A 144,179-nucleotide genomic window follows, 5' to 3' on the forward strand; every position below is an offset into this window, starting at 1 on the left:
CTTCTACTTATGACTATAACCTTTTGATTATATTGTTTTATTTAGTTTCCTAGTATGATTTTGATTGCTTATGACTATCACTAAGTGTTGTATCTTATGATTCTTGATGAATGTATTGTTTATGTACACTGAGATCTTATGCATCGAAGACTTGTGTGTCCAACCACAATTGGCCAATAAAGAATTCTATCTATTCTATCTAAAATGTAGCAAGATTACAGATAATCCACATTGGAATAAATATTTGGCAAAAAAACAAACGAACAAAATTGTTATCAACATGGACGGTGAAGTCCTGGAAATTCAGGTCTATTTATGGAATGGAGATGTAACTAAAAAGAGATCAGACTAGATTGAGTAAGATAAAACAGGACAGAAAAAGAAAAAAATCTTGTTCACTTTCTCCTAGACAAGGATTTTTTTTTTTAATGCAAAAGTCTTCATCTGCTTTTATGGTAGAATCCTTGGGAAATGAAGGAAGGAACAAAGCAGCAAAGTAGACATTACTTTAACAAGATTGTAGCTTCCCCTCTGATCACTGACACAATCTAATAAACCTTGAGAGAAGATTCCTATCTTACTATAGCTGAAACCTATAAATCAAGGTGTGTTTGTTTTTCCTGGTAATGGGTATGGATTGATGAAGAGGGAATCTTCAAAACCCCTTTTGGTTTTCAAGTGAAACCAGTCTGGTATTTAGCACGTTGAATAATCTGAGGAAGTTCATCCTGTATGGGGCTGAAAGGCAAGTCCAAGATATCTATGGGACAGGTAGGAATATATGACCTAGTATCTATGCATATCACTAGGAAACTTCTTTTTCTATTTAATGTCCAATCATCTTCTATTTCAACTTGAACTTCTAATGCTGTCACCTGCTATGATACTTTTAGAGTATCATTTCACTAGAGGTTTAACGTGACTTCTATGCCACAGGGTTACTACAAGTTATTTTCCTATCTAGAACAGAAGAATCAGAAAGTTTGTGATCATCTCCTTAGCTGGAAAATACAGGAGAATATCCAGGGAGAATTAGAATTCCTTGGAGTGTAATTTAATTAACATAATACTTGAGTTTGGGATTTTTTTTAAAAAAAGGCAGAATAATAGTTGCTTTATAGATTTTAAACTAGTCAGATGTCAAACCATTTAAGGAATTAGTTTGTCAGAACAGAAACCAAAGCAGATTGCAAAATATGGAACTCATGACCTATTTTTGTGACACACAGCTTAGCCATTCAAGTCAGTTTTCCTTGTCAGCTTTGGTCTGGCTAGACTATGGGACAAAGATGAAATGAGCAATCAGCAAGTGAACTTAATCTTAAATGTTTTCTCAAAAGGTTCTGCTTAAATGTCAACTTTCCCTTATACATAGTCACACCCTAAAATAAAATGGAGCTATATCTATAATTGTATTTATTTTATTTGATTATGTGCCAAGTCATCTCTCTCTCTCTCCCCCTCCCTCCCCCCCCCTCTCTCTCCTCCTCCTCCTCCTCCTCCTCCTCCTCCTCCTCCTCCTCCTCCTCCTCCTCCTCCTCCTCTTCTTGCATAAACCATACTTTTAAACTGCAGCTTGTTGGAGAGGTAGAATTGGTGTTTGACTTTAAGACTGTAATAAACATTATTTGTGCTTTAGGAACAATTCAGTGATGTTATCCTGTGAAAAAGATACCAGAAGTTGATGAAATCATAAGGGGCTTTCAGAAGGAGTTTTTATAGCAGATTCATTCCATGATTTAATTTTTCCTACAAGCTTTGGCATATTACAGTATTACAAAAAATGTAAGACTTAAATGCATCTGGTGGAAATTTATATTCTGGTCCATTTAAGCCAAAGTATGTGATTATATGCTTATATTGCCTATTTCTATTCATTATTTTCCACCAAAATAATGCCTTTAAATGTGTTGTATTTCTATTCCCAGACTCTTCCAGAATGTAAACTATCACTCAGAAAGATCCAAACTCTGCCATGGAACATATTTTCTGGTAGTTAACCATACTGTCTTGATTGTAAGATTTAATTTCAATAATTTAATATAGTGATATGTTTATTGAACTTTTCAGTTGGTTAATTAGCTACAATTTCCTGGGCAATATAGAATTAAACTAAAAGATAAAACAGTGATAAAACCAGTGCAAAGTAATTTAAAATATTAATACCAGCAAAAATATATTGAACGCAGGCAGATTCACCCCAAATTTAGGTAGGACTCCCACTCTTGATTTAGTTCTTATTTTGAGAAGGTAAATCTATAAAATGGTATTTGAATATGATAGATTAATATGTTGCTATGAAAAAAGCTAACTAAAGTTTTCCAAACTCTTTTTAAATCAATATTTTGAATTGATTATAAGGAACCAGTACTGTATGATTTTATCAATTAGTCAAGGAATAGTTTCTCCGCTTAGTTATGCACTGATTGAAATTTCCAACATGTTTTCAAAAGCAGTTGCACATATGTGTAATGTCACAACTTAGAGGTTATAAGAAGAGAATTTGAGAATTTGAGTTCTAATCCCACTTTAAGTGCAAAAACAGCTGAGTGACCTTTGGCTTGAATTTTCTCTCAGCCCTAGGAAAAAGATAATGCTAAATCACACCTTAAATGTTGCTAAGAAAACTGCAGGGACTTGCCCAGGTAGTCACTGAGACTCAACACTTACTCAAAGGTACAGTGCTTATAATGATAATGATGAATCCAAGAGTAGTCCCAAAGAGGGAACCTGATATTTTAGGGTTAACATGATGAAGGACCACATCACATACATAGAAATGGCTAGGATTTTCCATTGGTCCCAAAAAACAATGAAAATGTCCTTCCTTTTTGGCAATTATACTATGTAAAGGAATATAAAGCAGACCTTGGAGAAGCTATTAAGGGGCCCTTAAAAGGGGAAGGAATGAAGGAACTGTTAAGAAGGACTTGAAAAAAAGATTATACAGTCTTGATAAAAAAGAAAGCACAAGAAATTCAAAATAACTCTGCCTTGATTTTGTTTAATATAAAATGGGATAGAAAGAAACCTGGATAGTCTTTCAAGATTCTGTTATTTTAGGTACCTTGCTATAGTAAGGAACATTCCTGTAATCCTTGTCATGTGTATGTCTTGACCTGGTGTAATCTAAAGGCTGATAGAGAATACTACCAACATTTACTATAATTGGAGGAATTTTGGAGTTCAAAAATGATGGTTGATTGGGAGCCGTATCTGATTATTAGCTGTCTATTCCTGGCTTAAAGAACAAGGCTATAGTCTTCCAAACATGTTAAGTGCATCTTCAGCTCACTAAAGATTTCTCACTTCTGCTTAAGGGAATGCAACCACTTCAGAATTGAGTGAGCACTACTCACAATAGCTGAACAGAGATACCCATCACAACCAGACTTGTCTGGTTGGTCTTAATTCATTTGCCCAGTGACGTCCTCTAGACCCGGTTCCATAGTAGATGGAAAGGAAAGCTAAAGAGGAGGAGTATTTGCATATTGGTGACATTTCAGCCTAAATCCCTGGAAAACTTTCCCCATGAGTTTCACATAGAAGTTAAAAAGTCTTAGGAAAAACGTATGCAGAATCAAAAGCAAAAATACAATGAAGGACAGCAATTTCATAATATATTGTGTAGAAATATCAACTGTCTGGCGAGATTTTAGTATTTTTGTGTGCTGTTGTAGGAGATTTTGGATATATTTATATTAATTACAGTCATAATATTTGTAGGGAAGCTACAGACACCCATCTGGGTTCCCAGCAGATTTCATATCCATGAGCACTAAATTGCAGCCTCTGAGTTACACTTAAAAAAAAAACCTGACATAGCATTACCAATGAATTTAGCATGTAGAAGCTTTCAAAAATTCTTTGATAATAGACAAAGTAGAAAGATGGGATAAAGAAAGTGATTGTTGTTGAAACTATGGAGTCCATTATGGAGTCCATTATAAGTTTAGTTTTTCATCTGAATCTTGATCTTGTGCCAGAACCCACAAAAGCAGATGTTTTTCAGAAGGTTTATGATGTAGGATATAATACATAGGCAAGTTTTTTTTTTCTTTGTGCTTGGTCTACCTTCAACATATTTCATCAGAGACCACATCAAATGGTAGCATGTCAGAAGTCTGATAATTCTAATGCAGTAAAGAAAAGCCAGACAATACTGACAACATTTCTAGATTTGTGCATGGAGCCCCAAGAAGGGGGAAAGAGAAATAAGTTATGTGTCTCAACATGACTACAGCTGTAATTGAAGATGTAGGTTAGGATTGTGTGATTTAAGTGTCCAATTCTAATATTCAGTCTGGGATAGGAAAATTAAGGGAAGCTGGTCTTCTGCTTTATGGTTTCCCGCCTCTGACTTTTGTACTTCTGTTTTTAAATATTGTACTTATGGAATTTGAAAGTTTTTCTCCAGCAAAAGTAAGGCAAATCTTTTATGATCAGGTTAATATATTTTCTTGTCATCTGAAAAAATGCATTTCATTCATTGCTTTAATACCACAAAACATGCTTCATCTGGACCTCTTTAAAGGCTGATTATCACATGGCCAATAGTATCTAGCCAGTATTTTTACTTGGATGATTGAAAGTACTCAAAAGGTGCAGTTGCTGTTACTATTTAATTCTGATATTTTTTTTCTAGGGAACTCAGTTATCCTATTTTAAAATAATCCTTTGGGAAGATTAGACTTGGAATGTCAAAGTTATGTCTAATCAGAATTTAAATTGTTAAAACTTATATCCACAGTCATTCCACATTAAATAAACTGGATTCTTTCTAGTATATGTGTTGTGCTTTATAAATAATGCAGCCAACTTTATTTACAGTATGATTGTGATTGTGCATCAATATATGATATAAATTATCTGCCATTTTGTGATATGTAAATAGAAGGTTCTGCTTCATTTATCTGGATTAGTTAGTGAACAAAATAATTTATCTACTACTACACACCAGCTAATGGCTTTTTGGGGTTTTTTTACCAAGTGGATAGAGCCAAATTTCTGTTTGCCCATGAGATAAAACTTGGCTAACTAAATTATAGATTTGGGAACCATGGGTAGAGGCAATGGAGGCATTATCATTTAATGCAACATGTAGGTATTTTGTGTAAGAGTTAAGTATGGTCCCCAGTCCCCAAAGAAGTCTATTTGTACATCCATAGGGAAGCCAATAACATAATTGAAGAAGTCTACACTTTTCTTTCTCCAGCACACATGCAGTTGTAAAATTAATCTTCCAATTTAAGATCTTTCTTATGTCTCCAGATAAGAAGGATATGTTTTATTAATACATTTATATCTCATTTAAAAGACACTTTCCATTCAAAATGCTATTCTACCCTTATTTCATGTGCTGTATCAGATATGTTTTGTGATCCCTTTGCCAAATGATAGACATGAACTCTCTGAATTTTTTCACAGAGCCAACTGCACATTCCAATTGTAAAGCTGGCAATATAAGTAACATTCTCTTCTCGCCAAAAATGCCACTTCTGCAAAACCGCACTACTTACATAGCTGCAAGATGAGACAGAGACCAACAGAGACAAGTTCTTAATTGTTCTTGGTGTAACATTACAGTATAATATTTTTTTTTCTTTTCAGATGCAGGAATGTAGCCACAGCAGAGTGATTACTTTGTGGGATACTTTAAGTTTCACATATACAATGAGGTAGTGTTATTTATGACTCCAAATATAGCTCCATCATCATGGAAGTCAGGCATAAAAGTATGACTGGAACTTGGAAATTGAAATTTAGTTGAACTTCTGCTTCTTTCCAATGCTACAGTTTGTGGTTCTGCAGCAATGTCCAGTTTTGCTGTTCGAAACAGGGATTCACAAGAACATTAATGAGGTTCCTCCCTCCAAAAATTAAAGATGAAGAAAAAGAATGGTAAGGAATTAAAACAGAGATGTACAACCTGAGAAATGGGTGTTATCCCAAAGACTTCCAAATGTTGTTAACAAAATGTAATATTTAATGCGATGGGAAGAGAAAGATAAATATTTGATATCATTGTATTAAGTTTAAACTTAATTGTGTTAAATGTAGCTATAAACAATAGTAAACCAAATTTAGTTTTTGCCCCGTCTTGCCCTACCTGTCGCTTAAGACTCAAATGTGGCTTTCACATCTTAAAATCATATGCCAGATGGATTAAGGAATTGGAAATCAGAACAAATTTTGAACATACATTACTGTTCATGTCATAGAATTTTATTTTCTGAGGTGCTCTATGTAATTCATCTCATTACTCAAGTTTTAGTGATTATAAGCAGGAGGTATAGACAAAGAAAGCACACCTATACAGGCCAGGTGTATACCTGGAGCTCAGGGATCCAGCCTATGTATATCACCAGTACTCTCCAGAGTACTCCTCCCTTCTGTGACCCTGCAGAAGAGTCTTATTTCATTCCAGGCATGTTCTTAATTTAATCCTATTTTATCCTGTTACGAAGGCAATGCCCAACATATCTTCCATGACCTCACTACTCAGAGAACATAGTGATATTTGGAGTTTCTCCAACTGTCTAAGTGGAGGAATGGAGGAGGCTTATAGAAAATGTCTTATCAGTGGAAATCATACATCTTCAAAGATTCACCCAGAGAAAGATGCTTGTTGTCCAAGCATGATTAGGAGGGGTAAAGAAGCGGGGACCCACCAGTCAAAAAGATGTGAATCACCTTCTTAATAATATTGCCCCCAAGGGTGAAGAGTGATTGAAATCCAGAGAGTAATTTCTGCAAATGGCTTATTTTCCAGCTGGTTTTATCATTGGAAGCATGTAAGTCCACCAAGTTTTTTTTCCTTTTAATTAATTCCTTTGAAAATTCTAAATATTCCTCAACACAATAGTTCTTATCTAGTACACACCAACTATTGCTACTTTCTTCTTTAATAATTAATTCTTTTTTACAATAGAATAAACATAAGTTTACTTAGAACTGTTCTGAATCATATCTATAAAAAAAGAAAAGACAATCACACCTTATAGAATCATATCTATCAAAGTAAAAGTGGTGTGGAAAGGTTAAAATAAACTTTCTAAAACAGATGAAAATCATAGCTATGGTTCAATACATGTATCTGCAGTAGCCTCTTGTCTTTCTAACTTGCACAGAGTCTGGTCAATCTCCTGCAATGTGTAATAGATGAGAACTTTTGCAGTCAACTCTGTTATTTTCCTAAGGTATGGACCAACATTCTGTTTTGAGAAGAGCATCTCAGGACAATGGACACGTGGTGCACATTTCTCAAATTCAAACACTAAGGAGGGAGTTTCCTCTGCAGGACTCCAGACAGGACATACCTTATTACATCCTGCAGCTGGTTGCTGGTCATCTGTTGGGAAGAAAGACACCTGTAAGCACGGATCTGAGACTGAAAAAAATTCTACTATCCCAGTTCATGTTTTTGAAATAAAATGTTCTGCTACTAATAATTTATTTCTTAAAGGAGTGGAGAAGCAGTCAGTTTCTTGCTCTTATAATTGATAAGTCTCTCTGAATTGGAATATTCAACATATGCCTTTTTTCAGACGTACATAGGAAAAACATGCCCCTCCTAGTTTTCTCAAATCTTTGTATAAAATCCTTTCTCAAGGAATAGACTTCTAATGACATATTTTCATTCATTTATCTGATGCAGCACATGACAGTTTCCGCCCAGTGGTGAAATCTAAAATTTGTTACTATCGGTTCTGTGGGTGTGACTTGGTGGGGAGGGGGGTTAATGTGACTGAGTGGGCGTGGCCAATTGTTTTTTTTAAACTTTTAAAACCATTTTTTCTACAACCTCTTCGGAAAATGCTTTCAAATGGCTCTGACGATCCCAGCTGAGTTGCCTGATCAGCAGAGGCATTTAAAAGAAGAAAAGCCTCTGATGATTGCACGGCTCAGCTGGGCATGGGGAGGGGCAGGGATTTTTGCTATCGGTTCTCCAAACCACCCGCCTCCATCGCTACCGGATCGGGTGATCCGGTCCAAACTGGGAGCATTTCACCCCTGTTTTCCCCCCATTGTTATATCTATAGAGTTACAAAACTAACTCTTGCCCCAGAGGAAAATCCCAGGTGAAATTCACATGCAGGTTGTTCTTGTTCACAGATGTTACATAAAAAAGACTATGCTGCATGTGAAGACTGTTTATTTCCTCTTTACTACACATGCAAATATTATCCTTTCCCTATATTGCGAAAGATACTAGTTAAGGTTTACAAAGCATCACTGTTTTTATATCAGATCAACCAAGATCGAAAGAGGCAACTGAGCAATTCGATGACTCAAATTTAAAGTTTTGCATGTAGGTCTACCTGACTGAATAATAATATACTTACGCATGTGGAAGGTATTTCAACTCCTTGATAATGTTGCTTAACCTTTTATATATGTTTCAGTCAACTGAGTTATTTGTAAGTAAAAGGCAGCTCTGTTTTTCCCAGTGGGTGCAAGGGAGGTATGGGTTTGTCCATCTGATCCCTCATTTCTTGACTCTCAGGGAAAGCAAAAGGAGGGAAAAAAGCAGGGGTGAAATGCTCCCGGTTTGGACCAGATCGCCTGATCCGGTAGTGATGAAGGCGGATGGTTCGGAGAACCGGTAGCAAAAATCCCTGCCCCCCCCATGCCCAGCTGAGCCGCACAATCATCAGAGACTTTTTTTTTACTTTAAAAAGCATTTTTTCTACAACCTCTTCAACTGAAAAAAATGCTTTTAAAAGTAAAAAAAAAAAGCTTCTGATGATTGCATGGCTCAGCTGGGATCGGCAAAGGCTTTTAAAAGAAAAATAGCCTCTGCCGATCAGGCAACTCAGCTACGATCATCAGAGCCTTTTGAAAGCATTTTTTTACAACCTCTTCGCCGAACATTACCCCCCCACCAAGCCACGCCCACAGAACCGGTAGTAACAAATTTTAGGTTTCACCACTGGAAAAAAGGGTCAGCAGAAAGGAAAAAACAATAAGAGAAAGCAGAAATTACTGCTGTTCTACCTCATCCTACTTAACATTGGCCACAGAACAATCTTACCATTTTATCCAAATTGATCAGATTGTTCTTTTGCCTGCCAGTCTCCCTCTTGCTGCTTTGGCTGATACCTATCTAGTTGCTTGTCCTGTTGTGGGCTAAGTTTTAGTTTTTAATTCATGCCCTATTACACATTCAGCTAATAAATGGTTTGTAAGACAAGTCCTAAATATAGTTGATGATACACAAAATTTTCTCCAGGCCTGTAACTGTCTACTATTTCTAGCTATTACTTACTGATAGGAAAGGTTGAGTTTGAGAAAGAGTATTTGGGTCAGAGCATTTGGCTGCTGTTTTTATTGTCACCAACTCATTAGTCCTCCAACTCCTGATCCCTAAACTGAACCAGGAACAATGAATTGAAAAGAGAACACCATTACTATACTCCAGGAAGTCATGCCCAGTCAAGAAACACATTACTCTGAAATTATTTCCTGCTTGCAGTCAAGACCCGCCATTCCAATCTTTTTATTTCACATCCTTTTCACAAAGTAGAATCTACTAGTCATATAACACAAGCAAAGAAATACTCCTGTATAAAAATTCACTTTTGCATGCAGGAACTCAACAATACCGAGGGCTGCATCATATATCATCCTTAGCTGCTGATGCTTGCATTTTATAGGCCAAAGCAAGATCACAATAATTTGTTTGGACAACCTTTTCATAGTATGCAACAGTTCTACATTATTTGAATTACTTTTAATATAATTCAATATTCATCCCTGTCTCATGGTTGGGCAAAACTGTTCTTTAGTTGCATTTGCCAGATTTCCTTCCTTGCAATCTGGACTGGAAACTGGATCCAAGGATTGAAAATCCAAGACTTCTGATTAATAGTGTTTATTAGAAGCTCCAAAACACCAGCAAGCACTCTACTTGCAATTGAGGCTCCTACAAAGGAGGATAGGGTAGCAAAACTCCTAAAGGTTTTCCCCTTTTTATGCCAGTAGAGACTAAATGTCTTCCTCTTTTCTGAAATAGGGTCAGTTTCTATCTGTTCACTGTCTTGATAACTGATAATTTCAAGGATAGTTCATAAGTAGCTTTTTAAAAATCCATTGTAACTTCTACCTGTATAAATAGGCCTCAGTTAACAACCACTTGTTCAGTAACTGTTTGAAGTTGCGACAGCACTGAATGAGTGGTACTTCAAAGCCTTTGAAGTTCTGGCTGTCACAGCTTCCCCATGGTCATGTGAATGCAATTCAGCTGCTTACACTTACAATGATTACAACGTCCCAGGGTCAACAAGATCATCATTTGCAACTTTCCCTGCTGGCTTTCCACAAGTAAAGCCAATAGGGAAACTGGAGGGAAAGTCATAAGTTGTTGTTGGTAAGACCCTGTCACTGCTTTTTGTCCTGAGAAGCCTGCTATGGAGTAGAGATCAAAGGGATTTCATACTCCGTAGCAGGCTTACATGGTTCCATTTGCATGGTGCCTCTGTACCCTCTCACCTGCCTGTTCTCATGTGGCACTGCAGCAGGGGTGGGTTCTATTTACCTTTACTACCAGTTTGCAACGCTCTTCTGCGCATGTGCAGAAGCATTTTGGTGATATTGGGGTCGGTAGGCGGGGCTTCCCGCTGGTTTTACTACCGGTTCTATAGAACCGGTGTGAACTGGGGCAACCCACGACTGCACTGCAGCCACTGTCACCCACTCTGGCATAGCACCACAATACTCCATCTCTCCCTCCTTTCAACCCATCCATAGACCTCATAGCCTGTTTCCGAGCCATCTGCCAATTGCTTCCCCATTGACTTTGCTTGTTGGCAGCTGGCAGGAAGTTACAAGTCACAGTCACATAAGATCTTTACTTAATGATGCACAATCCTCACTTAATGATGGCAACAGGGACTGCCAGGATTGCTATGGTAAGTAATGAGGTCACATGACATCATGCTTTATGTCTGAATTTCTTACAAATGGAAATTCAAGTCCTAATGATTATAGTTAAGCAAATGCTACCTATATTGTATATGTTTAATATTATATGATTTCGTGGAAAGTTTGGTTCTTTGTTATGCTGTATGCCACCCAGAGTCAGAGTGTTTGAATTGGGTGGCCTTACAAAGCTTGTTAAAAACAAACACAAGAAACTTCTAGCAGAATGCATGGAATTAAGAATAAAAGTAATGAAATAATTTCAGATAAATGATGTGAAAGAATACTGGATAGAATAATTTAGAGATTTCAATGGGAAGGAGAGCTGGTTTGAGGTAATAGTTAAAGGCACTAGGCTAGAAACTGGGAGATTGTGATTGTTTTCTCCAGCCTTAGTCCTTCTCTCAGCCCTAGGAAGAAGGTGAGGACATAGTACTTCTGAAAAATGTTGGCAAGAAAATTGTAGGGACTTGTATGGCAGAAGTCAAGATTGGTAAAATGGGCAGCATACAAGATGATAGACAGATAGATAAATAGATAGATATAAGATTGAATCAAATGTGTGTGTGCGTGTGCGTGTGTGTGCACATACACAGACAGTCAAGGGAATGACGGTGATATATCAAAGTGTGGAACTAAAATGAATGCTGTACATGCTAATGTTTTAGAAAACGGTGATGGAAAGGAAGTCATACATGTTCTAAGACTATTACAAATGGGCAAGGCTGCTGGAATACATTGTGTACTTGGACAAATTATGATAAAATATGGATATATTTTCCTACAGAATGGCTGTGCAATATTTAATGTATCAAGATTGAATCTGTGATTCGCAATTGGAAAAATACTATAAATGTATCACTATACTTACAGAATGCTAAATTGGAGGCGAATTTGTTTGGGAAGGTGTTTGGCAGAATTTTCATTAAAAGTTATGGGATGCAAGAATTTGAAAAGTGCCACATGGCTTTATACTTCTTAAATATTGAGAATGGACAGAAGGTTGCAAAGGCCACATTATACGTTTGCTGATTTACAGAAAGCTGATTTAAGAAATGAACAAGCTTGAATTATGGAAAGTTCTGTGTGAATATGGAATTGAATGTGGTAAGAGCAATCTACGTTGAAAGTAAACAATAATGAAATACATAAGAATGAAAAATTTGCAAATGATTCAATACTAGCAGGGAGGAGACATGGACATGTACATCCTCTAAATTGTGTAATATATTTATGAATAAGTGTGTAAGGAATGTTTATGGTAACATGGTGGGGGTTGAAAAGTCTATGTACTTTGTATGCAATGCCACATCCTTCACTGAGACCTTGAATGTTTTCCAGCAATTGTTAGACAGGTTTATACATAAATGGTGAAAGTGTAGAGCAGTGTTTCTCAACCTTGGAAGCTTGAAGATGGGTGGACTTCAACTCCCAGAATCTGCCAGTCCACCCATCTTCAAGCTTCCAAGGTTGAGAAACACTGATGTAGAGCAAAGAAGAAATTTTAAGATGTGCAAACCATGGTGGTAAGATAGTAAATGGTCTGTAGTTTGATTTGAGGAATGATTTCTAGCACTGATGATGTTACCTAGTTTGGGTAATGAAACATATGCCAAGAAAACAGCCATGCTCAAAGAGCACCAAAGATCCCTCATTTCAACCCTGAGCTACAAATATTCTCTTTTATTGGAGCATTTCTTCCCCCCTCAAAGACATGACAATAATGACTGTGTAAAAAGAATATGAAGAAAAATTGCTTTAGCATACTATTTATAATTCTTTTTCTGTGTTTTGTATAAGAGTGCTTTGCCTATTAGGCTTGGATATGTTTTTAGCTCTGAAGATCCATGTCTTATGTTAGGAATAGAAATATTATATGCCATGCACATAGAGATTCGGATGAGATACATAGGGTGATAACTGGCAACAATGACTTATTTTCTTTGTTGTTGAAAAGAATAAGCTCTACTTTGTCTGTGTAACATTCCAGAACACTAGCCTGAATGTTACAGATGCAAGGAATGTACCTAGAGATATTGTTTACTCCCTCTCGACATGGCCTGTCCATGTATGGCAAACATTTATACAATAGAAATAGGCTGTACAACTTTATCAGGAACATAATAATTATTCCAGTTTATGTGTAACTTATCTATCATTATGTGGAAAATGCCAACTTGGTGTGGCAAAAATTCAAATTACTGCTAGGGCTGCCAATTAATTAAACCCTAGTTGTCAGCCCTGAAGGCCATCTTTTCTTTTGGATCTTCAGGGCTGCCACACTTGGTTCTGTGGGAAAGTGGGAAGGAGGTTGCAAGTAGCTAGTAGAGTTATTTAGCCATAACAACATTCTTTTCTCTGAGAGTCAAGGACGTTCAGTCTGCACTTGGAGTGGCATGACTGGGAGGCATCTCCAGTTGGGACAGTGGATTGATTGGACCATGTGATGGACATGTGGGTGCAGGGGAAGGGACTTTGACTTTCTTTTGGGTGGGGAAAATCCAGGTTTCAGATTTGGATTTTCCCAGATGTGCCAATATGACATGTCTAATAAAATGGATCTTTGAGGAATCACTTGCCTCGGAGTCTTACTTGGTTGTGGGTGTTACCTGGAACCCTGACACTAGTTTCTTAAACAAACCTAGTGTTTAATCAGACTGATTTTTTGTTATATTACATAAGTACCAACATGTCTTCATTAGAAAATGAAGAAATTGGCACTCTCTAACTATATTTTGCTATTCCAAAAAAATAATTATCATAACATTCAAGACAACTTTCTGAAAAACATACAAAAACTCTTTGTTTTTTGCAATAAGCTATTTATGAGTGTTCAGGTAGAGCTGGTAGCATTAATGCCAAGGTTTTTGGGAATACATCTTGCCATTTCATCAAAGGGCTTGAACTTAGCAGTTTGCCATAGACCAGAGTGAAAATATTCATCATATCTATAGTATTGAGTGCAGAGTAATTTCTCCAGTTCTGAAGAAGTCATCATATTCAATCTCAAAATAAATTTACGGGTGCTTCCTGCTTCAGAAATAAAACCTAAAAGAGTATGGATCTTTGCGTCTGTTTGCCACATATTCTTTAATATGTAGGTAAAATTGATTCTAGTTTTATAAGCAGGAATGCTCTTCCAAAACTACTCAAAGTAAGTTCATCAGCAATTACAATAATCTATAAGCATGTCTTCACTCTCTCCAACTGGTATGACAGCATAGCATTGCCTGAATCATTCATATTCCCTAATTAAAGTCAGAGCACTTCAGCGTGGCTTTTTGCTCTTCTGTAATATGAGAAAACAGGTTATTGTACACTATAAAGCTTGCAGTATTTCCACTGTTTCTTTTACCACTATTGCAAGACAGATAGGAACAATTCCTAGAAAAGAGTTTATTCTTTAAAAGCAATTAAAAGAAGTTCAAACAAGAGCATAGGACTGGAAAAGAAGCAAACTAAGTGAGCATTTTAAGATTTAAGTTGTGTCAGCAGTTGCTTCACTAACCCAAAAATTATGTATCTGTTAGGCATTTCTAAGAAAGCCAATATGACTAAATATCCTCATGTGACACTGCCTTTCTCAAAGTTGTATGCAAGAATGTAACAAGTATGTGGAAATAAGACCACTGTTACTTTTTATATCCAACTTTGTCTCTATTAAAATGTTGAAAAAGGCATGTGTATGGGAAATGAGGACTATATATCCAATAATGTATGCAAGGTAATCCTCAGAAATGTAGGGATTGTGTAAGAAAAGCTAATACTCAGATTGAGCTAAGGCTTGTAAGAAATGCCCCAAAGAGCAACACTGGGTCTTTACTTACATCAGAAACAAAGGAAAAAGTAAAGGGACTGTAGGTCTATTGTGAAGAGAATGGGATGAATGGCAACAATGATGCTAAGGAAGCAGACTGTTATAATTTGCATTTTGCATCTGTCTTCTCTTAGAAGGGAAACAAATCCTAGTTGCCATCTGTTGTGCTACTGGTGGAAAGAAAGAGCTTTAGCTCAGTGTAGACAAGAACCTGTAACCAATTTACATGAATTCAATTGTCCAGGGCCAGAATAATTATTAAAGGAGCTAGTGGAGGTGGCCACAAAATTGTTAACTGTACTCTCTTCCTACAGATTTGGGGAAGTCCCAGAAGACTGAATGATCATAAATGTTGTCTTTGTCTCTACAAAAAGGGAAAGACAGGGATCTGGGAAATTATAGTTCCATCTTCCTTATATTTATTTTAGGCCAGGTTGTCCCTCAGAATATTAATATAAAAGAATATTTGTAGCTCAGGGTTCATCTGTGGGATCTTTGTGCTCTCAAACCCCACTCCCTATTAGTGCTGATGATATTACCTAGTTTGATAATCAAACATCTGCAAGAAAACAACCAAGCTCTGAGAGCTCTGAGGACCCCACTCAGATTATTAAATAGTATACTTGTGGATATCCGGGCTAATGCAATAATTAACAAAAGCTAGTCATGTTAGATTAAATGTATCGCCCTTTTTGAAAGAGCTTTACAGATCAGGGGAATGCCATGGACTGAAGCAGACCCCTAGTTGGAATTTCTGCCCCCCTCTGACCTGCACAAACATTCATTGTACGTATCCGGCCCAGGGGCCGTAGTTTGAGGACCTCTGATTTAGTGCAATATTTTTCTGTGGACCACCAAAATTTTCTTGAGGACCATGAGTGGTCCATGACCACCAGTTGGTGATCACTGATCTAGATCAGTGCCTCTGAAACTAGTGTATCTGTGGTGGAGGGCCCTAGCTTTGTATTTCTAATCTGTTGCAAACCAGTAGGATGTTGTGCCATTGTCTAATTACTGCTAAAGTTTCTAAATGCTTACTCTTGATTTCTGAATTTATGTTGTTGCGGATTGCAAAAACAAACAAACTAACTAACCCAAAGACTGGCACCATTAGTATAATTTTACTTAATGACTAGGAAGCTCTTCCTTTTGCAGTATGCCTAAAACATATAGTACACAGTTGGAAATCCAAACATTCCAGGCATACCAAAGGATCCATGGAATTATCGTTTTCTAAACAGCCCAGAAAAATATTACCAGCATATGGAAGCCCTGAAGAGTGAGGGAGAGGACAGAGGAATTTAATGTTTTCTTCATGGGCAACCCTGTATGCCCATGAAGGTATTTTCAACCACTTATGGGTGTGTTAACTCACATCTTTTGAGGTAGAAAGACCTGCTGTTAGCATTTATTCAGGACCCACAATTTTCTGACTAAATTGACAGGAATGTAGACTACTTCAGTTTTTTAATGACTTGGTGAGCAATATTGTGTAAATTCCTTCTTAAACCTATTGAAAATGTTTATTTATTTGGGAGCATTAAAACATCATTCTTTTTATAAAAATGTTTATTAAAGACCGGTAATTGGAAAAAATAAAAACTAATACAAACTGCAAAGATATAAGAATGAAAAAGAAAAATCAGGACATCATGCCAACTTTACAAATAGCTGGGCACTTACTACTGAATTTACTGTTATTTCTAACAGAGAGTGAAACTCCGCTTGAGTATACCACAAATATGCTATACAAAATCACTCCTGCAATAGTATTCATGTCTTGCTATTAGGAGGCGTGTCCAACTGGCAACCTCTGGGGCTTTATTTTGTGAAGTTGTTATGAAAATATAAATTATTTTATTGAAATATTATTAGTAAAGACATGATGAATTTCAGTGTTATCCTACAAAAGAAAGAAATAATCATAGCTCTAATTGACAATGCAATCAACAATAAAATACCCTGAATTCTGTTTTTAAAATATAATTTGTGTCACTGATTCTGACACTACAAGCTGATTTATACACGTAAGGCCAGCCTGACTTCTCTATTTCCCTTCATGTTTGCAACTCTGTGACTACTGTGTACCTCAGACAGAGTCACCATTAGTGCTCATTCTCACAAGATAGGATTCCTATTTTAAATATTTGTTTTATGAGTCTTTGATAATTGTTTCAGTTCTGTGAAGGATATCAAAATGAGTACGAAGAAACATAAGACTGAAAGTCAAAATAGATTCTATCAGGAAGGTTGGGAAAATGATTCTGCATTGCAATGAAAATGTTTGGTGTGTATGCAACTCATATCAGTGATTAAGGAATATAATGTGGAAAGGCATTATTCAACCATGTATGAACAGAAATATAAGAAATATGAAGGGAATCTCTAAATGTGTGGACTGGAGATTTGAGGAAAAAACTTGAACAAGCAAACAGGAATTTTAGCAAAATAACATAGACTCAAACATAAGCTTAGTATACTTGATATGTTAGTTTCTCTTGAGCTTGTTAAGGTAAAAAAATAAACTTTTCAGATGGGAATTCAGGCACCCCTTGGCTTACTATAACAATTGGGACTGGAATTGTTAATGCTAAGCAGCGCAATCAGAAAGAACAATGTCAGGTAACTGCGTTGTTTAGCAATGTTAATTCCAGGAATCTGAGTTGCTTTTATTATGCAAGGAACATGGGTTGTTAATTGAAGAGCTCTGTGACTGTAACTTCCAACTTCTTGGCTTTGCTTGTGAGAAGCTAGCAGGTTAGAAATCATGATAACATGACCGCAGCTTGCTGCAACATTGCAATTGTGAATTTGGCCCCAAGATCACATGACTGTTGGAATACTGCAACAGCTGGAACTCTGAGGAGCTGTCATAAATCCCCTTCACTGAGTGCTGCTGTAACTTTGAATGGTCACTGAACGAATGACTATATCTTGAGGACTATCTATTTAAGAAAATGTATGCTGCTGAAAGGGGAAAGGGAAAATGGGGGAAACTAGAGTTGCTGAAGATTTTCAATCAGTATTGTTTTTCCAACAGATGCATACTTTACAGAAAGGTTATTGAAATGGGAGAATGAGTAAGAAAAAAACGGTCTGGCATTGTTCAAAATAGTTCCTATTTTTCGTTACGTCCTGGCAAAAGTATTGATCAAAAAGATGTAAACCAGATTTTTGTATTTATACTTGTGACTCAGGAAGATATTTATTCCAAAAAAGAATTAATTGAAGTATGTTCTCTTCATGCAATCACAAAAGTAGGGAAATTTATGACATAAAGAAATCTATTGATAAAATTGAAGGTTTTGATAAGTGTTCAGCAACTGTGACAGATGGTACACCAGCAAAGAGAGAGAGAAAAAAATCTGGATTTATAAGGCTTCTTAGGTGAATTAAGTGAATTGTTCCACATTTCATTGTTTCATTCATTAAGAAATGAATGTATAGAAAATCAGTAAAACAAAACAAAGTTTTTAAAGTACAGCCTAACATTGATGCCCTTGGCCCTTCCGTGGTTTAACTGATAAAGTGCTGACAGTGAAATAAGAGATTAAAAATTCAGTTTTCTTACAAACCATGCCCCAGGCAAAATTTCAAAACTATATTAAATATAAATATTTTGAAAAAAATTATATAACACTAAATAGCCCTAAGAGTTATAAGTATTTTTTTATAACTTAGGTAATAGGGAAAAAAATGCAAATTCTAAAAATTTGTAATTGCATTTAAAATAAAATTGCTATAAGGGAAAATGCAAATATAACAATTTCTTGAAAACTGAAGTCAAGTATGGCAGTGAAAGAGTTAAAGGCACGATTGCTAGACATAAAACTTTTGTGGTGTCCCCCTTTCCTTGGTGCCCCTAACACATGCTTATTTTGCATAATGGTTAATTCAGGACTGAGGGGAATATTTTGGTGATATATAAGATAAAGACAATGATGTATCAAAGATTGTTATGTTAATGTTGAAGACCAAAAAAGAAAGAAAAAGAAGTAATGTGACAGTGAAAAATGGTAATATTGAAAAAATTGTAATTGATGCAGTGTTAAAGAATCAATACTATCAGAAAAACAAAAAAGGGAAGAATAGAAAGTGAGCATTCTGTTTGTGTGATATATGTATATATAAAAGTAGAATGCAGTGGGACTGGATTTCTGAAGAGTGTTTGTAGTAAAAATACAAATAGATAGGCTCAGGAATGAATGGAAGATGAACAAATATGGATAAAAGAGAAAAGTGAATGACCTGTGCAATATTTAAGTGGTTTGGTCACTTCAGTATGAAGTGAATTGAGAAAAATGATGATCACATCACAAAGCAAATAAATGTACAGGCCTGAGGCCCTGAATGAATGAATGAATGAATGAATGAATGAATGAATGAATGAATGAATGAATAGTGACCAGTCTCAGAGGAAATAGAAGATTCAGAAATTCATGGCTGAATACAGCTGATGAGATCCTCAAACCGAGACAAGAGATAAATTTAACAACAAATAGGCATGTATGAGGTGGTGTACGGAAATAATGAAAGCAAGCATGGTTTGGAAAGACTCAAGGATATGGAAAGAATAATGAATGCTGTTGATATAACTGAGACTTTGCTTTGTTTCATTTTCTTTTTCCTTTCATTTCTGCTCTTACTGATTCCTACTCCTTTTCTCTGTTTTTTAAATATTGCTTACACTGAAAATGAATTGCATGATAGGTATGAATTTTTCATTAGAACCCTAAATTCATAAATTAGAGACAAGTGCAATCCCAGAGATACACTAAAGACTAAAGAATGGAATACTTCTCAACACATCTTTATCTATTTTCTTTCTTTTTTTCCCCCCAAACAAATTTTTCAGTAGTCTAAAAGAGTATTGTTTTAAAACTGAGCCTATACCTTTGAAGATCAATTGCAGATCACCCAGAAATCTTCCAGGACATTACTTGATAATAGTCGAGTAATAACCAATAATTACTTTCTGGTGAGCATATCCTTGTTGTGAAAATATAATGAGGGGGATGGCAAATTGCTCTGGAGTCCATTGAGGGAGAAAGAGGATATAATATAAAAATGGATCTCAAATGTCTAAAAATAGGGACAAATACAAAACATCTTTATTACTAAGCTTTTGACCATCTTCTTCCCACCATTTAGGTTCTTTTCCAAATCACAACACAGCACTGTTATGGTAAAACACCAGTTTATACTCCATTAACATTTTAATTTTCTGTTAAGGGATTATTTTCTTGCCGTTCTAGTTTACTTGACACAGTTGTCTTTAATATTTTCTGACAAAAATTAGGGTGTAAAGATTTGGAGAATATCTCTTTCCTTAAGAGTTTGGTTTTAGTTAATAATCTCTTAAAAAGCATGTTTTAGGGTGGTTCTCTCTTTGGAAAGGAAAATAGTAAAAAAACACTAAGTATGACAGAGATTGGACTTTTTTTTTTTTTTTTTTGAAGAGCAAGGATCTGCCACCCTCATACTTGAGTTCCCAGCAATAAGTAGCACTTCTGTCCCCCATGTATTCCTTGGATAGGTTTATATTTTTCTTCATTTTTAAAAGACAACTTTTCTTGTTTCACTGATGCCTGTCTGGCAATGCTGAAATTCCTTCGCCTCTGTTTGTTGCTCTCCTCATGGCCAGTTTCTATGGAGATACAGATTCCATGCCTAACAAAACCCCATACTTCAAGATTTCCTTGGAAAACTACCTCCCCCAGCTCGCTTCCAAAGAAACCACAGGGATAGAAGAGAATCAATGCACATCCTCACTTTCCCCCAATGTACATCATACATTTTATTTTCCATGGAAACTTAAATAATATGTTAATTGTTATTGGATTTCAGGGCAAAAAGTACCAAGAGCTCATTCTCCCTTCTCTGGCATACACTCCAAAATTACCACATCACACTAATATTTCGACATTAGCAAGTAGTCCAGATGGTCTACATTAACATTCCAATATTGTCTCAGTTGCCAACAACAGCTTGCTCCTTAAATTGTCTCCCAAAATATAAAAACATATCTAAACATTTAGTAATGTGGAGGGGTACATATGTGCATAACAGATTCACCCAAGGTAAGAAGACATTCCAGTTGTTTTGCTAAAACAAGCAATCATCTATATTTGGCAGCAGCAATATAGTTAATGATAATTTCAGTGACAATGGCAAAGGCATGATTTCATATGGGTAAGAGAAGGCAATGCCAAATCACTCCTGATTTAACAGGAAAATCATGCAAATAAAAAAAAGTGATTAATGAAATAGTGACAGTTGGTGAGCCCCTAAGGTTGAATGGCACTCAACATTTTACTCAAGGAGAGCTGAAGATCTTTTGGAATATTAATGAAGTTTATGACATGGATTAGATTAAAACCTAATGAATATATAGTTGCTGATGTTGTCATGCAGGAAAATAAAATCTGAAACTGCAAAAGCAGAACAGAAACATGGAACATAAGAAGCCTGCTCCTGGAAAAATTCAATATAATGAAAAATTAAATGAACTGACTTACTCATCAACATTTTAGGGATCAGTTAATTGAAATGAATTAGAATTAGGCATTTGCAGTCAGTTGATTATAGTGTTTCCCTCATATCCTATGGAAGTGATTGTTCATTTGAAAGACACTTACGTTTTTACAACATATTTACATTATCTTAATCATAGCAGGCACTAACATTCCTAAATTACACAATGAATGCAATTGCAAATGCAGACTAATCATACCGTCTGGATTCATCCAATTTGCTAGGCTAAAGTGTTGCTGGTTAGTTTATGATTCAGTGTGACATGCACATCTGGCTCTGAATCCAGTTTCCCTAATGTAAAATATGTATGTATAGCTGGATGCCAGTGCTTTGCTACAAAACTATGTGCTCAGACTTGATAAATTGACACTTACTGCCTGAAACTTAATGTAGAATGTATAACTCCGTAGCATCGGAGTATGTTAATATAATGCAACTGGCAATTGGAACAGAGGGGGAGAGGGAGTAGAATGTCCCAGCCTACAGCGTCCATCGGTATTCATCTGCAAGCATCCTGTCAGTATGTGAGAGAGTTGAGGAGTGTTTGGAAACTCCAACAGTGTTTGCTGTGTGAGCAAGGAGACAGGAAGGAGGCTGGGCGTGGTAAAGCTGCTTGCTGCTGTGAAAATAAAACTGAAAGTGAAACTCCTCTCCTCTGCTTGTGTTTTGCATTTGGAACAGATTTTTTTTGAGGTGGGGAGGGGAGTAGAACTCCTTAGCATCAGAGCATGGAACAGATTTCATTTCATGTGGGGAGGGGGAGTAGAACTCCTTAGCATCAGAGGGCTGTTTGGAAAGTGAAAAATTTTGCTGTGTGAGCAAGGAGACAGGAAGGAGCCTGACCGTGGCTTAGCTCAAGTGTTCTGTATTAAAGCATAGCTTCCTGCTATGAAAGTAAAACTGAAGGGGAAACTCCTCTCCTCTGCTTGTGTTTTGCATTTGGAACAGATTTCTTTTCAGGTGGGGAGGGGAAGTAGAACGCCTTAGCATCAGAGCATGTTAATAACAACATAGGAAATACTAATGCTCTGATGGTCATTTTGAAAAATCCTTTCTTAGTGAGCACCTAGAAGCCAGGAGCAACATATGTGGCAAATTTCAAGTTTGTAGGCTTTACGGTTCTGGAGATTTCGTGACTACGGCATGAGTGGTTTTCACTTTTATATATATAGATTTTCCTCTTGAAATGATGGCATGGATTCTCAGATGCATTCTCTGTGTTTCTATACTTTAACCAGAAGATCAAACTAGTGTTGACACTATTAATAATTTCCATTGCTATGTGATTTTGGAGACTGGAAATGACTATTTTTTTCTTCCTGTTGTAATTAATGGTTTAAACCACTGAGACTATGAAACAGGATTACCTGGGAAGTGAAAGGTTTACTGGGAAGATGGAGTGCAAGTAGGAAATAGGAAAAGAAACTAATCAACTCAGTCTGGGGGCCTCTGGTGTCTTGGATCCTCTAGAATTCTCCATAATGACTATTATGGAGTTGCAAGCCTACTGCATTTATAAGACACCAGGCTGGAGGACATCTATTTTAATAGTTCAGATAATGAGTGAGGCATTTATTTAGTATCTAGTACAATCTATTGTACTAGATTGTAAAAAATGTTATTGTTATCACTTTTTTATACCTCTGCCTTCAAACAATGAAAAAATGGTATAATATTTTGGACAAAATGACAAATGAATGTCATTTGACTTTGAACAATTTGTCCTTTTCAGTTGAGATTGTATGCATATTGTAATTTCACAGATGTTGAAATGTATTTCAGAGATTTGTTTCACTAAATAGATATTTGTATCTAAAGCACAGTCTGTTGCCTGGAACTCCAATTGAAAAAATTAAATCCAAGTGTTAAGAAAGAATGTTGTGTTTTTAATAATATGACCAAATAATGTATTTTCTACTCTTAAGGGCAAATTCAATTCAATTTTGTGTTAAAATTCTACAATATTATATTTAAAACACTGAATAATGTAACTGGGTTTTTTTTTTTAAAAAAAAGGGTTTCCTTTCCTTGTATTAATTGAGATATAACACAAAATTGTGTTTTAGCGCTACATGGACGAGTTATGGGGTCAAGACCCATTACCTGATTTTCTCTCTCAGTTCAGCCTTAAAGGCTGTCGGGGGCCAAGTAAAGTTGGCTGTTGCATTCCAAACTAAGAAAAATATTTTTGGCTGATTTGATTGGCTCAGGATCTGTCTCAGTATTATGGTATCAATCATTAAAATCCAGACATCCTGAATTAGCAAACATGTATCATATTTATATAAAATAGATTACTACAGAAATTTTTGGCACATATTATACACATAAATTTGCTTTGTTTTCCTTTTGCTCTTTTGTACATTGTGTCCCTTGTACAACTTTTGTTGATCAACAAAATTAGAGAAAATTCCCTCCCAAAATAGTAACCTCTTCATTTTTGTCTATCAACCCAACTGCAGGTATAAACTGCTGCATAAAATTATATTACTGGGCTTAGAAAAAAGAAGACAGAAAGAAAAGTAAAAGGGAGGTTTTCTCTCGTAATAAATAATACTTCTTAAAGAAATTTAGAGGTCCAGTAGACGGTTAAAGTGTTAATTAAATCAATATGATTTTTTTTTTTTTTAGAATTACAGTATGTCTTAATCTCAATCCAATTTTAAGTGTTCTGGTCCCAGTTCTGGTAATGTCAAGGACTACTACATTAAAGTCTTAATGGTGATACTGAATTTGTGTAGAAATGGCATTGTTTCTGGATTTTCCATATCACTTGTGAAGAATCTCACCAAGAATCTTAAGTACTCTAAAGATTGATGCAATGTTGTCATTTTAAGGTTCAATTTTCTAGAATAAACTTTTTTAGGATCATGCCTTTTAAGAAATGCAGCATGCAACAAAGTACTTAAATGAGCTCATTTTAACTTTTCAGTTTTCACCATTGTTCTTATTTACAATATTACATATATATGTTATGAACGTATCTGCAAATTCAGGAAGTACAGTATGTGATGATACGTTTGGAATGAAATGCTCTAGAAAATCAGTAGATGGAAGAAAGTTAAAATATTCCTCCCTTAGCTACTTCAGTGCATTAGCCCTATCTATAGTTGAAGCTATTAAAGTATTATTATGTGTGGTAATGTGTATTTTGAGTAGCTTCAATCCATCATCTAGATGCATTAAAAATATGAAGTGAAAAAGCTTTTATCAGCAGAACTGCCTACATTTCCACATAATGTATTTACCACGAATAAGAATTTATTGAAATCAAGAACTGCAAACATATAGAATTTTTGCAATATATTACAAGTTGATTAAACAGCAATTCATACTCATGGAAACTGTTGTACTTCTGCGACCTCTGCTGGAAACTTCAAGGAAAATCTTTAGCTCTTGGAGAAATGTAAGAAATCTCTCAGGATCTACAAAATACCTTGTTTAATTAAAACAATTAATTATCAGCTGTCGCAAAACAAGACTAACAGGGCAAAAGACTGCAAACCAAAACTGACAAAAAATTCAACTGAATAAAGTGGTTATTATGCTAATTTATACAGATTAATTTCCAATTGTAGGAATATTCTCATGAAGATACTGCAAAGCCAGATCAGTCCATTTCATTTCTTGTTCTTTTACTGATTCTGTTGCTCCACCATTGTCCTGTTCTGGTTCTGGAAGTTCATTCTGAAAATAAAAAATATTGATTATTGAATAATTAAAAAAACAATAGATCTGAGTGGGGAAAACAAGCTCCGTTTTCAAGAATAATAATCAGTAGAAAAATCTACAAACGGAAAAGTAAACAATATTTTGTTTTTAATTACAAATCTAAAATATCTTTAAGTGCATCATGCATAAGAGTATATGTATGCAATTGTTAATAGCTTACTGGCTCAAATGTTAGGCATTTGGAAATTAAGTTTGTAATTATAGTTTTGCTTATTACATTGAGTGTCCTATTGATTCTTCAGGATCTATGTTATATCACCTTGTTTTATTAAATGATTAATTCCCTCTCCCCATAGGTACCGAAAAATAAATCACTTAGATGATATAGCATATAGGTAGTCCTTGACTTACAACCATTTATTCAGCGACTGTTTGAAGTTACAACAGCACTAAATGAACAGTGGTTACTATCGGTCCTTGGAATTCCAGCCATCTCAGTACCCTTGTGGTCATATGATTGTCATCTGCCTACTCGGTACCTGTTTGTACTTATGACTGGTTGTCAGGTGCCCTGCAATCACATGACTGCCATTTGCAATCTTCCGTACTGGCTTCCTCAGAAAATAGAAGGAGAAGATGGCAGGAAAGAATACAAGTCACTGTGGTAAATCTCTTTCTTCCATGTAAATCCCCAGACCATCTGTGCTTGCATTGGCCACTTGTGCAGCCCCTACCTGGCCCTCCCCCTGTTCCTCACTTGGCAGCAGCCACTTATCTGCCAGTAAGCCTGAGACTTGCAACTTCCTCCTGCTTCCCCATTGTTTTTGGTTGTGACAAGTAGGTAGGAAGTTGTCTTGCCTAATGACCATGGAATTCAGTTAACTATGTCAATGGGAATTGAAGGGATTGCCATTTCTAAGTGATGCAGTTATACTTCATGATGATATTGCTTAACAATAGAAATTCTGGTCTCAATTGCTGTAAATTGAGGACTATCTGTACATTAAATAAACATTCATAAAAAAGTAAAATTAAAACTTCCATAACACTGATGCTTCCTGATGTATATGTCAATACGGTACAACTTAAAGAGTTAACAAAATAGATTCCTTCATTATACACTAAGCTAAAAAAGATGTTATGGTTAATATACATGCTATAAAAATATCAACAAAACTGATGTACATACAGTAGTGGCCAAAATTGTGGAATGGGAAAAGTTTGATGGCTAATAACATCACATTTTTTTGGAGTGGTACCATAAAATTATATATCAATGGAAAGATAATTTAATCAAGAAGGTAATGCTTTTCAACCTTTGTCAGAGAGAAAAGTGGCTTTTTTCATGGAATTCTAGTTTTTAGGCCTAATTCCTGTAGTTTGTACTGAATAGTCCTTGCATTCAACTTCATATTGCATTACACCGTTTCATCTTGTATACACCCAGACGATTTTCTTCTGTCACGTAGGCACAGTCTCTTAATTCTTCTATCATCACTTGCTGTTGTGCACCTTTTCCTGCCTTTACCAGTGTGGTTTTGTAGTGACTAAGTCTCCTTATATCTCTTCAAAAACTTAGAAATGCCACCTTTGGTTATGTTTCCACCAATTTTTCTTCTAATTTCTTTATAACTGTAGCCTTGTTTACTTAATAATACTATTTTACATCACTTTCTGGGCGACCAGTCAACTCTTTGCACCATTACTTTAATTTTATTACGTTTTACAAGCTCACTAAATGAAAGAACACAAAAAACCCAAACCAACTTGATCACATAACACACTGACAAATATCCTCCTCTCAGCTTCAATACATGACATCAATAACTGAATCCTACTGTGATCTGATTGGCTCATTGCCAAAACAAGATGACACCTGATTGGCTCTCTAAACACTCATGCTCATTGGCTACAATTAGATGAAGGAAAGCTACCTGATATCAACCTAAGCTAGTTGTGTTTCCTTTTTCTGGTTATTTGGCTATAACTTTTCATAGAATACAAAAAATTGAACATCTTCCATACTGGCTTCCTCAGAAAATAGAAGGAGACATTCTTGATTAAATTATCTTTCCATTGATATATAATTTTATGGTACTACTCCAAAAAAAATGGTGTTATTAGCCATCAAACCTCAAAAATACACTTTTCCCAAAAGGTTTCCATAATGTTGGCCACTACTGTAATATACAAAAGTATAAGATATGGCTCTTGATAATGCAGTTAAAACTATTTTATGAAAACATACTGTTTTGCTTGCTTGCTGTGATTTTATTTAATAGTTTATTCATATTACCATTACAAATCCAACACTGAATTATTTTATTTCTTAAACGCATTTTATTTATTTATTTATTTATTTATTTATTTATTTATTTATTTATTTATTTATTTATTTAAATTTGTATACCGCCCTTCTCCTGCTGGACTCAGGGCGGTGCACAGCCAAAATAAAAAAACATCCCAATACAAAATTTAAAATTTGTAAAAGAATTATACAACTTTGGCCCAAAATTTAAAACATCCCAACTAAAACCCATAAACAATTAAAAATCTAACATCTCAAAAGGGGTGGGGGTTGTTACGCCAGCCCTGCTTGGTGGAAAAGTTTTGAGGGCACGGTGAAAAGCCTGGAGATCTGGTATCATGCGTATCTCCGGGGGCAAATCGTTCCAGAGGGCAGATGCTGCCACAGAGAAGGCTCTCCCCCTCGGGGTCACCAGCCGACACTGCCTGGCTGACGGCACCCTGAGGAGTCCCTCTCTGTGGGAGCGTACTGGCCGGTGGGAGGCTATCGGTGGCAGAAGGCAGTCCCGCAAATACCCAGGCCTTATGCCATGGAGCGCTTTAAAGGTGGTAACCAACACCTTGAAGCGCATCCTGAAGACCACCGGAAGCCAATGCAGCTCGCGCAGGAGAGGCGTCACATGGGAGCGCCCTCTCACTCCCATAATCCCCAACGCGGCCACATTCTGCACCAGCTGGAGCCTCCGGGTGCTCCTCAAGGGGAACCCCATGTAGAGAGCATTGCAGTAGTCCAGGCGGGAAGCGACAAGTGCCTGAGTGACTGTGCGTAAGGAGTCCCGATCCAGAAAGGGACGCAACTGGCGAATCAGGTGAACCTGATGAAAAGCCCCCCTGGCCATGGCCGTCACATACTCTTCTAAAGACAGCCGTGCATCCAGGAGGACGCCCAAGTTGCGAGCCTTCTCCGTGGGGGCCAATAAGTCGCCCCCAATAGCCAGGATGGCACCAGCTGGCAATATCGGGACGCCGGAAGCCACAGCCACTCGGTCTTGAAGGGTTGAGTTGAAGCCTGTTACTCCCCATCCAGATCCGCACGGCCTCCAGGCACCGGGACATCACTTCAAGGGCATCGTTGGGATGGCCTGGGGTGGAGATGTACAGCTGAGTATCATCAGCGTACTGATGGAATTCCACCCCAAAGCCACGGATGATCTCGCCCAGCGGCTTCACATAAATGTTGAACAGAAGGGGCAAGAGGACCGATCCCTGCGGCATTTATGCATTTATAAAACAATTATAAATGTGCATCCACCCAACCTCAAATTGCTCTGCTTGCTTTATGATTTGTAATTTTTACTTTGATTTGTTTCAAGTAAAACAATTTTAGGACTGGTATAGGACAGCAAATGAACAGAAACCAAACCGCATGTTATCATTTGCTGAAGCAATTTTTATTGAGAAAAAGGAAAGATAATTCCTCCTTCCTGCTTCAGTACATCCCACCTGTTGACACCTCCTTAAATCAAATACTCTTTTCCTTCATTCAAGTAGTGCAGAGAATGACAATTCTTTTAAGGAGCTGCTAATATGTGTCACATATTTTTCAATTTACACTTCTCTTTCAAACAGAGATCTCAGCACAACTTTTGTATTAAAACATTTCAAACAGCTATAAAGTAGGTAGGTGACAATATTAAAAGAACTGTATGTGGCACCTGTAAGATTGTATGTATCGGTATTAACAACAGATGCATCACTGCTGCTTTAGTTTTATTATAAATATTTGTACTCTTTATATCTCGTTTTTCTGCTCATAGGCAGAAACTTTATTAGGCTTTTGGAATGTTAATTCTTGACTGGTCTTAAATAAAATTATTAGCAAAAGCTTCATTGAGAGCATTTTGAAACCGAGAAAATGTTCTAAAATAAATGGGAAAAATATATTAATTATCCAGGAACTTACCAAAGGTATTGCCACATCTTCATATGGTAACTTATCTTCTCTCCATGCATCATCAATCAAATCTAGAATTCTCCCATCTCTTTGTACCTCACTGTCCATTTTTTGCACAGTTTATAATGAGGGCTATGATACAAAGAAAATATGTATACATATATCTATATCTATATCTACACTAGTACTTCTCTTATACCCAACTGCCAAAAAAATTCCACTGAAGGAAACTGTTTTTTAAAAAGTGAATTAGTGAAATATAACAAACCAAAAATAATGGTTTGTTTACAATTTTAAAAACTTCATGCTTTAGTGTAACTAAAATAAGCTAAATATAAGAGGAAAGAGAACCTAAGGATTAAAGTAAAAAGAAACCACATGATCTAAACCAACTTCCAATGAAATCTTGACCATATGAAAACATATTGGTCTATGTTCTCATTTTAAAATATAAAGACATTTTACAATTGCTAGGGGACACATATGTTGAATGAAATCTTCAACATCATGAATATGAATCTATTTCAATCTCCTTAAAAACTGTCCTTGCTAACCCCCATATCTGCTAAAGTTCTTCCTAAAAAGTGAAAATTTATTATTTTATTATATTATTTTAGAAGCATAAATGAGCATCATGAGCCATATGTTGCTTTTACTGTAGAAAGTCAGCACCTATCCCTCTCCTAGAAGAATGAAATATTTTAGGAAATATTAAAAAGACAGAATATTATATTTCCCCTAGAGGAGAAATAGAAATGTTAAGGGAGACAGAAACCCAGAGCCTCAGCTCCTTGCCCCCAGCAGATATTTGGTGCCCATTGAGAAGGACTGGGCCAGCCTATCTACAAAAGACCTTCAGCTCCAGGGTGATGGGATTAGCAGCAGGGCTCACTGCATTACAAAATAACCTGAGGGACGTTGCATCAGCCCAAGGTTCAACCACACTTGATTCAGACAAACATGACTCCACACGGCCCCATGTGAGCCAGTAGAATACATGCTCTTGCCACAGGAACAAGAAGCTCAAAGGCAAGGCCCAAGAGAGGGTATAAATAACCCTCACTCTCCACTCGATGTGGTCAGCTACCTAGAATCACATGTGCTTGATGGTTCTGCTTCACCATTTAAACCATCTTTCCAATCAGCCTCCATGTTTCCAGTGTCTCTTCCCACTTGGAACTGAACCAGATGGATATTTCATCCAACACTGGGATATATATGACACCAAGATCATCTACTGCTAATCAGCACTGATCATATTATACCTACATATTTTAAAAATCCAATATAGAGAAATTGTATATTACATAACATGTTCTGCTCACTTTTTAAGGCCAGTTAGTTTGCAAGAAACTTTTTGGGAACATATAATCTTCAAAATTGGTGTTGAACTGCTCCCTATTAAATAAGATAAATGGCAACAATATAGATCTTTTTACATTTCTAATGGGTTTTTTCCTCAATTTCAGTAACTTTTATAATTTATTGCTTCCTATACTTTTGAGACTTTGCCCTGCAATTTTTTTTGTCTTAATTGCAACTTTTAAGAGACTAGTGGGGGGGGGGGGAGAGTATTAAGAAAATGTATAGCAATTGTGTTTTTATCAATGCTTGTAATATTTTTCTTATAAAAAGACTATTATGGAAGGAAAATACAGGTATACGTAATGGATAACATTAAGTAATATCCATCTGAAGGCATTTCTGTCTTTAACCATTATAAATCCCGTCACAGCACTTTACTATCTACGATATACTTAGGAATTCCGAATTACTTTCCTATCTACGATATACTTAGGAATTCCGAATTTGCCAGCATCTTTCTGAAAGTTTTAATGGGTCCAGACCACTTGCTTGCTTGATTTTATTTTCGTATTTCTTAACCCCCCCATCCCTTTTAATTATCTGGAAATATGCACACTATTCAAGTGTCTTGTTGCAGGGGTGATTGTAAATGCCATTTAATGAAGAAATAACCTATTTTTCAAGGCTGATTGTAAAACTTACAGATAAATAGTACTTATCAATAAACACAAGCACAACTCATTTTTCGAGGACCTTCAAGACTCTCCTGACAGCCTGAAACATGGCATACGAAACTAGCAGCACCTACATTCTTACATGTAGTTTGCGTCCTGAAAAAGCACCTTTGGTTGTCCTTTGGGACAACCATGACCTGGATCAGGGGTCTTCAACCTTCGCAACTTTAAGCCTGGCGGACTTCAACTCCCAGAATTCCCCAGCCAAGCTTAAAGTTGCCAAGGTTGGAGACCCCTGACTTGGATGACTGACAATCTCTACAGCAGTGTTTCTTAACCTTGGAAGCTTGAAGATGGGTGGACTTCAATTCCCAGAATCCCCCAGCCAGCAGCGCTGGCTGGGGGATTCTGGGAGTTGAAGTCCACCCATCTTCAAGCTTCCAAGGTTGAGAAACACTGCTCTACAGACTACATTCTTACAGTTTCCCTGCCCTTATTATACGAAGCCTCAAATTTATCCATCTCGACTTCATCCTCCCCCCCCCCCCAAAGGGAGCTATTTCGGGACCGCCCGTCTCTTGCGCGCCCCACTCCTCCTCCATCACTTGCTCTCCCCTCCCTCCCTCTTTCTCCTTTCGCCTCGCGTGCGCCAACGCCTCAACCCGCACCTGCAACACGCGATATCCGCCGCCGTTCCGCGATTTTTGGAACGAAAGGACGTGACGTCACAAGCAGCGGTTCTAGTAGGCGTAAATCATAGAGAGGATCGAAGGGGGAAAAAGTGGGCGGGGCGCAATTCTTCCCCCCTCGGAGCGACTTGGAGGTAACGGAAGAACTTCGGGGAAGGGGATGGTGGTGTGCGGGAGAGCGGGAGCGGGTTGTTCGTCTGTACGCCTCGTCGTTTCCTTTTGGCGGGGAACCTTAGGTCTCTGAAGTGCTCTGAGTACTTGGCGTCAGTTATTTGCCTCCGAGTTGGCTCCCTTTCTGATGCTTTGCTTTCCGTTCTCTTAGTCCGCTGCTGTCGGTTCGCCCTTATTCATTTTGTCCTACTGAGTGATGCCAACCCAGCTGTTGGTGTTCGACATGTGATGTGAACCCAGAACGTTGGATTAAATGAATAAACCGTGACCCAGTGCAAGTGTCGCGCGAATGCGGGCATTCAATCCCCATCTCTCATTTACTGGTCTTTGCCCAACTGCTTTCCTTTACAACGGATGAGACAAGAATTCTTTCCGAGCAAGGAAGGAAGTCTCAATGTAGACTTTAAAAATAATTTGAGATGCTATTTTACAGATGTTTGAGAAGGCCCTAGTTGAAAAACCTGACGTTTTGAATCAAAATCAGAAGATGCGCTTCTTTTCATATCCGAGGACGCCTCACTTCACTGATTTAAGTATCAGTGTAATACTTAATGTAGGAAATTATTCTCTAATAATTTCAAACAAAAGTGCACTCTTCTTGGTTGGCTAATCAGTACTTGGAAAAAGATGAGATATTTTATTTTTGGACAGGGTATATACCGATATAAATAAATCTTTTTCACATTCTTTTTTTTTTTTTAAAAAAAAAGGAAGGTACATACTTAGGGAGTTATTAGAAGCTTAATTAAACCAGCTGCAATTCAATTAATTATTGTGGGTCTTTAGAGGCAGTGGTGGGATTCAGCCAGTTCGCACCACTTGGGGAGAACTGGTTGTTAACTTTCTGAGCAGTTTGGTGAGCTGGTTGTTGGAAGAACTCATTAGGGCAGAGAACCGGTTGTTAAATTATTTGAATCCCATCATTGTTTAGAGGATATTTTTTGCCATGATATGCTAGGAAATTAACCTTTACTAGCTCTTAAATTCAACTTACCCCATCACCTCATGTTCTCTATTCATTGACCTTTTTAGTTGCTGCATTAATGGTCTGACAGGAAATAACATAAATAAATATGTACCAATCACCACTGACTGAATATGTTTTTTAGGCACACTGGGGATACAGTCAAAGTGTAGTTTGTTGTTAAATATAGTTTAGGAAATGCCATTGGTGAGTTTTTAATCTGATGATTTGAGAAAAGAATGGAGAAAAATATGAACCATAAAATAGCAAAAATTGAAACTGTTTATTAAATCTAAGAGGCATGCTTCTTATTGTTATATGTTATTTCTTTTTTGCCTTAACAGAAATGAAAATAATTGGGACTTTAGAGGAAAAAAATCTGAGAAAATGGAATGATGTCTTTGTTTACACTAAGTATTAAATACTAGATGGCAGCTTTCAGGTAAATTCTGAATTTAAGATACTTTTTAAGGAGTAAGTATTTAGTATTCATTCTTAACAATTTATTGGCAAACTGAAGCAGTCGGGGCTGGTTTACATATATCTGATTAAATATAGCCATTCTATGGTGAAGGGAGCAGGTGTGCAAGATCTTTCCAGTATTCAGATAAGACTTTCAATGGACTCTTTCAGTGGATTCTTTAATTATTCCTTTCAGCAAGGTACAATTCAACAATCAAAATGAAGAAGTAATAAACTAAGATCAGTTAAAATAATACAAAAGCAACAAAATAAATATACAATAACGTATCTACAATCACAGTAACAATAACTTAAACATCTGCAAAATCCTAACATAAATGGCTGCCCACAAATAATGAGGGATAGGTGTTTTGGCTCATATGGTGCAATTTTTCAATGGGATAGATCAGATGCTAAATTTTGCTAGGTCAATTTGTGAACCAGTCTGCAATCTTATAAAGGCAGTATGCTTGCCTCTGATATCTCAGGTTTCTAATCTTAGTATCAATTGGGAGTTTTTCTGTAAAAATACTATTATTATTATTATTATTATTATTATTATTATTATTATTATTATTATTATTTATTCAATTTATATACCGCCCTTCTCCTAGTGGACTCAGGGCGGTGCACAGCCAAAACTAAAATACATAGCAATACAAAATTTAAAATTAATTAAAAGAATTATATACTTTGGCCCGAATTAAAACAGTGCGAATTAAAACCCATTAACAAATTAAAACTAAACAATTAATAACCATTAAAAACTAAAATCTATAAAACTGTTGTGTATGTGAAAATCATTTTAGTTCAGATATTGCATCTATACATCAACATTTCTTAAAAGAAACATCTTCGGGGTCGTTTGTAGTTCTTCAATCTGAAAATAAACTACGGTGCATCGTTTGGGGTGGGTGATGCCTTTCTTTTCTTGTTTTGAAAAAGAAAAGACACAAAGTAAAAATAATTGCAACAAACACATTTTTATGAATAGCTTTAAAGTTACTTTAGAACCCTTAATTTTATACTATGGCAATGTAGTATGAAATAAAGCTTGCTTAGGTATTAAAATTTTAGCAAATGTTTGCTAGTTTATTTTTGTATTATTTTTAGTTTATAGACTATAGGTCAGTGATGGCGAACCTTTTCGGCACTGAATGGCGAAAAAGGAGTGCGCGCACGCGCAGCAGCAAGTGCCAAAAAGGGAACACTTCACATGCGCATGCACACCAGAAACCTGGAAGAGCAATGGGCAACGCCATGTATGCCAGGTGGCATGGCTCCGCATGCCACTTAGGGCAGACATGCCATAGATTCGCCATCAAGGCTATAGGTTATAGTCTTCCCAACATTTAGCCTGTAAAGCTATTGAAGGGTTAACTATCCCCTAACATAAATTGTGTAATTCTTCAGTGATTTTCTTATTTTTTAATTGTGGGGCAAATAGCAAATATCAAGTGTGTGTGTACTCTCAGTGTGAAAGGAGAAATGATGATAGCTTATTGTACCACAATTTTCATTCTCTCCCCCCCCCCCCCCCCCCACCAACAGCTTTAAGGGAAGTGATTTCAGGATGGAGGCATTGTTGGAGAAAATGCAAACCCAAAGACGTGACAGGTGTGTATTTGCTATTTTTTGAAACTGTTATTAAAATAACATTAGGTATCAAAGCAAAAATATATTAGCTACCTCCTTTACCAAATTGTCAGTAAAATCCACATTTATTAAATGTACCAATTTGGAGTGTTTTTCTCCATTACAGTACAAAATTTCTGAATTGACAAAAATGTGCATTCATTTATAATTTGTATTCCTTTTTACTAAAGTAAACCAATTTAACAATCATGTTGTTAAGTATTATTTTAAATAAACTTTTAAGAAAGTTTTGTAATTCAGAAACAGCTATGTTTTTGCTTCTTTCTTAATACCTTGTTTAAATGCAGCTGCAAAGGATGTTTAAAACAGTAATACTATATTTAGCTTTTAAAGTTGTTGTACAGATTAATTCAGGCTAATTACAGAGAGATATGTAAGCCGTCCTAATGCGCACCTAAGTACACTCTACATTGAGTAAAGTAATTCTCCTTAAGAATTAGCTATGTAGAACTAAAAATAGCTATTAGATTATTCTAATTTTAGAACACATATATCAGTTATGTTCAATTTCAGAAAATGTTTATAATTATACTTATAGTTCTGATAATAATGAAAAAATAACACTCTATGGGCATCATAATTGTGGAGAGGTATAGGGAAGTTGAGTGCATCTATTATAGTACCAGGGATCTTTGAATGGTTGTTAACAAGTGATTGTTAAACAAGAACCATCTATACTTATTTTATGCAGCTGCATAATACCAGGAAAAAGTACAGCTGTTTTAAGAAGTTATGGATGGATATTATGTTTGCATTTTTGTATACTCTGAAGCACTTTTTTGAATGAGAACCTAAATCTGCTACGTCGCCCTGCTATCGAATATTACCAATGGCTAGGGGCTGATCCGGAGAAAAAGATGATGAAAGCTTTGCTTACCAATATCAGTTTTCTGATTATTGTGCCATCAGTAAAGCTATTTTCTTGACAGCAGAAGTTTCCAGACTTCATGTGAAGCAGAACTGCAAGAATTGATGAAACAAATTGATATCATGGTGGCTCACAAGAAAGCTGAATGGGATACTCAAACTCAGGCTTTGGAGTCTTGTTTAGAACTCCGAGACCAGGAGCTGTCCTCCCTCAAAAATGCAGCAGAGGAGAAACGCAGAGAGGTATCTCTATGAACTTCATGTAATTTTCATTTTATTTAAATAGACAATTTGAACATTTCTGGAGGTCATTTAAAGGGATTGTTCCCTAAGTAAAAATGCTGTGAAATGAAGTGTATCCACTATTCATAGTTTGAGAATTCTGCAAATAGTATGTGAATAGTATTCATTTGATACAGTTAAAGTGGTGGATTCACCATTACTTTTTTTACTTCTGCTTTTCTCATTCGTTCTCTATATTGAAAAGTTTTAGGTGTTATGTATTTCCGGGTGTTCCGCTGCGCACTGAAGACCCTGTTGTTCCGCCAGGCAGGGCTGTCAATATAATAATTTTATATTATTTTATATAATAATAATTTTAAATTGGGGTATTTTAATTTTTGGGGTTTTAAATCGGCCAAATCTATTTAATTATTTTAATTTTTAATTATTGTTGTGTCTTGTGTTTTTAGATTGGCTGTACACCGCCCTGAGTCCTTCGGGAGAAGGGCGGTATAGAAATAAAATTATTCTTATTCTTATTCTTATTCTTATTCTTATTCTTATTCTTATTCTTATTCTTATTCTTATTCTTATTCTTATTCTTATTCTTATTATTATTCTTATTATTATTATTATTATTATTATTATTATTATGTGTTATTGTATCATGATTTGATTCACACTTTATTGTCAAAACCATTTAACTGGTCATTGATAAAATATTGTAAAATTTAAGAACATAATACCAATAGCCAAGAAAAACTATCTATCTGTCTTTCTATCTATCTTACATGCAATCTCTTATCAGACTCCAAAAATGGCACTGGGCTCTTAGAACTTTTTCATATGAGGGATTTATATTGCATATAAATGTATGCAATATACATTTTTCCTTTGATGATTTGGTTGGATGTGCTGATGATATTTATTTATTATCAGATTTGTATGGCCATCCATTTCACAAAAAGTGACTGTGGGTGGTGTTTTGGATATGCTATAAATCGATACTATAGAAAAGTTCAGTGTCACACATCTTTTCTTAAAGAGAACGCTACATTATGGATGCATCGACTCATAAAATATGATATCCGTGGTTGTTACTTTTTTCCCCTTAAGAGAGTAATGTGAAGGACCAAAATTAGTTTTTAAATTAACAGTTTTATTCTCTTACGCCTTTCTCCGATATATTTAAACTGTCAGAGCACCTGAATTAGGCAGTGCCAACGCAAATAAATTTAAGACAATTTTGATATTGAGCTACTTCTAGAAAAAGTAAAGTGGGTCCAGATTGTAATTATGAATACCTGAAACTCCTTAGCAACCCCTTGCTTGTACATCTTGACTCTAGGAGAGTATGTTTGCAATGGGAAATAGTTGCTACAATTTGTAGGAAGACTTCTTTATGATGTCCCACCAGTTTTGTTCATGTCTTATTTAAATATGGAAAATTAATTTTACTCATGTTGTGTCATCAAAAGATTCTGAAGATTGGATCAGTTTTACTTTCTATTTAGAAAATAATCTTGTTTATTCATTTCCTTATCAAGGCAAATAAGTGGTATAGGGAGGAAGAAGGGAGAGTAAAAGGGTCTGCTTTACTAATTTAGAGTTCTGACTCTTTGCTGGATTGTTATTTGCCTGGACAAACATTTATATATTTAGTTCTGTGGCTCCATAGGTTTGCTGTTTTTCCATCCCATTATCCAAGTAATTTTTCTCAGATAGACTTTTCTGTATTAAACTCTATACTGTTATCCTCCAGACTGAGAGATTATGCCAGAGATTAGATGAGATGGAGCAACTGAATCGTGAGATGACTATAGAATATGAACGTCAATTAACAAAAGTCCAAAATGAGGTGAGCTCTCTGAAAGATAGGTGAACTGCCTTGACCAAAATGTAAAGTGGGTTTCTTCATAATCATATCTGTTAGATAGATATTGAAATCAAAGAATATGGATTGATTTCAGATGAATAAAGGCAAACATTTTGAATAAGAGTGAGTCTTATATAACAGAAGACAGTGATGAATTATTTACTTCAATGTTAGTGTGCGTGTGTTTCTGTATTTTGAAAGTTTTTTTCCAAAATAAGAAACTAAAAGGCTTGCCATTTTTTTAACTATTTCAGTTTAAAATTTCAGATGTTGTAGTGTCATTTCATGTTCAGTTTGTGCTTTTTATTTTTTCTCTCTTTATTTGCTGAAGAGATTAGTAGTGCATTAAATTTGCCCCTGGAGAGTTAAAATTTTGTTTTATTCTAGGCCAGGCCTACACAACTTGTTAGGGGAAAGGGCCACATTGATAAATTAAAAATCACAGGGACCCCAAAGGAATACCTAGTGCATCGATTAGCTGTTTGGTGGCTAGCAAAAGAGTGGTAGCACTGGAGCTGGTAGACCTGGAAGCATTAGAACAGTGGTTCTCAACCTGTGGGTCGGGACCCCTTTGGGAGTCGAACAACCCTTTCACAGGGGTCGCCTAAGACCATCGGAAAACACATATTTTCAATAGTCTTAAGAATAATTTTATGGGATCACCACAACATGAGGAACTATATTAAAGGGTCGCAGCATTACGAAGGTTGAGAACCACTGCATTAGAGGCTCTAAATTATGCACAATTTGAGCAGCCCTGGCAAATTTATTGACATTTCAAAAAAAAAAAAAGATAGTGGGATACTCAAGTGCAGAGGCCACACAGTGTTCAGGTCTGCTCTGGGCTGTTGATGAAATTAAATTTTGTGTTCTTCCTTTTGCAAGTTGAAGACATTATTTCATGAATAATGATTCTTGTTTAGGAGGTCCCTCCAGGAAAATAGGAAGGATTCCATCAAGCTAGATTGAAGTTCAGTGGAAGATCTTTATAAAGTTTGGAAGCTGGAATCACAGCACAATTGAACATTAAATAAGGTTTAAAAGCACCAGTAGTTTGTAATAGTAATTAACGGGGTAATCCTCATATCTTATTTTTCATTTATAAGAATAATTATGCCTCTATTTGTAGTATCCCAAGTTGCTGTTGGTTGTTTATCCTTATTGATCTGTACAATAAAAATGAAATCCTTGTGCAATGTTCACTTTCTTCTTTTCCCTCAGCAGTGTGACACTTATAGCAGGCTAATTTGATTTAATAAAATACTCATCTTAAAGAAATATACATACTGTTTGAAATGAAATATAAAATTATTCATAGTTCATTGGCAATATTGCTTCTTTGTTTACTTTTTTAAAACTTTTAAACTATCCGTGTTCTATTTCTATTTTCTTGATCTTTTGTTCATGCTTGATTTGATGATAGTTAAGTTTGGAATTTTCAGATATTTACTTTCTTTACTGTATTTTCAATGAAAGATGGTTAATTTGTACTTGTTATAATAAGGACATTTCACTGAAACAAAACCATAATAAGAACTCTTGACTATCAGTCCATTAAGTTTTTGCAACATTTCAGAAATATTCATACTCTCCTTAATTTAATTTATAAATATGAATTTTCTGGTCATTGAAAACAGACTAGGTGTTTTTAAAAATGTATTCCTCTTTTTTAGTATTTATGCTCAAAACTATTTTTCTTTTTTCCAGCTAGCTAGGTTGAAAAGAAGTTATGAAAAATTGATGAAGAAACAGTTAAAAGGAACTAGGCAATCTTCCAAGAGCCAAGAGGAGGATCAGTCTGAAATAAAGATTCTGACCAAGAAATTAAAAGTAGGTGGAAAAATTGTCTTGATCAGAATTTATAAATTCAAGTAGGTCTGAATAGGTTTTGAAAAATCTCAAGATTTTTATTTTAAATTTGGAAGTACGAGACCTTACCTCAGTATAAGTCCAATTGAAATTAATGGGCGGCTTAGTTTCACATAATTGCTCAGTAAAAAAAGTATATTTAACCATGATCCACCACCAACATGTTCTTTTTTCTTATGGTTCCTAAATATAAGTTCCAGTGTGGATTCTAACTTTGGCATAGGTCCCGGGAGATGACTGAGGTACAGTTGTACCTGCCTAGTTGTCTGGGAACAATTTGATTCTGTTGCAGCTGAAGAAATAGACAGGGTCCTGATGTTTTGGAGGTCAACCACCTGCTCTTTAGATCAATGCCATCACAAATATTCATGCCACTCAAATATCAGGTTATATCTTTCTAACTTCAAGAGCCTTCTGTTCTTCAGCAGAATTCACTTTTTTATCCAAACTGATTTTAATCTTTCTGTCATTAATTCTTCAGCATTGTTTCTGAAGTATGTTATCAGATTTTTGCTATGCCATACTTGCAAGGTATATGCTACTTGTAACGTTTCTTTGGAAAGCAGAATGTTAATACCTTAAAAACAACTGTTAAGTCTATTTAGCCAATAATATCCAATAACTTAATATCAGAATTTAGCTTAATCTTGAAAGGAACTCCAGAATACTCTTAAGCATCCAGATTGTAAGTAAATAGTTATTATCTTTTCTAGGAGTTCCATGAAAAGTCTTTAGATTGGGAAAAGCAGCGCCTGCAATACCAGCAGCAAATTGCTTCATTGGAAGCACAGAGGAAGACTTTAGCTGAGAAGTCTGAGCTAGTTCAGGTACAGTTAAGTTGAACTGTTTGCCGGGAAGGCAGTCTTGAGTGTTTATTCAAACAACCATTGAAGTGAGTCTCTTGTGGGATAATCGTGTCCTGTTCAGTATGTAAAGTGGTGCTTCTAAGTACATAGCTTTGGGTCATTTTCCTCAATAAATATATGAACAAGCATAATGTTTTGACTCATTCGTTTAATTTGGCTTCTCTATATTTAGTTTTATGATTTGGGTAGAGAATAGATAGATCCATGTTCTAGGTCATATTTATGCAGACATATAGAAAATCATGGTTTTCCCAGTTGCAATGTATGGCTGTCAAAGTTGGACCATAAGGAAGGCTGAACACCAAAGAATTGAGGCCTTTGAACTATGGTGCTGGAGAAGACTCCTGCGAGTCCTTTGGACTGCAAGGCGATCAAACTGGTCAGGCCTAGAGGAGATCAACCCTGACTGCTCTTTAGAAGGCCAGATCCTGAAGATGAAACTCAAATACTTTGGCCACCTAATGAAAAGGAAGGTCCCACTGGAGAAGAGCCTAATGCTGGGAAAGATTGAGGGCAAAAGAAGAAGGAGACGACAGAAAATGAGATGGCTGGATGGAGTCACTGAAGCAGTAGGCGTAAACTTAAATGGACTTGAGAGGATGGTGAAGGATGGTGAAATGGACAGGAAGGCCTAGAGGAACATAGTCCATGGGGCCGCAATGGGTCAGACACAACTTCGCAACTAATAACAACAACATAGAAAATTCATAAAGGTTGACAAACTTCTAAGCACCACTGTGCATATAGTCAGGAAATAATCTAAAATCTGTTCAGTAACTAATAGGCACTGTTCCTTTTTGCTATTAAGTTCCCAAACAGTGTTTTGGGCGGTAAAACAAATAGTATGATTTTAAAAAATTATTTTGTTAAAGGCTTTGTAGCAACTAAATGCCTGATATGTACCACAATATATGCGATAGATGTAAATGATGCTTTTCATAAATAGTATAGGTATATTATAAAATATGCATCTGGTATATAACCGAAATATCCTAAGTTCTATTGTTTATTTCTCATGAGGTTAAAAGCAGACTTTCACAATGTTAAAAAAAAATAATTATATATTGGCTTAAGGCTACTGTGGTTTAGTTTAACAGATGAGGTTCCATCTGCAAAACTTGCTGTGACAGCTAAGAAGCTCTTGCTGGGAGCTTTCCACTTAATGGATTACTGAGCTGCCTCTGAATAGAAGTCTGCATGGCAGAAATTGACTGCGATGGGATTGAAGCTGACACTGATGGTGGCTTTGCAAAAGGCAGATGCTGATAATGGCTTGGGAACAAGGGTGTCTTTTTAAAACAAATACCTTGTTGAAGTTATACATAGGTTCTTGATAGTTCAGCCTTTTAAAACTGGGTTTCAGAGAATCTTGCCTGGTATACGTCTGTTAGTGACAAGATAATAAAAGAAGAATATTTTGCATTTTTATTTTCAAGTCTAGTTGTGTATTTGCCACATTCATGTTTCTGGCTGTAGTCATGAAAGTTAATAATGAATGTTCTCCATAAAAATATTTGCTTCCCCAGCAGAGAATCTATTGATTATTTATTTATTTGTTACTTGGTTAGATGTTTTGTGTGTGTATTATATATATATATATATATATATGTATGCCAGGTGAAAATCATTTGATACAAAATAACACTGTAGAACTCTGCTGATAGCTAACTATTCAGGCTGTCTGGCAAAACAGATCCATTCAGTGCCCTTTGAAAAGTAATATTGGGGGAATCAGAGATCCTCAGATGCAAATTTGGGTAAAGCAAATGGTATTGTAGAATATTTTAGGGACACATTACACTGAATTACAAAATTGTTTTGTTGACAAGTGGGGTGGGGTTACTGTCCCTATTTACAGACTTATGCAAAACAGAATATATATGTGATTGGGAAGAGCAACTACGTATTTCATGTATATAACACATTAGGTGTGTATAAAGTCAGTGAGGCCGTAGGGTGTAGCTATGAGGTATTGGGGCAAAGACTTCAAAGACAATTGAGTTTTGAAAGAAGAAAAAGGCAGTATTTCATGAAGAGAGTTCTGTTTCTTTCTAGGGCAGGGGTGTCAAACTTGTTGCCCATGGGCTAATGCGTCACGTGCTGGCTCTGACCCCACCTGGTTTAGCGAAGGGGGAAAAAGTCCAAATGCTGCCATGATGATGCAAGTTTGACACTCCAGTTCTAGGGAGTTACTTTATTTTGCTTTCCCAGAGCTCTGCATATGTCATCCCAGTATCTTTCCTTGGCATATTGGCATGCTTTGGCCTTCTAAATGTTTTGTGAGTGAGCAAATAGTTTTTCCTGAGAAGATTTATTGAAGTCAGGGGATTGTAATTTGACCCCAACAATTCTTTTAACAGAAATCTCAGGAATTTCTGCAAACTGTGTTTTGCTTGACTTGTTAAATCAGTGACAAAAAAATGTTAAATGTACTTCTGTAATATTTGCTTTTGCAAATCTTTAAAAGTCCCGCCCCCCTAAAAATTACTGTCATGGTCAACACTAATAGGTAATAAAAAGGAAACTTGGCAAGAATATTTTTTTATCTTGTTACAGCTCACATTATGCTCTCCTAACTTCTACTATTTTGACAGATCACAGCCATGTTAGCCTTCTGTGCTGTATTAAATTTTGATTGCTTCCCCTGCAGCCCAAGCACCTTGCTTTTCTCAGTTTTGTAGTAGAACTGAAAGGTGGAGTGTAAGGAAAAAAATTGTAAATTTGTGAGCAAGAATAAAAAATGGTATGCAATATTTCTGTCTTTAAAATAAATCCTGTAACAGTAACTTTTATTTTTGAAATAAGTTTATTTAGATTTATGTCATTTGCAATGTATTTTTTTTTTACTTTTAATATATGAGGAGCCTATTAGTCTCAATTAGTCTGAATTAGTCAGAAATTTGGGCTGCTTGCAATAATCAGTCAGAATTTGTATCAGTTCTAATACAGCTCACATGGAAAAATAAGAGTGTTTCCTCAGATGTCTCATTATCTCTGGCATTGAATCCTTTACAGGGATAACCCCTTTTTCTAGCTTGAATTGGACTTTTGTTCTGCTTGCTTTGGAAAAACTTGAACATCTCATGAAGAAGAAGTCTAGAACAATGCCCGATGCCATCCTTCATTTCATAAATTCTCAAAACACTTCTGAGATTTAATCTTTGAGATTCAATTTTTGAACTTTTCTTTTAAGGACCAAAGCTGAGTTGCAGATAATGGGATCTGAAGGTGGTCAATTATCTCCTTGGCCTAATAGAATGGTATTCTTAATTGGATAAAGATCTGATAGAGTTAAATATATGCTATGTTCTGAGAAATTTTTCTAGCCACAATGCCTTATTTCTACAATGGAAATAAGCTTTGGAAAAAATAATCTGCTCACATTGGAAAATAGAATGACATGTAACATCTGCATCCAACTTAATTTTTATCCTTGAAAGATATTGCTTAATTTTAACAGAATAATGTTTTCTACTTTATAGACTCAACTGTGCAGCCGGAAGCAAATGTTTGAATCTGTGGAACTGGCAAGCCAATCTGAAATCCATCATTTAGCCAGCAAGTTGGAAAGAGCCAATGACACTATTTGTGCCAATGAATTGGAACTGGAGAGGCTGAATATAAGAGTAGATGATTTGACTGATACTAACCAGAAAATTCTGGCAGAACAACAAAAGCTTCTACACGAACTGAAACTTTCCCAGAACTCCCTAGAGGTGTGTGAATGAATTGCTTGGAAGCTGAATAATACAAAATGTGTAATAGTAATTACTTGGAATATTATTATTTAGCCACGTTGTTCTAGCATTCCATTGAGGCTAAGCAGGAAAAACGGTTTGGTAAGAAAGGGATTGTGTTCTCTATTGAAAGGTAAATTTAATCCCATATGTTAGATTTATTTCTTATTGAGTTTAATTTTCTCCTTTGAAGGTTATTCATGATGAAAAGATGGAACTCAGGGCCACTCTGCTGTCTCAGGAGGACTTCATCACGAATTTACAGATTTATCATGAACAGTTACAGAAAGAATTGTCCAAGCTGACTGAAACTCTGAATGTGAAAGAAACTTTTATCAGGTAGGTCTCCAAATATTGAGGAAAATATTGAACTTAGATTACTATCCAATATATCATTATTCTTTAATTAAGAATAGAAAATACGATTACATAGATTTATAACATAATTTAAAATATTTTCAGATTTTTTAAAGTAGGAAAACAGATGGATTGCCTTTATGTTGATTGTCAATACAACTGTTGCCTGTATATGAGAACTCAGCAAGCCAACAGTTTTTATAGAAAATCAGCACAATTTTGTTTGGCAAATTGAACTTTTTCTTAATATCCTAGTAGAGCAAAGATAATGAAAAGTTATCAAAATGCATTTGTGCATTATCATAATGTGAAAATGTGCCTCTGGCTGTTGATTGTCAACATCCTTGCTGCAATTTCTCTAGATTTGAAATTGCCAGTTCAGCCAGTTTATGCATTGTGAATCACATTTTTGAGACTCAATTTTTGCGGTGTTAAGAATGTGTGTTGCTGCCCAATGCATGCATGAAATTTCAACCTAACTGAATTCATTAAGTTTCCAGTATTGTTAAAGCTCATCTGGAACTCAGGTTTTTCTGCTCTAATCCAAACTCTAATCTCTAAACCAAACTAGCTCCCTTAATGTTCTAATAAAGTGTTTTAAATCAGTGTTCCAATATTAGGAAGACCAATGACAATTCAGGTTGAGATAATAATTTTAAAAGATGATTGGTAAGAGGTTATGTTGTCATGCCATTGACTGATAAAACCTACTGATGTAGTATTGTGGTAGAACTTCTTCTTTTATTACAATTTTGATAAATATTTAAAGTTATTTTAAAGACACATTACCGTTTTCATCTATGTCATGAGTGTCTACAGAAATGCCTTCCGGTACAACTGGTATAATTTACTTTGTTTGTTAGAAGGCTTCAAGCATTAACTTATTTTGTCTAGGCAGCTGCAAAAGACTACAGGAGCCAAACAAAACTACTATGGTGGAACAGAATTAGAGGAACATTTATGCCAGAGGTTCGATGGTGCTGAAGTGATTCAACTTGAGGGCAGGTACATGACCTCAAAAATTTGTTCATCTTTAAAAAGAAAACATAGGAATCATGTTATGGATCTCCAGTATTGTGGCCATGTACACATTTTGATTTTCTTCTGTTGAATTATTAACCTCAGAGCTGGATGAAATACTTTATGTGTATCTAAGTTACAGTTCAAATTAATAAAAACCCTATGAAACAAAAAATCAGTTGGATTTGTTAAATTTGGCCTTATGTTGCTTACAAAATACTTGCTTTTGATTTTCGCTTGTATCTTTCTTGGCTTTAGCTTGGGCTCTCCAGATGGAAAGTGCATCCAGCCATCTGAAGAGCAAATGGAGAAGTTTCTGGAGCTTCGACTAACAGAAGAACAGCTGTGCAAAGCCAAGACTGAGATAAAAAAAGTATGGATCTCTTGTACAAATAAATACATTAAAGTGCCCAATTTATATATCATTAAAACAGATCGGGGCAATATGGAATTTCTTAAATTGTGAAAATGTAGACATAGAAACAATTTATCATTAAAGGGTACTAAAACAGGAGGGATGAATTATATTGAAGATTATCCAGAATTTAAGATTATTTTCTTTGCAACTCAAAATACTCATTGCTTCCATTATTGTAATCTTCATGCCTGCAAGATGACTTTTCCATTTTCAAAATAAATTATTTATGGAAAAAAGCCCAATCTCTATTTCATGTAGGTAATGTCATGTTATGTAGGTAAAGTTAAATAGCTATAGAAAGTACAGACTAATATCTGTTTATATTTTGGACTGTCTAAGGTGCCTATTGCAGAATATTCATAAAAAAATGGCAAGAACTTCCCTTATGTCTCGTATCATTATTATTATAATTTCCAAAATTCCAGAAGAATAGTTGAATGCAATGAATTGCAGACAGAGAAAGACATCCAGCCTTGGCTGAAAAGAAAAACTGAGCATAACTGTGCACAATGAAATGACAATAGTGTAAAGCAGCAGGTTGAAATTAAATGGAAGATGGGCCAGCTGGTTGAGAGGGTATGCTTAGAAATATAGTTCAGGAAAGTTTTCTGTTAGATACCATCTGATACCATTTATCAAATGCTATGTTATCTTTACTGGTATATCTTTTGTTTTTCTTTTTTCATCAACTCGGAAGAACTTGAGACAAATTTTGAATATGAATCAACCTAAAGAAAGAAAAAATAAGTTCAAAAGGCCTGTCACTAAATCTATAGCTCCTTGTGGTTTTCTGAATTAAGACTTCAAATTTACCATAATCATCCATCCCTCAAAATTGTATGCCATCCACTAATGGTATTAGTGTCAAGGGCTGAGGTATATGACAGTATTTGTCATCTTCACATATTTAGGTGAAAGTTATATCCTCAGTATAATGAGGCTGCATTTACTCATTCAATCCAGCATCACAAGAAATAAAAATACCCAGTGTAGTTCAAGCTTAAAGGGAAAGCATCCATAAATTGTGATGTATGGGAATTTAAATATATGGGAATTTAAAACTATGAACTGAAGAACTGTTTAATTTTTTTCTTTCTTTCACACTGCTGACTTCAGAGGCAAAAATTGGTTCACTCAGTTTCTTAGTTCTGATCTCACACAAGGTTGTGGTTTAAGACCTATTGAAATGTTTGTGGGCATTATGAAGAAAAATAATGCTTAAGCTTATTCATGTTCCAGCAGATTGGCTTGTTAAAATGACTTTTTCATCTAAATTGAACTTAAGTTGCCCATTTAAGTTGCCTATGGCAATCTAAGCATACTGTTTTACATTCTCTTACAGTCCATATCAAATATTTATCTCAGACCAAGATGGATGATGATCCTATAGGAATAATGTGTAAAATATGGAGGAGTTGAAAGTATTGTATATGCCATCCTTTCTTTGAGCTGTAGTGGGAATTTTAGGGTCGACAGCTTTCTACTAGACCCATTATTTCCACTTTGTAAGAGCTGCTGGTGTTTACTATGAATGGCTTTAGGATGTTGTTTTTCTTTTGTGGAATTTGTACCCTAACCTGCTGATCTTTAGCAATTCAAACTGTTTTCTAAAACCAGTCTTACTTGGTCATATTTCTACATTGTTGTTGGCTGGTTTTAATGAAAATACAGGAAATCAATTAAGTTCTATTTGGTTGAATACAAGGACTTCAGATGATTCGTCCAACTGGAATATTTTAACTGTAACTTAATGCAATGGATTTCTGAAACATTGCGGCAGTATGATTCCTTAGCAAGGTAACAGGAAGAAATTATGCTACAGAGAGATTGGTAATAATATGCTCCATGATTTATCACAAAAAATGTTGACCTGCAAATTTGTATCCAATTCTGTCCAGCTGAAGGAAGAGCTATCCCGCAAAGAGCAAAGTCATAGCAGAGAACTGGAAGGAATGAGGCTTGAGGTTACCCAACTAACACGGGAACTGCATCAACGTGAGATCACGATGGCTTCTTCCTTGGATTCAACTTTAAGCTTAGAGCAACAACTAAAAATAGAAATTGAAAAAACAGAGCAAAAGACAATAGAACACAAGGTAAAATAATTGAATTTTACAATAATTATAGTATAGTAAAACAACTTGTTCAATTAAAAATAGTAATATGAGACTTGTTTTCTTTGGTTCCCTTGTTGTACACTCTTATTCTTTTTGGTAATACTTGTTCAGATTTAAATATAATTAGCAATAACTTCAGAATATGCAAGTTTGGCTTCTCATGTTCGAAATAATTTATGATACTAAAGTCCACATGGATTGATAAGAAGTATATAGCCAAGGGACTGTTTATTTCCTGCATCTAATCTATACTAACAATTTTTAAAAATTAAATTTATCTCTTAAGGCTGTTCTGTCTCAGTTGGAAGCCCTCAGACAAGAAAATCACCATCTGTCAGAGAAGCTGCAGAAGGTAGAATATATTTTGATTGAGCTGTGATATTTCCTTTGATGCATTGAGTTGCTTAAGTGGTTTGTTGTATAGACAAGTATTATTTTTATGCATTTATATATAGTTGAAGCTGCTTAGATAGCTTTCTCCTCAAAAACAAACTACTGTGTGTATCTACTATAGAGAGTAATAGTCAGATGTAAAGTTGATTAGGAAATTTGTTTCTCAATATATTCTACAGATTATGATTTTTTAAAAAAAGAAATAAATAAAGTATTATTTTATTTAGTATGACCACTAGATGTCAGTGCAAGTTCATAGTCTCAGTGCTGCCCTCTTGATCTCTGTATAAAGAGAGGACATTTTTTAAAAGAGACTCCATATGAGAATGAGCCCTTACAAATGTTTTATATTGGCATAAAATGAAACTAGGCTTACTGTTTTTGTATCAAATAAAAATATATATACTTTTTATAAAATTAACAATTACACAAGGATATTTTTTTTTTGAAAATTCATAATGAACTATTTGAATCTGATAAAAAAATTGTGGTTCTTGCAAATTAATTTTAATGAGTTAGGGTGCAGAAACTAACTCCAAAAATTTTAATCACTTACCCATGTAACCATGAAGAAACAAAATGGAAATGACAATTAAGAAATTCTTTTGCTCAAGGCAAGCAGTTATAAGTTATGTCCTAATTTGTGTTTATGCTTCTGTTTGGCTTTGTCCATAATAAGATTTTTAGATTCATTTCAGGCATTGTTGTTTATTTAAGTTTTTATATGGAGCAAAAATATGCTAATCATACAGCAACTTCTACTAAATGGAGTATTAGGAGATTGTGAGTATCCTCAGCAATCAGAGAGCAGTCTCATTGTTTTGGATCTGAATTATGAAGCTATATACATTGATTTGTGAGTGATCCACAAAGTGGTTTTGAAGTTCATATTCATTTGAGATGAAGGGAAATTTTGGTCTGTAGATTTGATTAGGTCAGATGATGATTCAGACATTTTGTGATTGACTTAACTTCCAAAGGGGTTCTTTCTTAATAAAAGACTTGTAAATTTCTTAAATCCCTAAAACAGAAAAAATAACTTTACAAGCAATTGAGTTTCATTAAACAAAAAATTGCTTTCTAACTTCTTTCTATCATTTTAAGGCAAAAAGTACTTCTTTTGTGGAATTCCAGGAAAGTTATAACAAGGTTTTAAATAAAGTGGAACTTCAGAATAAGCAACTACAGAAAGAATTAGCAGAAACTAGAACTAACTTGGAAGCTTCGTCTTGTGTTTCTCAGAGCAAATATGACAATATTGTGCAGCAATTGCAGCATCAGGTGACTGAGATAACAAATGCAGAAAACAAGTAAGAATTTTCATTTCATTTTCAAAAGAATTTTGAAAATGAAGATTTTTTTTGAAATCCTAACATATACTAGATTTTGATTTTTTTTAAAAAATGCTGAAGTACTTCAAAATCTGTTTTTGATAATTTTTAGTCATTTCCCATATTTTATTAAATGTAAATTGGATTTGATTAATTTTTTTCTACATTGTTGCCAAACAGAAAGAACATTGAAAAAAGATGTTCTTCTCTCTTCTTCCCTCCTGTTTTGTAAAAGACAGTTTCACGTGGTAGAAGCAGTTATAATACATGCCTTTTGAATAGCACAGAGGGAAATTACGTTTAAATTTTCTGTGGATTATATTGCATTCTGGGTGTGATTTCAGCCACTAAACATTTTTGCAGATTTTAAGCTTGAAAATCATTGGTCTGTTCGATCTAACATTCTATTTCTAATAAATTTACAGGAGAATGCAAGATCTGCAGTGCAAACATGAGGAAGAAATGAAAGCACTTCAAGCTAAATATGACAGGACTGTTAAACATTATGAGGAGGAACTCCAGAGAGCAAAACACTTTCCATCCAGAACGCTTCCTGTTTCTAGTACAGCTGCTGGACTACCTCATAGAACAAACAGTATTGAATCTTTGCCTTATGAATCTCTTGGGAGATCAGACATTTTGCTCTGTGAAGACCCAGAATTTTCTTACATGCTATCAAGAGACTGTGAGAAAGACTTTTCACCTTTGGTAAGCATAATAAAAGATTGTAAGGGATATACTATTTTCTGATACCATAATCTGTGAAGTTCTGCATTCATTTCAGGGTGTCCTCTTTGAAATATTTTCACTCACTAATGCCATGCTATTTCCCTTTCAATCTACATTGACTGGAACAAGAAATGAAAGAAAGATGAGAACCGTAAATTCCCAATTCCCAACTATAATAATTGGAAACTGTTCTCTAAATACTGAGGAACAATGCTTGTAAATCTGGTGCTAGTTTGCTGTTAACTTCGAATTCAGCAGAAAATATAGGGCAGAACACATTGCTGGGGAAAGGACTGCTGGAATGAGTGCTAAAACGTGATAGGTATACAGAGTGCTTTAACTGTTGGTATGTTTGACTTTTGAAAGTTAGTTTATCTACGAGAAGCAAATTCATATGCAAAAAATGAATAGAATATAAATATTTATATAAACTGAAAAATGTAACCTGTTGCTTATATGTACTTTTTGAAGTACTAATTATAAATTACCAATAAGATTTTTGAATATTTATTATTCAGTTTTCAAAGGCCTTATGGTTGCTGAGGAATGCCAGTAATTATGGGGGGGGGGGGCTGTTAAAGGTTTGCAGATGAATCTTCTTGTTGAGAAGTCAGTCTTATATATTTCACTGAGACTTTCAGCTCTAGGAGTATGTATCCAAATTAAACCTAGATGCATTAAAAGCCAAATGATAGTTATCATTTTCAATAAATGTTTTTTAATATGCAACCAAATATTCAATCTTGGTCAAAAAAGTTTTCAGAGATCATAAATGCAAATAAAGTATTTATTTAAGTGATTTGGCTTTTTAAAAATAGATATATATTTTAAAAATATGTAGATATTTATGTATCTAGCTTCTAAAGTGGGATTCCATTTGCAGTTAAATTCTTGTATTCAATGCAGAAACAAAGCTTTGCCTTCTGATTTTCAATTTATTATTTGTCTGTATCCAATGCTAAGAGCAATGTGCAGAATACAAAATAACAAAACTAAAAGGTATACAATGCAATAAAGTATGAACCATATAGAAGTCAGGGGCAAATGCTTCAAATAAAGTTTAAAGAGGTACATGTAAATTAGCTAATAACTAGATGCTGACATGCTTCACCAAAAGAGTGCCACAACCAGTCCTTGTGGTAATGCTTCCTAACATTTCCTTTTGGCACTACAAACAGTGCCTTCTAATTGGCAAGGATTGACATACACAGATAGAATAGAATAGAAAAGATGAAAAAAAAAAAAAGAATAATAACAGAGTTGGAAGGAACCTTATAGATCATCTTGTCTAACCCCCTGCTCAAGCAGGAGACCCTATACCATTTCTGACAAGTGGCTGTCCACTCTCCTGAATTAGTTGTACCTCATGTTGCAGTAATCTAGAAGCAAGGTTAGTAAGACGTTTATCACTGTAGCCTAGCTAGTTCTGAAACTAGTAAATCAGCTAGAGTTGAAATTACATTGTGAAACTGATAATATAGTTCTCTCCCTTTCATTGTTTAAATAGTAAAAATAAGCATTAGATTAAAATTGATTTTATTTGGTTCATAGCCTTGTTGAACATATTTTCTTTTTAGAGTCCTCTGCCTACCGCAAATGTAGATGTGATTGCTGCAAAGTTCCTAGAAGAAGAAGAAGAAAGGTCCCATCATATTTTGGAACGTTTAGATACACATATTGAAGAATTGAAAAAGGAGAGTGAAAGGACAGTACAACAGTTTACACACCAGAAGTAACTTGTGTTTTGGGGTTTGTGAATTGAAGAGCTGCTTCATTTATGCTGCTTTCTTTAGAAGAAAAAACACAGTTATTGCCCTCTGGAAGTAGTCTGCTTCTTTGTCTTAGGAAATTCAGTGGCAGTGAAATCAAAGAAATGAAATTTGTTTGTAGCAAAATACTTTGTCTGATTACAGTTATTGCACTACTACTGAAAACATTTCTAACTAACCTATAGCATTCTGCTCCCCTAAAGTAAAGAGCAAGCTTCAGGAGTGGATGGTGTTGTCCATCCAAGGAGAGTAAATATTTTATGTCTATGCATTCAGAAATAAAATGATGTAGAAACTTATTTTATTTTAATATGAATACAAATCATATTACTTATCATTTGAATATTAACTTTCTATCTATTTCTAAGATGCATTGAAACATAAAGTGGCTTGAGAAAAGAGAATGCCATTTTGCTTTTTGGGTTTTCTTGTTAATATTCTGTATGGTTTTTAGTTGCCATCAAACGTCAGATTAATGGTTCAGTAATGGTCCTTTGTGCACTTTCATAGCTGTAGAAAAAATATGGTCAAATAACTGTGTCATGGAGAGATGTTCTATTATATATGTTGATTCAAAAAGTGAAGTTCAATATAAGTAATAAACACCTATACATGGGAGCAATTTAACTTAAATTACAGCTGTCTTATGAAGTACTGCACAGCTGTTCCTAAGCATAAGAACAAATTTGGGAAGCTGGTTGGTATGCCAAACAGCTTTTAAAAAATTGTTTAGCTTCAGGAAGAAATGCAGATTTTAAAGCATGTCCTTGGGCAAAAGCTAAGAAACTAAGCATAACCTCTTCTTATTTTTAACCTTTTTCTCTAAATTACCAATAAGATACCAAGTTTTCAATGGCCAGGTGCAACATCTTACTTTCAGTGTAATTTCAAAGAAATGAAGATGTTTAGATTTTTACTCTTGGATTTTTGAAATGATAACTTCAGATTACGATTATGATTTTAAAAGTGGAACTAGAAAGCTATTAAATATATAATCTTAGTTCATGATTTGCACTATAATTTCTCCCATGTTTATGAGCATAATGACATTAGAATGCTTTTTTCTCTGTTGGATAGTAATTTTTGACATCTCTTCTGCTCTTCTGTAGAAAGTGAAGAGAATTTATATCTTTAAAATGTAGCATATTTAGTGGCAAGACCTAAAATTACTGAAATACTACAATGCTAAAGTGTTGCTAATAACTCCAAGAGTTTTTCCAGTGCCATTTCTATGTTTATTCCATTCTCTTTTCAGTTTTCTAACGCTTCTGTTTTGCTTGCTAAATTTGCTTTTCATGGCTTCATGCCTCTCTTTGCCAACACTTTAGTTTGACACTGATGGACAGTATGAAATTATACTCAGCATGAAGGTATGCCAAAAAAACTAACACAAATTTTGATTTATACTGTTCTGTTGGGATGGTAAATAATGGCTGTCAAAGCACACACAGCATTTTCTTGGACATGAAGAACAACTCATTTTCAGTCCAGCAGAATTAATGTGCTCAATGTTTTCTTATATGAGACCACAATATTGTATTTTCTATAATGATCCCAAAAGAAAGAAAACAAATGCCTATTGCTTCAGTTATCATTAGAGACGCACTCCCTGAAAGGTGGAGATAGACGAAGGTGGTGAAGTGCTCTGTAGATTTATTTACAGTACTGTCTTATAAACTAATTGTGATTTACTGTGACTTATTTTACATTTTCTTAAAATGTTAAGTCGATGTGTAGGTTGATTGGCTTCCTTTTCTTTGTTCCCTGGGACTGAGATGAACAAATGGTCCTATTTTTTCTGCTAGATAAGTGAAAGGACCTGTGAACAACTGTGAGATAACTAAGGAACTGGTGTAACCCAAAGAAGGCAATTCAATATAGTGAGGAGAGGCAGTGGGGGAACAAGAAGGAAGCATAATTGTCATTAGGAAAGCTGTGAGCCAGTCCTGAGAGAAAAAGCAAAAGAGCCCATGGATTCTGTCTTCAGTCTAAATGAATATTTTTTGTATGCATATGTTTTTTAAAAAGTTAACTGCTGGAATGTCTTGGGGAAAAAAGGAAAACAGGAATAAGACAGAATGGTTCTGGAACAAAGAGGGAAAATTTAAAGATATTTAAGGCTTGTGTTTTTTAGGTAAGTTATTTGTCTGTTAGTTCTAGCAATCGCTACTCTGTGAAATGGGGTTTTTAAAACTTGCTCCCAATATCATTTAGTAATGATACTTATGAACTCAAAGAGAACAGAGACACTTGTTTGAACTGGATTATTATTATAGCTATTTATTAAGTTTATATGCCTCCCATCCAGTGGTGGGCTGCTGGTTTGGGAGAACCGGTAGTTCCGATGATCAGCTGGCCCCGCCCACCCACCTGCCCCCTCTGTATCCTGTTCTATATTTCCTTTCTGGCTCAGCTGATTCGCGCAGCACAGCTGATTTCTGCGCCGCCGCTGTTCTACTTACCAGGGCTGCCTTAGAAGGTAAGCAGCTGAGCTTCAAATTGCTGTATTTTGAACACTGTGCGCAAGCGCGTTAGCGTGAAGCGCACATTACAGAACCAGTTGTTAAACTGTTTGCAGCCCACCACTGCTCCCGTCTCACTGTTGCAATGAACTAGTAGAAGAAGAGTGTATGGGTGGCATTTGCCGATTTGAAGCAAAAGGTATATTAGGAAGCATAGAGTTGTAAAAACAGAAGGTTTTGAACATTCAGCATTTTCATTTATTGGAGTGTGAAATATTCAATTCTATACCATTAAAAATGCATTCTTCTGGGAGAGCAACTTAGAGAAACCCGCATAAATTTAGGTAACTCTTGCGAGATATTACTTCTATTTAAACTCTCCGTTTAAAGCATTGTGATTGGAGATCTCCTGTTAGGATAAGTAGAAGCTAGAGCAGGAGTGTCAAACTTGTGTCGTCACGTCGTTGTCACGTGACGTATTGTAACACCCCCCCCTTCACTAAACTGGGCATGGGCATGGCCAGCGCGTGATGCATCCAGCCCACGGACTGCGAGTTTGACACCCCTGAGCTAGGGGTTACACACCTGCAGTTTTTTCTCTCCCTGGCAGTTTTCTTACATGAAAATATTAGGAAGAATAATACCATTTTCTTTCCAAAATGAAAAGAACCCTTTATGTCGTTGAACTGCTGAAGACAGTTGACTAGTTTTGTAACTTCTGTTTGGTTCAAGCACCCAGTATATCTATCTGAATCATTTAGATTTTTATTAAATACTAGCTGATAACCCAGCATTGCCTGGGTATTTATTTATCCCAACGCTGTATTAGACAGGAAGAGCAACTTCACCCTGAGCCCTGATTTTAGTGACAATTAAATTAATTTAAATTAAATTAGTTAAAAAATGTTTTCCCTGTGCCCCCAGAAGCGTCAAGTAAAATGATACCACCTTGGTGTTTTGCTAGCTGATCCATGATCATTTGGTATGCTTTTTTCTGATTTTGGTAAATTGTGGATATGGTTGCTTAGGTATATGTAAAACAGGAGCTTGTAGCCTATGAATTATAGCATCAAACTGTCGGACTTGATGTGGGTGGTGACTATAACAACACTTGGATGTGGAAAAAGGTGTTTCTTGAATAACTGATGTAGACATGTGAAGTACTTTTATCTGTCATACTGGGTTATGCCTTGAAAATGTTGAATGCTTCTTTGGAATAATTGGTGTTAATAATTTATAATTAATAGAGTTGGAGGGGAGTTTCATCTTCAAACCTGGATTTTAATAACTACAGAGTTTCTATTTTGCTTCAGCCTAGTATGCATATTACATATTAAAAATATTTTGGAAATGAAGTTGTATATTAATAATATAATTGGTAGTCAAAGCCATGAGTTCACAGAATGTGTAATGAACATACTTGTTTAGTAATATACACACTCATCAGATAAAAAGATGTGGCATCCAACAGCTGGGCTCACTATTAAAATCCTTAGGGTAGTCCTACACCAGTGTTTTTGTGCTTTTAAAATTTGAAAGAAGTAGATGAATGAGTTATTTGCACTTTCAAAATAAATAAAGTCCTCCTCGTTCAATGCCATTCATAACTTTGAACGGTCACTAAACAAGGTTGTAACCCAGTGTTGAAATCCAATTTTTTTTACTACGGTTCTGTGGGCGTGGCTTGCGCATGGTGTGGCTTGGTGAGCGTGGCAGGGGAAAGGATACTGCAAAATCCCCATTCCCTCCTCACTCTGGGGCCAGCCAGAGGTGGTATTTGCCGGTTCTCCAGAATCTGTCAGAACCTGCTGGATTTCACTTCTGTTGTAACCCAAGGACCATTTGTAGCAATTTCAGCAACATAGGAATGGAAACAGATAAATATTTTCTACTCCCACACTTGACCCCTCAGCAAAATCTCAAAACAAGTCCCAAACTGACCCTCTCCTCCAATAAATATTGGTGAACCTGCTGCTGAAAATCATAATATAATATTAAGACATTTTTTTTTCCTTTGGACTCCAAATATCCAGAAGAGAATGGAAGATATTCTGTGGGTATTACAATGCAATATATTGAGAAAAATGGGAGGTGGAGGAGGTGGAGGAGGAGCGGGGATCTAAAGATATTATGGAGAATCTGGAATACCTAGTAATACCATTACTTATGCGTTCTCTTTTGTAATAGAAAAATCTATGCATTAAATTTAACAGAATAACAGAGTTGGAATGGAGGTCTTCTAGTCCAACCTCCTGCTCAGGCAGGAAACTATACAATTTCAGACAAATTCTTGTGCAGTCTCTTCTTAAAAACCTCCAGTTTTAGAGCACTCACAACTTCTTGTTTTGCTGATTAATTGTTCTGTCAGAAAATTTCTCCTTAGTTCTAGGTTGATACTCTCCTTGTTAGGTTTCCATCCATTGCTTCTTGTCCTGCCTTTATGTAAGAATTAGAACTTGCTTCCAATCCTACATGGGCAAACAACACTATTTGTAGTTTTCCTCTCAAGACATGATAAAAGAAATAAAGGAAAGCGTACATAATAGTCATCCTTGCTGTTTTAAGATGTTTCATGCATCACAACTGATTTGAGCATATTGTCACAATTAGAATAGGAGATGATATGACATTGGGCCCCACACAACCCAGCCCCTTTTTTCCTTTTCAGTCCAGTGGAATATTGGCAAGAAGTGATATAAAGAAGGCTAGATATGACTAAGAGAGCCATTTTGTTCAGTAGCTAAGAAAATGGGAGACTGAGTTTTAGTTATACCTTAGGCACAAAGTTAGCTGGATGACCCTGGACCAGTCTCTCACACACACTCAGCCCTAGGAACCAGGTAATGGCAAATCATTTCTAAAATCTTTGCAAAGAAAACTAGGAACATGCTTAAGCAATTGCCAAGAATCAAGACTGTCTCAAAGCATACAAACACACACTGCCAGGATATGACTAGGGTCTATAGAAGAAACAAAAATCCAGAAAATATTCCTTGTGAACCCTAATGATAGAGGAATTGGGCAGTGGGTCATGTGACACAGCTCATAAACAACCTTTTTTGTGCTTCCTCTTTCACAGGATAAACAAGAGCATCTCCTGTGGCCACCATTGTTAATGGGGATGGAAAGAATTCTAGGAATTCTTTATATGCTTTCCCTACTTCCTTTACACTACAAGATCATTGGCAAAGAGCCAAAATCTTCAAAATGAACCCCTCTGGAATGATTTTCTATAGGAATTTTTAAAGTATTTTTTTTTAAACTAAGATTTTGATAGATGAATGTTGCCTATTTTGAATACTGTCAACCTTGTCTAATGTGTTTCAAATTGTTTGAATTTTTACATAGGGTTTTATTACTCTTCAAAATTAGGCTGCTGTGTTATTTCCCTGGACTACTTTCTGTGATTATGCACCAAGTATTATAGTTTAAAAAAATCCTTTCCTGACCTGGTGTCTTCCAAATGTGTTTTAAGATAAGCCCCAAAATTTCTACATAGCACACATTCTTTGCTTTTGAAATTGTTCAAATTGAAGGAAGAATGTCAGGTCAGGAAATCCTTGTTAAATTAGTAGTGAGAACTGGTTTGAAAATATTTATGGTATTTTTCCATGGCAATGATCAAACTGCCCTGTCCCTGAATCTGTAGAATGTGAACTATAAATGGGCCTATTGCTTTCATCACTTGAAATATGTCTGTTTAAATACTTCAATGTCTGTTAATAATATCTGAGTAACAGAGCAGGAAAATTGCTTATTTGACAAGAGGTTCTGCACAACTATAATAAAACAGTAGTAAGATAAGTAGCATTCGTAAAATGAATTGCTAAAATTTTCTGGATGAGACAAGGAACCTAACCAGTTCTCTGTATGTATAAAACACATAATCAAAAATTAATTAATGATACAGAATTGCAACATCTCCAGGATCATTTTAAATAAGCTTCTGTACCATATTTCATTAGAGAAACTATTTTTTTAAAAAAAGAAATCTGCCAAATGTGGTCAGTTTGAAAGTACAATAGATTGAATAATCTGTAATTTTTGTTGAAATATTCTTTTTTTTTTGATTCAGCAAAACCATAGATTAAAAAGGATTTCTATATATTTTGAATACATTAAAACAAGACACAAGCACACAACATTTATATACATATCACTTTTTCCTACAGCTATTTCGAAGTAATCCTAAATAAAAAACTTTTTTAAAAAAGGATTTCTATATAAAGAGAGCAATATTGTATTTAATTATGTAGTAATCTAGTTCAGAGTTCCCCAGTATTTCCAGCTTTGCAGACTGGGGAGGATAAGAGGGGATGGTTCGTGTGAGTGGCTGACAAACTCATGTGTGCGTGCGCAGCTCCATTGGAGCGAGCAGTGTGCATGCGTGCCTGCCGCTGTTTGTACACGTGAGAATGCACATGTACATTTCATAGCTCAGTTGCAGTCCCCTCACGGCCCACAGATTGGGGACTCCTGAACTAGTTTGTCTTAATGTTATCCTGAGGTACTTCAGTGTGTAGTTCATGAAGTAGCATTTCCCAAAGTAAATAATTTTTTATATAAATTACATAGAGATAAGTGATTCTTATTAAAAACGTTCGCTAGGTGCTCTAGCCCAGTGAATAAAAATGAGCATTTAATTGCATTTAAGGTCTAGTATAAAACTTTTCAGTATTTTATATTTGTAAGACAATAAAGTGCACACAAGAAAGCTTACATTATACTCTTGTAAAAGCACATTTCTTCATGTTTCTTCCAATTCTGTAGCCACTTTTGTATTGACAGTCAAAAATGTGGGTCTTTTTCTCTTTTTGGCCCAACATGAATTCTACAGTCCTCTTTTATTATATTTGATAATGTTGAACATATCCTTTCCGAATCAGTGGTCACATCTCAAAATTATGGCAAGATGGGTGGGAAGATGCATATAATTGCTTCTTTATATGCTAGGCATCTAAATAATTTGTAATGTTGAAATTATTTATGGAAAACATTTGCTTGGTTTTTAATGAGTAAGTTATATTTTGTATAAACCTCATGCATCATATAATATCAGTGAAAAGTGTCAAGGGATGGGGGTTGATCAAGTTAAATTATTTTGCTGCTGCTTCAATAACATGAGTATTGTCATCCAACAGCATGAAATAAATTATTCAGAGTTAAATGCATTATAGTTAGATCATATATTGTGTGTGTGGGCAGATGGGAAAAGTTCAAGTGGTCTATTACTGTGATTCTACTTCATATTTCAAAATATGTGAGTAAAATTTGTGGTTTGCATTCTCCAACACTGTCACATATATTTCTCTGCAGCCAGAAGTACTGCAGGATCCCTCCCAGTAGCCATCCTTACTAAGAGACAAGGGGCAAAGTTTTTCACATTGAACAAATGATTTGGCAATGCTGTGAAGTTTAAGTTTGAACTTAATGTTGCAGTTGGCTGGTAGAAATGCAGCCAGAGGTTCCACTAATTCATAGCTTTCTGCCCAGTTACTATAATTCTGGGGGAACATTGGCCATTTGACCTTAGTGTTTGGACAACAGATGAGGTAATTAAAGATATAGTTATAGTTACCAGGATCGGACTTTTTCTTAGCAAAGATTTGAAAAGCAAAATTCCCAGCATGTGGAAGATGGATCTTAAAGTTTATTTGGTTTCCTTGTCGTTGTTGTAAGATATGTCGTCTTCCTTCATCTTCACTGAGCCTTACGCTGTCTGAATGCAATGACGCTAAAATGTTCAAGTCTTTACTGAGGATGAAGCTGAGGTTGCAGCAGCCATCATTAGTATGAATAACTGGACTTTTTTGTGAAGGTCTGAGGATCCCCTGTTTCTTTGTGAACCAGTTGGGCCCAACTGGTTGATGGAGTTCCTTTGGGAAACAAACATTCCTGTCTATAGAATTGCACTCAACGTTGTATTCTAGAATGCACGTGTACATTTCTTCAGGGCCTTTAGGTGGTTTGGCATAGATTTGGAGTTTATGACTCCCCATCTTCTGTGGGTACAGTTCCAGATGCATCCCATTCCTCTTCAAAGTCATCAGGCTGTATTCTTTTGCCCTTTTCAGTTCAGACATGAACAGCATTGGAGAACGGCTTTCCACTACTATTGTGACTTTTCCATTTACTGTAACATGCAAATAAAGAAAGCTGGTTAGAATATGTCATATTATTGAGAAAAGCAAATCAATCAAAAAGCTTGTAGAAAGTGATCTGAACTCAGCTTTGCTGTCAGTCACTTTGGCAATGAAAAGGAGTATATTGTAGTTGAATATTGTGGTTAGAAATTGTTCAAAACCTTCTGTCATATCCAAATTCAGAATAAAACAGCAACAGGATTGAAGGTAGGGAGATTTCAGTTTGTTTTTATTTTATTACTAGCGTAATAGAACTGCTCATCATTCTGAGGCAAGATAAAAGCATATATGGCTTTTTTACTTATAGTTAATCTGCCTACCCTTTCACTGTTGGATTTCAAAGAAAATTAAGATTTCCAAAGATGGAATTCTAAAATAAAAATGTTTGTTTAGTTCAGGCATGTCAAACATGCGGCCTATGCAGACCAAGCCCACCCCAGCCCCGCAAGGGCAAAAAAATAAATAAATTCAGATACATCACGATATGGTCTGCAGTATGATCAGGTTTGACACCCCTGGTCAAGTTGCTAAGGGACACTGAAGGGATAGCTGAAAACATCAGAAAACCTATGAACTAATATTTATTTATGTTTATTTATACAGCAGGCTTATTAACCTGCACCTATAAGTTCTTTGTATTTTTAACCTTTCTTTTTTTATGTTTTCTTTTGAAATTGAAATATACAAAAAATTCTAAGGACCCTTTCAGACTAATTATGTAGTGGCCTTTTGAACTTGGCATAAATTATACTTGGCATAAGTGCAAAAGTGAGTAGACTGTAGAAATTTGAGATTCACAGGTCAGTTCTACCAAGCTAATCTTTTAAAATTAATTAAAATCGCACTCAGTTTTAAATTTTGTTGTAATTTTTTTCTTCCAAAGGCTGGAAATGTTATATCTAATAATAATACTGGCATGGGGCAAGAAGCTGTATGATTGTACCTGTCTGTATAATAGATGTTTCTGGATGGGCCACCAGCAATCCCATCATGTAAAAGTCACTTTTGTAGAGCAGGTTATTTTCAAACTGTTTTAATGCCACAGTTGGTTTGAGTAGCTGCCAGTTGTTGTTGTCTGGGAAATGATTATTAATAAAGAGTGCAGGGTGCGTGAGGAAATAAAATTCACTGTATCTAGAATAAAAAGAGAGGGGTCATAATGTTATTGGTAATGTACGTAATTACTCCCTGCCCTCACCCCATCCTCACCCCCAGCAGCATACCAGAACCAGAGACATGCACCTGAAGGTAAACTTGCTGCAACATTCATCAATTGAGCCGCTGCCCCAAGTGCTGTCCACCAAATGCCACTTTCCATCAAGGTAAACTGCATTCCAGGCATGGGTATACTCCCCTTCAAAGGTCTGTCCTGTTTTGTAGCCATAGCCTTTAGAATAACCAGATAAATTCATGCAGTGTACCCCTGCAATTCTGAGGGAAGATAAGAAAGAGTCCTCAGGAACTAAAGATGTGCATCTTGGAAAAATGTCATTCTTTTACAATCATTGTTAATTTCCATGCAACATTCCAAGAAGATGGTTCCTTTCTTGCATTATTGTTGTTACAATAATGCATGTTGTTAGTGTGGTAGGTAGAATGTTGCTGCAGGGAGGTATGTTTACTGTATTAAAAAGTTTGGCACTGTTTTATGATGCATCATTCAATTGCTCCTAAAGGTTTGCATATGTGAAAATTAATGCTTGACATCAAGTTGTGTTTGTTTCTTTTTTGTTTTGGTTTTAAGAAAAAAAAAAGTCCAAGAATCTGTTAAAGGCTCTGGTGGAAAATGATCTAGTTACTTTACATATTGATCACCTAATATGAACCTTTTCCATTGTAACAATTTTCTACATAGTAAAACTATTCAAGTGCAGCATGCAAAGATGCACTTCACATTTTTTAAAATAAATACAATATATTTAATTTGACATGCCACATCCTGGTTAGGTCATTATAATGTGCTTTCCCTGAAGCTATCTTTGCAAGTATTATGGATGCTACAGCTGAAGCAGAATATAGCTGCTAGGTTTCTGGTGTATCTGATCTATCCATTCAAAGCTGGTTCCTGTCATAGTCTGCAGAGACAGAATGATTTGAAGAAAGCCAAAGGTGTGTAAACTCACCCAAAAAAAAAAACCCCACAAAAAAAAAAATAACACCACAAACCTAAATCAAAGGGGGAACAAAAATCTCCAACAATCCCACACTGGATTGTGTATGTTCTGTGTCCAGGAAATACTGACTGATTAATGGAGGAGCAAGGTGGAAAGCCAAAGAATGACACAGTCTGAAAGGATCCAATGTGTAGAATTGACCTAACCTAAATTTTTGTCTTTTTACTGTTTTCATCTGTAAGAAACCAGGGTTTACCAAAAGATGGGAATAGTTCCCTCAGCCCTTAATAAAGCCAGGAGCTTGCGCAGTGTGATGATAGATGAAATTAAATTTGCCGCAACATAGATTGAAAGAAACAATTGGAATTGATTGCGGACAGATACAATCACTGCAGACAGTTCAGTAAAAGCATCTGCTCAATGCACGGAGATGATTAAAAGCAAATAAGAAGTTAGCCTGTGTTTCAAAGGGGAATAGAAAATAACCTGGAAAAAGCTACAAATTACAATGATATTACCTGAATGGCATGACCTTCCCTTCAATACTGTAGACAGTTTTGGTTACTTCAGCTGAATAAAAGAAATTGAGAACAACAAAAAAAGAGAGAACAAAACTACAAAGGCCCGTGGAAAGTGCAGGAGGGATAGATTTCAGGCAAGGAGATAAATGAGACAATTGGCAGTGATAAACCATGTAGCTGGAGACGAGATAAGTGTGCATAATCAATGAAAGAAGCAAATGGTCACTTTGTTGGTTGGCTGGATGGCTGGTTCTTTCCTATAATATCTCCTTTTGGGTCACTGCTAAAGTCATAACTGATTTAGGATTAAACTGCTGAGATACAAACATTTTTGCCCATTCCCACTTTCCTTTGCCAAGCTGGTAGTTTGTTTGCCAGTTAGAATTGCCCTTAGTCAATTAACTTTGCTGTAGCAAATTGTAGAATTGCCAATCTAGACAGCTGTCTGAGTCAGCAAAGTTCTGGAATTTGGGGCATCTTCTGTTTGAAATGGCAAACAGGCAGTTGAACATTTTTTGAAAAACAAAACAAAACCAGTATTATAATGAGCTAGAGAAGGAAATTTATAATATTTACGTCAACAATAGAAGTTGATGGTGCCTTGTAAAACCTGTATTTTTCCACAGCTATTTTTTGCATTACCAATTACTGGAACAAGGCAGTAAATTGCTTTCTAGGGCTTGGGCTCAGATTCTTCAGAAAATTTATTATACTCCCTGACTGTTCTTTGTCTCCCAACTGTTGTCTTGCAGGCCTGCCAAGCAGCTGTTTCAGCAAAGATCCTACCATCACAATGTCAATGTTCTTGGACTTCATTCAGCATTTAAGCTAAAATCTATGAAAGTTTTAAACATCAGGAAATGTAATAGATAATCAAAATCTTAGGGAAAAAAGTTTATGCTCATGTCTGGACATTAAACATTCTTCACCTAAATTCTACTAAATCGGACAAGTTATGCTTTCCATTGACTGTTATATAATGAATGGCCAAAATAAGAGAGATTTGTTTGTGTTCTCCAAATTTGCTCCATAATCAATTATAGTTACAATTGTAGACCATGGTTACAATTAAGCATGATACTGTTGTCAGTACTCTATAGCCATTATGGGTTATGTTCTGCAATGATCCCAATTAGAATCCTGCTGACCTAACAAATGTTGTAGTATCCAAGATCAAGTAGGAAGCAAGCAATGCTCTCCTTCTCCACATGCCTTCCTTATTTGAGATGGGTGGCACTACTTTGACATGCAGAAGGAATAAAGTTTCAAGTGCCATTTGTTAAAAGTTTGGTATGGAAAAAAATGTTGAGCACCTCTATTTCACCTTTTTTAATTTAAGGGGAAAGTTCAGAGGTGGTATTCAGCAGGTTCTGACCAGTTCTGGAGAACCGATAGTGGAAATTTTGAGTAGTTCGGAGAACCAGTAGTAAAAATTCTGACTGGCCCTGCCCCCATCTATTCTCTGCCTCACAAGTCCCAGCTGATCAGGAGGAAATGGGGATTTTGCAGTAACCTTCCCCTGGAGTGGGGTGAGAATAGAGATTTTACAGTATCCTTCCCCTGCCACACCCACCAAGCCATGGCCACAGAACCGGTAGTAAAAATTTTTCCACCACCGGGAAAGTTCTATTTAACAAACAATTTTATTTCTCGTGAAAAGGTTATTAATGCATTGCTAAATATGTTGCATAAGAAGTAGACATGCAAGTGCAACCTGTTGAAAATATATCATTGTCCTTAATGGTTTTTCTAAATTTATTTGTTCCCAAATATGCTCCTGCTTTGGAGATTTTTAAGTATGTATTATTTAATTTAATTTAATTTAATTTAATTTAATTTAATTTAATTTAATTTAATTTAATTTAATTTAATTTAATTTAATTTAATTTAATTTAATAATTTAATTTAATTTAATTTAATTTAATTTAATTTAATTTAATTTAATTTAATTTAATTTAATTTAATTTAATAATTTAATTTAATTTAATTTAATTTAATTTAATTTAATTTTTAATTTAATTTAATTTATTGGCTGCCCATCTTACCAACAAGGTAACTGAGCGGCTTATAATCATAAATTTTTGTGTGTGTGTGCGTATATACACACACACACACACGGAGAGCTTTTGCTTGATCTGACTGCACATGAATGTTTGTGGTAAAATATGAATATAGATCTATTTAGTTAACACACTGCTACAGTCAAACATGCCTGTAAATTTTAACACCTCAACATGTGTCTTCAATCACATTTTGTTTTAAGTAGTTGTTTAACTTCCAGGTAATTTGGTTTTATCAAGGGTTCGTTTACTCAGTTGATCAAAATGGTTTTTAAATGAGCTCTCATAATTTGTTTCCTAATACCAGATATTTTGCCTTGATGAGATATTTTTGTAAATATATTTCCAGACTTTGGATGTCAATTATTAATTATATGTTTATTTCTAATGAATAAAGACTGTTGGAAGAAAGCCTTGTTCAATATTAAACTAAAAATCTGATGACAGTACAGAAATACAGAGCTTCAAGTTAATTTCCAGTTATGTCTAACTTCAAAATAGGTGAGCTCCCATCAATTAGATTTTATAAAATAAAATTATTAGAAAACTCCTACATATTGATAGATTGGTCTCTTTGTTAACACACTAACTTGCACACCCTAATTCTACCCTTCTGCCTTACATATAAAATGGATAGTGGATGTGGATTCACAATTCTTTTCTTGCAGGCAACCCTGTTCCATAGCCTTCAGACTTTTTTTTTTGACCTTCAAATATTGAGAAAAACACAGTACCTCTTCTAACTAAATTATCCCCATGTTCACATCTGCCGTTATGTTAATACAATGTGAGTTTCAGCAGATGGTGCAAAATAAATTATATTGGGAAGAACGATAAGCAAAATTATCCTTTTTAGAACTTCTAGCCATTGAACAACATAGGTTCAAAATGATATTTCAGATTCCTACTACGTGTAAATGGAGACGGAATAGATACATAGGCAATTAAGCAACTTAAATATGGCCAAACATTTCGGAACTTGATGTACCTGCACATTTGTTCAAAGAGGCGAGCATATCCCTCACAAATGCTTTTTCCACTCTGCAGGACATCTTGGGGATTGAAAGACTGATTCTCTTTATCGAAGAAACCTACAACATCATATTCTAGAGGAACAATGGAACAAGTAATACATAAAACAAGCAATGTGAAGTTACAAAAGTTTCTGTACTCTAGAGCTACTACTAGTACTTGTTCCAAGGTAGATCATGTAGACCTACCTTAAACAGCAAGTGGATAAAAAGCTAAAATGTACAAGATTAATTACCAGTTTTTCAACCTTACTATAATAAATGATACCTTTAATCCTGGTAAAATACGTTTTATTTAAGTTTCCAGCTGAGCTTAGTCTACACATGCTTTTTGTATGCATTTCTCCTAAGATTTTTTTACACATATTTTTTCATAACTCATTGTTCCAAATATTTTCCTGAAAAAAATAGTTGTTTGTCAGTTTTGCAAAACAGATATAACAGCTGAGAGAAGGAAGTCGGGATATCCAAGAAAAGCAATATTTTATATATGTTTCCTGATGATAGGCAATTCATGGAAAAGTATCTGAAGTCAGATATTTCCTGTGAATGATAATAGCTATATTTTTCCCAAGAAGGGAGATTTTCTAGATCAGTGGTTTGCAACATGAGCCATATGACTTCTCCCTTCCAGGATCATGCCACATTTATAGGGGGCCACAGTAAGTTTGTGAGAGGCCCACTCAACTACTAGGCATGTGATCAAATTATCCTATTTCTCTCGTGTATGCTAATTTCAGCAGCATAAATAATTACAATACAGTTTACAATAAATATCAACTTAACAGTAACTATGAGGGAGCCTCTGGGAAAGCAGGCTGCTTAGAAAAATTGCAGGCACCTGTGTTGCCTTTCTCCCTTTCTATTTGAACCTTCTCCCCAGCGGCAGTACGACAAATCACAATTGGGGCCAGAATTTCTGTTATTAAACAAGGTGATGGTTAAGTGAGTTGTGCTTGGTTTTTTGTCAGAATTGTTAAGTGTATCACTGCAGTTATTAAGTGAATCACATGGCCATTAAGCAAATCTGGCTTCTCCCATTAACTTTGCTTGTTGGAAGCTGGCTGGGAAGGTTGCAAATGGCACACATGTAAGCCTGGGATGCTGCAACCATTGGAAATGCATGCCAGTTGTTAAGTGCCTGAATTTCGATCATATGACCATGGGAATACTGCAGTTGTTGTAAGTGTGATCACCAGTCATAAGTCACTTTTTTTCAGTGCTCTTGTAATTCCAAATAGTTGCTAAACGAATAGTTGTAAGTCAAAGACTACTGTGTAGGGTAAGATAGAGGCAGGAAGCACTTATATTTGTGTGTTTCAATTATATATCTTGTTTTTTTCCCCCAAAATACAACAGCTCCCCAAAACTTACAGACATATATATATAATCACCAGTCCTGCTTCCAGTCCTCTTTAGACCTTTGGAGTATAGGTCAATCGTATTCAGTGTAGTTTAAAAAAGAACCCAAGACAATCAGAGATACATGGGTCTCAAAAAAGAGGCATGAGCAAAAAAGGGTTGAGAAGCTTGTTTTAGACCCGTGATGGCAAACCCATGGCACGCGTGCCACAGATGGCATGTGGAGCCATATCTGTGGGCACGCGAGCTCAGCTCCAGCATGCATGCGCACACTGACCATCTGATTTTTGGGCTTTTTGAGCCCACTGGAAGTCGGGAAATGGGCTGTTTCTGGCCTCTGGCGTGCCTCTGGGGTGTGTGTGTGTGACCGTTTTCGCCCTCACCAAGCTCCAAAAAAGCCTCTGGAGCCTGGGGAGGGTGAAAAACAGGCCTACCGGGCCCAGTGGTAACCTTTTTGCTGTTGCGTGCCAAAAGTGGGGGAGCAGGGGAGGTCGCGCAAGCATGCATGGGGGGTGGGGCTTGGGGGGCATTGAATTATGGGTGTGGGCACATACGTGCGCAACCCACCCACCCCATTCTCCCCTTGCTTTTGGCACACAACAGCAAAAAGGTTAGCCATCATTGTTCTAGATTATACTAGGTCCCCCTCAGTCATATATTCCCATTCTAGGCTGTCAGAACAGAACAGCAGGCATAAATACAAGGCAAACAATGAGCCTTACCCACACATTTCATAGAAAGAGACTGCTTACCTATGTGGTGGCATATCCATATCCAAATGGCCCTAACTTTCTCCAGGTCAGTATGTGCTACAAGGAGCAAGTTTTGCACTAATTCTTCCACACTGCTTTTGGCATTCACCTGTAATTTGAGGATGTTAGATAGTAAGGTATTGTCTTAATTTGAAACCAACAGTCACTCGGCTTTTCTTCCCTAATGCTCAGTTCAGAAAGTCCATGCATCTCTATTTGTCAGGTCCACGCCCAGAAAGAAGACAATAAGATCCAATTGAGTTCAATCCTTTATTTTCTAGACCTTTTTTTGGGAAACAGTTTGCAAAATACTTCCCCTCTGCTGCTGCAGATGCACATTTGATCACACAATTGATTTCCTTCTGTCAAAGAAAACACAGAAGTTCATAGTTTGGTTTAGGTTTAGGATAATTTTAGGTGTGATTGGAGGGGGAGGGCAAGCTTATATATTTGTACAAGATTCTAATTAAACATCGAAGCATAAGATTGAACAGGGTTTCCCTTAGTCTTGCTATACTCTCCTTGACTGCCACCCATGTCCTAAGTTTCAAAGACAGCATTACGTTACTGTTATGTGTGTACAGTTTATTCAGGTGTGAGTAGCTATAACTGATTACAATTCAATTATTTTCTTTCACAAAGTATCCTTATTGAAAGCCAGAATTGCTCAATTGTCAGGCCAAGCAGAGATTTTATTAATCTGTAATTTTCTCTATTGGCTGATCAAGACTATATTCTAAAAATTTGGAAGCTGCATAATCAGAAGTATCTCATGGATCCAATCTGGGTCAGACAAGCAGAATGGGTACCTACAGGGGTGGGTTCTAAATTTTTACTTCTGGTTCTGTGGGTGTGGCTTATTTTGTGGGCATGGCTTGATGGTCATGTGACAATTCTTTAGGATTTAGCAGAGGTACTGGTGTACCAGGCTTTTACCTGCTTGCAGAGCTGTACCGGTCTACCCATTTGTTTTTGGAGACACCGGTCTACCCATTTATTTTTGCAGGCCTACTCATTTGTTTTTGGAGGCACTGGTCTACCACCACACTGCCTTTTAACACTGATCAGCTGTAGGGTGTCCCTTTGAAGCCCAGTGGCAAGAGTTTAAACATTTTTTTTTCCTTCTAGCCGATCAGCTGGGACTCAGGAGGCAACAATAGATTGAGGGTGGGGCCAAATAAAAGGTAAGAAGAATGCAGGGGGGGAGTGGGCAGCAGGGCAGGGGAGCGGGGGGGCAGAACCAGTTCAGTGATGTCATATTGTCACCGCTACTGGCTCGGTGGAACCGGGCTGAACTGGGAGGAACCCACCACTGAGTACATTTATTTATTATAATGTACACAATTATTTATTACAAGATGTATGAAGAGGTGGGAAGGTGAGGTGCAAGACGGTGGGAAGAGAAAGGAAGAAACAAGATACAAGATCAACCATATGGTTTTTGCCATACATTAAAAACATTTCGGAAGCTGTAGAACACAACTTCTGAGATCTGAAAGTGGGCATTGCACACCGCCCAGAGGCTACCATATGAGGACAAACTATGTATGTAAAGATCATTTGAAGATGGGAAATGCTTCCAATATAAACTAACAAATCCCCTGCATGGATTGCCTCTGTCTATAGGATTAGACAGGAAGGAAGTTAACCACCAGATTGCAAGAACACAAGTGAGCAGTTAGATAAGGAGACTCAATCTCAGTGGTAGCCTCACACTGCAATAACTTATATTAATTTTTGCAGCTACTAAGATTGTTGGATGAGCAGGCACGAAGGCAGCCAGGGTAGTGATTGAAGCCAGGAAACAGGCCCCTTGTCAGTCAACAGGAATGTTGATTTACCACCTTATCAAGTACTTATCAAGGTGAGGGCAGCACAAGCAAGCAACAGCCAATGACTTAATAACCAGACATCAACATCACAATCAACATCGAAAAAGCTACAAACAACAGGCACCATATAATACCACACACAGAAAAGCCCAAAACAAACTTGAAAGCTCAGAATCTGGTCCTGGTGACCGACCCAGATTGAATCCTGCAACATTATCCTGGGACATGTATATTCATCTTCATTCATGAGAAGTATCTCATTGTTAGGAGTCCTTGGTGCTCTCTGAGCTTGGTTGTTTTCTTGGAGAGATTTCATTGTCTGCAAGAATGTCTGCAAGAAAACACCAAGCTCAGAGAGCACCAAGGACCCCTCATTTCAAACCTGAGCTACAGATATTTTCCTTTATTGGCATCTATCTTGGGTTGTGAATGTATTTGTAATAAATATTTATCAACTTGTATTGAATTACCAATGTGATTTTCTTTGCAAAAGTGGAAATAAATCCTGAGGGTCCCTTTCAAAGTGAGACATCTAAGGAATTTAGAAGAAAACAAAATGTGTTTGATAAGATTTGAGATATTTCTTAAAAAGCTTCTATAGTCTTGCAACTTTAATGATAAAAATGGATGCAAATTTGAAAATTGTTAAGGAGGAAGAACATAAAAATGTCTAGGGAAAATACCTTAACAAAATGACAGAATATATGACACAAAGGCAAAAAGGTTTAAGTTTGGTCCTGGCATCTTCAGTTAAGAGGTTGGAGAGCAGGGAAATTTCCTATTGTGTACTGCTAACAGATAAGGTTGATATACAGTGTTCTTCAGCTTTCCAGCTTCAAGATAGTAGAAATTGGAGACTTGCTGATGGTCAACACAGTCTACACAAGGATAGATGGGAAAATAGTTTTAGCTTGTTCTAAGACAGTTTCTTGTATTTCTAAAATTTAGCAATATGATTGGGAAATGGTTGATGTTTTACCTAATTAGATCAGAACTCATATTTCAAAAATCTCTTTCTTAACATGATCTATGTACAACATGCTGGACTTCAGCTCTTATAAATGCTTTTTGCTCACTTATATAAGAAAAAATCAGCCCATTAAGACAACATCAGATGTGAATGTTTGTCAGAATCAATGGAATATTTACTCTGTCTGCCTCACACTTCTCAAGCAACTGGACCAGTGGTAGGTTTCAAAAGTTTTTACTACCGGTTCTGTGGGTGTGGCTTAGTGGGCGTGGCATGGCTTAGTGGGTGTGGCTTGGTGGGCATGGCAGGGGAAGGATACTGTAAAATCTCCATTCCCACCCCACTTCAAGAAAGGATACTGTAAAATCTCCATTCCCTCCCCAATCCATGGGAAGGTTACTGCAAAATCTCCATTTCCTCCCGATCAGTGGGAGTTGGGACGCAGAGAATAGATGGGGGCATGGCCAGTCAGAATTTTTACTACCGGTTCTCTGAACTACTCAAAATTTCCACTACCGGTTCTCCAGAACTGGTCAGAACCTGCTGAAACCCACCTCTGAACTGGACACTCAAGGTAGTATGCATATCAGGTATTTTTTGAGCAGTTTTTCTCAATGAAAATACAACTTTCATTGGGCTACCATTTTGGACTAGAATAAGTTTGCATTTTTCTTCAAGAAGAGGAAAGGGCTTCCTTAACATAATTGTGAAAGAATGAGGTCAGTATACAACAGAAGATACAACAAGGATGCACAAATACAGATACAGTAAAGCTCTCACATGGATCACTTTTATACTATATTCTGTTCCAGTGGTGGGTTTCAAAATGTTTTACTACTGGTTCTGGGGTGGGTGTGGCATGGCTTGGTGGGTGTGGCAGGGGAAGGATACTGTAAAATCTCCATTCTGTCCCCAATCCAGGGGAAGATTACTGCAAAATCCCCATTTCCTCTTGATCAGCTGGGACTTGGAAGGCAGAAAATAGATAGGGGCGGGGCCAGTCAGAATTTTTACTACTGGTTCTCCGAACTACTCAAAATTTCTGCTACTGGTTCTCCAGAACTGGTCAGAACCTGCTGAAACCCACCTCTGATTCTGTTCATGTGGAACTTGTCTGAAGCAATAGATTGCAGCCATCAAAACTTAGCAAATTGTACTTTATAATTTGTCATAAGTCTGATGACTGTAGCACCTATTTTCTACAAGTCAGATATAATTGCCAGGATCCAAATATTATGAATTTGTGCTGTAGTTCTATTTACTTCCATCTTTCTCCAAAACAGTACTTGTGTGTAAATCAACACTATTGTGCAGTTTTTAATTCACTATGTATCTGGATTAGCTATTAGCATCTCTATAACTCTTGACTAACTGTCAAACATGCTAGTAATTTGGACATACAACACAATTACTGAAATAACAATATATTGTAATATAAAGCAGTTAGTCAGCATAACTACATCAGCATAATTTAAAATAGCGAGAAAAACTAAATAACTAGACTCCACATGAATTCCATAATGTTGCTGGAAATAATTAACACCAGAATCTATGCAATGCAGTAAACACTAATATATCTAGGGCCATGGGTTATATCTATTGTAGAAAGGGTGGCAACTCTGTTTGAGGCATGCTGTTATTACTTTCAGAATTTACTTACCTTTTTTGCATATGCATCCAATTTTTCAAATTGCTTCAGGTCCAAAGGCATAGATTTTAAGCATGATTTGTCCCATGGATAAGCTGGAAATAAACATGCAATCAGGAATAATTAGGATGACCGGATGCAGAAGCTCTACCTTCTTCTGCAATTGATCTCCCTAGATTAATTATTCTAGAAAGAACAAGCCAATAACCTAGTAAATCTAATTTAGAACGATAATAAGGGCTTCTATTCTTCAGGGTTGGTTTTTTTAGTTCACTGTACATATTATGTTAATACAATAAAATGTTATGTAAAATCCTAAATAACACAACTAACAAGTCTTAAAGATGCAGCAGTAATAGCAGAGAATTAGGCACAAATATGACCAAGGAAGGGTATTTGATATGTTTGGGTCAATCTGGCAATAAGAGCAGTGAAGCAAATGTATACTGCTTTCTACTTAATACGTATGCAGTTTCTTGTTCAGTGGCCTTGCTTAGGGCAAAGTAGATGAGGTAACTTGCTCCCAAGCTGACATACTTGTGAGTTTTTGTCTGCAAACAGTACCATTCATATTTATTCAGGTTAGATGTCAGCTAAGCAGAATTGAGTCAGGTGATGGGAGTTATGTCTTACAATGTTAGTACAAAGTCAATATTGCATCAAGTAAGTGCTACTATAGATAGAGACTAGATACAAAAGTACGAAATCACCTACTGCTCAAATTAGATGATCTCTACAACTTTATAAAGAAGAGACAGATTCTACTTTCTTATTTACCTACTACTCTACTTTGTGAGGGGTCTTTGGTGGGGTCCTCTGAGCTTGCTTGTTTTCTCCCAAATGTTTCATTACCCTAACTAGGTAACATCATCAGTGCTAGTAAGGAGTGCTGCTTTCTGTCAGTTTATATTCTGATGTCTTGAGTAGGAAAGGTCATAGACATGCATTAGTTGGGCTGTTTACTGATGGCTCTTTGGCAGTTTCTTGATTGGGTTATTGATTATTTAATTGTTGGCCTTATTGTTACTCTACTTTATTTCTGAGTAGCAAGGACTTTTGTTTGATGCATGTGTTCTTCTGACCACTTGGGGCTAAATCACTCTTGCATGGCTGGCACTGTTGCAGAGATGGCTCAACCTGGATTGGATTTGTAAAAACACACATAATCTAATCCAGCAGTTAGGATCCATGCTACCTTTATTTATTTATTATTTATTTATTTATTAGTTCAATTTATATGCCACCCTTCTCCGGAGACTCAGGGCGGCTTACAATGCATTAAGCAATAGCCTTCATGCTTTTGTATATACCTGCTTAGTAGAGCTTTTTGGCCCCGCCCAAGTGGTGTTCTATTTTATACAAAGTCAGCTTATTGCCTCCACAAACCGGGTCCTCATTTTACCTACCTCGAAAGGATGGAAGGCTGAGTCAACCTTGAGCCTGGTGAGAATTGAACTCGCAGTAATTGCAGGCAGCTGGCAACTAAGTGCTACTTTAACAGCAGCAGTTTAGTCTGCTGCGCCACCAGGCTCTTTCAGATAATTTATCTATTTTAGATAATAGCCAGATAATAGCCATCCTGAGAATTATCCAATGTCATGAGTTTTTAATGTTTTTTCCCTGAGATCTTGTGAAATAACTTTAAATTGTCCTAAGATTCCAGTCCTCCCATATGAATTTTAACTATCCCCATAAATTTGGACTGAATGTAAAAATTGGTTATGTGTTGGGGTGGATGAGAGGAAGTTGATCTTTAAGAAAGGTTGTGCATTAGCAAACACTCATTTAAGTTGAATAGTGCCTGGGGGTCATATGCTGTTCCTATATAATGAACTCCAAGTAGCTTGTATTGCTTTAAATAAAATATTAACTATTAATATATTTTGGTAAGTATAACAAAATAATGTAAGTAACAGCAAAAAGCATAGTAATCAAACATTGCAAAGAGAACCATACCCATCAACAAGCCCCATCCATAGATATAGAATACTTAATATGATGGCTATTTTATGAAGAGTTAGAAAAAAGAGATAGAGAGTAGAAATTGGAAAAATAGTATTATGTATACTGATATATAATAGAATATATTATAATTACAATGTATACACAAATGTTAGAAGTTATAAGATTATGATTATGTACATCTAAATAGTATTATTATTATTATTATTATTATTATTATTATTATTATTATTATTATTAGTTAATCTTTAGTGAGATTCATAGCCTTTGAGGCTGGTTAATAGCTCAGCAGCTCGAGTCCTAACCAAGGACCTAGGAACTGTTAAGGTATTGTCGGAGGATGTAAGCTGTTTCGAGTAAGGTGGTTTTTTGTAGAGTCAAAATGTTCAAGTCCAGCAAATTTAGAATTTCTAAATAGCGGGGTAGCCCTTTGGGTATTGCTCCAAGGGCTCCAATTACAATCGGGACAACACACAATTTCTTTTTCCACAGTCGCTCAACTTCAATTTGTAAGTCCCGGTACTTTGTGATTTTTTTCTTGCTGCTTATCTTCAATTCGTGCATCACCAGGTATTGCAATGTCAATGTACCATACTTTTTTCTTTTCAACTATTGTTATGTCAGGTGTGTTGTGGACCAAGTGCCTGTCAGTCTGAATCCTAAAGTCCCACAAGATCTTGAGTTTCTCATTCTCTAAAACTTTCTTAACCTGATGTTCCCAGTAGTTTTTGCTGTACTCAAATCCAAACTTCTGGCACAATTTCCAGTGAATGATTTTAGCAACACGGTCATGGCGTTGTAGGTAGCCAGTTTGTGAAATTTTGCTGCACCCACTGATCAGGTGGTCAACTGTCTCATCTTTCTCATTGCATAGGCAGCATTTGCTGTTGGTGGTAACATGTTGAATTTTTGCCTTCATGCAGTTTGTGGCTAGGGCTTGTTCTTGAGCTGCCAAAATAAAGCTTTCTGTTTCTTTTTTCAGTACTCCTGATCTTAACCAGTTCCAAGTTAGTTTCTGGTCAGCTTTGCCTTCAATACTTTTCAGGTATTGGCCATGCAGAGCTTTGTGTTTCCAATTTTCAGCTCGCTGCTCAATTACTTCTTTCTTATATTCTGCTTTTGTTTTAGTTGTCTTTAAAAGGCCTCCTTTATTTACTTCCTTAATCATTGGTTCTTCACTTTTCTGGATGTAATCATTCAAGCTGCATTTTTCTTCTTCCACAGTCTGCTTTACTTGTAGGAGTCCTCGACCACCCTCTGCTCTTCGTAAATATAATCGGTCAACATCACTTTTAGGGTGCAAGGTATGATTCATTGTCATAAGCTTCCTTGTTTTTCTGTCCAAATTGTCTAACTCCATCTGGGTCCAGTCAATTATTCCTGCAGAGTATCTAATCACAGCTATAGCCCAAGTATTTATGGCTTTTATGATGTTTCCTCCACTCAATTTGGACATTAATATCTTACGAATTCGCCGAATGTACTTGTTGTTGTTATTATTATTATTATTGGTTAATCTTTAGTGAGATTCACAGCCTTTGAGGCTAGTTAATAGCTCAGCAGCTCGAGTCCTAACCAAGGACCTAGGAACTGTTAAGGTATCGTCGGAGGATGTAAGCTGTTCCGAGTAAGGTGGTTTTTTGTAGAGTCAAAATGTTCAAGTCTGGCAAATTTAGAATTTCTAAATAGCGGGGTAGCCCTTTGGGTATTGCTCAAATATAATAATAATAATAATAATAATAATAATAATAATAATAATAATATATTATTATTATTATTATTATTATTATTATTATTATTATTATTATTATTATTATTATTAATTATTTCTGTGTAGAAAGTATATTGACCCAGATAATACATTGTGAACTAAGTACTTATGGATGTTATAAAAAACCCAAATAAATAAATAAATAAATAAATAAATAAATAAATAAATACCCCATCCAAATATACCACAAGGTGGGAGTACCCTACTAACACAAAGCCTCTTCCCAGAGCTATCTTAAAAAGCCCAGATTTTATAGTTTTCCTAAAACTTAGCAGGATGAGATCTAGAAGAAATCTATTCCCAAAAAGAGAGCCCCAGGTTCAACTCCTTGGGCTCTGTAAATGGCAGTTTCTAAAAGAAGGGAGCCAGCGTAGGTTTGCCATATTTGATCTCATTAGACAGGCAGAGCCCATGGGGAACAGACAGTCCTACAGAAAACTTGATCCTGAAGTATGTAGAGCTTTCAGCACTTTGGGTTGTTGACAATCACCTGGCAACCACGTCAATTTCAAAGTAAAGATATTCCTTGGGAGAACTTCCATATTCTCAAATATCTTTACTCAGATAATTTAGTCAGAAATTTCCAGGTGACAGCGCTATGTAGAGCAAACTGCAATAATGTATTATTTCAGATTGGAGCTTCCCAGAGTTACACCATTCCATATTTTAAAGTTAGGGAGCAAATTTTCTTCTGTACCTGAGATTACAGGGAAGGACAGGTGCTGCCAAAGAAAGCTATAGTGACTGCAGGAGGATATTTTAGGATTTAACCTCATTTCTAGGCTGCAATGAGTGAAGGCAAAATTTCAAGCAAGAAAGGATGGACCTGTGAGCCGCCTAATGTGCTGAGAAGCCATCTGTCTGTCTCAACCAGCACTCAGCACCAGACATCTGTCTCTTTAATAAGCTTATTTGTATATATGGCCTTTTACTGAAGAGAGCTATTACAATAACCTAAAGAGAGCTAAAGCAGATTTATGCATTTAAGAGGTCCCTACTCTGCACATCTCTGAAAATTACTTTTTACCATTTGGGAGCATGGTCATTTTTTAAATTGGTGGTCTGTTTTGCTCTTTGTCAGACTATAGCTGAAAAGGCTCCAAACAGCAGCAGAATTCACAAAAAGTCAGACAATGATCTAAAGATACTATCAACAGCTGGAATTCGGTACCAGGCTACTAGTGCATTGCTAGTGTATTTTTTAAAAAAATATAAATGATGCTGCACTTAAATGGTTAGGTGGCCTAGATATTGGTATTTGAACATAGATCTTTTCAACATTTGTATTTTATTGTGTTTTACTAATCTAGGTGAAATGTTAATATATATTACTAGTCCATGTATGATATGCCATATGCTAAATAAATAAATGCATTTGTTCCACAAAGGCCACATCAAATTCTGGCAGGCACTGTCTATCCCAGTTTCTGATACTGCATTAAAAACTCATCTTACTGCAGTATTTGCTATCTCAGCTAAAACATACACCAAATGTAAAGGAATTTAATTCTACAAAAGTAGCACTGGGAAAGATCAGGTTAGGAACATAAAAAGTTCTCTTAAGTTCTACATTGGATCTCAATTCCCTGAAGGGTTGCAAAGCATTTGAAATTACAACAGCATCCAGATAATTTTTAAAGGTTGCTCTCTATCCACCACTTTCCTCTGACAGACTCAACTTTTGTTTGCCTTTTAAAATCTACTTTGCTTCTTTGTAGAACTGAGCCTTGGTGGCGCAGCAGACTAACGTGCTGTTAAGTAGCACCGGCTGCCTGCAATTACTGCAAGTTTAAATCTCACCAGACTCAAAGGTTGACTCAGCCTCCCATCCTTCCGAGGTAGGTAAAATGAGGACCCGGATTGTGGGGGCAATAAGCTGACTTTGTATAAAAAAGGACACTGCTTGGGGGGGGGGTGCGAAAGCCCTACTAAGCAGGTATATACAAAAGTATAAAGGCTATTGCTTAACGCATTGTAAGCCGCACTGAGTCTCCGGAAAAGGGCGGCATATAAATCGAACCAATAAATAAATAAATAAATAAATAAATAAATAAATAAATAAATAAATAAATAAATAAATAAATATAAATATAAATAAATATAAATATAGAACTACATCAGACCTGGGCTGCAAAATTTCAGATAACCAATATATTTCTTTTTTTAAAAATAAGGTCTGGCAGTTACAGCCATCAGATTTGTACTGCAGAAGTCCAAGGACGTGCAGAAAATGCTCTTTCCTAGGTCAGTGTTTCTCAACCTTAGCAATTTTTAAGATGCATGGACTCCAACTCCCAGGCTTCTGACTGAGGAATTTTGGGAGCTGAAGTCTGCACATATTAAAGTTCCTGGGGAGTGAGAAACACTGACTTAGGTGATGGCAAACAGCATTTTCTGCATGTCTTTGGACTTTTGTAGTACAAATCTGATGGCTGTAGCCTCCAAAAAAAGACTATTGCCAATGTATTACCATGGGATATGCTGGTAAAATACCAAAAATACACACCCTGTGTGTATGTGTGTGTGTGTGTGTGTGTGTGTGTGTGTGTGTGTGTGTGTGTGTAGAAGAACTCCTGTTTTGACTCTGTGTTCTTTTTTTAAAATAGTGTTTATTTAACAGTTTTGTCTTTAAAATCAACATAAAAAACAACCACAAATACGTAAAAACAAAACAAAACATAACAAACAATACATACCATCTAAGGTGATTTTACAGCATTTACAGTGTTCATTAACAACTGGGTATGGTGATGCAGTGGTTAGAATGCAGTATTGCAAGCTAACTCTGCCCACATCCTTGAGTTCAATCCTGTTGGGCTCAAGGTTGACTCAGCCTTTCTTCTGAAGTCAGTAAAATGAGGACCAGTTTGGGGACAAAATGCTGACATTGTAAATCACTCCGAAAGTGTTATAAAACACTATGGAATAGTATATAAGTTTAAGTGCTATTGCTATTGCTATATCTTCCCTCAGATATGTGGGAAAAACAGGCTGAAGGAGGAATAGGAAAACAGAGAAAAACATAACCAAGGAATATCCATTTATTCCGAACAAGTTTAAATCTTCAAGGCATTCTTTCTGTAAGTATTACACATCCCCTGGTTATCAGGGACCTTTTTATTGTCACTAAATACAGGCAACATTCAAAGATGATCTACAAGTTGTGAACTTTTTTTCCAGTTTTATACATAGCTTATTTGATTTGAGAGTTGCTCTTGGGAATTGCCCTTAAAGCAACAGCAACATATAGAGGGAATTTGCACATGGTCTGGCAGAAGCTGTATGTACTATCTTAAGAAATATCAGAAAACTGGTAAGATGCCAGACAACAGGAAGACAGCGGATGTTCTCTCTCTCTCTCTCTGCAACAAGGTAGGGAAAGCATGAAGATCATTATACATGGAATTCCTTTACCAGCAATAAATAGCCATAGGAGACATTTTCTTTCTTGCCTTTCTAGTGTAATTATGAATTGTGTGGCCTCATATGAATGTGTGCATGCTTCTGCTTTTTCCCTCAGTTGTTTGTGTGCTTACCCATATTTGTGCACAAAAAAGCACATGCAGGCTGCAAATGGCAGCAGAAGGAAAGCATTTGGCACCATTCCAATTCACTGCCCAAGAGCCTTTGACATAAGGCTGAACTGATGATGGATTTGCTGGAGTGTTCTTCTCTGTAGTTCCTGGCTGGACTAACCCATTTACAAACTCATTTTTTCTTTCTCTGACATTTTCTGCTGTGCCTGCCATAATTGATTCCATTCTGATTTGTGTTCAGAGAGTTTTCTTGCTGGTACACAGATAGACATATATACAGAAAAAGTTGGTCGGGAAAAATAAAAGTGGGGCGGGAGTGAGTGATTTCAATATGGGTAAAGATGCTATAGCAGATGTTACAAAGATTGCTCTGTAAGCATCTTGAAAACAATGTAGTAATTATCTGAAAGTCAGTATAGTTTTGTCAAGGGCAAGTGTTATCAAACTAACATTATCTTTTTTAAATAAATTCTGGTATTGCTGAAGATGTAACATGTTGATTTTTGCAATGTGTTCAACAGTATATCATATGACATAATGATTAATAAGTTACTTAGGTGTAGGCTGAATGAAGTGAAATTAAGCAGATATGTAGCTGCTTTAGAATCATACTCAATGAATGATCATCAGTGGTTCCTCATCACACTGGAATAAGGTGCTGAGTGGGGTGCCATAAGTTTCAATCCTTGTGCTGTTCAACAAATTTGTTAATAAATTGGATGAAGTGGTGGAGAGAATGCTTATTTGTAGGTGATGCAAAATTGGTAGATATGTAATATTCTGGAAAGCAAGACTCAAAATGTGAAATCTTCAGAGAAAGGCGGCATACAAGTTGAACAAATAAATAAACTTCATAGCTTGGAGAGATGGGCTTAAATTAACAGAATGAAATTTGAGAGAGAAATTCCTACTTTTAATTTAAGAAGCAGAAATCAGATGCACAAGTATACAATGTGAGGAGGCTGACTTGGCAGCAATTATGTTGAAAAAGAGATTGAAATAGTAGTTTAATAAATAAATTTGAGTCAGTAATATGATGTGGTCACAAAAGCAATTTTAGTCTCTATCAACTGAAGGAGAGTTTCCAAATCACAGGAAGTAATCATTCTGTACTGACCAGATTCCACAACTATTGCATCCAGTTCATCCATATGTAAGAAAGGGGCAGACAAACTGAAACAAGTTCAGAGGAAGCAAATAAGAATATCAAACAAAACATCTATGACAAGAGTTTGAATGAATTGGGAATGTTTATAACAGAAAGTGGAGGAGAACTATGATAGCACTCCTCAAATATTTGAAGGGATATAATATGGAAGGTCAAGATGTGTACTTCATCATTCCAGAATATAAGACATGGAATAAAGATTTTAAGTGATAGGAAAGGATATGGTGATTGAATGTAAAACATTTCTAACAGCAGAATCAGAGGAGCCAATAATCTGGAGAGTTGGTATCTTCCATTCCTTGGATGTGTTCCAGTATTTGTCAGGGATGCTTTAATTTGGATCCCTGCAATGGAGGGCATTAGAGTTGTTGGCCAAAATGGACATTTCCAGTTTCCTGATCTCAAGAGTTCCATTTCACACCAAAATAGAACAAAGCTTGAATGCTGACTTTGTCAACACTGGAATTTTTAAAGCACAAGTGTGTCCACTGAAAATCATACTTTTGTTCATTACCAGCAGAAAAGAATTAAGAGAGAATCACAGGGAAAAATATACCTTTAAATACCTTTAGATTGGTTATCTCTGCCAAGAATTTCCCTGCCTTCTCCATATGTTACTTATATTACCTCCATATATTACTTCACATATTGAGAGGAACATTCTAATAAATATTAGGGTTTTAAAAAAAGTTCAAAAGACCAGGTTTCCTAATTCAAATAAAACATTAGTCAATATTTTCTATAGCTCATGTTAACAGATTAAACCATAATTTACTTATATACTTTGATAAACTTAAAAAATATATAAGAGTTGCTGAATTACTGAAGTATATAAATTAATTACACAGCCTTGTAGAAATAAGACAGGCAATATAATGTAGTTACCATGCTGATCTTTCAGTCCAGGTGGGCGGGGACTGCTCTTTCCATTCACTTGAAAACCTATGAAATTGTGAAAAGAATATGAACAATTTGGATAGACAGAAATATGAATACTCTAATATGCTAACTTGGAAAGTTGTAGAAGATTTGGTAGCACAAAACTGGAAAACACCAGGCTGGAGAACCAATTGTAGTTCTTTACTATTAGACCCTCTACAGTCACTCTCCCCACTATAATAACAGATGTTGAGCAGTGTTTGGAACAAAAACATATAGTTTTTTATGAGTATGCATATCAAGGAGTTGATCATGTAATCACTATTTGTGTCATAGCTTTGCAAAATTTTCATCTGAAATGCACCTATTGTTTTACTTAGTTTGCAGTTAATTTTTTTTGCTATTTTTCTTTCCTTCTCAATCTATCCACCTCTTTTTTTAAATTATCAAGTATTACAATAGGAAAGCATCAAAAAATTGATTGGATATAAGTGGGATGTGATTGGAATGTCCAATTGACCAAAATTAGAAAATCACAGTTAATCGTAAATCTCCTCTTCCAATAAATAACATTATTGTGGAGATGGGGGGAATCTAGGACATTAATCTCTCTCATGATTAGATATTGGATACAACTTCTGAAAAACTGATCATGAATTTAAGTATCATTTACTATAGGTGAAAACAGATTTGACCTACATGGAGAATTTACAGTAATGCTTAGGCGTCATAATATCCATTTTGTATCATTCTTCCATTGAACTGAGAGTTTTAATGAAAATATTTACTGTTGACTATATCTGTAATTAATTCTTCTACCTCATAAAAAGTATCTAACAGTATTGCTTGAACAAGGACTTTTGGTAGTGTCCATTTAAGATTTGTCAAGTAAAAGGCACTTCTTATTCAACTCAATATTTTCTTTTTATTTTCCTTTTATTGAAGCAACTTATTTATTCAATTAGGGATCTGTATTTTGCAGTATTTAATCAGTCTTGACTGATCTTTATAGCAGGGTCAAATTTGGCTAATGTTTACGATGAGGGACCTTAAGGAATTCTCAAGGTTGCATACTAGTCTGGAAAAGTATATATATATATATATATATAAAAATTCAGAAGAAGGAAATAGTAAATTACTTCCTAAAACAAACAGCTTTAACAACCCTCAACTTTCATGGACCCATCTAAATAGTTACCAAGAGTCAAATTTACTTAAGGGAAACATTGTAATATTTTCTTACTATGAAGAACATGCTCATATCTCATAGAATTGATTTCTTAATGAGAAGCAGGAGGACAGCCCTAATAATCTATTTGCAAATTAGTTTGAGGCTAATTTGTTTCTTTAATTGGGAAACATAGGCTATCTATAAATCTTTAGAACCAGATTTTTTTTATAGGGAGAAATTGCTCAGAATTAGCTCCTTTTCTGTGCTGTACTGTACTGTTAATTTATATAGTGCTCTCAATTACTGAAAGCATTTCATGTACATTATTTCTTGTCAGCTTTACGACTGATCTATAAAGTAAGTCATTATTGTCCTAATATTACAGAAAGGAGAATTCAGGCTGAAAGGGAGTAGTTGGCTAAAACCAGCTAGTGATTTCTTAGCAATATGCAGATATAAAATAGGGATTTTCTGATGCAAGCACTGTGTAATGCCAGATGTCTAATATAGTATGATTTAATCTAATCTCTCTCTCTCTCTCTCTTTTTAAAGCAGCCTGTTTTTATAAAACCACATACCTTTTTCAGAGGAGATCTTCTTGAATAGCTGTGGAGTAGAATTACTACTATGAACTTCTACTGTCACCTGGGTTCCTAAAATAAATAATAATTTTGTAGTCATTGAGTTTTTGGAAAAGACACTTCAGATTGCACAGCATACACATGTTTTATCCCTTAGATACAGAATGTGAAAATATATACAGAAAAGGGAGTTGCATTGGAAGTTTTCCCAATGCAACTTTTTAGGTGACCTCCAAACTGAGGTCATTTAAATACAGGAAAGGGTGGGGATACAAGTCTGGCAACTTTTGTGAAAGAGCAGACTTGGGAAAAACTAGGCAGCAGCACACTTGTGTGAGTAAATTTCTGTTCAATCAGACAACTTCCATCCAATATTTAATAATTCCCTTCTTCCACCTCACTTTGTCATCACACATTCCAGCCTTTGAACAATAAAGACAATGGTGGAGGGGGGAAGATGAAAGCCTTCTGTAGTGAGTAAATTTCCACAGTACCAATAAAGGAGCATATTTGTAGCTCAGGGTTGAAGTGAGAGGTCCTTGGTGCTCTCTGAGCTTGGTTGTTTACTTACAGACGTTTCATTATCCAAACTGGGTAATATCATCAGAGAGCATCAAAGACCCCCTCAGATTTTCACAGTAGATGCAACCTGTACAGACAGACACACATACATGCATAAGCCAGAAAAATAGCTCTGGCTCACATGTTCATTTTACAAGATCATCAACTTTTTGTTCAACTATTTAAAGTTCCTTCAGATTCTGTTTGTTTTCTATTATTTCCATTACTGTTCATTTGTTTGATATTAAAAGACATAGAATTACTTTTCAGGAACTGATTTCTTATATAAGTATGCCACCTTCTTGTTTTAAAGAAAAGTTGTATTAGGGTTATGGGGATGGATCAATCTCAGTCGAACTCAATATTTTTTTCAGAATAGAGATGCAAAGGATAAAATGCTGGCAAGAAGTAAAGACGTGTTATGACAGCCGTCTCTCCTTGCTTTTGATATTTCCTCATCAAACAGGGAAATTTAGCTGAGAGCCTTTGGGCATTTACTGATGTATTTTAGGATTTCTTGTAGTCCCTTTGCAAACAATGAAACCAAGTAATTGCTCTGTCAGTCCTTCCTTCTCTTTTGAAGAAGGAAAGGGTATTCTCTCCCCCCCCACACTTCTTTCTATTACAGGTGAATCCTTTCTCTCTGAGATATAGCTTAATTATGCTTATTAGATTTGTTTCCTGGGCAAAAAGGTTGCTGAAAAAGTGGGAGGCGATTAGGATAGCAGGGAACAAAGGATAGAGTGCCTGAAGGTTCATAAATTGGAAAGGAGAATAAAGGTCAGTTGTCAATTCTGGGCACAGTAAGTAGGCTTTTACTGTATACTCATCCTGTCATACATAGAGTTTTATATAAGGTACAGACGTTCCTATTTTCCATTTGTATATCTTTCCAGAAAAGAAACAAGATTATAGATATGTAATAGCTTCAACTTATTCCATTTGGAAGCATATGATATCTTAAAAAATATAGTAAATTGCAGGCAGTACTACCAAGACTGATCTTTGGTTCATTGACCTCAATAAAGTTTATATCAAATGCAGGCAAACTTTTTGGTTACACGGTGTGCAATATCTTTGTTCCTCTTTTCTTTGCAAACAGGATTAGGAGTTTTTTAGAGTCAAAATGCAAAAATGCTTCTTATCTACTCCAAATGGAGGAAAATGCATTCTATTGTTGGAACAATAAAAGCCCCTACGACACACACACACACACACACACACACACACACACACACACACACACACATACACACACACACCTTAATGAGGTCACACATCAACCACCTGTCATCTATCAGCAACCTCAAATAAAGATATAGATAAACTGCTTAAGCTTTTCTGCTGGCATTTGACACTTGGGCTGCAATTGATTAAATGACTTTCTCCAGGAAATCAGCTGGCACTGACAAGCAAATATAAAATGGAACCCTTTCAAGATAAGAAGAAATCACAATACTTCACTTTGAGACCAGACCCCTAATAAAATTCCACATCAAGGAAGAGATTTACCACACCCACACCACAAAACAAGGAATGGATCCTCCTCTCCTGGACTTTACATGGATTTCACATGTGCCCAGGGCAGAAACACCTCATTTTACATATCTAAGATACTTCACATCAAAGTCCAATACTATTCAAATAAAGCCCTTTGTTACTATAAGTACTGCCATCCTTAGTTTCCTAACCTTGTAGCCTACCTTCGACAGCTGATAATTTTTTGCTGTTTTTGCTACCACATAAAATTTATTTCTTCTTCAACCAGGCATCATCTGCCCATTTACTCAGCCACAAAATAAACCAGAATTTTCTTCTAACACTGTGCCTTGAGCAATTTTTAAAGGCATTCTGCTGGTGCACACACAAACACACATACACACAGAGACACACACATTCCAAAATGCCAAAAAGGTGAGAGATGGTCCTGCTCACTCTAATGCAGATACAGCAATCTACAATTTATTAAAGTTCTTTATCAATGGGATATTTTTAAGGGACATAATTACCACAGACCATCAATGGAGAAAGCCTTCACCAAAATATGGTTCAATGTTTGAGAAGTGGGATGAGTAAATTTCCTACAACTAGCAGAACTGATAAATTAAGCAATTATTGTAATAATAATGTCAATATTTTGAGTTCTCTTATCCTCCTTTTCACTAAGTCATTGATTTCAATGAGAATAAAGAAAATCAGGGTGCTTCAATTAGCATTCTGCCTCAAGACCTCTTTAAATGTTAATAAGGCTTGCCCCAATTGGGCATTCTTCGGATATGCAGTTCCTGGCTTTCCCAGTCAGCTTGTGATTAGGATCACAAAGATCCTAATTTTTTATATATTCAAAATCTGGGAATTCTGGGCAATGCAGGTATCAATTTCTATGGCTGGTGAGACCTTTCCAAGATTCCCACCATAAGCTTGTTCAGCTCTTTTGAAGATCTTGGAGATGGAACCCAGTATTGTTTAAAAGCATGTCTCACTGAGGTACAACTCTTCAATTTTCATGAAGCTACATTTTCTACAGGCATCTGGTAAATCAGAGATGGAGACTGAATGCTGGATTAAATGAGTCTTTGGTCTCATCAAGATAGACAATTCTCCCATTTGCATGAAAATAAGATATGATAGTTGATATGAGCTGGTATAAGAAAATTTTTCTAACAGAAAATACACTTCCAGGTTGACCTGCTTTGGTTACTTCAAAAATTCAGGTCTAAAGGAATCCTTTTAATGTTTTACCCATTAGGAACATATTAATTTAAGATTTTCTTTCAAGCCTTTGATTCATGTTGACCTCAAAACGTACATGTTAAAAGGTGAACTAGAATCTATCAGTCCTGATCTTTCAAGGGGAAGTTGTGCTTGTTGTGCTTGAATGCCAATACAATCTTGCATTATCTTTCTTTGTTAACTTCCTGCGGGATAGAGAAGCTTGGGAACTAATTGAATAAAATCAGGAAGCATAGCCCCCTCTCTTTGACACAAATTTAATTCCACTCCAGGTGGAATATATGAACAGAATTATAAAGTCTTTACAGACTTTTTCATTGCTTTCCAAATCTTTTCCAGTGCTTCATAATTTTTATGTTATTCTAGAGAATGAAAATTGCAGAAACATAGGGAACTATCAGCTCATTTGTGACTAGTTTGCTACCTACTTTGAGGTGAGCAGGTTGTAATGACTTGTTGCTTGCGAAAAGCATTCCCTGGAAGAAGAAGAAATATATATTAAGTGACAAAAGTAGTGTGAAATTGGGTGAGTAGAAACAAATAGGATCTAGACCTAACTTTGGTGTATATTGTCACCTCATAACTATATTCCACATTTAATTAGTACTGAATGTGCTTAATTCTCATTTCTGCTTGTTTCTTTTCTCTGTCTTCCCCTCACCTGCCGTGCCCTCTCTCTTTTTCTATCCTCCTAGATTTTTTTTGTAAAATCTTATTTCTAATTTTGTAAACCTCAAAATTCTGCAATCTTTCCTGGGGACAATAACAAGCCATGATTTCTTAAATAAGAAGTAGCCATTGGTAATAAACAACCACAATAAAAAGTGTCATCTCACTTGGCTCTCATGTTTCAATTCAATTCAATCATCAAAAGTAGTGACCATTACTTTACAAACTCATCTCTAGTTTCTTGTTGCAAATCATCAAATATCTTACCTCATACATTACACACTTAAAATTCACTGCTCTCCCAGACGTTCCTTTGGGAGACTATTCCAATTCCTTAATCAATTCCTTACTTTTATGTTCTCTTCAGGCTGACTCTCATTCAACTTGCAGGAATCTGCCATTGGAAATTCTTATCTTTATCAAGGCATTCCAACCAGTGGTGGGCTTCTGTGCATGTGTGCGTGCATGGCTTCTGTGCATGCATGGCTTCTGCCACATGGCAAGTCAAGGCAAGGCTTGACCGAGCAGCTTTTCGGGGCTTGCTCCCCTCCATCTCTAGTCTCCTGGGCAGTGGCTGCTTCTCTATGCACTGCTGGGAGAGCCTCTTGTGCAATTTAGCAGCTGTGAGCCACCACTTTCCTCTAAGTCCCATCCGGAAAGCGCTGCGGCTCAGAGAAACAGCATTCAACATGGCATGCTGCTTCTCTGTGCCCTCTGGATGGGCCTTAGAGAAAAGTGGTGGCTCACAGCTGCTAAATTGCACAAGGCACTCTCCCAGCAAGAGTAGCCATGGAGAGAAGCAGCTGCCGATCCGGAGAGCACCCGGAGCATCTCATGAGTGACTGAGGCTCAGCAAGGGATGGAAGAAGCAGTTGCAAGATCTCTGCTGCAGCACTTTCTGGATGGGACTTCTTACAGGGAAGAAGAACCATCTGGTCGATTCCCAAACCGCTTTAGCCCTCTTGAGCCCATGCTTCCCTCCCGTGGCCCTTTGGCCTAGCGTGGCAGGCTGCAGGCTGAATAAATTGCTTTGGCCTGGGGGGGGGGCATAGTTTGAGACCAGAAGGGGTGGTGACATGTAGGCAACGGCCTGGGGCAAGGCTGGAGTGGGGGAATGGTGCATTCTCTGACCTGGCCGAGGCAGACGGAGGCTCTGGGGCAAGGCTGAAGCCAGGGAATGGTGCATTCCCTGACCCAACCGAGGTGAACAGTGAGAGGGTGGAGGCTCCAAGGTAAGGCCAGAACCGGGGAATGGCGCATTCCCCAACCCGATTGAGGTGAGTGGGCACAGGCTCCAGGGCAAGGCCGGAGCCGGGGAATGGCACATCCCTAGGCCCCGCAACCAAACCAAGGTGAAGGGCGAGCAGGTGGCATGCTTACCTTTGGTGAGCATAGCAGACGAGGCGCAGAGGTGAGGCATGGAGATTAGCTGGGCTGCCTGGTGAAGGCAAGATATATAGGGCAGGGGTAGGGTGAGCAGACAGGCGGGGCGAGTGGCGAGCCAGCGAGTAAGTGGCCGGGGGCGGGGCCAGCAAGAGGTGGTATTTGCCAGTTCTCTGAACTACTCAACTACTGGTTCACCTAAACCAGTCTGAACCGGCTGAATAACACCTCTGATTCCAACTGCACTACATCAGTTACTTAGTCCATAGATCTGTAGTGGGTTAGGAAAGCCTTTGCAGATCCTATGGCTCCCAAAATACAAAAAAATGCCTACTGAAGTATATACAAAGTGCTTCTAAATATCTCTTGAGCGTTCCTATTTGTGACACCTAGTTTATGTGAAAGTTAAAAAAAACTATCAAGAAATGAGGACAACAAGGTGAATGAAGCTCCCGCAGTTTAAGTTCAAGGAATTCTGTTAACAGAAAGTGCAGAAGGGAATCTTCAGCTTATATCTATACTTTGTAGTAAACATCTATTATTTGTTCCAAATGAATAAGAACTGTGCCTTGTGCCTTCTTAAACTATGCTTTGATGCTATGCTGTAAAAGTGTAATAAGATTCTTCTTTATTCTTAAGCAAACTGGCAACACTTTATTTAATTTGATTCTTCTCAGCTTTTGCTGTGACAAAGTGGTTTGCCAAGGTTTTACATATGACCTTGGAGACTATTATATATATTTATTAATTGATTAGCCTATAGGCCGTATCAACGTACAGGTTCAAACACATATTACCAATAAAATTCTAAACAAACAGCTTAAAACGAGAGTAAAAATACAATAGTTATAGGATAAAATACAATATTTAATACATAAACATGTAAAATAGAATAAAATGACATAAAATTATATTTCTTTATCACCCTCGCAATCTACCCCAATCAGGCCCACATATGCCAATCTCAGACAGACCATTTTATTCAGAAATTGTGCTATCATTTTCTGATTCTGACCCCACATGAGGTTTGTTGTTTTAATATGGGCCTCCCACTGGGCCATGCATTTAATATGTGAATCAAGGTATTTATTTGTCGCCCCCTTTTATAAACAGCAATCAAATAAAATATGAGTCAGATCTTCTACCTCTTCAATTCCACAGATATATGTACCTTCATTGTATGGGATATAATGGAATGAACCAAATCTAACCATTGTATCAAGCTGTTCAAATATTGTTCAGGTAAATGTCTCCCTGAGATGTTTTGGCAATTGTGATTTTAAATAGTTGTCTATTTGGAAGGTGTGCTTATATTTGCTCAGCCATTTCAGTCTACCAGCCTTACTAAGTGTGGCATTTTGCACTTCTATATTCATGATTCTTTGGCCAACTCTTTTTTTTTTATTCTCTTATTACATAGGGGGCAGGAAGACCACAGCTCTTTATATAATTTGTCAATTTAGTAATCCAGAGGGTTTGTGATTGCAATTTTATCTGCTCCAGTAGGCATAGCTTAGGGAGTCTATCCGTCTCCATTTCATTAATTTTGAGCCAATAGTTGTAAGCTCTAATTTTAGACAGTGTGTGAATTGTGTAGATTCCCAGTTCCAGTCTGACTGCTGCAGCAGATGTCTTATGGTCCAGATCCAAAATACATCTTAGGTGCTGAGTGTGCTTGCTCTAAAGTTGTAATAGGATGTAAACCCCAAACTTCAGCTCCAATTAGGAGTGTAGGGATTATTTTACCTTTATATTCTTTAATTAGTGGTACTAGGGAGCCTGGGTAACTGATTCTTTAATTTGAGTAATAGATTCAAGTGAGTTTTTGCTCTAAGGTGCTTCCAAGCTGAAGATCCTTAGAAAAAGTTATACCCAAGTATATAAAGGTGCTAACCTGTTCAATTGGTTCCCTGTCTAGTTGCCATCTATGTCTCTGATTATGTTTACTAAACACCATAATTTTTTATTTGGATTTGCTAATAATTAGAGAGTTATCCTGACAGTAGTAGCTAAATCTCTTTAGTAGCATACACAATCCTATTTGTGAGTATGATAATAGGATCATATCATCAGCATAGAGCAAAGTGTTACAATTTCTATTTAGGATCATTGGCATGTGCATCATAAGGTCTTTTGTTAATCCTGGCAAGTCATTGATGTATAAATTAAATAGTAATGGGACTAAAATGTACCCTTGCCTTACCCCTTTGCTTGTGTGAATCCTGTTAGTCAGGGCTCCATTAGCCCCATACCACACTTTCAAACAAGTGTTTGTATATAGGATAGTATTAAGTTCAATACAATCAGATTTGCAAGATTGTTGTCAGTCCCATTGGGTACACCCAATTCCCCAGGAAGACTAAAACTACTTTTGCTGAGATTGGCTATACTAATGATAGAACCTTGCAAATCTGATTTGCTGTATCTCCTCCTCTTGGTTTTTGCCTAAGCCACTTCCAAATGTTATCTGGATTTCAAATATTTTTCACCTCTTGTCAACCAGCCCTTCCCCCACACAGACACGCTGTCAAGGTCATCTTCTTTATTCTCTAAATTGACAACAGTAGGTAGACCTGAGAACAGGAGTGCCCAAAATAGAAGTAAGCTATTACAAATTGGCTGGAAGTAGCATTCTTCTTTAATGGCCTGGTTCTGTTAATTTGGAAGGGCAACCACTTCTCATCATGGATACTAACAGTAAATCAAAGACTGAGGTGCTCTGTGCTCACTACAGATTTGCTATTATCTGGTTTGACCGGGCAAAAAACCAGTCCTTAAAAGGTTGAATGATACTGAATACCAAACCAAAGTTAGCACTCCTTCCTGGAACTGCCCTCCCTGATAGTGAGAGGCACATGGCAATCTGCACACTGTTTGCACAGGTTAAACTTCCCTGTGTTAAGAAAGGTGTTTTTTAAAGCTAGGCACAGTATATTTCTACTGACTTTATTACAGGACACATTTAGCAAACACTTACTAACAGAACACCTCTTCTCTTACGACGCTTAGGAAATAGAAACCACCCAACATGTATTGTTTTACTGTGGTTTCTAAGGGGATCTGTGCAGTGGTGGGATTCAAGTAATTTAACAACCGGTTCTGTGCCCTAATGATTTCTTTCAAAAACCAGTTTGCCAAACTGTTCAGAAAGTTAACAACCGGTTCTCCCGAAGTGGTGCGAACTGGTTGAATCCCACCACTAGATCTGTGTAAGGATTACATACGGCTCCTGATGCAATAAAGTACATCCTAAGACAAAAGTATATTACACTAATCCTCTTCTTTCAGGTTCAAACTTGTGTGGCCGCAGTGAAAGCTTGGCAACAACTAGTGCAACTACTGTGGTAGTCAAAACTCATTGCACAAATTTTATTTTATTAATTTTACCAGGAGAGAATGGTATCTTTGATTAAAATAATATATTTGATTTGCTTTGGAGGTAAGCCAAAAAAATTTTTTTATAGTCGGGATTATACTTCTTAAATTTGCCTTGTTTAGTGACTGGATCAGATGGCTGTTCCATCCTGGCTAGGCATATTTTGTGCTGCTTTAATTACTGACTTCTATTCCTCCTCAATAACAAGGCTAAGGAATGATGCTGTCCTTAGGGTTTAATGGGGGGTCAAGTTAAGAAGAGGATTGGTGGATTATCCTGCTTTTCTTCCCTCCAAGGATCATTTTCTGACAGAAAAACTAACACTCTCCTTAAAGCGTGATAGTGCTAGGCCAGGGGTGGGCAACTGTGGCCCTTTTACAATGTGTGGACTTCAACTTCCAGAATTCCTGAGACAGCCAAAATAGGTCATAAAAACGGAAGTGCATTTTAACTATGGCCATGAAAAAGTTTGTTCTGTGTAATTGTGTACATGCAGGATGGATCCCATGCAAACTGGTAGCCAAAGAAAATAAAACATAGATTCACAGGGCTGGAAGGGATTTCTAGTCCCATCTCCTGTGCAAGGCAGGAGACCTTATACCACCCTGGTCAAATGGTTGTCCAGTCTATTTTTGAAAATCACCAGGGAGGGAGCACCAACTAACTCCAGGAAGTAAACTATTACACTGATTAATTCTTCTCACTATCAGAAAATTTCACCTTACTTCTAGGTTGGATCTCTCATTAACAAGCTTCCATCTGTTACTTCTTGTCCTGCTCTTTTGTGCTTTGGAGAATAACTTAACCCCCTCTTCTCTGTGACAATCCGTCAAGTACAGGAAGACAGTTATCATGTCCTCCTAATCCTTCTCTTTGATAGGCTAGACCAGGGGTCCCAAACTTGGCAGCTTTAAGACTTGTGGACTTCAACTCCCAGAATTCTCCAGCCTACTATGCTGGCAGGAGAATTCTGGGAGTTGAAGTCCACAAGTCTTAAAGCTGCCAAGTTTGAAGACCTCTGAGCTAGACATTTATTTATTTATTTATTTATTTATTTATTTATTTATTTATTTATTTATTTATTTATTTATTCAATTTATATACCGCCCTTCTCCCCAGGGAGACTCAGGGCAGTGAACAGCCAAACTTAAAACACATATAGTACGAAAGTTAAGAAAAAACTAAAATAAATTAAATCATCGGCATTTCCAATTTAAAATCCCAGATCTGCAAAATCGGAAAGTTCCCAATTTAAAACCCATAATCAATAAAATCGAAAATTTAAAAACCACATTAAAACCATTTAAGCTAGGCCATTCCAAGCTTGTTGGAATAAATAAGTCTTCAGGGCCTTTCGGAAAGCGTGGAGGTCCGGGATCAGTCGTATTCCAGGAGGATAATTGAGGACCTAGATATATCTATTGTTATATCCCTCAATTGTTCATCATACACTTTAACCTTCTATCAAGGGAGTTAGTTTACCAAGCGAGTTAGTTGAACCCAAATCTCCTCTGTGCATTGGAAGAACAAAAGGAAAGTGGTACAATGTGTTTTTCTGTTTCTAAATCTTATATTTTAATGCACAAATTAAAATAAAGTACAGAATAATATAACATCCCTACTCAGCCTCCCTAAAGAAATACATTAAGCAGTATATGTTTTCAAAGAACTGTATACTGATAATCATCGAAGAGAAGCTGCAGCATTCCAAAAATGCATTTTCCATTCTGGGTACTACATAACTTATGACTGGCATAGCTCAGGCCATGAATGATAAATTATCATTGCAACGTGTGACAGTCATGTGTTTGTTTAACTACAGTATGGCTCAATCTGAATTACTTCAGAGAATTCAGAAATACTGTAAGAGCACCGGCTGCTTCATGGTGTCAAACTTCAGAAGTACTGTAATCAAACCGTAATACCCAAAATTAATTTGTTGACACCTTCATACTAAGCGCATGAAGATTTCTATTAAGTAATTATGCAACTAAAATTATTGGGAACTATTTACAAAGTGGTGGAAGTTGACGTAAATCCCTACAATCAAACTAACAAATAAACTTGCATAATGTTCCTGGTTAACTTGGTACCTACTTCTTGTGACTTGATGCCCGAAGCTATTTTTTTTTTCTTTAACTTTAGTTTGTATTAGATTTTTTTTTATAAATAATTTTTATTGTAGTTTTTCTTTTTCATAACTCTAATACATAGTCAACAGACTGTGTCATTTTTCTAAACTTTGGATTAACAATTCATGTAATATATATATTATATACAACAAGAGCCTTGGTGGCGCAGCAGACTAAAGTGCTGTTAACTAGCACCAGCTGCCTGCAATTACTGCAAGTTCAAATCTCACCAGGCTCAAGGTTGACTCAGCCTCCCATCCTTCCAAGGTAGGTAAAATGAGGACCCGGATTGTGGGGGCAATAAGCTGACTTTGTATAAAAAAGAACACCACTTAATGGGGGCCGAAAGCCCTACTAAGCAGGTATATACAAAAGTATGAAGGCTGTTGCTTAACGCATTGTAAGACACCCTGAATCTCCGGAGAAGGGCGGCATATAAATTGAACCCCTCTGGTGGTATGTTGCGTTCCTTCCAATATTGCATGAACGCAATTCTAGCCATTGTTAGTATGTGTAGGATCAGATATCTTATTTTTTTAAATCAAATTTAGTTTTTAATATTCCCAGGAGAAATGTTTCCAGATTTAGCTCAATTTGACAGTTTATTAGCCAACCTTGTATCTTGGTCCAGTATTTTTTCGCTTCAGGGCATAGCCACCAGGCATGAAAGAAGGTATCTTGGTGTTGTTGTATTAGATTTTATTATCTGTAATCAAAAGGCTGGCAAGAAACCACAATAACAGAATCTCCCTGAGGACCATTTCTGAAATGTGTTGGCTCAAGGGAAAATCTTCCACTGTGTCCATTGCTGTGGCTTTTCCTTGTTTGGCAACAAACACACATAGCCTGGCATGCTTTGATTGATCCTGCCTGCTGCAACTGACCCAGGCAGACCACAGGGAGCGATGGCTGAATCAGCTGCTGAAGGAACATCAAAATGGTTTGATACACTGCAAGCAATACAGTTTCTTTATAAACAACAGCCTCAAACCAACAGTCTGTTCATATTATATACAACCAGCATTTTGCTTCCTCTACCTGTTTACTAGTAGAATAGAAAACAGAATATAGAATCATTCTTAGCTGATTGCTTTAATTCCCTTCATGTGAAGACTTTAGAAGATTTGTCTACTAAAGGCCTTTCTGCTATAGCCTTTCTTCATTAGTTATTTACACTGTCACTGGAATGGCTAGGCAACCACAATTTTATTTGTGATAAATAAAATCACAAATCTATCCTCCTTATGCCATGAGTTATGGAGAACCTTCTCCAACAGCAAAGCATAGAAGAAAGCCAGGACAAAGCATCATTACACAGATAAATCTATCACCACAACAGGAGATGGTTCCTGCTTATGATCCCTACTATGAAAGATGGCATCATGGACTGGCTAACAGAAGCATTCAGGAAGTTCACAAGAAGGTTATGGCTCTTTTCCACTGTTGATCCTTATCAAATGGCACTTAAGGAATGCTGCTTTTGATTCCAGAGATAAGATTCAAAATATGAAGATTAGAAGCCATTGATAGCTCTATTCTTGATGAATTTAACTGGTCTGCTTTGAAAACTGTCTTTGTTGGTACAATGAGCAGTTCAGAGGGGTAGAGGGGAACAAATGTCAACATGCGTGTCATCATAATCAATACTTGTGTCACTACACAACGTCCCATTTGCAAGTTGACATCATTTATTTATTTTTGTTTAGATATCAAATTCAGAGACTGCCATCTCATTCACGCATGTGCTAACATTTTGACATAATTTTGGCCGTGAATTCCACCATTTAATTATCTGGTGGATTTTTTTTTAATTTGATTTATATGCCGCCCTTCTCTGGAGACTCAGGGCGGCTTACAATGCATTAAGCAATAGCCTTCATACTTTTGTATATTTATACAAAGTCAGCTTATTGCCCCCAAAAATGGGTCCTCATTTAACCTCCTTAGAAAGGATGGAAGGCTGAGTCAACCTTGAGCCTGGTAAGATTCGAACCTGCAGTAATTGCAGGCAGCTGTGTTAATAACAGGGTGCTTTAAACCACCGTACTACCAAGGATTAAAAAATGTTTAGGACTATGCAAGATATTTGAAAGAGATGATGTGAGCAGAGCATTCTCTTTGAACAATTAAAGCACTCACATCCTTCAGAAAGGTCTATGTTTTCCAGTTGTTTCCACATGTGTTTGTGTGCATAGCCTATGCTTATATCCACAAGAGAAGCCGTGTCTAGCCCTGTAGATAATATATTTGTACAAAACACAAAAAAGTAACTGGAGAAGCCTTTCAATCACACAAGGTGTCTTAGGAACATAGCTGTTTGAACTCTGCATGGAAAGACACCTTACTCTGGTTTTAATAGTGTGACAAAGGACAAAACTTTACTCAGTTTTTGATAATCATACATAACTGCATGTCTGGGTGATTTAAGAGTGGTCCCACTAAAGATTAATAAAAGATGGGATGACCAGCCCAAGGGTCCAACCTTAGTTTTGCAAGTTATGTTGCTGAAATTCAGCAGCAAATTGTTGGTGCTTTTGTTTCTGTGATTCTAAAATGTTAAATTTTTACTTTTTGCAAAGTTAATCTTAAAAATAAAGGTGTTAAGGCAAAACTTTCCAGCTTGGGGGAGGTAGCAGAGGTGAGTCAGGAGGGAGGATAGTTTTGCATGTGCACACCAAATGTAGCATTGTGTGAACACATGTTCGCCTACAAGTTTGGTGGTCCGGTTACGAACAGAATCCCTATGTTAAGGCTCTGTTGGGTTAAATAAACTCAATTTGTGTAACCAGCCTCCACCCTTCAAATATTCTCTCTCTCTCCATCTCTCTGTTCTGTCTATCATCTTCTCTCTCTCTCTCTTTCTCAGAACTACAACAACAAACAAAAAAACAGCAACATTATCTCTGGTGAAATCACTGAATTACCACCCATGATTTAATTCTTTTTAAACATATATCACCCCTACAGGGGTATCTACTAGGTATGGTCAAAAAAGCCAAGATGGCAACCACAACTCTGCAATAAAAGCTCTACCTGTTTTTTAAGTGATACTTTTTTTTTTACTGTACCCTATGGACACTGTGCACCCCTCCATAATAAGATGGATAGAAGGACAAGCTTTAGGAACCTATATGACTTAATGGTTAAGGAAAGGGAAAATAAGGTTCCAGTTTCTGCTCAATTATGAATTTGACTTTGGACTTCCTCTCACCTTAAACTATTTTACCAGAAAGTTATTATGAAGTAAAATGAATAATATGGGAAACCTGTATAAACTTCAGTAGCATGTCACTTAATCAGTGAATAGTATTCATGTACTAACAAATAGGAATAAAAGCTTTGTCTAATTCATTCCAAAATCAAAATAGCAGCAGCAGCAACTATAAAATCTGCTAAGTCACTATTAAAATTTATACCCTCTGCAAAACACAATCTAGGCTTTAGATTTGAATGAAGCTATAAATGTCTTATTCTGATACCCTTTTATTAATCACAACTATGCATACTAATATAGTCATATTTATATAGACACATGAAATATTTCTTCTCTTTGTTTATTATAGCAGCAGCTGGAAATAGAATTATTGAATCATTGTCCATTTCAGACTGTTCTCTCACTGGCTTTGTTTGCAAATTAAGGGTGATTTCTGCATCATACTTTAGAGGTACAGAATCTCACGCTATAAAATCTAGGACTATCAGGCCTGTGCTGCAAAAATCCAGATGGTAGATAAAAAGATATAGAAAAAAAAAATTACAGTGCCTATCTGGTAGCTCTGATAAAATCTCCCACTGAGCTAGGACTATCTGCATTCATAATCCTTGCAAAAATAGCCACAATGCGTTCCTTTGCACTTAGCCCTGTGTTGTGCTGTATGCTTGTATTGCTCCCAGCTGCATTGCCATTCAGAGAACCATGTGCCGCTTTACACACTATTAAAACAGCAGTCACACTACCTGTAGCTTCCATCCAAAGACTGGCAGAAAAGAATAAAACTGAAAGGAAGAAGTGAAAGGAGCTAAGACTAAGAAATATTCCCCTTTTTGGTTAAACTCTTGTTTATCCAGATATATATGCAAAACAAAACAAACAAACCAACCAAAAAAATACCCCAACCTGCTTTGTTTCCTTTGATTCCCCAATCCCCCCATTCTGCTAAAATAATACTTGCTAAAGGAGATGTACAGATTACCCCTCCTTGCAAACTCCCCAGTCAATGCAATTTTTTTTTACCTTGATTTTGCTGTAGGACAAGGCTTCCCCCCTGTTTGTCTTCCCGCAGCTTCTGCACAGCAGTGGTGTGTCTCTTGTCAGATTGGACTACAAGAAGCATTTGTAAAGCAACTGCACTATGAACATTTGGAAACTCCATAGTCCCCATCAGATCATTGCCTCTTCTCCCTTATAGCTACTGATTATACTGTCTCTAAAGAGAAACGCTGTGCACCTTTTGCTTCCCCCTATATCCAAATGCACCCACCCATACATGCATGCAAACACACACACACACAAGCTTCTGGATGATATCGTTGGTATTCTACATGACCTAAGAGCAGGTTACAAGTCAGTTTTGAAAGGAAATCCCAGGACAGATCCATTTCCCAAACCTGAAGGAGATACGAGAGAGAGAGAGAGAGAGGGGGGGGGGAGGAAGGGAGGGAGGGAGGGAGGGAGAGAGAGAGGGAGGGAGGGAGAGAGAGGGGGGAGAGGGAGGGAGAGAGAGAGACAGAGACAGAGAGACAGAAAGACAGAGACAGAGAGACAGAGACAGAGACACAGAGAGAAGGGTCAAGTTTCAGATCGTGTCCTCTTTAAGCCTCTTCCTTTTCTGGCTGCCCTTTCAGCATGAAATCCTTGCCCATACATAAATCCTGCTAATACCTCTGTTGCTGTCGGAGAATTTACTTTGTGAAGCTTGCCCATTCCCTAAAAGGATTTCTCCTTGATTGACAAACCAATGCTTGGATTTAAAACAAGGCTTTAGGGTGAGCTAGTTTGGGTAGAAAATCAGTGAAATTAAAAAAAAAAATAGCAAAAAGGAGATAAATGATCTGGATGCTCTTTGGAAATGGAAGTTTTTGACATTGTCCAAGTCATCTCAAACAATTCACAATGCAATCTCAACTATCTTTAGAAGTTGACCAGATCTTCCAAGATGTAACAGCAACAGCACAATATTTGCATTCCCCCATTTTTGTGACGTTTTGCATACTTGATTAAATTTGCCCATTCAGTCTAAGAATGAAAAAGGCTGAAGTCTCAACCAATTCTTTTTTGCAGTCTTCTAGGCCAGCTAAAGTCTGAGAAGAAACATAGGTAATATGGATTAGCAATTATGAGCAACCTAGTTTAGCCAGCCAGTGTACTGGGTGAGTGTGTGCTAGCTTAAGAATCCTTTCTAAATATATATTGGGTCTCTATCTAGACTTGGATTTTTAATGATGTTTGGCTTGTGGGTTTTTTGGAAGTGAGTGAAGGACAGTTCAATTTTTTTGTGCTTCTGTAGCCCATGTTCAGTTACCAAGTTACTTATGACCAGGGGTGAAATCTACTTACCTTCCCAACCAGTTCGGAAGTGCACATGCTTCCTTCTGCGCATGTGCAGAGGGTAAAAAACAGGTTAGTTCCTGGTTAAAACCAGGAAGTAATCACGATTGGGTGGTGGTGGAGCCTCGTGCCACCATTGCTACCGGTTCTCCGAACCACCGGCCGCCATCACTACCAGTTCGGCCAAACCAGTCTGAACCGGGAGCATTTCACCCCTGCTTATGACCAATTCTCATATTTAAGGGCTCAGTTAGAAGAGCAAAGATGTAGCCAAAAGCAGATTTTGGAACAGGTCGTAAATTGGTTATCCTTAAGTTACAAGTTAAGCTGAAACAGAAGAACAAAACCAACCAGTTTGCATGATGTGATCTTGAGCATGTGTCACCATTTTCAAGTTGAACAACAGAATTACTTTAAAGTCCTGATCTTCACTGATAGAGAGGAACTATAGAATGAAATCAAAAATGTTCAGAATGAATGTGAAAAGAGACTGCTCAAAGACCAAGAAACAGAAGAAAGCAAATTGAATGTTGGAAGAAATGATGGAAATTGTGAAGAACAAAACAGAAGCCTGAACCAAGAAAAATAAAGATCAAAGGAAGGAAATGAACAAAGAATTGCAGAGCGCTTTTAGAGGAGATAAGAAGTATTATGACATCCGTAAAGACATGAAAGATATAAGCAGGCACACAAAAAACCCAAGATTTCCCAAAAGATCTCTGAACTCAGAAGAAGGTTCCAACTTGAACTAGTATCTACTAATAGACAGATAGTAATAGATTCAAAGAAACTATATCAAAGATGGAAAGAGCTTATTGAAATTCTGCACAGTAAAGATGTCAATGTTCATAATATCTTAGAAGATATTCTCTACTTGCAAGAATCTCTAGAACTAGAAGATGAAGTTATATCAGCAATCTGGTCATATTGGAATGCTAAAGGAATTGATAACTATAACTATAACAAGCAATAAAACAGAACTCTGTGAGGGATTAACCAAACTATGCCAACAAACCTGGAAAACAACATAGTGCCCAACAGATTGAAAGGGATCATTCCATACCAAAGACAGAAGACTTCAAAGAGCGTGCAAGCTATCATATAATAGCCTTAATTTCACATGTTAATAAAATAATGCTTAGAATTATTCAATATAGTTTTGAGTTCTGCTTGGGAAGGCAGATGTCAGTTGTTGAAGCTAGATTTAGAAATGGCTGAGGAACAAAAGACATCCATGTTCATCATTCTGTACAACTGATAAAGCCAAAGAGTACCAAAAAGAAGTTGTAGCACTATGATGGGATATATAGTGTTATTATGGAGTTTTGTGATTATAACCTAGGATTATAACCCATAAAGTAGTGGCTATATAAATTTTCAATCAATCAATCAATCAATCAATCCTCAATAAATAGAAAAGAGCAAAATATTCAGTCCTGAACTTAATATTTTTTAAAATTAATGATTTATATGAGAGACTGAAAAAACTGAGACAGTTTAGCCTTGAAGGGAGTGAACAACAGAAAAAAAGTCTATTTTTGAGAAAGAAACTCTGACCTGCTGCAATTTCACTTGCTTTTTTCCAGCTCTGGTGTAAGAATCTGTTAAGCCAAGCTCTCATGGAAACCAGTTGGTTCATGCTCCCATCTAGAATTGCTTCCTATAGGCCTCTGAGTTCTTTCATAGGAAGGGTAAATTCTCTGAAGAAAGATGACATAAAGATGGGATAAAAAAATCTAATAAATAAATACCCAAATAATACTCATTAATTGAATTCATCTTTAGATGAATTGTGAAACTTTGATCAGATTTATTGTATGCTATAGGTAATTTTCAATTCCTTTACTCTCATGGTGATATCACATACTTTGATTTGTTTTCTAATCCATGTGAAGGTCTTTCTAGCTTGTCTTGTATTTTTTCTTCTCTGAGGCATTTCAAATGTTTTCAACATTTCAACCGTAACACATTCATTTCCTGGAGCTTTGCCATTTTTCATTGATTTTATGGCACTTGATATTTCCTTCACTAGGATATTTGGCATTTTCTCTTTCGTGGGTGTTGTTACTTTTGAATAACAACTGGTCACATAGCAGGAAGAACTGATGGCAGATGGACCAAGGCAGTCATAGAATGGACACCACTTGATACAAAACATCCACAAAAGAGACTTAAAACAAGATGTATCAACAACATCAGCAAGTATTGTGGGCCAAATTGGTAAAAAAAAGCTTAGGACCATATTGGTTGGAAACATGCGGAAGAAGACTTCACCCTGCAGTGGATAGACAATGGCTAAAATGATGATGATGATAGATAATTTTATGATTGGCTTTTCTGAAACTGCTTGCTTGTGTTCATTGCAGTAATACATCCTGAATCCATATATTACACTTGAAAATCAAGTTTTGGTAATCAATAATGATTGTTCAGATGTTTTTACCAAGTTGATGAATCCCAGAAAGATGACTTTAGCAGTAAACATCTTAGAACAACAAAACACTGAATGCATGCTTATCATTCTATAAAGTATATTCCTGATGTGTGAACATTTGTGTAAGCAGACAGAAAATAGCAGTTAAAAATGCAAATAAGTATTTTAGCTATTTTTCTCAATTAACAGGATTATAATCATCCTTGTTCTCATTAATTTCAAAATGTAGCATTTCAGCTACAGACAAAAGATTCATTTAATGGAGCAGAATGTGAGAAACTAATGCTGTACAATATAGATTTCCAGTTCTGAGCAACAGGATGTTTTAGAAAAGTTACACTTAATAAGGGCTTAATTTTCATGCAAGATAGTAAGGGGAAATGGATGGTGTTTCTAAGATAAGCATATCTCTGTGTGGATTCTAACTACATATGGAACTCTGCATTAATCAACAAATTCATTTAACATCATAAAATTCATAACATCACAGTATTATTATTATTATTTTGGTAGAAACTGAATTATTCCCTGCTTCTTTTTCATCCCAAGAGTTCTGGCTGATGTCATACTTCTATGACATCATCACACATGGCTTACTTTATTATCCTAAATTTCTGGGTTTGCACAACGGAATAAAGAATTAATTTCACAGACTAGGGTTTTAGAACATGCAGGCTTAAATGTAAATTACAGATTTATGGCTTAATGTAGCCTACGAAGACAACCTAATAGTTTTTGGAGTTTTATTTCTGTTTATAACAATCAATTCTTTTACTCTCTTGATGATACCATATACTTCCGTTTGTTCTCTAATCCATGGATAGGTTTTTCTATCTTGTCTTGTAATGCCGAGCAATCTTTCCATGGCTCTTTGCACCACTCATAGCTTTTGTATCGATTGTGAGGTTAGTGTCCATGTTTCACCAGCATATGCTAGAGCAGGTAACACGCACTGATCAAAAGCGTTTTTCTTCAGACATAGGAAGAGGCTGTTCTTGAAAATTACACTTAGCTTGCCAAATGCCTGCCAACCACATTTAACACGCCGTTCAATTTTTTGTTTTGTATCACCTTCCATTGAGATCCATGGCTCTTTGTCAGGTTTATTTTTAAGCCAAATGGTTCTCCTGCTTTGTGCAGCTCTTGTATATGTCTTTGTAGTTCTTCTGGGTCTTATGAGAAGAGAACAACATCATCTGCAAATCTGAAGTGATTTAAATAGGCGTCAGTGATTTTTATTCCATCTTTTTCCCGGTCTGGTTTGTGAAATACTTCTTCAAGGCAGGCTGAGAAAAGGATAGGTGATATTGTATCGCCTTGTTGTACACCTCGTTCTATGTTGATTTCCACTTTAATACCATTAAGGCAAATTGTCGCCATTGTTTTTTCTTATATTGATTGTAGTAAGTTTATGTAAGCAGAGTCTATGCCTTGGCTGAGCAAGGCATTAATTATTGCTTGCTGGAATACTGAGCCAAATGCCTTTTCGTAGTGAATGAAAGCCATGCACAGAGGCATGGTGTAGTTGTTGTGCCCCCAATGACTTGCTGAACAACATGGATGTGATCCATTGTGCTGTAGCCACTTCTGAACCCTGTCTGTTCCTTTGGCTGTGCATCATTTAATGTTCTCAATATTCTTTTTGCTATTACCTTGATGAAAATCTTGTAGATGATTGAAAGAAGGCTTATTGGGCAATAGTTCTTTAAATCATCTTGAGCCCCTTTTCTGTGTATAAGAATCACTTCAGCATTTTTCCATGCATCAGGTATCTTTTCTTTGAGGCATCTTGAATATAGTTTTGCTAGTATCTTGTGTAAATTGTGACTGCCAACAGTCAACAGTAACACAGTCATTTCTTGAAGCTTTGACATTTTCCCATTGATTCTATGGCACTTGATTCTTCATCCACTAGGTAGGATATCTGGCATTTCCTCTTTTGTGGGTGTTGTTACTTTTGAGTAACAACTGGTCACATAGCAGGAAGAACTGATGGCAAGTGGACCAAGATAGTTATAGAATGGATCCCACTTGAAAAAAAGCATACATGAAAGAGACAAGTTGGAAAGATGACATCAGCAAGTATTGTGGTCCATTTGGCAATAGAAAGCTTATGATTGTATTGGATGGAAACATGTGGAAGAGGTCTTTATCCTGCTGTGGATAGACAATGGTTAAAATGATGATGATGATGAGCAATGGTGGTGCAGTGGTTAGAGTGCAGTACTGCAGGCTACTTCTACTGACTGCTGGCTGCTGAAATTTGGCAGATTGAATCTCATTAGAGTCAAGGTTGACTCAGCCTTCCATCTTTCTGAGGTAGGTAAAATGAGGACCCAGATTGTTGAGGGCAATATGCTGACTCTATAAATTGCTTAGAGAGGGCTGTAAAGTACTGTAAAGTGGTATATAAGTCTAAGAAGAAAAATGACGATGATGATGATGATGATGACAATCAATTAGCAAAGGAGGGAAGATGAGACACTTCCATTGATAAATTTACAGGTATTGATGTTAAACAAGGTTAACTAGTTTTAACCAACTTTTCATAATTATGCATTCACAGAATTTAGGGATAGAATCATACAATTAAATGACGGTGAAAAAAAAAATGTGCAGCATTTTCATAAGGACCAGAATGGTGCCTCCCAGATGTCTCCAAGCAGGGCATGAATGCAATAGCCTCCCTCACAGTTTCTCTCCACACGTGATCTTCATGACAAATATTCTATCATCCAAAAAATTTTCTAATCCCTCTGGAATCATGCCATTTGGTGGCCTTCATCATAAATTCTGGCAGGTGATCCGTCAGTTAAATCATATGTGCAGTAATGTTTTTTATTGTTTGTTATGTATCCTGCTGCTTATCCTTTCCCACAGAAGATTCTAGGTTCTACTTTGAGGGAGAAAAAAATGTCCACTTTATCCACACCATGTATCTTTATTTCTATAAACTACTAGTACATTATCTTTTTATTTTTTTATTTTTTAAACCTTGAATATTTTAGCCTTTCTTGGTTAAGGAAACTGTTCCAACACTTTAATTTTTATTGCTCTTTTTTTGGCACCTTTTCCAGTACAAATATAGAATGCCAAAAACGTGATACCACAGATTTATATAACACCATTAAGGCTTCAACAATTTTATCACCACTCCTTTTTCTAATAATCTGTAGTGTGAAATTTATTGTTTCACAGCTGCCAAACCCTGACTCCTTTTACATAATACAGTGAGTGTGTATAAAAAAATGAAAGTATTGTGTTATCATCTAAGTGCATTTAAGAAAAGGCGTGCAAATATTAACCTTCCCCACTTTGCCATCCCAATAAGAATCAGGGATGATCTTACTTTCCTCTGATAAAATAAGGGCCTGCTTGAATTGTATTCTTTAAAGCACATTTGATGCTGAATTGACATTTCAATTAGGCCAGGCATGTAGAATCCCATCTTTGGTGGGAACAGCATTCCATGCGCCTTTGGCATTTAGTCATGCTGGCCACATGACCATGGAGACATCTTCGGACAGCACTGGCTCTTCGGCTTTGTAACGGACATGTGCACTGACCCCTAGAGTCGGGAATGACTAGCACATATATTCGAGGGAAACCTTTACCTTTTTAAGAGGTCCATATAGATAATGAGCCACATAGAAAGGGTAAATTTGCCTTAGAGAGTATGCTACAGAGATAGGAAGGCCACAGAGAAAGAGGCTGGCACAGAGAAAGTGACATTTGTAGCCTTACCACATCTTAAAAGCATTTAGCACAGAGCCTATAAGTATTAGAGTACATCATTTGTTAATAATTGATAGACTGTTAGCATAGTTTCATTTGTTAATAATTAATAGTTTAAATCTACTTCATCATACAGAATATCAAAGTAAGTCTTGTCCCAGAAGTGTACATTAGACTGCTGAGCCTTAACTCTGTATTCATTCAAAAGTGTCTGTGAGGTCAGGAATCCTCGAAATAGACACAATGGTGGATGTGGTTTCAGAATCAAGTCTCTGTTGCTTTGTACATAAATATGACAGTGATGCAGACCCAAAAAGAGTTAGGCTTGGGTTCTGATGCTGTGTCAATACTTTTGCCTATTGGAGCCTATACCCAGTGGACACCATTGCTCAAAATGCTAAAAAGTGAATGAACTCCCACCATCCTGGCACAGAAGTATAACATTCTACTAGGAAAAAAGAGGGCAAAGTTATGGCTCTCTCTGTGACTAAGATCTGAAAAAGGAAATAAAGCTCAAAGCAATGTTAGTTTCGTTGCCTCAAATGAGCTTTCTGACAGGTAGCAAATTTAATAAGGTGATAAAATTCATTGATGAATTACTAATGGCAAAGTCACAAATCTTGATCTTCTATTCTGTCTTCATATATGGGATTAAGTTGCAGTATTAAACATTGTCTGTAGCAACCCCCCCCCCCCAATGCAACAGAAAAGCCATAAAGTCGGCGACGTGTTTCGAAAGGCTATGAAATGCTTTGAAGTTGCTGATTTGATTCATTGCTTTCATACAGTTCCCTGCTTTGATTCACAAATATGCTTGGATGGAATGATTCAGTTGATGTTTGGTTGAATTGAAGCACTCCTTTGAAGTTTTGCACAACTCTAGTTCTTAAACACCTTTCAGCAGAATTTATTTGCTAGCCCATTAAGCACTTTGTACATCTGACTGATTTTCAGAATAGACTGAAAACTGTATTACATGATTTATGTCCCATTTATAACCAAGATTATACCCATATTTTCTCTCACCATGTAGCTTGTGAGAAATAGCTTGCAGGAAGTGACTTTGAGCAACCTCCTCCCCTAAAAAAAAAATAATTGAAGAGGGAAAAGGAGTAAGCAAACATTTCCACCCATATTTGTCATCAGTTCTGACTCCATGCTGTAATTTTATATTTGTGAAAAATGTTGCTTGAGCTCTTAGCCTAGTCTTAAGCATATTTATTTAGAAAAAATAATTCCTACCAGATTCAATGGAACTTGTTTATTTATGCCTAGGATTGTTGACGAGTAAGATAGTAATAAGTCCCAGGGAGATGCATTAGTGAGTAGAGGAAGCTATCAGGATGTATGATGAATAAATCTATCCTACATATACATCCAATTTATATCTTGATATCCTGGGTAAATAGGAAATAGGAAGTACTTAGGAATAACTTAGATTCCACAAGGAATGAAAAAAAACTTTTGGAGAAAAAAAATAAGGCAGACAAAGTATGTGGAATATGACTTTTGGAATCTTTCTAGCCTCTTATTCAGTAGTGGTTGTGAGAAATGCATTTTCTTCTGTATAAGACAGTGGTTTAAGATAGCCTATTATAAGTAGACAAAATTTAGAGTAACAGAGTTGGAAGGGACCTTGGATATCTTCTAGGCAACCTTCTGCCCAAGCAGGAAATCCTATACAATTCCAAACATATGGCTATCCAATCTCTTCCTAAAAACTTCCAGTGATGGCAGTGGTGAAATCCAATTTTTTTTACTACCGGTTCTGTGGGCGTGGCTTGGTGGGCATGGCAGGGGAAGTATACTGCAAAATCCCCATTTCCTCCCCACTCCTAGGGGAAGGATATTGCAAAATCTCCATTCCCACCCCCACTCTGGGGCCAGCCAGAGGTGGTATTTGCTGGTTCTCTGAACTTCTCAAAATTTCCGCTACCGGTTCTCCAGAACCTGTCAGAACCTGCTGAATTTCACCCCTGAATGATGGAGCAGCCACATCTTCTGAAGGCAAGCCATTCATTGATTAATTGTTCTTACTGTAAGGAAATTTCTCCTTAGTTTTAGGTTGGATCTGTCTTTGATAAGCTTCCATCAATTATTTATTGTCTTGTTCTCAGGTGTTTTGGAAAATAGGTTGACTCCCTCTTCTTTGTGATAGCGTCTCAAATATTCGAAGACTATCATGTCACCCCAGTCCTTCTTTTTGTTAGACTGGACACACCCATTTTCATCATGTATGTTTTCCAGACCCAGACCTCCAGACCCTAATAATTTTTTGTTGCTTATCTCTCTGCTCTTTCTAGAGTCTAAACAACTTTTTTGTATCTTGATAACCAGAACTGAATGAAGTATATTGCATCCTTCTGGGTTTGGGGTTTTTTTTTTCTTTTCTTTCTTTTTTTTTTTTGCAGAGTATGCATTTTATCCTAAAGGGATATTCAGATTGTGTGCATATGGGTTGTTAGAAAAGCTTATACAGCACAGGAGATTAGTATAGTCCTTTCTATGACTCAGCAACCTGGAGGGAAGTGAGACTGAACCTAGAATTTAATTTAATTTAATTTAATTTATCGAATTTCTATGCCGCCCAACTCCCAAGGGACTCTGAATTGAATTGTCCCAGAATTTCAAGCCACTCCCCATTTGCATTTTTCAAATGGATGAACCAGAGGACTTTTTTTCAGAATATTTTGTTATAAAGCTCATAGCTAGACCTGGTCCATTTTCTAATTCAATCTTTCTTTGGTCAGTTTCTCCTCCTACATCAAATGTGGTCCTATTCTGGTCTGTTTTCAGAAGGCTATTCTAATGAAGTCCTTTCTTTCCAATACTCTGTTGGCTTGACAGGAATAAAAAGATGAAATTATTAAATAGTCATTTTCAAACAAGTCCCCTTGATTTCTAAAGATGCAATCATGTTTTATTGTATGATAAAAGCACAGAATAAAGAGACTGTGTGGTGATTTGCTTAACCTGAGTTCAATTTTTTCCTCTCATTGAACTCTTCAGATGTTAAGTTATGGTATATTTATAACTCTTGGTTCAGACAGAGTTGTTTTTTTTCTGGTTTGTAGGACACAAATCAGGAATTAAACACATTTTTTTTAAATTTCTTTTTGCAGTACATGAGATCTCAATTTCTATACTCATTTGGCTAAGGCTAAGCATTCTTTTTTTAACCAGTGATTTGTAATGTAGCCTTAATATTTAGGCATTTGATCCCTTCTAGTCAGGGTTCAGACCTACTCATAGAATATAAATTACATTTATTGCTTTGGTGGCTATTGGGATCTTACTGGAGAAAATGCACTCTTCTTGTTCCTGCTAGAACTCTTAACGTGCTTGATACCATTCATCATGGTAATCTACTGGAATGACTGCAAAGCTTAGCAGCAGCTCTAGCTTTAATTAATAATCAGAGTAGTATTGTACTTGTGCAAGGTCTGACACAATTATTCTGTTTTTGAAGAAGCAGTGCCTTATTCATGGTAGACGGTCACATAGCTTTCATCATGTATAGCTAATCTAGGATATCATCCCAATTAATTTGATTTTCATAGGTTTAAGTAATCACAGTAATCAGTTTTAGGTGGGAGTTGCTTATATCTTGTATTGAGAGGATACTGATTAAGCACTGAGATAACGTATGGCAAAACTGCAAATGTGACCCTCCTGGTGTTGTTTCATATCGTTTCTGCCCCCCCTCCATCTACTTATCTACCTTTTGAACCACATTCAAGGTCTGCCCTAAAGCCATCAACGCAGCAGGGCCGTCTTAATATCATTATGGGCCCCGGGCAAAGCAGTGTACTGGGCCCCCTACGACAACTATTCACAGGAATAAAAATGTAAATGGTCGATAAAATTAAACATATACTTGCATGTTAGTATTAATAAAAAAGGCTGTACAATGTAATATGTATTTATATGATACAAGGTGCATTGAAGGGTTAACACACAGAGATTAGTATGGGGCGCCTATGCTCGTGTGGTCCATGAGCAAGTGCCTATCAGGCCCATGCGTTAAGACAGTCCTGCAACACAGTAGGAGATGATCAGACTATTACTAAGGAAAGAGTTGCACCATCAGTCTTGAGTTGCTTTGTGCCCATAAAACATCTTAATCCACCTCGAATTCCATGATCTCTTATCTACTGCCGATTTGCCTTGACTGTTAGTAGTTCAGATTCTTGTAGAGAGCTTAAGCTTTTAATAAGCATATATATTCATTTGAACTGCCTGACTTCTGATTTTCTATGCTTGACAGGCATATGCATCAACACAGGATCGGGACAGATGCTATTCAACTCTAAACTTTGATTATTTGTTGAACAGACGATATTGAGGTATTAATACCTAACTAGGGGGAATGGCTGCATGTTCAGGAACCATCCACTTTCAGGGAGAGACCATCCTTAATTCTGGATGGGATCATACTGCTATATAAAATGAGATCTTAACTTGGGGGAAGGGCTTATTCATCTTTCATCTAGATTGTTGCAATACAATCTGCATGAAGTGCCCTTGAATAGCATTTAGAAGACCCAGCTGATTCAGAATGCAATGACTCAAGTAGTTATGGGTACTACTTAATTTACTCATAGAACACAACTACTTTGAAACCTTCATCGGTTAAATGTTAACTTCTGGGTGGTCATTTTTAAAGCCCTTCATCCCTAAAGATGTAGGTATCTGTGGGACCACCTATCCCCAATAATATCTAGGATTATTGTGTGGTGTCATGGAAATAATCCTTCTCCATCAGTGCCCACCCCACCAAGGAACAGAATTCACCCAGAAGTGCAGATGGTTCCTCTTTGTTTTCATAAAGGTGATTCAAGCTTGGCTATTACAGGAGGCATTAGATATTTGGTTGTCATAAAACTGTTCCCTCCGATATGCAATTTAATATATTAAATAAAGCTCCTTATGTTTATGTTTTCTTATGTTGATATGTTTGATTTTTTTAAAAAATATACATTTATGTTTTTAACCTGATTTACAGTGTTAGTGTCAGCGTTCCAAATTAGGCTTTCTTCCAGTGCTGACATAACAAGATGAACTTTTACCTAGTTTTGTATGTTACAGATAGTGTTTCCTGGGAGATGAGGATGGGGGCTACATTCCTGTGAAAAGAACGTGCCGGGATGTAGAGATGGATCTGTATGATGGCCAATGGGACATTGGGGTTGGAGAGCAGAAGAGGAGGGGGTTGGAAGGAGGGGCCAGTTTGGCTGCAATTTGAATCAGAAATGTCGGATATTGCTATTCTTAAAATAAAAATGATTCATTAGACAGTTTGCACTTGAGAATGAAGTTTATTCAAGATAGCACCGAAACCTGACAGACAGCCAAAAACTCTCCTCCAAATCCAGGCTGGCTGAGTTTAAATCATCCCGTTCCCTCCCAGACATCTGGTCGGACGGACTATGGCTGAAGCCAAGCTCTCGGAGGAAAGCCTGCTTCAAGAAACGGGAGGAGCAGAAGCGGTCGTGATTCCAGCCAACTTGGAAAATACAAAGGTTCAACTTTCTCTGCCTTCCCTCCCCGCAGAACTTCAAGCAAAGAAACGTGAGGCAGATAAGTACCCGGGGACTGTGCCAAAAGCCTTAGAGGCGGAATTTCCTTTTGCAGATGTAAAAGATAAAGGAAAACCCCTAAGTGAATTGGGAAGGGCGAGCTGGGGATGGGAATGGCAGCGAAGCCCAGACAAGGCAGCACCTCCCCACCCCAGGATGAGAGACGAGGCAGAGGACTATCAACACCAAGGCCGGCCCTCCAGAGCTCAGCACAGAGAGGAGAGGGCAGAGAGGGAGGAGCCACCCCAGTTCAGAGGGAAGTTCGATGGTGACCCAGACAACCTCGCCCAATTCCTCGATTCAGCTGAGATATACATAGAGCGGTTCGGACACCTCTACCCTTTCCCCAGAGCCCTAGTGAATGCTATCTCGGAAGGGCTGGAGGGAGAAGCAAAGAGGTGGTCAGCATCACTCTACAAATACAGGGCCCCCCAGCTACAAGATGCGGATGGGTTCTTGCAACTATTGAGAGCCCATTATGAGGAGGAGGAGGAGGACCCCTATGTGGAAGACGAGCTCAGAAACCTAATGCAGAGGGGGAAGCCTATCAGAGAGCATATCCGTGAATTCAGGAGAGTCATTGGGACACTGCCTCCCCTACCAGAGCGATTGCTGGTGTATTTTTTTAGAACAAGCCTAGATAAAAGAATTTCCCAAGTGACTGCCTATCGTGACATCCCAAACCAACTCGCTGAATGGTTCCGGGTAGCGATAAAAGTCGACAGAGGGCTGCGGGCGAGTGACACGTCAAAACCACCAGAGGAAAAGGAGAGAGGCCGACCAGACCAGGGGCCACTCAACAGACGAGAAACCCCAACATCACAGCCCTCCTACAGACCAACTGCCCCACGGAGCCCACTGAAATGCTACAGATGTGGAGGAAGCGGCCACATAGCAGCAAGATGTGGAACGCCTAGACCGGGACCAGCTCCACCGCCCAAAGCACGACCGGAACGAGGGCCCAAGCGCGTCACCCATGTACCGCGGGAAGCTCCCCAAATCCCTGAGTTTTTCGCTCATCTGACCGAAACCAGAGGAATCCCAGAGGAGGGAGATCAGTCCCCCGAACCCTATGACACGGAAGACGAAGGCGAGGATGACCCGATGGTGAGTGGACCCGTCCATCCTTTTCTTTTTCCCATACGTCTAACAGCCCCCAAAACAGGGGCCCAAGAGACTTTCCAAGCCCTAATAGACTCGGGTAGCACACGGTGCCTAATCAACCTACCCACAGTTCTAAAATTGGGAATCCGAGCTAAACAGCTCAAACAACCAATTCGCTTTGAGCAAGTTGATGGGTCCCTAGTGGGAAGAACGTACGCCACACACTTGACTGAACCCGTGAGACTAGAACTCGCAGATCACTGGGAGACGATCCGCTTCATAATAGCCCCCAAGATGACAGAACCAGTCATATTGGGACTCTCATGGCTCGACAAATGGGGCCCAATCATTTGGTGGCAAGAGGGAACCCGCAGGCTGAGAATAGCAAAGGGGCCCCAACCCCTGCCGCCCCGACCAGAAGAATTCCCTCCCACGCTGAAACCCCAAAGCAGCCCTCCACTACAGAAGAAAACACCACCAACACAAGGGTCCCTCCCAGAAGGTGCAGCAAAGCAATTGGCAGCCGCACCCACCACCGCTTGTAACGCAAACCAGATCCCAAGGGAGTACCAAGACCTTGCGGGGGTATTCAGCGAGGCCGAGTGTGACATTCTGCCCCCCCACCACGAGACCGATTGTGCCATCGAGATTATCCCAGGAGCGAAACTACCCAAACCTAAAATGTATGCCATGACGCCCCGAGAAATGCAGGAAATGCGGGACTACATAGACAAAAACTTACAAAGGGGATTTATTGAGCCAGTGAAACCAAGGGTAGCAGCGCCGGTCATGTTTAAAGAGAAAAAAGACGGCTCCATGAGACTGGTGGTCGACTTTCGAAGTATCAACGCTGTTTGCGTACACAACTTGTACCCCCTCCCCCTCATGAAAGACATGTTAGCCCACCTAGCTAAAGGGAAGGTTTTCACCAAACTAGACCTTCGAGAAGCTTATTACCGAGTACGCATAAAGGCAGGAGATGAATGGAAAACAGCATTCAACTGCCCCCTGGGTAGTTTCCAGTTTAAAGTAATGCCTTTTGGATTGCAAGGAGCCCTGGCAGTATTCATGCAGTTAATAAACAAAGTCTTACATGAACACCTTTACAAAGGGGTCCTCGTCTACCTGGATGATATTCTTATCTACACGGAGACCATAGACGAACATATACCCCTCGTCCGCCAAGTACTGAAAAAACTGCTACGGGCAAACCTATATGTCAAACTGCCAAAATCCGATTTCCACCAATCACGGCTAGACTACCTGGGCTACCGAGTATCAAATGAGGGGATAGAGATGGACCCAGCCAAGGTCCAATCAGTTCTACAATGGCAGCCCCCTCGCACCCGCAGAGAACTGCAAAGTTTTCTAGGCTTTGCGAATTTCTACAGACAATTCATCCCCTCGTTCGCGAAGATTGCCAAACCTTTGACGGACCTCCTAAAGACAGGAAGCCCAGCGATGAAACCTCGCCCGGGACAACCCCTACAGTGGGACCTGACCTGCCAACAGGCATTTGAGATGCTAAAAGGACTGTTCGCGAAAGAACCTGTCTTAAAACACCCGGATCCGGAACAGCCTTTTGTCATCCAAGCAGATGCAAGTGATGTGGCAGTAGGAGCCGTGTTACTCCAAAAGAACAACCAAGGTGATCTACAACCCTGCTCCTACACCTCCCGCAAACTCACCGATACGGAGAGGCGATGGGCAGCGTGGGAGAAGGAAGCTTTTGCAGTAAGGTGGGCCTTGTTGACCTGGCGGCACCTTCTAGAGGGAGGCCAGAAACCATTTGAAGTCTGGACTGATCATAAAAACCTAGAGGCTCTAAAAACCCCACGAAAACTGTCGCCCAGGCAAGTGCGGTGGGCACAATACTTCAATTGTTTCAATTTCGAGCTTAAGCACATCCCAGGAGGGAGAAATTTCCTGGCTGATGCCCTCTCCCGGATGCCCCAATACAACAGTGAGCGGGAGCAGGTAGTGAATGCCATCATCCCCTCCACCCAAGCTGCGGCCCAAGTGATCACCAGACGGCAACAACGTGACCAGCAAGGCCAACTTGCAAGTGACTTAACTGCAAAATTAAAAAATGAAACGCTGACCGACCCCTGGTATTGGGACAATCAACATCTCTTGACAAAAAGAGATGAACTAGCATGGAGGGGGACAAAGCTCTATGTCCCACAGAGTTTACGCATCCTGATTCTCAAGAGGAGCCACGACGTTAAACCAGCAGGACACTTCGGGTTCCTAAAGACTCTGCACCTAGTACGAAGGCAGTTCTGGTGGCCACACATGAGAAAGGACATAGACAGTTATGTAAAAAGCTGCACCATTTGTGCCACGATGAAGACAAGGCCAGGGTGCCCGCCTGGATTGTTGCAACCAGTAGCTGAGCCAACAAGACCATGGGAGGAGATTGCAATGGACTTTATAGTAGACCTACCGAGGAGCAGTGGAAATACAGTGATCTGGACTGTAATAGACTTATTCTCCAAACAGGCACACTTCATTCCTTGTAGTGAACTGCCTTCAGCCCCTCAGTTATCTAAACTGTTCCTGAAACACATTTACCGCCTACATGGAGTCCCCAGGAGAATCATTTCCGACAGAGGGGTCCAGTTCACAGCAAAGTTCTGGAGGGAGTTCCTATGATCCATAGGTTCATCCCAAGGGCTCAGCTCAGCATTTCACCCGAGCACCAATGGGGGGGCAGAAAGACTGAACGCTATGATAGAACAGTATTTAAGATGCTACGTCGACTACCAGCAGTCCAATTGGGCAGACCTCCTATCTTTTGTGGAGGTTGCATATAATAATGCTGTCCACAGCAGCACGGGGCTAACCCCGTTCAAAATAGTGAGTGGCATGGATTTTGTTCCCATGCCAGAATACCCGAGGGAGCCCCCTTCCTCAGTCAGTTTGACCGACTGGATGGCAATGTTGAGACAAACTTGGGAAAATGTTAAGAGGGCGCTGGCAAAGGCGGCTCAAGCTTATAAGGAACAAGCAGACAAGCACCGAACTCCCCAAAGACCATTTCAGCTGGGAGAGAAAGTTTACCTCTCCACCAAGTACTTGAGACTTAGACTCCCGAGCAGGAAATTGGGCCCAAAATTTATAGGACCATTTCCTATAATAAAAATAATCAACCCCATTACAGTGCAATTGCAGTTGCCACGGCTTTTGGGGAAAATTCACCCCGTTTTTAACAGTAGACTTCTAAAACCTGTAGTAGGGTCTACTTTAAGGCCAACGCCACGTGAACCCCCTGGGCCCCTGGTTGTTGGGGGCCAAACGCACTACGAAGTTCAGCGGATTCTTGATTCAAGATGGCACAGGGGGCGCCTTCAGTACTTAATTAAATGGAAGGGTTACCCATTGTCAGAGGCTTCCTGGGTGAAGAGCGCAAACATTCAAGCTGATCGCCTTATAGCAAAATTCCATGCAGACCACCCGGGAAAGCCGGGAGGGGGGGTGCACAGCCAGGGAGGGGCTGATGAGACTAATCTTGTTGTGTTTTCCCTATGGGATAGGTGATGTCGCAGAAGTGAAGGGAGAGGGGCCGGATGTCAGCGTTCCAAATTAGGCTTTCTTCCAGCGCTGACATAACAAGATGAACTTTTACCTAGTTTTGTATGTTACAGATAGTGTTTCCTGGGAGACGAGGATGGGGGCTACATTCCTGTGAAAAGAACGTGCCGGGATGTAGAGATGGATCTGTATGATGGCCAATGGGACATTGGGGTTAGAGAGCGGAAGAGGAGGGGGTTGGAAGGAGGGGCCAGTTTGGCTGCAATTTGAATCAGAAATGTCGGATATTGCTATTCTTAAAATAAAAATGATTCATTAGACAGTTTGCACTTGAGAATGAAGTTTATTCAAGATAGCACCGAAACCTGACAGATAGAATGTATGCCACGCAGATTTAGAATGGTTTATAAAACCATGAATAAATAAAATTATTATTTGAAGATTTATTTATTTTTTTTTTTTATTGCAAAAGTTTTACAATTACATTTTCACCCCCTTTTTCACCCCCCACCTCCCGCCCCAAACTTCCCATCCTCCCTAACCCTCCCTAACCCTCCCCCCCCCAGACTTCCCTATTACTTACTCATAACTAATGACACTAATATATAAGCCTGAACCCGTCCCTCCCCCTATAAAGTTTTTCCTCTTTATCCCTTTGCATTAAAATATTTCTAATACATTATTTTCAAATAAAAGCTATTTGATACTTTCTAGTTTGATATTTGTTCTGAACATATTCTATCCACCTTTTCCATTCCCATTCATAAGTCTCTTGTGAACAATCTTTTAAATACGCTGAAATCTTCGCCATCTCTGCAAAACTGGCCATCTTCACAGTCCATTCCTCGATAGTGGGCAAAGCTTCATTCTTCCAGTATTTACCTATCAACAGTCTTGCTGCCGTTATCATATACAATATCAATTTTGTTTCACCCAATGTAAAACCCTTAACTATACCCAATAAAAACAGTTGTGGAGAAAACTGAATTTTTTTCTTCAAAACATTCTGCATGACCCACCAAATTTTTATCCAAAAAGCCTTAACTTTCCTACAGGTCCACCAAACATGATAATACGTAGCATCCAAACATTCGCATCTCCAACATTTTGGCTGAACATTAGGGTACATACATGACAACTTTTTGGGATCTAAATGCCATCTATAAAACATTTTATAGAAATTTTCCCTCAGATTCTGCGACTGTGTAAATTTAACATTCTGAACCCAAATTTTTTCCCATGTTTCCAACATCACTGGTTCTTCAAAATTTTGTGCCCACTTAATCATACAATCTTTAACTAATTCGGTTTCTGAATCCCTTTCTAGCAAAACATTATAAAGCCTTTTAATATGCATTGGACCTTTCTCTTTTATATGTCTAACCAATTCTTCCTCATGCAACATAATACCAGTTTTTTGGTCCTCTTTCCATCTCAATTGTAATTGATTATATTGTAACCAAGTTAGATTAAGTCCTTCATCCAACAGTGTCTGTAATGTCTTCAGCTGCCATCTGCCCGCATCTGTAAAAAGAACCTCTTTGTATAAAAACCCCCCGAGTGACATTATATTTGTATTCCACAAAGTATGACCAAGATCCAGCCATAGCGGTATTTTGTAATCCCATTTGAGTCGGTGCTTCTTCCAAACTCTCATCAAGGAGTCTCTAAGTATATGGCTTTTAAATACTTTATCTACTTTGTCGTCATAAAATAAATAAGCATGCCATCCAAATTCGAGATCAAAACTTTCTGCGTTTAGTATTCCAGTCTTTTTACTTCCAAACCAATCACTTGTTAAAGTTAAAGCTGCAGCATCATAATATAACTGTAGGTTTGGGAGTTTAAGGCCTCCTCTTTCTGGAACATCTTGCATAATTTTCAGTTTCACTCTCGGCTTCTTCTCGTTCCAGACAAACTTATTCACACCAGACTGCCAAACTTTCAATTGTTTATCACTTTTAAGCACCGGAATCATTTGAAACAAAAACAGAAGTCTTGGCAAAATATTCATCTTAACTGCTGCTATTCTTCCAAGTAAAGACAGTTGCAGCTTTTTCCAGGTCTCCATATCTTTCTGGACCTCTCGCCACAACACCTCATAATTATTTTGAAACAATTTCAAATTTGATTCTGCAACCTGAACTCCAAGATATTTTACCTTAGGTACAATTTCAAAACCTGCCCTCCTTTCAAGCTCATATTTACGATCTTGTGTCATATTTTTAACTATCATTTTGGTCTTTTTTGAATTCAGTCTAAAACCTGAAACTCTACCATAGTCTTGTATAATGTCATTCCTCAAGATTATTGATTCCATTGGTTGTGATAGGGTAACCACCAGATCATCTGCAAATGCCTTTATTCTGTAATCCTCTTGCCTTATCATTATGCCTTTCAAAATTTTAGAATCCCGTATTGTGTTTAACAAGACTTCCAATGTTAAAATAAATAAAAGTGGGGACAACGGACATCCCTGTCTTGTTCCTTTTTCAATTTTAAACTCTGTCGTCAAACTTCCATTAATAATAATCTGTGCCTTTTGCTCTTGATAAATTGCTGAGATTGCCTGTATAAATTGGTCCCCAAAGTCCATCTTTTTTAAAGTCTTTAATAGAAAATTCCAATCCACTCTATCAAAGGCCTTCTCTGCGTCCAAAAAAGCCAGCACTGCAGGAATCTGTTTATTCTTATCAAGATATTCCAATAAGTCTATTACTTGCCTTACATTGTCCTTCATATATCTGCCTTCAATAAATCCCGCTTGATCCTCATGAATCACCTTTTGAATTACTGGCATCAATCTGTTGGCTAATACCTTCGCATAAATTTTATAGTCTGTATTCAAAAGAGATATTGGTCTATAATTCTCTGGTTTTTTAGGACCAACTTGTTCTTTTGGTATCAAAGATATATAAGCAGTTGTCCAAGATGGGGGTATTTTACCCCCTTGTTGAATGTTACAAAATAAGTCTCTAAGTTGTCCCACCATTTCAGCTTGCAAAGTTTTATAATACACTGCAGTCAGACCATCCGTGCCAGGAGCTTTGGCTGTTTTTAACTGTTTAATTGCTGCTGTTATCTCCTCCTCTGTTATGGGATAATTCATTCTTTCCTTTTGTTGATCAGTAATTTTTGTAATTCTCTTATCATTTAAATATTTTTCTATAAGTCCATTCTGCACCTCTTCTTTAGCATATAATTTAGTATAATAATCCACAAAAGCTTCTTTAATTAATTTTTGTTGAAAGATTTCTTTCCCGCCAATATCAATACTATCAATAGTCCGTATACTTTGTTTTTTCCTCAATGTGTAAGCCAACCATCTGCCCGGTTTGTTAGCGTTGCAAAATGTATTATGCTTCGCATATTGTAGGCTTGTTGCAACTTGTTCCGCCATAAGCATTTGAAATTGGTCTTTCAAAAGTTTTATAGCACCTCGAATTCTTTCATCTGTTGGGTTTTTAATAAGTAGCTGTTCTTTATTCTTTATTTCCATTTCCAACTCGATTCTTTTCTTTTGTCGGAACTGTCTGTGTTTAGAGTTCATATAGATAAGTACCCCTCTCATATAAGCTTTACTTGCATCCCAAACAATTTCAATTGGAGTACCTTTATTCAAATTTATTTCAAAAAATTCTTTCAAATGCTTTTTAAGTTCTATTATATTTTTTTCATATCTAAACAAGTTCTCATTTAATCTCCAAGAGCGTCTCTCAACCTTATCCATCTCAATTTCTATCCATACAGGGCTATGGTCAGTCAAGGTTCTTGGAAAAATCTTTGTTCTTTTGGTCTTAACAAGTAGATCATTTGACAACAGGATAAAGTCAATCCTAGAAAAAGATCTATGTCTATCAGAAAAAAAAGTGTAATCCAATACATTTGAATTATGTATTCTCCAAACATCTTTTAATTCCATATCTTCTTTCATATCAAAAAAAGTCTGTGGTAGTCTAATTCTAGACTTTGCCAAGCTCTTTTTATCTAATTTAGAATCAATTACTCCATTCCAGTCTCCCATAATTAAAATAGATCTATAGTCCCATTGCAATATTTTAGTATGTAATATCTTATAAAAATAATCCTGTTGTTGGTTGGGAGCATAAATTCCAATCAAAAGAATTGGTCCATTTGCTGTAAGCAATTCAATTGCTACAAACCTACCATCTTGATCTGCTTCTATAACTTTCGCTATTAATTTTTTATTTACATAAATAACCACACCATTCTTTTTCTGCGAAGTCGAAGATATAAAATGTACTCCTAATTTTGAGTTTATCAAATATTTTTGATCTTATTTTTGAAATAAGATCAAAAATTATTTGAAGATTTATTATTGCAGGAAAAGACTGTCATGATCTAGCAAGAAGTGTACAATATTATAGCCATTTTGCAGTGATTGACAATCCAATCCAATCCCAAAGCATTTCTACAAGGCAGCCATCTCACATAAAATTGTCTTGTAAAATTGGCAAGTCACCAATTAAATGTGCCGGGAAAGGAAGCTTTTTCCACTTCTGTTTAAAGACACTGTCTAAATTAACTGCAGCTCTCCTGCTATGCTTCAACTGTAGCATAAAGACTTCTTGAGAATAGAAGAGTGTAATATGAGTTTGGAAGAGTCTGTTAGTGGAAGCTTTAACTTTCATTTTCTGACTGGCACTTTGCTCTCTATAGGTGCAAGGAGAATATCCAGAAAGCTTGCTTTACTTGTTGAACATTATAACATATTTCCTGGTATATGTCTTTACTTTCGTGGGTATTTGTTTCCAATCTGACTTTCTGAATATGATCAGGAAAATTCCTGTGATTTCAGAACTTGAGCATATACCAATAGAGAGTATAGTAGTCAAATGTTTAAAGTCTGTAAATGAAAAATATACAGCATGCACCCTATTAAAACAAGCTGTGTAGGAATGCTATGGGTGGCTTGCTTTAAAGTAATAATTTTCACAAAGCTTGATGAAATATAAAAATGCATGCCATAGTAATTTAAATCGATATGGTTAGAGAATCAAGGGCTAGTGAGGTCCCATGTCTTTCCAGAAAGCAAGCAGAATTTGGATCAAGCACCATTTAGATCAGCGGTTCTCAACCTGGGGGTCGCGACCCCTTTGGGGGTTGAACGGCCATTTCACAGGGGTCGCCAAAGCCCTCTCTCACCCCCCCCACGCCTTCACTCACCCTCACTCTCTGCTCTGTTGGATCGCCGGCCGTTCGCTTACCCCGCCCACTCCCAATCTATTGCTGCCTCCGGAGTCCCTCTGATGGCTAGAGAGAAAAAAACTGTTTAAATTCTTGCCGCGGGGCTTTGTTAAATTGCTGGCTCGCCCCTCCCCTCCGCACCACTATTTATTGCCAATAAATAGTGGTGGGCGAGGGGCGGGCGAGCCAGCAATTTAACAAATGGTTCGGTGTTTTTTGTAATTTTATTGGCCCGCGGAGCTTCAGCATAGGCTAATTAGCCCTTGATTAGATCGGCTCCCGACTCTCAGCTGATTTGTCTCAGCTGTTTTGCTCAGGGCTCTGCTGCTTCCTTGCAAAGAGTCCTGGAGCAGATTTTTTCCCCCCTAGCTATGCTGAAAAACGAAACTGAAACTGCTTTGCTGTAACGTTGGAAAATTAGCCAGGCAGATTTCTTTTCTTTTTCCTCACCAAAAAAGGTAGGTGCAAACAATGGGAAATTTAGGGAAAAAGAGGAGAGTTCAAGATTTTAAAACACAAAAGAAAAAAAGCTCTATTTAACTAGGGAATTGTAATAATTGAGATACTATTAATTGTATATTTCTGAAAGCAGAAATGGTTAAGTTGTGGTTTGGAGGAATATATGGGGGAAATTATTTGGTTTATTATTATTGGTAAATATAATTAATTGATTTGTAAGAAATTGGATTGCATGGAAATAATTGGAATATTCATGTTCATATTGATTAATATACAAAAAAGGTAGTTATATAACTAATTGATTTATATTAAAATGTTGAATTTATATTAAACAACTGTAATATTACATAATTAACCAACGTGAGGATAGATATAAAAATAGATGACAATGGGAAGGGGTATAATATGGAATAGAAGGGAAAAATTGAATTTGATTAAGATTAGAGATGAGGATGAAGGGTAATATTGGTTTTTTACAAAAATAGATGAGGAATAAATATGGCAAAAAGGAAATGTAGAAATTGTAAATTTAATTGAAATGACTAAACACTGTTTAAATTTGTGAACCGGCCAAATACTCTGTTCAAAGAAAATACATTGTATGTTTGTATGTGTGTTTCTAATTATTGTTATTTATTCATATTTGTTCTCTTTTATTCTTTAAAGTTTAACAATTCATTCTTTATCTTAATATTTTTATATTTGTTTGGGGTTGGCTTTCTTCCCTTTCATCTTTTTTATTGTAAGCAATCTTTCTCCTCAAACCTACCACCTCTCTCTTTTCTTTCCTTCTTACTTTCTCTTCCTCCCCCTCTTCTTCTCCTCCCTACTTCCTCTTCCTTTCTCCTTCTCCTCCTCTCTTCCTCCCTCACTTACCCTCCCTCCTACTCTAATTTCCCTTCCCTTCCTTCATCCCTCTCTATTGCTGTATCCTTTTATGCATATGGACTACTCAGAGGGCTGAAAAAGTTATTTCTGACTGGTCCTCGCACTTTTGACCAGTCCTTGAACTTACGACTGTCTTCACATTTTACGTTTTTGCCCTATCTTGTCACCATGGTGAAGAGAAGCAGTTGTGAAATGAGTGACACGGTTGTTAAGAATGCTGCACGGGCATAAATGTGAGGATGATCATAAGTGGAGGACCAGTCAAAAGTGCGAGGACCTGTCAGAAATGACTTTTTTCAGCCCTCTGAGTAGTCCCTATACACATAGCCATGGCCATCTAGTCACATGACCAGCTAGCCACGCCCACCCAGTCACATGACCTCCAAGCCACACCTGCAAAATAAGCCACGCCCACAGAACTGGTAGTTAAAAAAAAATAGAACCCACCCCTAGTTGGGGGTCACCACAATATGAGGAACTGTATTAAAGGGTCGCAGCATTAGGAAGATTGAGAACCATTGATTTAGATGAAAGATTACTAAATAGTTAAACCCACCATTGAACTTCTTTTTTCCACCATACCAATTCCTCGGTTGCCACATTCACCTTTATTTTCAAATTTAGCTTAATCTTAAGAAACAAAACCTTGATGTTCTATTTACAGTACATGCCCTGTGAACTTTAGAAGACATTATTTGGATTTTGTTACTTAGTAGAGAAAAAACGAAGTTTGGGCCAGGCAAAAACCAAAGGATTTCTGAACAGCTGGTATTCTCAGTTTTGCCATCTATTTACCTGGGTTGGGGAGTGGTGAGGTTTGAATGGATTTGGAAGGCACACTTCAATGGTAGAGCATAAAACCTGAAAAAAAAAAACCAGTGTGATTGGTAGCAGTTATTAATTGGAACAAATTTTAATTCCATTGAACAGTTTCACCATATTACTTCACCATATTACTTTCACCATATTACTTTCAAATTTCAGAAGCATTATTATAGGCAGAGAATGGGGAAAACTCAAGAAAACTATGATAAAAGTCACTATGGCAACTGACAATAAGGAATTCTGTAAAGGATCCCAAACTTACCAGCCAGAGAAATTGCATCCTGTATCTGCTGCATCATATTCTTAATAAGTTTACTGGTCATTCTGTTTTTTCTTGCAGCTGACATATTGTCCAAGAGACTTCTATCAAAGCATTTCAGCAATGTTATAGGAGTTACATCTTTTGATTTCAAAAGTTGTTCTCCTTCCTTGTAGCATGTTAGACGAAGCTATTACTTGTAGTTTCCAAACTGTTGAAACATAATGAATGGTCCTTGGCTTGATACTAGGCTTGTGAGATGAGAAAGGCAAATATCTGACTGTTAATTGGTTGTTATTTAACTATTAACTTTTAAAATTATAATTATAAAGAATATTTCAAATAACAAGACATTGCATTTGCATATATATATACTGTACATATGTCTCTCTCTGTGTGTATGTATGTGTATGTATGCATGTATGTATGTACCCTGTTTTCCCCAAAATAAAACATCCCCTGATAATAAGCCCAATCTGGCTTTTGAGTGCATGGCAATAAGGCCAAGCGCTTATTTCAGGGTTCAAAAAAATATAAGACAGGGTTTTATTTTCGGGGAAACACAGTATGTATGTATAAAATTCCAATATAAAATATTGGAAAACTATTTTTGCTTCTATATAGGATAAAGGAATACTGTCAGGCTCCAAGTAATGCACCCACCACAAATCAAACTCTACACTATACAAATCAGAAAGTAGATAGTGTGGTACTTTCATATCAAGAGATATAAAAGCCATGATTATTTCTATTCATTTCTTCATTCTTGCTGCATTCTTCTTCCATTTGTGGCACAACTAAATCCCTGATAAATTACAGTAGATTGAGGAGTGTAGATGACATGATTGGAAAAGAACACAACTATATAGAAGACAGTATAAGAAACATGCAGGAAAAGTCAGAAGTGCCAAATCTCTGTCTGAAGTGTATGGATATATGAATATTCTTTAGATTTAAATTGGTTAAGTTTTGATTCCAAAACAGTCTCTTCTAAAACAGCTGTGTTTTGAATTGCTGGAGAAATACTTTCAGTTGGAATTTTCACCAAGCTGGGTTTCAGCGGAACTAACCTAATAGTCCTGGTTATGTCTGTTTCCATTGTTATGTTTATGAATACTCATGAGCAGCCCAAGAGTTTAGATAATAGTTGACTGACTATGCTTCAAGAAGCATATGGATGACAAAGCAGAATTTAAACTGTGGTATGATTTAAACACACATGATTTAAGGCATCATCTTACAGGCATCAGTTCAAATCTCATTTTGTATCTGAAACAGGTTTTTTACAGCGTCTTTTTGTTCATTGTCAAAAATAAATATATCTTACATTGACTTTACTTAACCATAGAATATGGTTTGTAAATGTATTTCCCTCATGAGACTTAGTCATTATCAGCTGAAAATATGCTCTCAATAACTAAATGCACATATTACTTTCCCATTTTAGAATGGGAATTCAGAAATTAGAATTCAGCGCCAACACTCGAAGTTTTTAAGAAGAGATTCCATTTGTCTGAAGTGGTGTAGGGTTTCCTGCCTAAGCAGGGGGTTGGACTAGAAGACCTCCAAGTTCCCTTCTATGAGGTTCATTTCATTAGTATAAGGCTATCCAAATAGCTGTAGCAATGGAATGAAAGATTTGGTAAAACATTTAACTTCGTTTATCTAAACAAGGAAGACAATAACCAGTTTTATAAGCAAGATAAAATTCTCAATCTCTAATAGAAGGTACCATATATTCCTTCTTGAAATACTACTTAGCAAATGTCTTAGTCAAGTAATATCTTATTTACTGGACCTAATTAGATGGCCAGCCAGAAGAGACTCTTGCATATAGAACAATGAAGGGCTTGAAGGCTTGACTTGAAGGAGGTTGGCCTTGAGATTCAAATGCCTCTGTCCCCACCTGCAGAAGGTTCCGGAAGACTTGGCTCTTTGCCCAGACCATTGTAGAAGATGATTGAAGCCCTCGTCCCTTTCTTTGTTCCTATCTGGTTTCATCATTTTGGCCATCTTTATACTTTTGTGGATTTACTATTTCCTTGTTTGTAAATGCTTTAACAATCTGTAAATCAGCCTGAGTCATTGGGAATTGGCCAGTATACACATTTAATAAATTATTATGCTTATTGAATGAGTAGCAGGTGATGAGGGCCCTCAACCATTTTCAACTAAATTCAGGTTGTCAGGTTCCTTCTTGTTCCTTATTGATCATCTTTCAGAACTGTCTGACAATCCTAGTTCCTGATTGGTCCTTTTTTATGAGTGCTCTATGTGACACTGATTTTCCAGCATGTATCCATCAGTGTTTAGCTTGATAAATTCAACAGCCTCATCACTCTGATCACAATGGTCCTTTCAAGGGGTAATTCTATACCCCTCTCTATAACAAGATACCGGTAGATTATTTGGTGAACATAACAAAACTAGATAAGTCACCCTCCTGAAGAAGTCAATCCTTTATTCAGCCAATAATAGACTATCTCCAATTTTCTATGACTTATATGGAAGGATATGTCTTTTAGTTTTTATTTTATTTATTTATTTATTGCATTTTTATACCGCCCCCTCTCCCGAAGTTCTGCTTAATATTTCAGTGACATTCAGTACTGTTGAGTATATATCTATGAGGGTTTCAGGTTGGAGATATTTTGCTTTTCCTGAGTAGATAAAGGGTGATCCAATCAGTGTCAATGGGAGTGGAAAGATCAGGCCCTTGGCTGTGTCATTATGAGCCTCAGTGCTTAGTTTTCCCATCATCTTTTTCAATATCTACGTAAACCTACTATGAAAGATTTTTTAAAAATTCAGAGTGAAGTATAACCACCTTCACTGAGCAGGAAATACAGTGGAAGTCCTGATCCAATCCTTGGAATCTATGAATGGGACTGGATGGGATGGTACAGGTTGAGAATAAATCCTAGCACCAGAGAGGTGTTCTTTATTTAGATCAGGGCTGTCAAACTCCTGGCCTGCAGGCCGGATGTGTCACACAGTGGCCACGCCCAAGCCCGGTTTAGTGAAGGAGAAATAAGTCCCAGTACATCATATGATGCTGCCGTGACAAGGTGAGAATACTAAGAATACTCCCATCAAGACATTAAAGAAATGATACATGGAAAAAATCTTTCTCCTAAGTTGTCCCCCTTGTGCCAGTTCCTGAAATAAGGATGCTCCCTAATCTTGGAAGGTGGTGAAAACTGCAGGCATTTTGGAATTTGATAAAAATGGTCCTTTTCTAACCATTCTTTGGGGGTAGAAGATGTGACCTAACTGGATCTCTAACCTGAGATTATTGTCTAGAATGCATGGAGTTACCTAGTGTACGATTTACAATATTCATTTTGTTATTTTTATGATTTTGTGGATAGTGTCATATACTGGAATTAGTAGAGCAGGTGGCATACAAATGTAGCATGAAATGAGTAAATAAAATGAACTAGTGGAAATATTTATTAATTAAAATGGGGAGAAATTCCTTGTGTAAATATTAATGCATGCATGCATGATTTCAGTTTATGCTTCTGTTGTGTGATTCATACCGAGAATGTTTGTTATATTCTTCCTTTTCAGAAATGTACACAATGATACCTGCACCCAAATAAAATAACAACATCAAATTCTGTCTGTTTTGTATTCACCAACCCTCCTCCAAGGTGTGAGCAAACAAAACATATGATTAATTTATAACTTTATATAACATGCAGAAAGTGCACATTGTGGGTACCATTGCCAAGAAACATGGCATGGACAGTAATTCAGTATGCATGTGGTAAGACATTTTGCACTTCCCAGGTGGCATTTTTAAAATCATGTGAGATGGGAGGATCAGTGCTGACAGTTCTTCTCAGCCAAGTCATTAGGACCATCTGCTCTCACTTTCACTGAGCCAAGAGCTTCTATAAAGAGAAGGCATGCCACACAGGATGGTTGGCCTCTTTTGCAGTAATAGGATCTCTGAAACCTTGAGAATGGAGCTGACTCTGTATTTCCTACTGCAGAGTTTTGTACATTTTAACTTCAGTTCTTGATCAAAGCATAGGGTAAAAAGCAACACAGTTAGCAGCCTTAACTAGGGTAGCTGAAGAACGGGCAAGATCCTTCAATCTCTATGTGGGATCACCACCAACACTGATTCCACAAAGGAACAAGTCCTTATAGGTTTGTGTGAGGATCATTTATAAACTGCTAAAATTTATGATAGTGTCACCCATGTTATAGCAACTGCAAATGTTACTCAACTCTTGATATACAGTAATGTTTTGCAGGGATAGTTTCACATTTGCAGAAAGACTGGGAAAAGGCTTTTTTAGGAAACTCATATTTAACTCATATTTTTTTAGGAAACTCATATTAACATTTAACAAACAAAGATATATTTAACAAGTATGCAAGGACTGCATCTGTGCCTGATGATAGGAACAAAGTTGTCATTAACATTCCCCCATACTGTACAAAAGGAAAGTTAGTAAGTACAATTGCAACCCTTCCCCCTACAACCTCCCATGGTATTAGTTTGTTCAGTGCATCCAGGAAAGTGAGTATCATTCTTTTTCTTTGTGCGGGTAAAAGAGGTGACAGTGAGCAACATTTGAGAATTACGGTCAGAAGGTGTGGCAGACCAGAGTTTTGTTTTTAAACATATCACTGAGTGTATTAATGTTAGAAAGTTTATTCCATGCTTGTTGATTTAGATAAAACTAAAAGTATGGAATGCTTGGCATTAATATATGAAATCTGGTTGTTGAATGTGATGGGTACAATATACCCTTGAATTAAAACATGCATGTAACTAAATGGAATGCTTGGTGAATGGTTTGATGTTGAGCAAGAAGTAAATCAAAGAGGTGTGCTGTCCCATTGTTTACTGAATGTGTAAGGAATGCTTGTGATGATGCTACCTGTAAGTTGGGGATGTAAATATTTTTGTATGGGGATGTTATCATGTGATTGGTTGACAACCAATCACGAATAGGTTGACAACAAGTGAATAGTTTGTTGATCAGATAGTGTGATACAATTAGAAGTATGGACATCAAAATTAGTATGTCAAAGTTAATTGCAGTTGCCAGAGAAATGGATCGTAATTGCAAGTTAAATGGAATTTTAACTTAGAGTTAAAAGAAGGAGATGAATGTGAGTACTAAAGATGAAAAAAGGATATTTAAATTTTAAGTTTTTAAATTTTAAGGTAAGTAAGAGCCTTGGTGGCGCAGCAGACTAAAGTGCTGTTAAGTAACACCAGCTGCCTGCAATTACTGCAAGTTCAAATCTCACCAGGCTCAAGGTTGATTCAGCCTTCCATCCTTTCAAGTTAGGTAAAATGAAGACCCGGATTGTGGGGGCAATAAACTGATTTTGTATTAAAAAAAACACCGCTTGGGGGGGGGGCGGAAGCCCTACTAAGCAGGTATATAAAAAAGTATGAAGGCTATTGTTTAACGCATTGTAAGCCGCCCTGAGTCTCCAGAGAAGGGCAGCATATAAATCGAACCAATAAATAAATAAATAAATAAATAAATAAATAAATAAATAAATAAATAAATAAATAAATAAAGTGAGTAAATACTGCGCAAAAGCTAATAGATATTAAACATTCAATTGCAAGAAATGAACATTTGTTAAAAGAAGCAAACATGGGTGTGCATAATGTGATGCTTCTGCCCACTTAATTATAAGAGGAGAAACATAAAGTTGAATGAAAGTATGAATGGGATATTTGTTTGAAACAGTAAAAAAAATGTTGAGGATAGTTGAATAGTCGAGGAATAAACTGAATGCAAAGTGAGTAATCGGTACAAAACAAGTATTTCAAATTGTTTTGGTCATAAAGAAAGAATGAGAGTTCATTTATAGATGGAATGAAGGAGTTTAAAGAAAGGGGAAGAATGAGAAAGTTGTAACTGGATAGAATTGATAAAAGTCTTCAAAAAGAGAGGTGAGAACTTTAAAGCACAAAAGTCTATGAAATGGTGGGTGGATATATTGGAAGCATGGATGGTTTTCAAAGAGAGAAAGGCATTTTGTGAATGGTACTGGTGAAAAAAATAGATTTACCTATATTTTCCTTGCTTTTTCTTCTTATACCTTTAACTTTTGTTGCTTACTTGTTGTTTTTCCCTGCTTTGCAGAGTTGCTGACTCTGAAAGGAAATTGCATAATGGGAATGAAGATATGCTGAGTGTCAAGAGAATTTATTTATAGGTGAAATGCCATCATTAAAATAGACAGGACATGCATGCGGAGATGCTGGCAGCCTATACGCTCTTCCAGGATAGGGGAATGCAATATGATTCTCCAAATCCATTGATTTTCTATCAGTGAAGCATACCATGTGTGATTTTGCATTGAAAAGGGATGCCACTCATACAATCCTGGTGTTTAACATTCCCTGTGTTCTGCTGCCCCCAAAATATTTCCTGAGATTTAGAAAACTCTTGGAAACAGAATGAGATATACATTGGAGAGCTGCCATAGCTGTAAGGGGATATCACTACATGGTTCTATTTAAGTAAACAGGAAGGTTTTCTGCACAGTTTTTTTTTAAACAAAACAAAGCCATCAGTCCAAAAACAGAGCAAACAAGGGAATTTTCTTGGATCAAGTGACCGACCTAAGAAGGATGGAAGGCTGAGTCAACCTTGAGCCCTGTCAGGATTGAACTTCAGGCTGAAGGCAGAGTTTGCCTGCAATATTACATTCTAACAACTCTGCTAGCAGGTCTCCTAAAGTTGGTTAGAAGCTGCAAATTGCTGAAACCACACATTAATCTTTGGGTGCCACATCAGAAAAAGATTTTTTCCTGAGTCCTATCAAATGATATTCCTTCATGGGTAAGACTTGCAAACATATCCTTTTTGCCAGACCTAATGGGGCAGGTAGATGTTAGATGTGCTTGAAGTGCAAATGCCTCTTAAAAAAATCCTGCCTTACTTTTGTCAGCTATCTTAAGATAGTTACTTTTCTCCCTTTATTTTAAAGGAATGTGTTTTCAATGAAAAACAAGTGGGAAGATAGATGGAATTATTGTGAAAATCCACAGAACCATGAAAATAAACAACTTAGATTCAGAGAATAGTAGATACATCTGATTGTGTGATTTCTTTCTCTGTAGCTTTTTCAATGCCCATATGTGAATACTTTCTCTTATTGTTGTTTAGGTAATTATTTTTTAATTCAACTACCCAATGCAGTGAATTCAGAGAGTCATCAGCCCAACAGCACCTAAAACCATTCCATTTTCTCTACAACAGGGGTCTCCAACCTTGGCAACTTTAAGACTTGTGGACTTCATCTCCCAGAGTTCCTCAGCCAGCTTTGCCAAGGTTGGAGACCCATGCTCTACAAGACCTGGTAGCTAGCCATGTCTACTTGCCTTTTCAGAGGGCTGGATTTACCAGGATGGCAAAACAGTCTTCAGAACTACAGCAAACCAATTTTCTTTATACTTTGACTAACTTGCATGTACAAAAATAATTATGTATGCATAAAATGAGCCCACCAGAGTCTCATCCTCACCTTGCACTCAACTGTTAAAATAGCCACAATAATCTGATCTTTCCTCAACATATCTAGACTAGAGCCATAGTACTTAAAAGCATCCTGCACTTTTCATTTGAGCTTCTTCATTACATTTTTACTGAATTTTTATGCAAAGTCTTACTTTCTTACTTTCTCACATATAGGCTATCAAACCCTATATGACTTATCATATTTTATTTCATTTCCTTTACAAGTTTGTTTTTCACTGCATGAAGGATCAAGTACTTCAGTGTATTCTCTTATGGACCACAAGCAGTTTTTAATAAGCTTATGCTTACTAAAATTCCATTCCTCTTATGCAATAAATAATGGCAAAGCAATGAGCCTTCTCAAGCAAATGAATAATTGCGGGAAAACAGATTTTAGGGCATTGCCAACAAATGTTGTATGGCAAATTGATGTGCTAAAGTTGGATTATTATTTTTTTGTATTTTGAAAGCTCCACGGATAGGGTTTATATGTCTGTTGATTGCAGCTTGGTTGGAGAATTGAAAAATTCTGTGTGCCAGAAACGGAGCAATGTCTAATAAGTATTACCGTACCTTAAGCGACCTCTTGTTTTTGGCTGTATACTCTTCCCAAGAGAATTACCTTTAGCTCCTTTTCCAGAAACAGCATTTGCAAAACCTTTTCATTACAAACAGTGCTCACAGTGACTGGAATTGACCTCATGGCTCTTGACTTTATCATACAGTTTCTTCCAGTTATTATTCTCATCCCTATGGCAGAATTTGAAATTAAACAGAGATTGATTTTTGGTAATTTCTAAAAACAGACAGCATGACAAGTAAAACAGGCAACATGCCTTGGGGCTCAAAATGAGCCAATCCCTTTCACACTGTTGCAATTAGGCAGAGTCTTGAAGAAAAAAAAAACAGACATAAGAATTGAATGTTTGGAGAAAAATTTACAGGGTTGAATTGAGTTGATGTGTCTCAAAGTAATTGGTCAACAGACATCAGATACCTTAAAGAAACAGTTTCAAGGTCCAAAGTGTTTTCTTCACTTGAAGTTCTGTTCCTCCCATCTTGCACCACCATACCTGATTCATGTTCACAATTTTTGCAACATTCTCATTGCTAATTTCCTTTGAGACATTGTCACAAACTCTTATCCACTGCACCATCACCAGCTGCTTGTCCCACTTTCTCTATTAAACATATTAATCCAGAGTCTGCTTTCCTTTTTCAGAAAAAAAAATCTTTTATTTCTCTCATTTTCTATGCCCAAGACTGATACGTTTGCTTTATTTTCTTCTTCAAAATAATGGTGTTTGAGTCTGGATTATAAAGATTATGTAGGTAACATTCTTTTGCATATAAGAGAAGGGAAGCAGGTCACAGGACGTTCAATTGTGCAACTGACATAATTAAATCCAAACTTGGGGACAATGTCAGCTGAGATACCCATAGAGGGGGCACAATAGCAAAAACAATGTCTCTCTTGTAATGGACCTCAGCTGTTCATACTCATTTGTATTCCCTTTCGCTTCTTTCATGAATATCTCCTTTTCCAAAGACTTTTATCATGTAGCTCTGGGTCACCCCTACTTCAGATCCTTCTGGAACCTTCCAAATCCCTTTAGGTTTACTCAGCCCCTATTTTCCTTCTTTCTGTGGGTTCAGAAACTGAAATGGGCCCAAGGCCAGTCCTATTCTTGCTATGAGCCCAGATTGAATTAGAGTGGAGACTCAGCAAGTAAAATAGAGAACAGAGTGAAGATGCTTAATGAGGATTCTTGCTAAGTAAGGGAGTAACTGTCTTAATTAAAAATAGCTAGCTACAACCTGATTTAAGAGTGTTGTGGCCCGTCAGCGGCCTGTGCAGATTGTAGCCGATTCCCACAACGAGGAGACTGGTGTGGTGCTGCACCAGCAGCCTGTGGACCGGTGCTCGAGTCAGACAGTGAGGAAGCTGGAGAAGATCTGGTGCCAGAGGCAGAGATTCAGCCAGGGCTTTCAGAACCTCCAGAAGCTCCTTTAAATGAAGAGGACGAAGAGGAGGAGCCTCTTCTCAATGCATGGGCACGCAGAGCTGCCAAAAGGCAGGAGTGGCTCCTCAGGAAGGAGGTCTCCCTGAGAGTAAGGCTTGGGGCTAATTGGCCACTCCTTTAGCCTATTTAAGAAGGAACGCCGCTTGCAACAAGCTGTAGAGAACAACTTTAATTCACTCTCCTTCATGTCTGCAAAATTGCTTCTGGGCTTTCTGCCAACTCTAGTAAGACTGTGATTACCTTATCTTAGAATTCTGGTAGGCTGTTAAGGCAGTTCATTAACAGCCTTTGAATGATATAGAGTAAGTTATTTGAGTAAAATAAGCTTTGTATAGAGTTTGTGTGTGCTGCGTTCTTTGAGGTCCGTCGCTGGGGCAGAACAAAGAGACAGTCCTGACCGATGTCTCTTTTGGAAATAATTGTCTGATTTCCTGCTCTGTTGTTCCTGTGTATTCTGCTTGTATAAAAAACCTTGGAACCCCAATATTTGGACTAGTGGACAAATCAGGCTTGGCTCACTGAACTTTGAACTGGATTTTGATTTCTCTTTTAAAGTCTTCAGGTGCAGAAGGCACTTCTTCCTCCTCATTGCTAACCAGTTGCAGCTGTATGCTTTCCCACCTGAAGCTTCAGGTCTGTCCTGCTGTAGCTGAATTTCAGCCAAACTAGAGAGCTACTAGGAGCCACTGACCAACTCCCATTCTGATGTGCCTGGGACTGGTTCATCCTCTCTGAACTGAAATCTGGAGAGGTATCTGGGGATGCGTCTGGGGGAGTCATCACCGGCTCAAAAATTGGAGATTGGGAAAGGAACATCAACAATCTTGAACATGCTGATGACACAACTCCCATCTCAGAAACCAAAGAAGGCCTGAAACATCTGATCAAAAGGATTAAAGAAGAAAGTGAGACATTTGGTCTCTTCTAGAATATCAAAAAGACCAAGCTCATGATCACTGTGAGGAATAGAAGAGTTATAATAACAATTGACAGTGAAGAGATAAAATCAGGGGTAAAATTCACTTACCTTCCCTACCGGTTTGCAAAAGTGTGCGTCGTGCGTGTGTGCGCTTGCTTCACTCGCATGCACTGTTGTCCACGCATGCTCAAAGCCTTCTGCGCAAAAGGGACGTCATGACGTCTGCATGGGTGGGCAGAGCCTCCTGCAGCTACCAGTTCGCCCGAGCTGAATAGAACAGGTTGAATTTCATCCCTGGATAAAATGTGTGCAAAAATTCACTAACCTAGGATTGCAAATTGATCAAAGCAGTGAATGCAGTTCAGAAATAAAGTGTCAAGTTGCACTGGGTCACACAGCAATGATTAGCATGAATCAAATATGGTAAAGCAAAGACATCAGCCTGGCATCTAAATATAGATTAGTTGGTACTATCCTGCCTCCCATAGCTACCTACAGTTATGAAAGCTGGACCATAAAAAAACTAGACAGAAGGAAAATTGACTTGTTCAAGCTGTAGTGTTAGAGAAGGCTCCTGAGCATTTATTGGGCAGCAAAGGTGGCAAACAAGCACTGAAGCATATAAAACCAGCCATCACCGGAAGGCAAAATCACAAAATTCTGCCAATACTTCTTTTGGCCACATCATGTGATCAAACTCACTGGAAAAGGCAGTTGTGCTCAGAATGGCCAGCAGCAGTAAAAGGAAACAAGGCTGCCAAAAACCACAGTGACTAGACATCATTGAAATTGACATGTATAAACAACTGAAAGAAGCTGTACAACATCAGACAATGATGTTGTACAGTTTCTTTCTGGTCCATAGAATTTTTGAGAATTGGACATAATATCACCATCGCTCAACTAGGCTGGCTAATACCTATCCTGTTTTCCCCAAAATAAGACATCCCCTGATAATAAGCCCAATCGGGTTTTTGAGTGCATGGCAATAAGGCCAAGCGCTTATTTCAGGGTATAAATGGACATCTATCACAATGAAGGGCCAAAACATGAGTATCTAAAAGAGAAGATTGCCTGCACTCACCATGCTGTCATTTCCTGCAGTGGAGGAATTTACGTAAGCAGACAGGACCCATCAAGCAGAAAAGACTTAACAATTCAGAGTGGAGCTTTGATTAAATGTGAGTGCCGGGGCTTCATATGCTGTTGAGGCATTGTGCCCCACCATGTTGGGAAGTCTTTCTAGACTGGGGCAATTTATCAGCAAGTCAGAAACCTCACGTAACTCCCACCAATTACCTAGTGGTTACTGTAGAATTTCAAGTGGCAGGAAAAAGATCTCTGGCTTTGATAGATCCAAAGCATCCAACCATTCCTAGAATTGAGATGATCATAGTCATCCTCTGCTGTCAGTCCTGGTGTTGTGGGCCACCTCACCATTGAGCACGCGATTGGGAATTCACCAGGAAAAGCTTGACTATCTATGTGTGTGTGAGTTTGAAACCTGAAATGGAACATGCATAAATCCAAAGGATCATGAGTAAAGTTGGCTGATATGAGGGAATCTCAATCTGAAACCTGACTGAAGGGGTCCAAATAATCCACTTTGTCTAGAATGCTTTGGAGCTGTAGGCCAACCACGTTCCCCAAAGGGGAAAGTTGGAGTTTGGATGTAAATGGGCAGATCTGAGAGATACAGTGATTATTTACAGCAGAGGACTGCTACTTTTTTTTTTTATTATTAACAGAGATGATGGATTAAAAGTCTGGGGATTCCTCTACTAATCCAGAGAGGGCATTGACCAGCATGGGTGAGGAACATGCTTCTCCGTAGGATCAATCCAAGCTCATCGCTAAGGTCCAGCTTTATAAGTAGAGTCTCATGCTGAGCTTTCTTGAGCTATCTTTCAGGCAGTGCCCTGACATCCTTCTGAATCACCCAGAAAACAATTGTGTCCCTACCCCTCCCAGCAGATTATATCTGGGATCCTACAGTATGTCTTTAGTGGAATCTAATTCCAAACACAGTGCATAAAAATGCACACTGATGAAAGCAACAGATATGAACATTAAATATAAAGTAGAAAACAAAAGGCCACAATCAGCCTGTTCAGCCTAGAATAAAACAGTTTAGCTATGGAAAACAGCCCTGTGGCTAGAAGCAAATCTTGTTTCAGTTTTTCATTAGGCTAACTCGACTTAAAGAGATGAGGAAAATGGGGTTAGAGCCCATTAGAGCTTAAAATTAGAATACTGTATGAAGATCAGGGGTGCCTTGCAGCCCCCTAGTGGCCAAGTAAAATCAGTAAAATGAATTTTGCTTTATTATAAGGACTGTTTCACTAATGTTGATCTAATGTAGTTTTCTGATAAGAGTAGATTAAGGAGACAAACAACGCCCCCCCCACCAAGAAATATAGTATAAATAGCCAGTGGTGCAATTTAGGTAAGGGTAGAATTTCATAATATCAGGCTAGTATTTGTTAACCTGAAACAAGTTGGAACAAAGATAACTGTTCTCCCCACTCTCCAGATATTAACAATGGATGTTTATCTATTACTCAATCCTGAATATCAGAAGACAGCATTTGAAGACGTTCGATAGCTGCAGATCGCAAATCAGTATCAGACTATGTGAGTAAAATTCAGATATGTTATTGAGATTGATAAGGTCTTCACATCACAAGTAGGACTCTGCAAAACATTTTTCGCTTGAAATAGATTATGTTGGAAATATTGTTTGCTGAGTCCAAAACACTATTGATTTGGTCATAGGCTTCCCCCCCTTGAATTTGAAATGGTTTCCTCTGACAATTCTGGAAGTCTTTAAACCCCCAAACAGCTTCATTTGAACTACAAAAATCCTTTTTCAAAAATGAAATAGAGCTCTTTTGAGCTGAAATGCTTTCAGAATGATCAGCACAAGCTATTTAGAGCTCAAAACACATACTTCGTTTTGAACTCCAAATGGAGCATTTTGCACAACTCCCATCACAACCAGGAAGAATATTGGTTGCAGCCTTTCTGTCACCACTAGAGTCATGATCTTCTCCCTTCCAAATTGCTCCTTTTTGTTTTTTAACTGCTTTCTGATTACAGAAATCTGAGGTGCGTATCTTCTGCCATTGTTTTTTCTAACATATAGAAATGCTATTCTCATTTAATTATTGCCTGTGAAAAAGGCAAAGGAGAAGGCGAATGGATTAGAATCTTTCCATTATCAACCCTTGGCAGCAGTTTGATTCTATAGCTTCTAATAAACTATGTTTGCCCATCTTGTTGCTTACCTTCTTCTAATGGTAAAGGACTTTAAAAAAAAATAATCTGACTGCTCAAGAGAGGGAGAAACATTAGCTATTTATCCAATGTACAATGGGAACTGCCCATTAGCATCACTGGAAGATGGCCTTCCAAATCAAAAGCCAAATTAAAATCTCTGTGGCATTGTTTACAGGCCTGCAGTAAGTAGTTGATGATGGTTGAATTCTATTCTCCTTGCTCCCTCGTGTTGGATTATTTAAAACATTTACCAACATTTTAATAGCAATAGAATTGTATTTACTGTATGGATTTTATTTATTAATTTCTACAGTACTTATTCCTTACTTCAGTCAGAGTTGACTCTGAATGGTGGTACGAATCAACAGGCATCTGAGTGCCTATAGTCACCACATGGCATACCTCACTGTTTTTTTTTTTTTATAAATTTATCTTGCTTTGGGGAATTTTTCCTCATTCTCACATTTATATTTGTCACATGACTTTCTTGATTGGCAATGAAGAGGGAGAAAACTGTGCCATGCCTATCTGAGAAAAGTATGGGAACTTGTCTTTATGTATCACCTATCATAAATGACAAGCTTTATTCTTGATGGATGTGAGATGTGTTCTTATGGCAGTTGCTGCTGTTGTTGAAGAAAATTTAAATGAGTTTCATGCTTCTATCCAATCCTACATATACCCCCTTTTCTTTGTATTTTTTAACCAACAAACAGCAGAACGAATAGTAATCATAATCTTGTACCTTACACCATCAGACATCTTACACCCTGAAGGTTTATTGAATACTGAAGAGGCCAAACTGGCTTACAAGAAAGATCAAATGATGAGTAGAAAAGAGACACGACACGGCAAAATATTACATGGCCAGGGCACAAAAAAAACCTGGCAGCAAAGCTGATAACAAAACCCAGCAATGGGTAAGAGCAAGAAGGTTGAAGAAATAAATAGAAGGGCTAATTCTGACTACACAAAACCAAGCCTTAAAAACAAATATACACAAAAGCCAGAACTGAGAAAACAGCAATAAACAGCAAATGCCATGTATGCAAGGAAGATGAACAAACAACAGATCACCTAGTTAGCTGTTGGAAGAAGATTTCACAGAGTGACTACAAACAATCGCATGACAAAGTGGTAACAATGGTGCATGGAATATCGGCAAAAAATATCATTTGCCTGCAAGCAAGAAGTGGTGGGACCACAAAATAGACAAAGTAATAGAAAATGAAGAAGTTAAAGTGCTGTAGAGCTTTACAATTCAAACAGATCTGCCACATAACATCCCAGACTTAACAATATTGATGAGATAAACAATAAGAGGTTTGGGTAGTGGATACTGCAATACCTGGAGACAGGAGAATAGAAGAGAAAGAACTGGAGAAAAATAACAAAATACAAAGATTTGCAAATAGAATTAGAACAACCATGACAAAATAAAATAAAGATAACACCAATAGTAATAGCCACCTTGAGTCCAATTCCAAGATATCTGGAGCAACATTTGAACACCACTGTCATTGACAAAATCCACTATCAGTCAGTTGCAAAAGGCAATTTTACTTGAAACAACTTTCATCCTGCAATCATTTCTTTAATACGATTAAATAACAATGTCTGTATATCCCAGGTCCTTGGGATTGACTCGATTGGTAGGTAAAAATTCAAAATTTATTCTAAACATCTGGCTGACTATGCAATAAACCATTATATAACCAGCATAGAATAGGCGGTACCTGGAATAGGATAGAATAGGCGGTACCTGGAATAGGATAGAATAGGAATAAGATCTAGTGAGAAAGATCTAGGTGTCCCTATGGACTACCACTTAAATATGAATCAGCAGTGTGCAGCAAATGCCAAAAAAGCCAATGCAGTCTTAGGTTGCATCAACAGAGGGATGGCATTAAGAACATGAGAAATGAGAGTGCCACTCTATACGGGGCTGGTGAGGCTACCCTTGGAATACTGCATCCAGTTCTGGTCACCATGATATGAAAAAGATGTTAAGACCCTAGAAAGAGGCTAAGCTTTATGCTGAATGGCTAAGAGAACTATGTATGTCTAGACTCTAGCCTAATGAAGAGAAGGGTTAGGGGTGTGTGTGACATGGTAGCTGTCTTCCAGTACTTGAGGGGTTGTCATAGAGCCAACATTCTCCAAAGCCCTCAAGGGCAAAAGAAGAAGCAGTAGATGGAAACTCATTAAAGAGTGATCCAACCTGGAAATAAGGAGAAATTTCCTGACAGTGAAAACAAGTCATCAAAGGAACAGATTGCCTCCTGGAGGTGTGGGTGTCCATTGCTGCAGGTTTTCAAGAAAAGTTTGGACAGCCATTTGTCCAGGATTGGAATAAAGTCTCTGCCTCGGACAGGATGTTGAACTAGAAGATCTCTAAGGTCCCTTCCAGTAATATGATTCTACAATTCTAATTTAGCAACCCAATCAGGCCAGTTTGGCAATACTATAACCTTTTAGTACTTTACCATTACAATTGCTCTCCAAGGTCCTGAATCCAGAATTTCTTCTCTACCACTTGCAAGGTTAATGGAAACTGCAGTCTGCTGTGTCTTCATTTTGGCCCACTTGACTGCCTCTTTCTGTGGCTTCTTGTCTGAACTGTCATCAAGGATAGATATCTGAGTCCTAATAGACCAAGATAGCAGAAGTATAAGGAAATGCTCCTTTAATTTTTTTCTGAACTGAATGTTTCATCATGAATCCATTACTAATCCAATTCTGGAAAAAAATAGTTTTGTTTTAAATGCCTTTAAAGAAATTTATTTATTTATTTATTTATTTATTTATTTATTTATTTATTTATTTATTTATTTTATTAAACTTGTATGCCGCCCTCTCTCCCAAAGTACTCAGGGCAGCTCAAAACGATAAAAAACACATGAAATTCAGTATTCAAATATAAAAAACCAATACAATCCCCTTTAAAAAACCCTTCAGTCCAATCCGGACAGGCCAAATAGCCATGTTTTGAGGTCACGGCGGAAAGAGCAAAGGTCAGGGGCCATCCGGAACTCCAGGGAGAGCTGATTCCACAGAGCAGGTGCGTCCACAGAGAAGGCCCGCTCTCTGGGAATCGCCAGCCGACACTGTCTGGCCGATGGGACCCCAAGGAGGCCCTCCCTGTGGGAGCGCACTGGGCAATGGGGAGCTGTTGCTGGCCACAGATGGTCCGCCAGGGCCTAAGCCATGGAGGGCTTTATAGGTAATTACCAGCACCTTGAATCTCACCCGGAGGGCAACCGGTAGCCAATGCAGTTCCCGCAGGAGGAGTGTAACATGAGAGTGTTGGGACACTCTCATCACTACCTGCACAGCCGCATTCTGCACCAGCTGAAGCCTCTGGGTGGTCTTCAAGGGCAGCCCCATGTAGAGAGCATTGCAGTAGTGGTATTGCTATTGGTAGTATTTATCTTAGGGCTATACCCAACAAATAAAGTATTAATTGACTGGAAATCAATGGTTTATAATCATTAAAGGAGAAAGTCATTGGCAAGAGCATGAAGAGATTTAAATATTGCATATAGCTCCATTCATTCAATTGGCAGTCTTGCTATCTCTGTTTTTTGCAGTTTTTTTCCATAAGGTAAACAATATGACATTCTCCCTTTCTTACCTCTGGTTTTGACTAGTCCTTGCAGGTGAACAATTCCCTAATCTGTCCTCCATATGTGTTAAGACCATGGTTTCCAAAATTCCTGGCCAGACTTTGTCCAGGAGAACTGGGAATGTTGTGAATGGTGTTCCCATTTTCTCTGGAATGAAGCAATTTGAAGAAGACTATTATAAGACGTACTACATGGTTGGAAACTGGAATGCTAAAATTGGAATTATTATGAAGGAAACTGTAGTTGGACTGTATGGTCTAGGAAACAGAAATCAGTTAGGACAATGACTTAATCAGTATCTATCAATCCAATTATTTCTCCATGGCTAACACAATCTTCCAACAATCAAAATTTTGCCTGTAATACAATGTACATCACCAGTGGTGGGTTTCACTTACCTTTGCTACCAGTTAGCTCGTGCACGTGCGCTTGCTTTGCTTGTGCATGTGCCACTTCTGCACACGCACAGAGCATATTTGATGACGTCTGGGTGGAGCCCCTTGCCACCACTGCTACCAGTTCATCTGAACTGGGGTGAACCAGTAGCAACCCACCACTGGACATCACCAGATAGACTACACAGAGTTAAATGACTCTATTATTAGCATAAGGAGGTGGAAGACCTCACTTATATTAGCAAAGGCATGCCAAGAAACTGACTGTGGATCAGACTGTGAACTGTTCATGTGTAAGTTCCAAATCAAATCAAAGTGGAAAAAGCCTGCAAAACAGTCTCCATGGTATGATCTTGAGCATATGCCCAGGATTTTCAAGGAGAACACAAGGAATGACTTAGATGTACTGAACTGCATTGATAGAAAACAAAGGAACTGTAGACTGAAATCAAAGAAGTTGTTAAGGATGAATGTGAAGAGAAACTGTGAAAGGCCAAGAAACAGAAGACAAACTGGATTTCAGAACAAAAAGAGCAAAATGCCAAGAAGAGAACAGAAGCCAAAACCAAAAAAGAAAAAGTCAAAGATCTCAGGATCTTTGCATGAACCTCTAATTTATATCAGCAGTCTATATCTGGTCATTACTAAGATGAGTTTTTTCTTCCGATTCAATTTTATTTCATTCAGTTTTCAGAGACTGCCTGGACTTGTCCCTGCAGTTTTCTTGACAAGGTTTTTCACAAGTGGTTTTCCATTGCCTGCTTCCTAGGGCTGAGAGATAGTGACTGGCCCAAGGTCATCCAGCTGGCTTTCTGCCTAAGGTGGGACTAGAGCTCAGTCTCAGTTTTTAGCCTGATGCCGCAATCATTGCATCAAACTAACCAGTACTAAGATGGGCAGGCATAGGAATTGATGAAATATCTACACAAATACAGCAAACAGCAGCAGAAGAATTTTTAAAGGTTCTAGTCAAATCATGCCAGCAAATTTGGAGAAAGACAAGTGGCTAACAGATTGGAAGAGGTCAGTCTACATATCAGTACCAAACTATTATACAATATCTTTAATTTCACATCCTTGCAACACAATGTTCAGAATGATCCAACACATATTAGAGCTTTATATGGAAATGGAAATGCCAGATGTTCAAATTGCCTTTAGAACAGGCCAAGGAACAAGAGACATCATTGTTGATGCATGGTAGATAATTGAGAAAGCCAAAGAATTTCAAAAAGAAGATAATATGCGCTTCAATGATTATAAAAGGCTGTCACTGTGTTGACAATTTCAAATTGCGGAAATGCCAGAATATCTCATTGTTCTCATGCAAAACAGGGCAGGAAGCCATAGTACAGACAAAACATGTTGAAACAGACTGATTCCAGGTTACTAGGAAAAG

The 144,179-nt window shown here is 37.2% G+C and overlaps 3 protein-coding genes across 9 annotated transcripts; 1 reads left to right on the plus strand and 2 right to left on the minus strand.

Annotated features, from left to right (window-relative positions):
* Window positions 1–24,697: 24,697 nt before the first annotated feature.
* Window positions 24,698–31,842, minus strand: ANAPC13 (anaphase promoting complex subunit 13). 2 transcript variants are annotated; one of them, XM_070945761.1, is made up of 3 exons: window positions 31,792–31,842; window positions 29,154–29,276; window positions 24,698–24,958 (listed from the first exon to the last, which is right to left on the minus strand). In XM_070945761.1, the coding sequence occupies exons 2-3, from the start codon at window positions 29,250–29,252 to the stop codon at window positions 24,833–24,835; spliced, it is 225 nt and encodes a 74-aa protein (XP_070801862.1). In that variant the 5' UTR covers window positions 29,253–29,276; window positions 31,792–31,842; the 3' UTR covers window positions 24,698–24,832. The 2 variants fall into 2 exon arrangements, with proteins under 2 accessions (XP_070801862.1, XP_070801863.1); XM_070945762.1 differs by lacking the exon at window positions 31,792–31,842 and adding an exon at window positions 30,470–30,544.
* Window positions 31,843–33,318: 1,476 nt separating this feature from the next.
* On the plus strand, window positions 33,319–52,898 carry CEP63 (centrosomal protein 63). Of its 2 annotated transcripts, XM_070945337.1 has the most exons (15): window positions 33,319–33,389; window positions 34,961–35,026; window positions 35,998–36,175; window positions 37,917–38,012; window positions 39,738–39,860; window positions 40,613–40,726; window positions 44,248–44,481; window positions 44,696–44,841; window positions 45,754–45,864; window positions 46,138–46,252; window positions 48,196–48,393; window positions 48,701–48,766; window positions 49,912–50,117; window positions 50,564–50,846; window positions 52,445–52,898. In XM_070945337.1, the coding sequence occupies exons 1-15, from the start codon at window positions 33,376–33,378 to the stop codon at window positions 52,601–52,603; spliced, it is 2,109 nt and encodes a 702-aa protein (XP_070801438.1). In that variant the 5' UTR covers window positions 33,319–33,375; the 3' UTR covers window positions 52,604–52,898. The 2 variants fall into 2 exon arrangements, with proteins under 2 accessions (XP_070801438.1, XP_070801439.1); XM_070945338.1 differs by lacking the exon at window positions 40,613–40,726.
* KY (kyphoscoliosis peptidase) lies at window positions 48,289–100,155 on the minus strand. 5 transcript variants are annotated; one of them, XM_070945342.1, is made up of 11 exons: window positions 99,688–100,155; window positions 88,322–88,369; window positions 84,597–84,671; window positions 82,854–82,910; window positions 73,544–73,626; window positions 69,082–69,190; window positions 66,925–67,042; window positions 62,484–62,672; window positions 62,185–62,375; window positions 60,677–61,231; window positions 48,289–48,345 (listed from the first exon to the last, which is right to left on the minus strand). In XM_070945342.1, the coding sequence occupies exons 1-11, from the start codon at window positions 99,833–99,835 to the stop codon at window positions 48,299–48,301; spliced, it is 1,620 nt and encodes a 539-aa protein (XP_070801443.1). In that variant the 5' UTR covers window positions 99,836–100,155; the 3' UTR covers window positions 48,289–48,298. The 5 variants fall into 5 exon arrangements, with proteins under 5 accessions (XP_070801443.1, XP_070801444.1, XP_070801442.1 ...); XM_070945343.1 differs by lacking the exon at window positions 48,289–48,345 and adding an exon at window positions 52,377–52,489; XM_070945341.1 differs by lacking the exon at window positions 48,289–48,345 and adding an exon at window positions 57,402–57,566.
* Window positions 100,156–144,179: the final 44,024 nt, after the last annotated feature.

The sequence above is a fragment of the Pituophis catenifer genome, unplaced genomic scaffold, assembly GCF_029215685.1.
Source record: "Pituophis catenifer annectens isolate HBS135680 unplaced genomic scaffold, rPitCat1.0.hap2 SCAF_6, whole genome shotgun sequence".
Taxonomy (NCBI): Eukaryota; Metazoa; Chordata; class Lepidosauria; order Squamata; family Colubridae; genus Pituophis; species Pituophis catenifer.

Excerpts from the sequence above, each read along its gene's own strand:
- KY (XM_070945339.1), bottom strand. The coding sequence starts at position 99,835 with ATGGGGACTATGGAGTTTCCAAATGTTCATAGTGCAGTTGCTTTACAA. Across the intron at positions 69,191-73,543 it reads TGGATGCATATGCAAAAAAG|GTGAATGCCAAAAGCAGTGT; the intron begins GTAAGTAAATTC and ends CTCAAATTACAG. Across the intron at positions 62,376-62,483 it reads TGCAGCAAGTTTACCTTCAG|ATACAGTGAATTTTATTTCC; the intron begins GTGCATGTCTCT and ends TTTTTATTCTAG.
- CEP63 (XM_070945337.1), top strand. Across the intron at positions 40,727-44,247 it reads AGAAGTCTGAGCTAGTTCAG|ACTCAACTGTGCAGCCGGAA; the intron begins GTACAGTTAAGT and ends TCTACTTTATAG. Across the intron at positions 50,118-50,563 it reads ATAACAAATGCAGAAAACAA|GAGAATGCAAGATCTGCAGT; the intron begins GTAAGAATTTTC and ends ATAAATTTACAG.
- ANAPC13 (XM_070945761.1), bottom strand. The coding sequence starts at position 29,252 with ATGGACAGTGAGGTACAAAGAGATGGGAGAATTCTAGATTTGATTGAT. Across the intron at positions 24,959-29,153 it reads AAGATGTGGCAATACCTTTG|AATGAACTTCCAGAACCAGA; the intron begins GTAAGTTCCTGG and ends TTTTATTTTCAG.